Here is a 144,179-nt window from a genome sequence, read left to right as displayed (position 1 = left end):
CACTAAATGTTAGCTTCTGTTCAGGGGACACTGTCCAAGGTATTGCATTCATTTTTCATAAGGACCAGGGAAACGGTTATGTGATTATGCAACATGGCTTTGCTTCAAACACAAGGAAATGCATGATTTCCTTTGGGTTTCTGTAAACAGTGAAGGAGCTCACTAATGATGAGAATCGCCACTAGATGAAAATGCAATCTTTCTTTGTTACACAACACCATGCAAGTGACATAACTTGATTGATCAGATTATGGTTTGCACAAACATTCCTTTCAGCCCAGGAAATGTGTTGATAATCAAACTATCCATGTGAACTGACCACAAATTCATCCAAATGCCCACACACACACACACACACACACACACACACACAAGCTGAGTCTTCTCTTAAATTTAAATGTCAAACCCAAGGATGTTATTGGCCCAAGGCAAAAACTGAGGGGACTGCACATCCCAGCATCCCCAGCCAACTCCACCACGCCCTTTGACTGACCTCTCGCCATCTGAAGCTTTTGTGAATGAGGCCAAAATTGCAAAAACACACACACACATACAAACAGAGCTATCCTGAATATTCAAGAATGCATGATATATGATATATATAGACTGAAGTTACACTATTGGTCGGCCAGTCAAATTTAGGCAGGTTCTCTATTGGCCATTGCACTTTCAAAATGACCTGGTGCAAACCATTTACCCATTTAGAGAAATCTGACATGTTTGCATCTGTGTTTGGGACAACCTACAGCTGTTAGCTGCTACTTTCACAACTGATCCTTGCAAACACTCAGTTCTTGTCAGGACTGACTGAACTAAACCTGGAAAACCAGTTACGAATATTATCATCATTGTCCTCATCACTACCATCTGACATGAGGTGCCTAGTCAAGAGAAGCATTTCCAGCCATCACATTAGAGAGGTTAGTGTGACATACGTGTTCAATAATCCAGTATGGCTCTAGAAGGATGTTATTAAAACTGAAATGGCCCTTGACGGGAGAGAGGTTCCCCTTGAAATCCATAAACAACAGCCTCAAAATGACCATAAAGTTTAATCATCAGACCTCTAAATCAGCAAAAACTGAGCATTACAATCTTAATGAAGGTAGAATTTTTGCGGGGATGTTGTGTTAGACTGCACTGACAGCACAACCCTGACAGTGACATGACAGTGCTTTTCTTTACAACAACATTACTTAAAAGCCCCTTTTCCACTGGTCAAGAAACTTTGTCTGCAATGGGAATGGATACAATCAGCATTGACTCCAATATCAAATGACTCCGCAGCAGACACAGGTTTCTATTGGCTCTGTCTCTCTTTAATGGAAATGAGACACCTAAGTGAATGTACAAACCAGAAAGGAAAATTCCTCTACCGACAATTTTTTGCAGGTTTACCCTTGTAATTTTGGTGTTAAAGAGGTATAAGATATATATTCGCCCAAATAGAAGACTATCTCATCAAACCACCGAGGATTGCTGACAGAGGTCAAAATGATATCAATATGCACACACCTGCTGTGGTCCTGGCGGAGGATGTGTTTGACAGCCTGTGCCAGGGTGAACGTCTTGCCGGTGCCGTACGGCCCAATGATGAGGACTGGGGGTAGAGAGATGGAGAGGGGTGTGGTGATTGCCAGTATGGCCTCTTTCTGTTTGGCATTCAGACGGGGGTCCAGCTGCTCATCCCACTGCCTGAGGGTCGAGAGAGGATGAGGAAATTATTAGGGGAATTAACAGACTTTAGACAACTTTTATTGAACATATAGAATTGATTTTCCATTTTTCACACATTTAGGTAAAACACTTCCGCATTATCAAGTAATAGCCTTTAAACATGAGAGAAATTCTGCTCATTTAATTAACTTTAGTGGGAAAGAGATAAAGTAAAAAAGACAAATTATTGCACAGAATGAGAGGAAATGTATGCTCACACAAGAGAAGGTGTGGTGGGTGAGCTGTCTGGGAACGAACTGTGGGTGGATGTAAAAAGGGAAAAAGACTATTGACAAACAAACTCAATAACTAGGAGCTCTTCCTTTAAGGGGTTCTTCTTCCATACTCTATGATATATCATTAGAAAGACATACACGGTATTATTAAGTTATGCAGGCAAAGCTGTTGGCACACACACAACACGAGACGTAACGTGCACAGAGTGACAGAGACTAGCACACACAGTGTTAGATTGCTATTGATGAAAATTATATAGTGACAATTATTGGTATTGTTTTATTGCCCATCCATAATATAAAAGAATGCAGAGTGTACTTGTGTGAAACAATACAGATGGGTAACGGAAAGGGATGCACAATTGTGACTTCATATATACACACACACACACACACACACTCGAGCAAGTGTGAGTTATTGTGCGTGTAGTGCGTGTGTGTTTGTCTCCTAGCATCACTGTCCTCATTACAAAGGCTGCGGCCTCAAAAGCTGTGAAACCACCAACACCAATTGATTGAGCTCCAGCTGAGACATAGTTGGGGGGCAGAGAGATACTGCAGTGTTCCAATGTGAGTGAGTGTGTATGCGTGTGTCTTTCTGTGTCGATGTGTGTGTGTGTGGGTATCATATATATGTGTGTGTGTGTTATAAGAGAGATGATTGATAAGATCAAGGGGAATCATAAGGAATGATGAAACCCTCTAACAAATAAAGATTTTCTGTACACATGATAAATGTATTGTGTTGATCTTCCATGCTTGTCGCACTTTGTATAGTTTCCATCATCACTCTGACATGACTAATTAGGACATCTTAATTCTCACTGCCTGGAGTAAGAGGCACACCAGCTCATTTATGAGAGTGATGCAACCACATCTGGCCTATTGGGTTATTAATTCAAAAGGTAGAAAGATTGAAATTAGCACTGAATCCTATCATACAGATTACAAGTGGATAAATCAATAAAACAATAGAGGTAAAATCTAAGAATTTAACTGCACAGGGGTATAGTGCAAAATGCCCAAATGGTGTCCATGCTGCCATCACCTCCTTTTATGCAGTGGCACAAGTAAGACTTTAAATTAAAGCATAAAATGGACAGTTAACATTAATAATCTATCTCTGTTTTACATCTATTTTTTGAGAACCGATCCTACTTTCAAATCCACAGACTTCGAGCACCAACATAAAATCAGTACTCAGCCTTCTGAGGTGTAAGATGTAGACCGGAGAGGATGGCATAGTTATGAACTGCTGTTTATACGTTTTTTATTTCGCTCTTCAAAAAAAATCTAAACCAAGATGCACGGCTTTAACCAAGAAAGTTTACTTTGAAAAACTTGTAGTTTAGGTGCGAAGGTGTGAGTTTATACAAGAAGTTCTTCTATCTTGGGGCGCCTAATGACGTCACCACTTGGGGCAACTGGGAACTTTAAAACTTCAGCTGAATTCACTTATCCAATTAAAACAAAAGTCTACATCAATCATATCCTGGAGCAAGAGATAAAGCAGCAGTCTGAAAAATCTGAGCGGATTATATTTGACTTTGGCTCTAGTCAATAAAGATTACTACTCCGCTCCCCTCACCAGTCCAACTTCAGCGAGATATCTAAAGCTGCAAGGAGCTGCCGGCGTTTCAGACTGACCGCCAAGTCAGCAGGGCGAGGGATATTCAGGTAACTCTCAAATTGATGTGGTGTCCCCTCTGTGAGGTTATTTGTCAAGTTAGTGGGATGTGCAAGTATTAAAGGATATTCTGTATAAAAGAGGATCAGCGGTATATATCATACACAGAAGTGTGTAGAGGCTCCGTACACACATCTTTCCTTGATCTCAAAATGATATGAATGAAATGTGTAGCCTTTACTAAATATCTAACAGTAACATGAAAGATTTTGCCATGTGCGGAAAGTAAAATTATATTTTCCTTGACTTAATTTGATTATTTATTTATATTTTACTTCTATATTTACTTCTGTTGGCTGCCTCAAATGTAAAACTAATTTCATGGTTAGTCTGAAAGATACGAGCATGAGTGTATGTGTGTGTGTGTGGAATACACACCTGTTTGGACTCCAGGGGATGGTGGGGACAAGTCCAATGTCAGGGAAAAGGATGGTGTTATCTTTGATGCGATCGAGGGCATAGTGCATCTCACAGAGCGGCAGTCTGTTCAGCTGGAACTGGAGCTCCACCTGACACAGAAGAAACACCCAAGAGCTTACAAAAGTCTGTTCGAAAAAAAACTCTCCCCAATCATCTTTAACTCACATCCCTTCAAATTAACTTCCGGAATCCAAATTTGATGCATCCATTTACTTTGGTTTCTTAGTATATGGGTCTAAATTTCTATATAATCCCTTATCTCAAACCACCCTTGTCTTGAACGTCTGATTTTACAAGAGAGAGAGACATGAAATATCAAAGATGTGTGAAACATTGCGAGAACCCACAGAAGAGATAGGGAAATGAAATTGTAGCACATAAGCATGCATGAGCAGTGTATGCACAAGAATAAGAAGATTATGCTCCCACAGTGATAGAATGAGGGTTGTTTTGATAACACAGAGCCTTGTTTCCTCTGCCGATGGCTGAGGGGGAGAGGAATATATAAAACCGAGGCTGCTGGAGGTAGTCTTATTTAATAATGGGAGATTTCACCGAAACCAGAGAACCTGAGAGAAAACAGTGTAGTCAGTGCACACACAGGTTTTCTTGGAAAGATTGCCTTCTTCTGTCCCGTAACTTTTTTTATTAAAATGCTAATCAAGGGATTCTAAGGCCACAACATCTGAGCGAAAAGAATCACGAGCTGGATGCTAACCAAATTTGCTTGTATTACAAGATCATTCAGCAGCCTTCTACACTCTGTTATTTCATATCTGGTCCAGACAGCAGGACAAAGACACAAGTGCAGCCAATACCTGTAGTTCTCGGTCCGATTGTAGCCCCAACTCCTCACAGCAGTCTTTGCAGATCCGTAGGAAGATGTAGTCCTTGGTCTTCTCCTCAATCACAGCCTCGTAAACTCGCTCTTTGACCCCTGGAGGCGGCTGGCAGCTGACCCCATCACGGCCCAAGGGGAGCACGAGGACTGAGTTTACCTTGGTCATCACTAGCCGACCAGCCAGTGTGTCCTAAGGTAAGGGGGGAAATGATATTCAAGAGAGCTGGCTAGCAGAAAACTAGGAGGCAGATATAGTATTTAAAACGGAAAAGGCATAAATAAATGTGATAAGTGTGGACTGTAACTGCAGATGGAGTTACCTCGGAAAGTGTTTCCGTGAGTTTGAAGCGTGCAAAGAGCTGTCCGTTCTGGGCGTACTTGGCTCCAACCGAAATGCCGGTCAGCATAAAGCTGTTAACCAGCTGGAGGTTCACTTTGATGTTAAACCTGGGAGGACGATAATGGACATTTGGTTATGTTTTAGCAGACCTGTGTTATAATATTAGAACATTGTAAGAAAATGTTAGGTTAGGTTATTTATTTGTACCCGTAGGTAGATTTGTTTCGCAGCAAAAAAAAAGGGCATCCATCCAAACACAGTTCAAAATTATAACACACTGACAGAAGACAAGACCACAAAAAACATGACAAAACGTGCTAAAATACTTTGCTATCAATAGAAAATTGGATAAGGCCAAATGTGCAAATAGAGCTATAACCTGTTCAAATTAACAATTGCAGCTGGAACTAAACTATTCCCATAGCGTTTTGTTTTACCCCTTGGGACTATAAGCCTTCGACCAGAGGGTAGAAGCTGAAATTCCCCATGCAGAGGATGCAAGTCATCATTAGTAATGGAGCTGGCTATCCTCTGTAACTGTCTGGTGTACAGGGACTCGACACTCATCTGAGGCTCACCAATCAGCCGATTGGACCATTTCACAACCTGACTCAGTCGGTTTCCATCCTTCAAAGACAGGTTACCAAACCATGACACACAAGAAAATGATAAAACAGATTCAGCATGGCAGTGTAGCAATTACGATACTGTTATCGATAAACTAGTACCAATATCCCAAGAAATTGTGGTGAGTGAGGCACAGGGGAGTTTTCTTAAATGTAAGGTCACTTAAATAAAACCGTATTAGTGAGGCATACACACAGACCTTCAGATAAAAACTGGGCGAAGATTCATTCTTGCACATATTTGGTGCAGATCTTGAGCTCTTTTGATAAAATGTCCTTTCACTTTCCCCCAGACAGTTTAAGATTGCCCCTCTGATCTCTGCTGAATTCAATATGATGAAATAGGAAGCAATATTGTCAATGAATTCTGACGGATGATTGACATATGCAGACAAGTTACCACAATAGGTTTTTATTTGCAAACCATTGGGGATGCACAACCAAAGGGACACTCGATTGGTTAGGGTTTTTGCATCAGCTTTCTGTCTGGACTCAGGATGTCAACATTTAGACAACAGCTGGTGCCTTTTAACCATCAAGACTGTCAAATGGTGTGTTACTTGTTTCTTTCGACAAGCAAGAAATAAATCTAGTCCTGAGATTATTCAGAGAGTTAATCTAATAGAAATAGTGCTGAGTTAAAGGTTAAATTAGAGGTTGCATTTAAATGTATGGAGTAAGCTTCCATGAATGGTTTAACGCCTGAGAGAGATCATTCACATGCACATTGGAAGTGCAGAGGATTAAAAGAACATTTCATCATGCAAGTAGGAACACAAAGAGATCCTTTGTCTACTTCTTTTCCAAGTCAAATGACACCGTGTCTCACGAGACAAGATCAAATGAAGAGCAAAAGATAAAGCATTCACTGTGATTTCTCTTGCAATCAGCGCCACGCTTAGTGAAACCAGCGGAGCAGGACGTATGGAATTTTAAATCAAAAATCAAACCTAATTTTCCTCACCTACCTCAGAGGATTTAACTTGGACATAAATGGCCATGGCACTGTGAGGCAAGCTGTGTGTGAGATACACTCTCTCACACAGCAAATTCCCAATGAAGGACAAGTCTGACACCTTGTGGTGATATTTACAGCCTCAGACAAGCTCCATCTTGGAACATGTATTATAACAATGATTATTTAGTCCGAGTAGTCAGATTTCAAATAATCAATATGTAAAAACCTTAAAACTGCATAAGAGCCATCACCAACTGTTTAAAATGTTTTCTTGACAGGACTGTTTTTGTGTTAAAATGATCAAAAACAGACACACTGAAATGTTTTCTTGACTTTTCAGGTTTGAAGAATGTACAATTGCATTCCAATTTTAAAAGCCCTGGTTGAAGGTTCAGAGAAAAGCTTGAGGGACATGAAAACATGTGTACTCACTTGCTAACTTCCTTGTACTGTGCAATCTCCTCAATGTACAGCAGGTCATGAAGCCGGGCCTGGTAGTTGTCTTTGGTCAGAGTCTTGTCCAGGACCGACTGGGTGAAGAGCTGGTCGGCCGACAGAGGGATCTGATAGCGGACAAGGAGGCTGCGCTCCAGGTCAGCCATCGTCTCATTAGGGGTGAATTCTACAATGGTCTTACAGGAGGGGTCCCAGCGCTTTGCAGTCATCAAAAGCTGCTGCCTGGCTGCCATCAAATGTTCTAGGTCTGTAGGACAAAGAGCGAGGGGGCAGGTAAAAGTATTAATTAATGGAACTTCTTGTTTGATATGAAATATTACAAATACTCAACCCTACTCAAACATGGTTACAAAACTATCACAATACCTCGACACCAATGTAAGACTATGTTAGATACTAAGAATAATGGATGCCTGGATTTTTATACATTGACAAAATGCTTTAACATACCTTCAATAGAGGCAGCATCCACCATGATCCGCTGCATCAGCACAGGTTCTGAGCCAAAGTCAAAAACGACCGTCTGTCTGAAGGTACCAAAGATCTCTGTGCTGAAGCTCACTCCTACCTTGTAGACACAGTTGTCCAGGCCATTGTCTGCTGCCACTGTCAAAACAGCAAAGATGAGTTTAAAAATGCAATCCACAGCAGACAAAACACGGGACAGATAGAACTAACACATGCATGCAAATGGAACTTGAGAACAACACAGTTTGCAAATTATACTTGTGTGTAACAACATTAAAATAAAAAAAGAACATTAAAAATAGATAGATGCAAAATAGGGCCAATACATCAACTACAACACAATGTGTGAAAAGCCAACATGTATAGATTGCAATATTCTGTAAACAAGAAATAAATGTATTTATTAATAGATTAAAATATATATTACAGTCTTGGATCTGTAGTTATTCTGAACTGAACAAAAGTAAGAGACTTGGAAAACCTATTCATGTCATCCAGTCCCAAAAACTCTATGCACAAACCATGTAAGCACATATGATGTGTTCTTTGTCAACTGGCCAACACATGTCAGCTCGCCTACACAGTAAGGAGTCTGAGCTGTGCTTGCTTTTGGTTTTTTGGGAGCAGTGTCAGTGCCAGGATCAACAGCATTATTACATAAGGTCTGCATCTCTGGAGAACAATGTATTATGTCTGAAAACTCCTGATAGATTGTCTACATTTAGGTTTCTCAGTCAGTTTTGAAAGGTCTAAAGTCAAGCTGTGGAGAAAAGATCGGGTAATATTCTGAAATCTAAGGGAGAGAAAAAAATTATAATTCCTGATCACAATATGTAAATATATACACATAGACATACATGCTGTCTGCTCTCCTGGAGTCCACTCCTGGCAGCCTTGGGGGAATGCTTGAAGCCGCTCCCCAGCTGACAAGCCTGTGATGAAGAAATGTGGTCGGTGGGCATCGTAGAGCAGGGCGATGCGGTGGAGCTTTCTTGCCGGCTAGTAAAAGACAAATAGAGTGAGATGATGAGTATATGTTCAGTTTTATGATCAAACTAACACAAACAGGTTTGTAGTGAACAGACCTTCACCTCATTTTGTGTCAAACTGACATCTAGTTAGACATTTAAACACTTTAACCTACCTTGCAAAACAAGGAGAATGTCCAGGAGTGGGAGGATCTTTTGGTTGTGACAGTAACAGAGAGGCAGGAGCTGGTTTCTACATTCACTCCATCTAAATAGTCACTTAACTGAAGGGGGAAAAAAAACACAAGATGTCCATCAAAAACTGGTTATGAGTAGTAAGTTCACTGATGCATAAAATACAATGGAAGTAACTGCAAACATCACATATTCCACTCACTTTCCAAGAGTCAGATACAGCTTTACAGCTTTTTGTATACGGCTTTGTTAACAAAGACTTATACACGTGTCTTCCTCAATGTTGCACAAAAGAAACTATCTGAGATTTGCTACTTTGAAACTGCTCTGGGATAATGTCTAGTGCTTTTTTATATTTAAAGTTATATAGTAAGTGCAAGATGGGCTACAACCGGAACACATGTAAGTGTAAGTTATACTTATATCTTCATAAAAGCTACTCACTGGATCGTGCGACATAAACCCTGCTAGATTTGCAAGGTATGTCCGGAGAAACTTCAAATAAAAGCACAACTCTGTACTATATTTTCATTTGTGTTTGATTGGTCCTACTAGGAAATTCACCCACATCTTCACACGCAGTTTGTGCTATTTTACAGAGCATGTACCACAAAACTGCTCACCACTTTATCTGGGGAGAGAGAGTTCATCCACTTCTCTATCAGGTTCTCCATGTAGTTTTCGGTGAAGTGTTTGCTCTCCTGCTGCTGTTTGAGGCGGATGAGGCGTGACGCATAGCGTTTCTGCCACTCCATCAGCTCCTCCTGCGAGTGGGCTGACGTACACTGGGCCCCATACCGACACAGACCCTGCTCCAAGTACCTAGAGCAAAAGGCAAACAGTATTTTGAAGTGGTGCTAATACAAGTACTTGATTAATCAATTTTTTTTGAGGACAACTAAAATCCAAAGACACCCAAAGAATCAGAAGATTCGACTAAGTCGAAGGTTCAACAATTCGTTGTAATTCATCTACATAAATATCCGTGTATTCTAGCACTTAGAAAATGATTCCTTCAGTGTGGAAGGAGATAAAGTTAAAATTTATGGCATTATTACTACCCCCTATTTACAGCCTGCTTTCAGAGTACCGATACAATATCAATTCCTCACAGCATTATTAATCACTTTACCTGTCTGTCACACAATCTCGTGTGAATTTTCTACTGCAATATTCGGGATGAGAAAATAGATTCATTACTTGCACCTCTATGCAGTTTGGTTTACCTTTTACAGAGGGTGTACTCCTCACTGCTGGTGACTCCTCGGGGAGGAGGCCGGAACTGCCAGCCATCTTGAACCTCTGTCAATACAAACAGGCAAGTGGTCAATACAACACTGATCCAAAGCCAATAAAAACATTATGAGAGGTTTCAGTCAGCTGTTGATCTGTTTTGAATGTAAATATATACATAAATATGATCTACTGTACTTAAATATCATTTTTTCCTGGTACAAGCACAGTCTTTCCTGTTTTTACAAGTTGAGGGAAGTATCGATATCAACTGATGCCACAGATTTGCTCACCCTCCTCCTGGTCTTCTGTGTATTCTGGTGCCATCTCCCTATTTATAGCCTGGCAGAGACATAGGTGGGGCGGGTGCAGAAAGATTATTATGATTATTATTTTGTCAACTGCTAACTTAGTCACATACGAACAGGTGGAACACTGGACTTATTACATGCAAATGAGTAATACATCTACAACAGCTAACAACAGTACAATGTAGAGCATCAGGACCACACACTTACCTCTATTTCTGAAAGGAGCATTTTTAACCTGGTCAGGTCTTTTGCAACAATGCCGTTCTATGAGAGGAAGAAAAAAAAAAAGAGGTCTTCATTACAAAAAATACTGCAATTAGTTGTAAGGCAACTGTTTGTGCTTTGAAAAAAATTATAATGTATTTACCTTAAATTGTTACACAGTATACAACTAAATGTAGTATTGCCAACTGAAAGTGAAAGATGTCAACTGAGAAGAGTGCGTGTAGCTGCTTTTTGTACCGTTCTTTTAATCGTGTATATTGCCTGTAAATGAATTAGTTCAATTTACAGGCTCCCGGTGGTAATTATTAACACCCTTTCTATTGTAGATTTTATGATTCAAACTAGCCTTTATTTCATTCCCTACAAAGATCAAGGATTTTCTTCACCAAAGGCCATAAAAAAAAAAATTGAATTACTGATTTAGCCTGTGACCTTCTCAAGGGCAGAGCTGGATCACATGCTAATAAAATACTAAAATAGTGCAGAAATGTCAATACAACTTTTTAGTCACAGCTGACTGGGTATCCTATTCTTCATTTTTATACATTTGGATATTTTAATAATGGACAGGAAGTCTCCAATAGGACCAAATGTTAATTCATTTCAATCCTTAATTCTTACAGCACAGATCTCAGCAGAGCTTCTCTAGAACTGCTTTATAAATCATAGTACAGAGAGTTCTGATTTCTGTCACCTGATAACAAAGTGCCACTCACTGAATGAAATCAATCTAAGAAAAATAGTTGGCAGCTGGGTATATTCTAATAGCTGTGTATCAAATAACAACACCATTGAATGGCACTGCACAGGACACAACAACGGGCCATGATGAAGTCTCATCTTGTGTTTCCATTCTGTTTCTCAAATTTCTCATTTTGCAGAGCAAAGTCAATGGTTTGCCATACGATTTTGTATAGAGTGAAAACATAAAGAAACTAGAAAATTTGAAGTCCAAGAAAGAATAATAGTCAAATCGAGAGGATGAGGAGGAGTTCAGGGTAAACAGAGAAAAGGAAGCCTGCGAAAGTGAGACGTGAAAAGACAATCAGCTTGAGCTGTGTATAGATATTGTTTTTCTCTAAAAGAGACAGAGAGAGAGGCAAAGAGAGACCTGCCTAGTAAACAGGATTGTCCTCGCTTGCATAAAATGTTGCATGACCTTGGGGCCAAGCTCTGAATATGTAGAGGCTTGTGTGTGTTAGTGTGTGTTACAGTGGGCAGGAAGTGGTTCCGAATGTGGAGCTGAGGGAGGGACCTTGGCAAAAAAGTGTGTTGATGTATGAAGAGAGTGGTTGGGATAAGCAAGGGAGGCAAATGTCAGAGAGAAGAAAAATTGGGAAAAGGAGGACTTATAAAAAGTGACCTTCTGTGTGTGTTAACATCCAGAAATGAACACTGACTTAGGCAGAGCGCTACGTCTTAAGACATTTATGTTGGTGTCGCCCTCGTCTTCATCAAATGCGGTATACAAACTATTTGAATAAATGTGAAAACAGTTGTTCTTAATTTGTTTTTGATAGGCTGTGTGTTTTTTCCCCTGAGTGGCCTTGTTAAATAGTAAATGGACTGTATTTATATTGCACTTTTCTAGTCTTAATGACCACTCAAAGCACTTTACAGTGCAGTTGACATTCACCCATTCACACACATTCAAACAGCACTTCTTTATCAAGAGCCTTGTCTATCACTCATGCACATCATTCACATGGTGCAGACAGGAGACATTTGCGGTTCAGTGTGTTGCACATGGACAATTCTGCACACTGTAGGCCTATTTGATATGGTTGGATCACCTTAAATATTAAACTTCAAACCTGATACGCGCTGTGCCATAACCCTAACTGCACTCATAATGTAGGGTGTATAGATTGCATACACAGTTGATTAATCATACCATTGGCTCTCCATACAAGGCTTTAGAGAGGATGCTGGCCACCTCCTGCAGGCTTCCGTCCACCAGCATGGAGCGCAAGCTGACTTGTAGCGAACCATCTCCCCTGGCAATCTCTTCTACCAGGACTAGAACACAGAGGAAACAGGTAGGGAGAGAATTTATCCAGCTCAGTTAGCATGTGGCGCTTCCAAGTCTGTGCTCAAGGGGAAAAAATGAAAGAGATTTTGATGCAGCTTAAAAACGTGTCGTGGAATAGTGGAAAAAACTTTTTATTCATGCTTAAAGTCAAAATATTGTTGCAGATCTCATTCTACTAAGCAGAGTACAGTCCATTACATCAGGCTTACCGCAGTTCTGGTTACTATGTCACTTGGGAAAAATCATAATTTGACCCTAAACGATTCATTACTGAACAAAGCATTTGTTCACTTAGCCTCTGTCTTTCAACTCTGACAGGAAGCAATGACAGTAATCCAATACCAGACTGCTTGAATTCTGCTGAGTAAATGAGCCCACATTCTTGTACTACACAGATGTCAGAGCACATTAAAACTTATTGCCTCTCTCCTTGCTACAATTAATTTACCATTAAATACAAAAAAAAAAAACTATACAGTAACAGCAGATGGTTCCCATTCGAACTGCTACTTACCATGTTTGCAGTCTTCATCTGCTTCATCATAGTTTTTCTGTTGGCAGAAGGAGAAAAAAATAAAGTGGCAGCCATATCAAATATGAATACTTGGTGTTTGAGGGTCACAGCTTCACATAAGTTCCAGAAATAGCTACGATGCAGTGCCCCACACTATCATTACAAGACCTAAGTAGTTTCCATAATCTCAAGGCTTAAATTACTGGTATAATTTTTGTGGTATGGGAAGATAACATAACAATACCATGGAAGGAGCAAAAGGTTATTGTTCTTATTTCTACCCCACTGATTATATGCACATCACAGACTTAAATGACAATGATCAGCCGACGTCATTTCAGTGTAATGCAGTAATTTAGGGATCTGAGAAAATTGTCCTCTATTTGATGATGGTTATGCGCAGAGTAAAGAACAACCCTACATGTATTCTGCACACCGGCCTAACTGTGACTGCCTGGTGAAATAGAAATGGAAAAACAATTGACAGCTAAAAAGTAAGATGGACGGAGGTAAAGTGTGTGTGTGTGCTGTACAGAGGAACATAGAATAGTATTCCCTTCACACAAACATGGACTATTACATCATTCTAAGGTTATTCATGTCGAGCTATATGTACAACCTGCAATGTCATCATGATAAAAAGAAGGTCGTTTGTTCTCTATATGCAACAAAGACACACTGACCCTTCAGAAACCAAGCAAAGCCTGTTCATGATTTATATTCATGGTCGATTTGCAGGGTTAATAACCCTCAGAGAAAACGGCTCAACCTAAGATTTCACAGGTAACTTTTGCCATATGAAAGAACGAACAGAGACTGGAATTAAAGTTTGACAAATGGGTATAAGTGCGAATGAACAATTTAACACATGCAATCAGGTCCACGTGTATTTGGATAGCGATACATATTTGTCTGATTTTACCTCTAAGCATAACCTCTTGATTTGAAAAGAAAACAATCAAGATGTGAATCGAGTTTAGATGTTGAGCTTTGATTACATGGTTTAAATATTGCATTAACCATTCGGAAATTACAACCAATATTATACAGATTCCCTCTTTTTTCAGAGGCTGAAAAATAACTGGGTAATCTCATCTAATTTTAAATGTAAGTATTATTTTTAATACTGGGATGAAAATCTATTGTCAGTAACATCCTGACGTTTGGGAGCCATGGATGTCTGTTTACCCCCTTAAGATGTTTTGCTTTACCACTTCAATTGCCGCTTGTTTGTGTCTTTCTGCTACACTTTATCTTCAGTGAGTGAAAACTGTCAACAAAATGCTCAATTGGGCGTCAAGTGATTGACTTGGCTAAAGAAGAATATGTAATTGTTTTGCCTTGAGAAGCTCTTAGTTTGCTTTTGCAGTATTTTGGGTCCATTATGAATCTGTACAGTGAGGTACCGGCCGATCAGTTTCGCAGTGTTTGGTTGAATGTGGGCAGACAGTGTAGCTCTATACACTTCAGATTCCATCACTGCTATACTTCTATCAACAGTCGCATCATCAATTAACACCACTGACCCAGTTCCATTGGCAGCCATACAAGCCCATGCCATAACATCGTCTCCACTGTGTTTGACAGATGATGCTGTGTGCTTTGACTCTTAAGGCATTCCTTTCCCTCTTAATACATTTCTCTTCCCATCATTATGGTTCAAGTTAATCCTGGTTTCATCTGTCAACTGAGTCTTGTTCAGAACTGGGCAGGCTATTATGTTTTCTAATCTAATCTGGTATTCTTTAAACCAGATGAATTAAAGGTGAAAGTCCAAACTTCGATCGTATCTTGATGGTTTCATTTAAATTCACATTAACATTAAGTATTGGGTATTGAGAGGGGAAAATGTGAATGGCCTGATGACATTTTCTTCCTGTTCTTGATCATTGTCACTTATATAAAATCGGGATGAGTTGGCAGTTCTCTGAGGTCACTGTTACAAGTTCCTATAGAACTCAGCAGAAGTTTATCCAGAAACATCCTGTTGTACCTAAGATACACAGCAGCACACGCATCAGAACAAGCAGCTAATATTACAATAGAGCCTCAGTTTTAAGCTACACTGTTCACTTAGTTCATTCATGCTTGCTACCAAAACTGCCCTCACCAGCTGCAAGAAGGCAGCAATTCGATAGAGCAGGGCGCGGCTGCGGAGGGTTCCGCTGGTGGCAAGGGATGGAGGGCTCGGCGGGACGGGGGCACCAGAGGATGGGGCTTGGGGTACAAGGACCACCAGGGCGTCCGTGCTGTGGGTGACCGCCGCCTCGTACTCCCGCCTGACTAACGATCTGCTGGCTTCTTCACATGACTTCTCCGCTCTCCTGTCCGCCATGACTCAGGGACAAAACGTCTGTAAGCAGAAAAAGATGAGGAAAAACAATATGAACATCTTTTCTGTCAAAGTGGTCACACACAAAAAATACAGTTTCAAGATATGACTTCTGACATAGAGGTGCTTTGTGTTGAAAAATGTGTCTTTTTATCTCCAGTTTAGCAACATTATGCAGGTGATTATTGCAATTTAAATGCGGCCCATGCTTAAAAAATTAAAAATATTCCAAACTCCCTGCATCAATTTAAGACGGACACTTGTCTTACTGTGGATTGTTCACAAAACTCTCCAGGCCTGTGCACTACAGAACACATAACACGAGCCAATATGGAATATTTTTCTTTCCACAGGAACTGAAATTCTGACGCAATGGTCAACTCAGGAACAGTTTAAATACATTTTATTGGCAGTTTGTTTACAATTCCTCTCCCACTTCAAAATCCATCCTTCAAAACTGGACTAAGGTAAACCATATGGATGGTGGCAGGGACCTGAAGTCGAGCAAGACATCATTCCATCAGTGGAAGAGCAAGAAACGACTTTAGACTTCACATGCAATGCAAGTCAAAAGGTAGTCTGCATCTGCCATGTTGTAGAGTATGACTGTCTATATGACTTATATTAAAACTTTGATGTTATACACAAATTGCCAGCCATGTGCCACCAGACACTTCACTCTAATTGTCAGCCAGCTGAAACCATGTCAAATTGAAACAAGAGCAGAACAATGATTCTCAAATTATTAATTAACTCAAATTATACATTGACAAGGAATTTAACCCCCACAACACTAATGGATAACCAATCAATTGCACATGACTGACATATTTCCAAGAATAAAAAAAGGTCTGTTTCTGTACCTTAGGAAACCGTTCCTTTATGTAACATGTCAAAATGTATACATCAGTAGGTATAAAATATATCCTGCTATTAATAATCTTGTACGGAACCAACAATGTTGTATAAAACTAATAAAAACACTTGAAGGATAAGAACATTTGATTGTTCCAGTCTTTCAGATGTAAACATGTGCAGCTTTTCTTTTTCTTATATCATTGTCAATTAAATAGCTTTGGGCTTCAAACTGTCAGTGGGCCAAAAACTTTTTTCAACCCAATAGAAATGGTGTTTAATAGGTGGTAGTAAACGTTGGATCCCTCATACCTTATATCAATTGTCTCCACTCAGACAATGTAAATAAAAATATGTCTACAGCTAGCTGGAAAAGCAGCAGTCTTATGGGCCTAAAGCATTATGTTTATCTCTCTTTTTTATCATCTCAACTTAGCTCTAACGTCAACAACAGTGGAGTCAACTGTCTGGTGTCATCTGACTGCGTAGATTAACGGCAATATCATAATTCATAATGCAGACTATAAGGACTTTATTGAGTACAGCACTTTTGAATAATAGAGTTGCGACACTGCCTATAGACTTGGCACTGAGTGTTGTAATCTGTGAAAGCGGAAGTGTAAGATAATGGCTGGTTTGATTCTAATTTCAGTTACCTAACGTGAGAAACACTTAAATAACTGCCTGTCAGTTGCTCTACAGATAAGTCAAATTAATTGCAGTAATCTTTGGTTGTTAGCTTCGCTGTAAAAGTTAGCAAAACCTGTATGGATTGTGCAAGTGCTTCCGATTTCAATGAATGATAGCTTGCTCACTTAAATTCCATTGGCTGGCTTGTATCTCTCAAGGTTGTTCCTTGGTTGAGGTGCGAGTTCGAATCCCACTTCTGACAATAAGGCTTTTCCTACCTAAAGTTCCCTCGGGATCAATAAAATATATCTATCCATCCACTTTAGTTATTGCACACGTCACTTGTTGAGACAGTGCATCACTGTGATAAAAGCAGCAGCATAAATGTATGTGGATGATCATAGTAAAAAAGGAAGTAAAACTGCAGTCAGCTAATTACTTCACATATATTTCGGTTTAAAAGCTGACATGTGAACCCACGAGACTGACCGTAACAGCCTAACAAGACAATTATATACAAAAGATCAGAACAGCAACAAGGTATGTAATTGTAAGAAATAATCAGAGTTAAAACAGCACTAAACAATAAACTGGCAACTCTGCATATGCTTATAGGCTTATTTATTTGAGCTACAGGGACGTTTACACAGATCTGCCTAAGCTACTGATCTTTACCTTGAGTACAAAAATATGTGAGTGACAGTGTGTAGAACACGTGTGTGTGTGTGTGTGTTTGTGAGAGTGTAGCGCATCAAGGGACAGCCCTAATGCAGTGGAGATAGAAAAATGGCTCAGCACTGCATGGCCTTGTTGTAGTACCCCCAAATTTAAGATGAGATTTTGCACTCAAAGTCTATAATCATAATTTTATTTAATTCAATGTATTGGAGTACAGAGCCAAAATAACAGAAATAACGCCAATGCCAACTGTCTGTGGACTCTCACTTTGACAATGTCAACTTCCTGTATCATTGGCTTTCTGTGTGTATTTAATCTATGTCCTTCAATATATTAACCTTAACCAGGTTTAATCTCTCTTTACTACTCCCAGTTCCCTCCAGCAGCAACAGACTCGACTCAAGACCCAGTCTCCTCTGGGGCCTATGACATGGTCTGCTTCCAGTGGTGGGAAGTAACTAAATACATTTACTCAAGAATTCTTATTTTCATCTTTGAGGTAAACATTGTTCTTTTTACTCCATCACTACTACACTACTAAATTACCTATTTAAAAAAAAAAAACTCTTGGATTATCTGACTTCTGGTTGCCTCAGTATTGTTGGCTTTTAAACGTATTTATTTAAACATTAAATAGCTCTGAATATTTAATCTTGGTTTTAGCCTTGGCTTCCACGTGTGAAGACTGGATTTAATGCTAAGAAGGATAAACCGACACAAAGATTGAGAGCTGTCTATGCAAGAAAAGCTAAAGAATTTAAAGAAGAGAAAACTGGGATATCGATCAGTCATTGCATTAACATTGGGTATAGCCAAAACAACTATTTGGAATGTTGTGAAAAAGAAAGAGACTACTGGTGTGCAGCGCAACAGACAAACATGTCGGCCAAGGACCACAACAGCAGTTGTTTGAATGTTTTTGATCACTTTGGTCGGTTCAAATATAAAAGGTTCTATGTCTTAAGTCTTATTACAAATCTACATGTAAATAACAAGGGGGAAATTCTGAACTCGTATCATACTCATGTTTTGATCTCAAACACAAATGTCTTTAGTGTACAATTAAAAGGGAGGATTTGGGCCTAATGTTCCCAAAGTTTTGAGTTGTTGCCAACATTGTATGGATAAACAATATTTTATAATTCAACCCTGATTTTTTTGCATTGAGTGTTCACGGACAGGTGACCAGCTCTCCTTTTCCTGTTGTGGTGAAAGAATGCAATGGGTATTTTGAACACATGTATCCCTTTCCAGGCACAGTGTCTGCCATCTTTCCCTCTCTGTGGGAGGTCAAAAAGTTTCATTGAAAACAGTCCACTCAAGAAAAAAAACATATATATTAAATAATAATGTTTTGATCAAAGTTGTTGGTTTTGCCTGTTTTATTTTGAACTTTTGACCAAACTTCTTTTTGGTTTAAATTGAGCAGTTGCTTGCATTTATTTATTGTGGTGCATGCTCATGTAAACAACTTTTAGGTGTGAATAATTATGGCCATAGAAACATGAGAAAACTAGAAGGGGACTAAAAAGGGCGCATACCTCCACAGAGGCCTGACAGTCCCCTTACATTCAATCGAGCCTTATCGCTAAGCCAACAAAACAATGTCGATCACAAAATCCTAATGTCTATTGCAGAAGATTGATATGTTGATAATAAAAAGACAAACCAAAAAGAGTAGATCTGGATTTTGATTTGGATCTGCACCAAATTGCACACACTCATAAATATCAGTATCCCCTAAATATGCCTCGTTTTTTTCATCATGGTCAATGGATTATTCCCTGGTAAATCTGTGAATATGTCAAGTTAAGTAGTTTACATGATCCTGCTGACAAACAAGCCAATCAACCAACAAAGGAACCAAAACATAACCTCTTTGGCAGAGATGTATATTAATGCATACGTAATATGAATGTGTATGTTTCAAGAGCAGCCACCTTTCCTTTGAAAATATAACAGAAAAAGTGATTAATGTCTCCATCACTGCCCAATAGTATTGTTTTCAACATTGTAATAGGTGCCCATTGTGTGTTATTATTTACAGTGAATGCAAATTTAGACAAAGCTACTGTCTATCCCACTTGAAATTATTCAAACAGATTGATACTAGTTGATAACGTGTGCTAAACATTACACATAAGGATATTACTGTCTTGTGACACTTGATAACCACAGAGCCAAATGATCAACAGGAACTATAAGTCAACGGAAATACAGAGTCTGAATCGCAACTTTAGATTGAAATGCAGCACATCTGCTTTAGTCTCTGCACTGTCTTCAATCTCATGTGCCCCGATGAGACAGGCATATGTAGCTCCCACAGAGTCTATCTGTTCTGTTACCTGCCTTTATGAAGAATTGGTCAGAGCATGCACACATGCAGTACACTCTCATGCACACTCCGACAGACAGATGCACAGAGAGGGCTGCTGTATCACCACCTTCTGCCTGCCTGCTGTGAGAAGTATAACCACCATGGGGATGCACACATCTTAAGTGGAAACTCCCTGTGTTATACCAACTTCTACCTGCCTGCTGAGCTGGTATAAACTTAAATAGAATTTGTTGAGGGTCCATAGGCTCAGTGATTCAGTGGGATTTCTCCCAGTGTTTCCAATGGCCAGTCTGACTATGATAGATAGGTTCATTGTCAGTGTTTGTGAGTGTGAGAGAAAGAGAGAGGGGGCTGAGCGTATACATGAGCTATGCAAAGCTCTACAATGATGCAACAGGGCCAAACACTATGTCAGAGATCTGGGAGGTTAATGTGAGAAGAGTGAAACATTTTTCAGGTAATTTTGGAACTGTGGCAGGACAAATTAGGCCATTATAAGAAACACCGTAGCTACTTAGGCACATGACGTTTTAAAGCAAACAATATGTGACACCTGATGAATTGGAGCTTAACGCTTTCCTCTTAAAAACAGTTTTATGTATCTGACAAAAAGCGTCCAAAAGTATAAATTTGGGTAAACTCAGTGGCTCATGCTCTCACAGTATTTCCACATTCAACTGCTGCAATCAAATCATATGGAACGAAAGCAAAGTATGTTTCAAAGTGTTAAATAAGTAGCATTTTCATCTGGTCAAGTCCTGGAGTCGTCTTCAATATCCAAGTAAAGAAATCTAGCACAAATCTCAGCTAATTTCTCGCAGGTCCCTGGTTTGGTCAGATAGGGGATGCTTATCTTTTTCTAAATGATGAGCTTCACAATATTCTAACCAACAGTTGATGCAAGCTTATGCTGTATAATGCCTTAGCCTCAACGGCCCAAGTAATATTTCATCCATGCCTTGCTAAACAACAGAAAAAGCAACAGGGCGAAGGCATGAGAATCTAAATCTCAGTCTGCGATTACAAGAAGTTGCGTTTCCTCCTCCACACAAACCAGCACGAATCAGGATAGGGAAGGTACACTGTGACCTGCTGGGAACACCAGGGCCCCAAATGCTCAACCTTGGCCAACAGCCTAGTAACTTTTGGTCCCATTTCCACCTCCCTGGTTTCAGCATTGTCATGTCAGCTTATCACAGGGTGGCAGAGAAAGAGCTTTTATCACAAAAATGCTGCCTCAATACTGGCTTATCGTGGAAGAGTGATTGGACATTAAAGTCTATGCAAGAAGAGGAGAGGGGGGGGTGTATCTCCCATTTTGGCCTAATTTTGGAGTAAAAAGCATATTAATCTTGAATTTAGTCTTTCAGACAGTTACTTCTTGAGTACCAGCAACAGGCAACACTGCTTGTAACAGCTGCTCCGGCCCAACTGGCACCGCTTGTGAGTCAGTCTGTTCTTGTCTCTTAGGACCATAACATACAGACAAATTCTAAGCTAACATACAAATGACATGAAAATGTGAAGTTAGTGTTGCTGTATGACATCCATCACAGGTTTGAACTGTTTTGATTCCACCCAGAATTAACATAAATGCAACACAACGTAATATTTGCACCTCATGCAATGTATTTTCCGTTATAGCCAGCGTTGCTGGAGAAAGCACACCCATCTCCCATTTCCTCAGACAGACACTACGAGTATGAATAAACGGAACACAGTGGATGACCTCAGCTGTTAACACTTTGAGACTTCATGAACATGTGTCTGAAAAAAAATATTACAGCTCTGCTGTTCTTCATTACATCAGATTTTCCACTAGAAAAAAGGTGAAATGTTGCTGATTTCACTTCCTCTGAAAAATTCAGACATTCAGATAAGGAACACTATGACCAGGAACACGCATGTCTCACGAGAAGGCTCTAAGACAATGTATCCTTTTAAATGATGCACTGCCACAGGGCCAGACAGGACAAATAACGGTGCAGCACGTGTAATAACATTATCACATTTGTATCATATTAAGCATTTTAAATGAGAAACACAGGTCAAGCCCCACTTGGTAGCAGTTCAGGTGCATGCAGGGAAGGGTATTTAGACAAAATACGACAGCAGAAAGGTGCATCACATCTCATCTCTAGGGGGCAACTACCACACTGATGTTTCAATTTTACAGAATAGGATCATCACATTCTAGTTGGCACATCTGCAGTGTGTCACATGAGGCCTAGAAGTTGCTTGGACTTAGGCAGAGAAATGGAAAAATAGCCCCTTAACATCTGCTGGTGGCCACTAACACCTGCTTACATCTACTGGTAGTTGGTAACCTAAATTGTGCAGAAGACCTTCAAACGTACAAAGGGATATTTAACATCTCATCCTATATTCTCAACAACATGAAAACCAAGCGGAAGTGATCTTAAGACACAAAGAGGTCAATTCAAACCCTGTGCAGCGTCTCGCACGCCGTGTGTTTGTGAGGTCTGCAGGAATAGCTGTTACCTAATGTTAGTGTTGGCCAGACAGCCACTTCATGGGGACAGCAACAAACACTTTGGCGGGATACAGTGGGTGGACACTGGGTCTGCTTTGTGGGATCCAGTCGTGGGATCCTACAACAGTGACCACAGCCGCGTCTGCAGCACAGTGGAGCGGACGTAACGTTATTTGGCTCGAAGGTGTCGTTGGCAGCGATCTGAGGAAAACACGGCTGTAAATGAGGATTTTCTCGAAGCACAACAGTTCAATGTAAAAAAAACGAGCACACGCCGCTGAACACAATCCTCGACTTGTTCGGTGTTTCTACTTCTCGCTGTTGTTTGTCTGCTCAACTTGTCATGACTGTGGCAAGTCGGCGCGATGACGGCAGCGCCACAAAGCCCAGATAAAAAATGTCCCCACCACACAGTGTAGGTTAACTTAGCGTCAACGTCTGCACATTGTAAACACGCTGGCCTCACTTACCAGGCTACGTGTAGCTAAAAGTTAGCTCGTTAGCCGGACCACGGCCTTTCTTGGCACAGGCTCACAACAAGAATGGCTGGCTGGCTTGTGGACGCTAGCGAGCTAGCTAGCTAGGTTTCGCCGTAACAAAACGGGTTCGGGCCTGCGATTTTGCCACGGTGTTTACGCGCATATCAGGGACGTGACATCGTGCTGTTGTCCGTGCACGGACTCGAAGCGTTCGGCAGTATCCCACCGATTTGAGGAGGGGATCCGTGTCGGGGGCTCGGCGACGGAAAAGGCGACTGGAAGGGCTGGAAATGGGAAGTCAACACTTACCTAGCTTTACTTTCTACGCCATCTTGGATCCACTTGTCAGACCGTCGCAAAGCATAGTGGGATGTACTGATCTGAAGGTTGAGAGGACTGCGTGTGCGTGCGTGTGCGTGTGCATTTCTTTCTATGGCTGCTTGGATTTACCCACGTTCTCTCTAACTGGGACGTTAAACACCAGTTCATTTGTACTCACTAACTTCTTTGTTTGTATTGAAGATATTTACAAATAAATATTGTAGCACAAAAGCTACTTTGGCTTATATATATATTTAAAAAAAAAGATACGAATTATTTCATTCGAACCTATAATCAGGGTTGTGCACAGACATTTCGAGGGGCCATTGCTCTAACCTGAAAAAAAAACACCCCTCCCCCCTACCACCCCCAACAGCCCCATGGTGTTTTTAACACATTAGTGCAGACAGGCGTCAGTTTCCTGTAAACTAGTTTAAACCACGATATGTTTTTCCTTGATTGCAAACCCACAATATTCAAGTATCTATTTGGACAGTTGCACATGATAAGGGGCACAGCCTATAACCTGGGATCAAACCTTCTGGGATTTTCTTTGTTTTAACTTTCAACGGATTCTCATTCATCAAACCCTTACCAGGCTGAGCCTATATTAAACTCAATGTGGGAGCACAACTAGAGGTCAACTGCACAGACCGATAGGGAACAGTTAAAGAGCTAAACAGCACAGATCAGCAGCTGATTGGAGCTGACTGACCGAGTTGAGAAGGATTTTCAGAACTATAAAAAAAAAAATTCTAACAACTAACTAAAATAAAAAGAAAGAAAAAGAGAAATAAAATCAGTGATACCATACCAATGTATTGCTGATGTTAATTAAGCTATAACAACTGAATAATGATGAATAGTGCAATAGTGTGTACGGTATCTGTATGCAGGGTTAAACAGTACAGACGCTTAAGGGATATATCTCTTTTATTACATTTTGGCACATCATGGCAGGAAAAAGCCCATGTTTTCAATAATATTCATGATGAAAGCAGGTGTAGCTGAGCATCTTTATTGAGTGGGAAAAAGCAAGTGATGGCTGTTTAAATGGGGTTTTTTCTCAGTCTGTTGAGAAGAACTTACTGTGTGTTTGACATCACAGACAACTTCACCGACATTTTAGTGGGAACTGGCAACCTTATTGAATACAGGCATGACTACACTTGTTTGTTATATAGCCAGAAGCAGTCTTGATCTTAAATGGTTTTTTTCAGCACTTTGTCTTTAATTCTTAAGTTATTATAGAGGGTGACTGAAAACACTGGGACAGAAGGAAGTGACATCTAACAATGAGTCATGGCTCGGCTCAAACTGGGGAGCATTACACCACCAGCTAAAGGACAAAAAAAGTTCAAAAAAATTCAAAAAGTGAGGAAAGCTAAGTAGTTAATTCGCAGTTACACCAGTGAGCACAGAAAAGATCCTACATGAATTGCCGATCAGTTGTGTGCTGTTGTAGCTATAAAGAATCTGAACTGAACAGTATCTAAAAGGAAACCAAACAGGAAACACTGTCATCAAATTTAAAAAACAACAACCATATATTTCAACATTACATCATTGTCCAGTCATACTTGAAAATGAGGGGGCAATACTGTATTTGAAACTCTTTTAGCTAAAACCGTAATTTATGTTAAAACATATATTTCCATCAGGCAGACTTTTGTGATAACATCTCGTCTTTTCATAGAAATTATGGTTTGAAAGTTAGAAAACTAGTGATGTTATTTCCTGCCCGATGCCAATCGATGTAGCACTTCCTCTTCCGCACTGAGCTGTCAGAACAGCTTCAGTTTCACTGTAAAACTCAACTGGAGGAATGAAAAACTCATTTCTACAAGTTTGCAACTCCATTGATATTTGAACAGACTTCAAATGTACTGATACACACGTGTGGCTATTTTTCTACAACTGCAAATGTAATTGTTTTGCACCTTCATTGATGACTGTTGCTCCTGCAATTGATGATCCCTCATTTAATGTCTTGATAATAACATAACTTACAAAGGTGTTCCAATCTAGAAATGCAAAAGTGCACTTTATTTGTCACCAGTCTGTATGTGGTGGTCACCTAATTTAGACTGAATTAGCTCCACAACTTTAAAGAAACATTATGTAAACATTAGGGTATGTGCAATTTAAAATTGTTTAACAGCTTCCCTTCAGATGTGTTGTTATAAACATTGTTCAACTGTCTTGCTTTTTAAATCTTTGTTGAGATCAGAAACTTAAGTTGAAGTATTTTTAAAAGTAGATGGAGGAAAATAGAAGACATTAGACATTTTATGGAAAGATGGCTCAGATCTCATCTTTTCTACTATTATACAATTGTTGTCCTGTCATAAAAATAAATGTGTGAAAACCTTAACTTGATCCAAACAATTTTCTCATAGATGAGTTTCTTTCCAATAGGATAATATATACTAGGTTACAATGACCAGAATTACCAGATCAGTAACAGTCAAAAAGGGTTTGTTTATTTCTGTTACCTAGATTTTGATAGGGTTATATAATAATAAATATTAATGAATTCAATTGTATAGAAACATTTTTTATGAGTTTTGTGTTGCAGTTGTGTTTACAACAAAACCCTCGACAAATTGTAACACATGCCAGTCTACATACAATGATTGAATAAACGAGAGTAGTTATTGTTTACATTGGTAAGAAGACATTTAAAACAGATATTAGCCAAGATCTCTGAACTCTGACAGAAGGAAGCAAAGAGGAGGGGCGCTCATGTGTTTATTGTCGATGTTTTAACAGACAGTAAAAAATGAACACAGTTGAGGTGCTGTGTACGTGCTGCAGATTTTTCTCCATTTAAGACGTTGGAATAATGCTGCATTCACAGTCCACTAATATATTGTATATTCAAAAACATTTCCACAGAGGGAAAAACAACACATATGGACCAAAACAAAAAAACAACATATTATTCCTTTTCACTGCAGGTTGTGGATCATCTCCTCCTTGGCAATGAGATGAGTGGTCTTGTTGACCAGAGACATGAGAGAGTTGAGTTTGTGCGACCAGTCGTTGAGCAGGTCGTTGGGGTCTTTTGGCCTCTGGAAGTTGATGATGCCGGCCATTCGGTCGACCTTTGCGTAGATGGTCTTGTTCACAACGAGGCTGGAGAGGAACTCTTCAGATTCCTGATAAAATATTGGAGCACAAGGACATTTTTTTCAGTGAGTCCAAATCCATGTGAACATCCTAGGCTGAATTAAGGTAGCCTATATACATCAACATAATCAGCACATCACTATGAAACTATATATTTTATAATATATTTTTACCTAGTTGTTTCAACTATAACCACTGAATTGATGAGTTCATACATTTGCGATTCATGCATATAGACGATGCAGTAGTCAATCACCATATTTATGGATATCTGATAAATATTTTGTCTACTTCAGTGAAGCCATGACCAACAAAAACACATGTAATCCTTCAAAGAAATCTGTTCTTTTCTGTGCTGTTATCAATTCGAGCTATTAAGTAAAACTGTTGCTTACATCAATGGAGAGGTCCAGGAGTCCAGCCATCCTCTTCATTGAGATTCTGGTGTAATATTTGGCCATTATTCTGATGTTCTGGGGGAAGAGGCAGAAATGATATCAAGATACACATCTGCAGTTAAACAGGGAGGATTTTAGGTCACAACCACAAGAACCCATTGGGCCTAATAACACACAATATTTTAAATAGGTTTCCAAAAAAAGGCAGATTGTCTTGTAATTTAGGATTAAACAATTATGTATTTACAGTTTGTATACCACACAGTCAATCACACAATTTGTGTTACTTGTATTCTTACTAATGTCTAAATGTACATTAATAAAGCAACCTGAGTTTTGTTATTATAACTAATGTAAATGACAATCCTCCAAAAGAATGGGAAAAATACTTATTTTCACAATATACAAGTACCGTTTTAGAATTTGACTTATATTATTATGGTATTATCAAATTTAGAAGAGCAGACTTGTGTGACTTACATGCTCCACCACTCTGTTCTTCAGATCCTTCCACCTTTTCTCCCCCTCCTCTGAAGAAGCAAAGACGTCTGTGGCGGGGCTGTCAGTTGAGCCCTCTCTCAGCTCCTTCCCATAATCTTCCACCAGTGCAGCCCAGCGCATCAGCTCCATAGTGGTAAACTGCTTCAGAAGGTCCCTGGGAATAGAGGAAAAATATGTTGAAAACTCCCTGGTGTTCGCAACCTGCTCCAGAGGGCATGCACGTGACGTCACCATTTGTGATAGTTGCTATGGTCAACTCCCCTGAGCAGAAAACAAAAACACACAGTTAAATCTTCAGACCACCAACTGGTCTAATATGTCAAGTCCTACAATTAATTGTCAATAGTAATGTTAATGCATATTCCCTATTGAAGAGTTTAGGTCCAAATCCCATTATGTCTGCAGCTTACTCGCCGAATTCAAAGTGAAACCAACGGGCCAAGAGGAAGAAAGTACGTCTTACTTGTATTTGGGGATTTCCTCCAGTTTCTTGTCTTCACTGATTCTGTGCACGAGGTCTGACTGCTCATTGTCGTAAGGAGAAAGAATCACGTACAGCACCACACTCTTCAGGGCCTGAAAGACAAATGTATTGATTGCTTTTCCATCAAGACTCAACAGGCAAGGGTTTGGAGAAGGTATACTGATGTTTTATTGTGATATGTGAACTACTGTAATTACAAACGTAATGTTTTCCTCTGCAGTCATAGAACTGTAAACAAGCAGAAATATACTTTACTGTGTTCTGCATACAAACTAAGCCCATGTACCTGTTGCCACTTGCTGCTGTCCTCCAAGATGCAGGGCGTGTCATAAATGGCCCGGTAGTGTTTGCAGATAGACAGATAGGAACCCTCGTGCTGGTCCACCTGAATCATCAGGTTGTAATACTTGAGCTTCAACTCCTAAAATGTCCCATGGGACAAAAAGAAGAGTTATACACAAACCTACTCGGCTCAGATCAACCGAGGGAAAAAGCGTCTTTCAAAAACCTGTTGTAAAAGTGAACATGCAGGTAAAATCACTAAATGTATTTCAAATGGAGGTCAACTCAACGTGATGGACCACAGCAGTATTTTGTTAACGCTCTACTCCTGGCGTCTTTCTTACCTCACTGCCCTCCTCTTGGAAGAATTTGGTGCTAATCTTCTTGCTGATGATCTGGGTGCGAATGTAATCCTTGACAGCAATGCAGAGCCTCATCTGTTCCAAGATAAACTCCGCCTTCTCCTTTTTCGACATGGAGCCATATGTCTCCACCTGAACCGGGAAAACATTTTCTAAGCACTCTGTGTACAGCAGGCCATGCAAATGTGTTTCATTTGCATATTTGACAAATATATAAATGTGATGACACAAAACATCAACATGTCCAAATCCATTTCCCCCAAGAATCACATTCTTTTAAACCTTGAAACAACTTTACAGAATTTCTTAATTTTACAAAAGAATAGAATTAGGCCAGTCTCTTACCTGAAGTTCCTGAAGAATGGCAGCAGCTTCTTTCACCTCACCGCTCTGCTCCTTGATACCGGCCAAGGTCTTTGTCAGCCTGGCACGTTCAATCTCAACGTAGATCTGTGAGGAGGACATGATCAGTGTATTAGGGAGGAGGATGGGACATATGTTACAGTACAATGGTCACCTATTCTTCACCCCAAACTTCCCATTATATACCTGACCACATTTGCACCCGCCTGTCAGAGGTAAACAATCTTTATAAGTTAACACAAACTGTACTTAATCAGTGCCTTTGTTTCCTTGAATGGATACAAAAGGGACTAAACAAGTAAACTATGCATATTGGTGCACCCAATAAGGAAAATTCCTCAGTGCTTCCTCCTGCGCAGTTAACCTGCTCCTTTCAAGCTCTTCCCAAGTCCACAGTGATATATTTAAGCATTCAGTTTAAAACCCTGTTACAAAACACACAAACACATTCCAGACCTTGCCAGCTGTCACTGTGCGAAGGGTGTCTATGAGTCTCAGCTTGATGGCCAGATCGGTCACAGAATCCACATACTTGTAACATTCTTGGACCATTTTGGCAACAGCCTAATAAGAAAGAGAACACGACATAAATTAGACGTTGGTAATGAAATCTGATAAGAAATGAATGCAGTAAATCACACGTGTTTGAGGTCCTGTGATTTTGGACAAAGAAGTATCTGACCTGTTTGAGCTGACTCCTCCTTTTGGTGAGCAACATGATGTTTTCATTCAGTGCGTCCCAGTCCTTGGCTTCATAACACATCTGAACCACCGCAACGAGTATTCTGGAGGTGGACACCATGTCTGATGCCTGAGAAGGGGTGAGAGCAGATAAGCAAACACACAATACAATATATACAAATTTTACATTAAACTTATAATAAGCATGACCCCGTAAAAGGGTCTTGTACAATTTTGATGCTAGGGGCACACCCACTGTAAATCTTACCAGAGAAATAATTTGATATGGATGTTGGCTACTGCAGTTTTATACTACGGTCAACACTTGTTACAAGATCTCAGAGGACTTGTTCTAAAAGAGGATTTGATGGATGCTTTAGTTAGTTCTAGAAGATGTCACAGGTTGAAATCTGCTCGACTGACTTCAGAGTTTGCAGCTGAGTGAGACTTGTTTTGCAATGTAAAACCTATCGAGTTCAGCTGAGAAATAATGCCACATCATGTGTTCAATGCATATATGATTTCTCATTTGGAGCAAAACTTCGAAATACATCTAAATAAAGAGAAAGTAAATAGATTGTGCCCAATAAATATGCTAACTTACTGTTCTAGTTTGTTTCTCCAATGACAACAAGTTGTCAACGGCCTCCTGTAGTTTCCCCTCCTGCAGCAGAGAAATACACAAACTTCACGTCAGTTACATCAATATACATTTCTCTCATGTTATTGTATTAGTACACACAATGACAGGCACTCCGTGTGGCTAGCAAGTTAGCTATGCTGACAATGACAAGACTGCTACTACTACTAGCATCTTAGCTTCATACACAAACGAGCAGGTGGAAATAACCGCGTAACACAAACGTGTGGGAATTACAAAGAAACATGTTTTAATGATGACTAATCTTCAGTTAAAACATTGGTCAGTGGGTACATGAAGTTCCCAGGTAGTGCTAGAGCCAGTGTGTGCTAGCTTGGATGCTAACACAGTGGTCCCGATGCACCATGACTCAGCCGGCGCTGGCCTCTTTCACTCTCCGCTTACTTTGGCCATTTTCTCGCTCTCCGGGAGACGCGTGTCCACAGTCGCACTGTAGTCGACCTCCATCTTCACGATCTTGCCGTCGGATCGCTCGGGTCGATCCTCGGTCATGTTTGCAGCCATCGCACAAAGACAGGTTACAGGACTTTTTCCTTGCTAGCGACCAAACCTGGACCAAACTCAGCCGAGCAGTATTTGGCTTGTCAAATGAACGGGACGGGAGGGGCGGCCAATCAGAGGAGAGCGCCAGACAGCTGCCCGAGGTGCCTGAAGGACCCAGTGAGGACCCGTAATGAAATGTTTATTGTCTATGGGACTCCTGATTCAAATATTTAATGATACCTTGAAGTCCACATGTATTCACCAATCAGACAAAACCACTGGATGTAATTATAAAATAAGTTTTAATGCGAAAATGCAGCTTCAGTATTTCCCAAATAATAATCCTTCCTCATAGTCTTCTTTGGTTTTTTATCACTATATTTGGGAAGACCTATGGCACTCATTTTCTATCGTGGACCAAATAATGTGAATATGTGATAAAACAGCATCCAAATTTGGTTCCAAGAAAGTGAAAACTTGAAGATTATTCGTTCCTGTCAAAATATTTTTTGATTATCAATTTGACTACAACTACAAACCAAAACTATTTGTATGGAAACTATAAAGTATCTAGAGTGGACCTATGCGTTTTTTTAAGGACTATTGAATTTAAAATAAGTTTTTTAAGCAAATGAGAAAATTCATGAAATGAACTGGGAAAACATCTGAATGATGGTACCAGTGTTATTTCACATTATGATAAGAATGTAATATTCTTATGAATCTAGACAGAAGGATATATTGAAACGATAGAGATGCATGAATTGGGGGAAAGATGAAATTGGATTATGGAGAAAGATTAATGCGGTTAATCTAAGGTAATAAAGTAAGTAGAACAATACTCATATAATCAAGACTTTAATAAGACTTAGAAAGATTTACACATACATATAAAAAAAACGAAAAAAAGAAATGAAAAATGAACCAATTTTCAATGTTAACTAGAATAAGGACATTCTGGACAGATCTTTGGTTTGGTTGGATAAAAAGATAATGAATTTGCAGACCGGGTGGCTCCAAGAGCACTAATTGTAGGTATGTTATGGACATGTCTTGAGGAAAATAAAGGCAGGACATATAGGCACAAAAGTTTTTACAGAAGAAGTAGTGGAGAGATAAAGGTTTAATCACATTGGTTCAAATACGTCAGGAGTGTTTTGCCAGTATGAAAAGAAAGAAGAAAGAATTAGAATTACAGTTGATATGGAGAAAGTCCTCATATAAAATGCAACACGCCACCATTTTTTCTGTCTTTAACTCAGAGGAGGGAAATATGATATTATATAACATACTTACAGGAGGAAAGGCTTGAATTGCTTGGGCTGTCAGTCATTGTGTGAGCTAATGATGATGGATTCACTCATTTAATCCATCTGTCAGGCATTTTACTTTTAATTTGGCAGAGGTGCTTTCTGACAATCAGGCTTAAAAACAAATAATTCTACTCATTTAATTTCATCTTCCCCTAGGAGAAATCATTTTCTCAGACATAACAGCTCTACTTAAAAGCACATAGAATGACACACTTCAATAAAATGATAGGACAAATACAAAGGGACAAAGAACACAATGAATAGACAGATTTACAATAACAGCTGAGATCAGGACGCCAATAATAACACAAAGAAATTGTAAGTGTAACACTCGTGCTCATCTGTAAAAGTGAGGAGTGCAATGAATGAGAAACTTTGTGAATGGACAAGAGCATGTGAATGAAAACATAAAGCAATGACATCGTTCCACCAGTAGGTGTCCCCTTAATGTGTGCATTCCAGTCTTCACACAGTTCAGTGCTTTGAAAGGCTCCAGTGCCCTTGCAAATAAAGCTAATGTGGGTCAGTGATTTTCCTGCTTGGGGCAGAGAAAGCCCTTAAGCCCAGAGCTAAAAATCAGTTTGATCCAAGTGCAGGCTTCCACAATATGGAGCAGGAACACTGATTGTATAGGCTTCAAAATATTTTCAGCCTTCAGGAAGTCAGTTTGTGGATTAAGTGAAGACTCGAAAGGCCACAATCACCATAATATAATACACCATCATCATTATTTTTTCGATATGATGACAATAACAGGGCAAAAACAGACATAGCTCACAACAAGAAAATGTTTCACCTCAGTAAAAAGTGGGACATGCAGAATTAGGCCTTTGTGGCAATTTGAGCTCACAGGTTTGTTTGGTATCATTGATGCCACACCGCGGTTCAGATAACACCAGGCTCCAATCTGCGTTCTAACCAACACAGACCGTATTGAAATAGTTAGGTCATCATTAAACCAAGTAGTTTCAAAGATACCACTCACATTGTTTAATTGCTCACCCAGTTATCCTCGTGCCTGGTGATATCTCTCTTTTTTGGGTGGGGGCAGGGCCTTGACTAAACAGCTGATTATAAGGAGACAGACAGGATCTGTGTGAAGAGAGAGAGGGGGATACACCATGCAACTAGAATGGTATTCAGTCAAGTGCATACCTACACCAAGGCCCAACAGTCCCCATATGAAACCACATCTAAATTCATACATCCAAATTTTTATTTGGACCTGTGCAAAATGAAACACACAAATATCAGTCATGGATCAAGGATCTGCACGCAAATTGATGACCAAGTTTATTACTGCCAAGTTTCGAGTTGAAACCTCCAATTGTTTTTACGTAATCCCGCTAACTAACAGACAAAACATGTCTCAGGAGATCCCTTATCAAGATGTCTCATTGCATCTCGAGGAAAGTCTTATTTATCTAAGACATGTCCATAAAACTTTAAAAGAAAGATGTCTTCATAACAATGTCCAAGAACGATATCATGGCAGCCTATTCCAAACCCTGTTTTGTCAAAGTTGCTTGATTGCTTTTTAATGGACGATTTACAGTAATTCAGATGTATATACTTAAAAAATAACTGTTACTGCAACTTCTCCAACTTTTACTCCAAATATTGATTTAATCATGAAACTTAAAAGAAAGCCTGTGTATGTCCGACACTGTGTCTCTGAAACAATATTCTACAGCAACAGCAAAATATTGTTACACATAGTGCGCTGCATGTGAGCCTAAGTGTCTATAGTACTGTATAATGTCGGTAAGAGCTGAACAAATGTGCAGCCACATATTACACAATGTTAGGCCGTTTACGAGAACACACACGAAAAAACTTTAATATGACACTGATGTGCCAATAATGGAACAATCAATCAGAGTTGTGGAGGAAATACATGAAGACAATATTGCATTGTTGTTGAAGACACATTAAGGAAATGGCCTTTAACCTCAAATCTAACTGACTCCATTAGTCATCCTGTTAGTAACATTAGGAAAATAACACACACTTGCCACATCCGCAGCGATGTTTTACTTGTGTTGCATATTTTATTCATGTAAATGCTTTCTGAATCATTTCTTCATATAAAAGCAGCACTAGCACAGTATCGCATTCGTTCAGTAGATCTGCTTCATGGAGCTGCTCACATAGTGTTTGGGGGATTAAGTGGAAGGTTTAAATTCAAAGTCTATCTCAGAGGGTTGACCATGTTGGCATGACTATACTGTATTTCGTATGGAAGTGCTGAATGTTTGCTGACAGTGGAAAATGTTGTACGTCAGCATCTTCGTCCCATAAATATTAATGGGAGTTTTGCTGAGTATGGCTAAATAAATCAAAGGTTTTTACCAGCTGACAGTTACAACCTGAATTAAAAGTGAATGTTTTTTTTCATAGTTCTCTCTATTTTGACACAAAAGGAGCCAGTGTGTGGCTAATTTTACTCTCAGGAAGCCAGTGATCACAGATGCTGGGTTGTCTTTCTTGTCACTGGGCTGAGGTACATTATTTTGTAATGCTTGGGCGTGCAGCAATATCTGCATCACTGACATGAGCCCTTGCTTTTAAGTGGAAATACCTCAGTGTAACTGAGGCCATGAGAACAGCAAGGGGGAAAGATGGGAGCATTTACATCAGTGTTAAACGTTTTTAAAACTCATATATAAATTGAGCCTAAAAATAGAGTTTATTTTTTTAATACTATGATTATTATTTTGCTCTGAACAACAAACAATCCATTTCTTAGCATACTCACTCTACTGTATAAAGCTAACACTATAACAAAAAGATTAAAGACAAATGTTGTACTTATTTTATATCTGAAATATTTTCTGAGAGTTGCCATTCTTAACATCAGCATGCAAACAATACGCATTGGGCAACTGGCAGTGCTTTCTGTGACTCTCTCAGCTTGTGGTTTGTGTGTGTGTGTGTGTGAAAGGCATTCTGTGTGTGTTGTCCAGGTGTTACTCATGTTGTGGGGACCTAAATCTGTTTACAGTCACATTGTGGGGGACTTGTGTTCCTTACGAGGAAAAAGCAAGTCTCTATCACATAAATCAGTCAATTTTAAGGTGAAGGCCCATTTCAAGTTAAGTTTAGGTTAAGTTTATGTTTGGATTTAGGTTAAAGGGATAGTTCACCGAAAAATGAAAATTCACTCATCATCCAATCACTGCTCTGCCAATGGAGGGGCGGGTGAGGTGTTTGAGTCCATAAACACGTTTGGAGTTTCAAGGGTAAACAGTGTTGCAGTCAAATCCAATACAATGGAAGTAAATGGGACCCCTTTTTCAAAACAACAGATAACAACATGACATGCCTCCATACCGCTGCTGTGGTGTCATCCAAGTGTCCGCAAGCCCCGGCATTCAAATTAGACTCCAAACGACGTCATTTACACCGTGTTTGGCTGAAACGCTGTTTACCCCTGAGACTCCAAAAGAGTCTTGTGGACTCAAACACTTCACCAAGCCCTACATCAGCATAGTGGTGAGTAGATCAAGGGGGAATTTTCATTTTTCGGTAAACTATCACTTTAAGGTTAGATTTAGGCTAAGTTTAGGTTAAGGTTAAGGTCAAGGTTAGGTTTAGGTGAAGGTTAAGGTTAGGCAAGTGGTAACTAGGAATAAGGAGGAGTAAGTCTCCAGGAAAACAATAAGTAAGTTAATGTAATGTCCTCTGTAATCATGGAGACACGACTGTGTGTGAGAGTGAGACAGATGTGCATGTGCTCGGTGCAGCAGTGAGGTGATGTTTCCTGTTCTGCGGCCGATGTATGTCAGGGGGCCTGGGTGGAGGCAGGACGGGGGCAGGGGCTTCTGCTGCTTCTATTTTGCTCTGCTTTCACAACCGGAGGAAGACAAACCACAGAAAGCCGAGATCCTCTTCATCCTCCTCCTTCTTCTTATTTTTCTCCTGCCCATCTCTGACTTTTTTCCTCTTTGAAAAACAAGAAGTTTAACATCTGATTATGTTTTTGAACAACACATATTTGAACAACACATTTGATTTCTCAGCAATGGGAACACTTCACTTCTGGCAGTAACCCTGATAGATCAACGTGTGGGTAAAGGCATGAGGCAATGTCACATCCGGTCAAACATTTCAAAGTAAAAGTCCTCAGCTTAAACTATTAATAAATTTTGAAAAGTCAGTCAGTCAGTACATTGGGATACTGGTGATGCACTTCAAATAATAACAGATGAATATTGTTTATGTTAATAATAAATTCAATTAGCCCAGGCATCATAACATTTCATCAGCCGAGCCGATAATGCAGTCCACTCAGCATCGGCATCATGATCCCCTTATGTGAACCAAATAATAAATAAATTAGGTTATAAAGACCAGATCTGATTAAAATAGAATGTACTGAATAGTTTATCATGCCCAAATAACACTGAGCTACAGCAGATTCACTTTTTATGCACTCAAATGTCCCTATTTCAACAAGAGGGCAAAACTGCTGAGTTGAGATTGTTTGTTTCCAACAAAAATAAGTTAATTTATAATGTCAGTATCAAGACTTTTATTATCATTTTTATGTAGGAAAATTACACTTGATTTAAAGAACTAGGTCAGGATACAGTAATATATGGATCAGTCTGACAGGAGGCCTCACTGTAAAGATTCCTGTCGGTCATATATCCAGGGCTGTCGCAGCAGGGTGGGCAAAGCATGCAATTATCTGGGTCCTCAAGCTTTTTTATGTACTGTGATCTCCAACCACAGACTAACGTTGTACGGTGTTGCCTTGCTTTTTAATTACAGAATGCGAATATGAAAATTCTACGCGGTCTTCGTTCTATGTTGCACCCTCTAGCAGAATACTCTTGTGAAATTTATAGCATCCAGCAAGTATGTGAACAATTGTGCTTTTTGGTTGTCTATGCAAACATGTGGCTAAACAGCGAGTTTATCTCTGGCCTGACAGGTTTGGTTGAAGACTACACCATGTAACTGTTTGTGTATGATGTGCCTGGGATAGTGGTGGGTGTATGCACTATAACTTAACTCAACTTTAATATTATGTATGAGTTTCCGCAATATGCACTTTGTTTCCAATTTTGATATTAAAAGAATCGTTTAAAGATTGGAATGATGTGGTTTGGTATCATGTGTTACAAGGGGGGGGGGGGAGTTGGTCTGGCCCTCCAGGTCCCTTTTGCCTGGGGCCCTTGATACACTCCTGCCTTTATTGAAGGAGATATTCTACTTTAGTGGTGAAATGGCCGTAACAATTTTGAAATCAATTACCCAGAGAGGCTAATAATTGTCCAACATCCATGGACAATTCCTGATTCAGTAAGGTGCACATTGAAGTCATTCCTAGTTAACTGTTACTGGCTTTGAGCATATCATTTAATGTATTTTGAAAAACGTTCAAGCACATTGTGTACTTCAAATAAGCTTTGAAAATTTAAAGTGGTGAAAATTTGTGACATTTATTGTTAGTATTGTTAGTAAGAGATTATTTCTTTAAGGTTCTTCACACTTCTTCACACGCCAATCCGATTCTGGGTCTGCCCCTCGAGACGCCCCTACCTGGGCCCCTCTTAGGAGTGAGGAGGCGAATGAAACATTTGTATCCTGTGGCTAGGCAAATCACAGCGTGGCTTCACGTGGAGTTATGTGGGATCGTGCCCTTATTGAGGGGCCCAAGAAAGGTGGCACAGTGGAGCCACTTTCAGATATGCACTGAACTCAAGAGATCACAGATGCAAAATGAAAAAAAATTTTCTCCAGGCATTAAAGCAGTGCTACACACGTAGAAGACCGACAAAAACACCAAAAGAGCCCACCATGTCCCCTGGACAAAATCATCTAATCTCCGCAGTGGGATGAATACGTTACCTCCTGTCTGTTGCCTGCAGCACCACCCCTAGCCTGAAAACTCCGAAGATTCCTGCATTGGTGTGAATGCGTCTGAGCGGAGAATCTCCTGCTGAGTTGTACATTTGTGAAAGGCTATCTCTGGAGAAACTCCGGACCCAATTCTCCAGACCTCCATCAGGTCTGAAAACGGCTTTTCATAATACACCCTTTGATACAAATAGGTTCAGGCAAAACAAATAAAAACCCAAACATTTTTTTCAGCTTTTTGTTTCTGAATACATACAGCAGACGTGAGGAATATAATCTGCAGATTATTACCTGGATACATTTCACTTTCTTATTTTGAAGCCACGAATCGCTTGTTTTCCGGCTGCTTGCATGTGACTTGACTCTTCAGCCTGATAGGAGGGGACGGTCCTGGACCTCTCTCGTCCCCCCCCCCCCCCACCACCACCACAGCAGCAGAGAGGGTCCGCTCGGCTCCGATGAAACTACTCAGCAGCAACTCAGGGTGTATCTCATCCTCCCACATGCGCTGACACGTCTCCAGGTATTACACACATCCCCGTCGGGCGGCGGCAGCAGGGAGCGTCCACTTTGGCCGGTGTGACACATAGTGAACACATTCACCAGAGAAGCGCGGAGGGCAGGAAAAGAGATGTTGCTGAAGGAGTACAGGATATGCATGCCCCTCACCGTGGAGGAGGTAAGTTTCTGGGTTTCTACTCTTTCTCTTTTGTGTCGGCTCGGGGTCCGGCTGCTGCCCGGACCTCTCTCAGCCCCTCACGGGATGTGCCGCTCCGCACATGTGGCAGGAGGAGTGAGGGGAGATCCGATGAACTACAAGTCCCTGCAAACCGTCCCGCTGGGCTCAAGTTGACTCTTCTGTTTGTTTGATCACACTCACAGATTGGTCCTGAGTATAGCCTGGGTCGATGAGCTGGGAAAGGAAACAGCAGGGTTTACACAGTGACCACAGGAAACAGTTCCATCAGTTGATAATCTGTAGATTGATGATTAGATGATGTTAGAATAACAAAGTGGGATTATTATTATTATTATTATAATTAATAATAATCTTTTTATTATGATCAGCTCCACACACACACACACACACACACACACACACACACACATCACACACACACACACATGCTATCTTTCAATTACTTCCATTCATTCCATTCCTTAACTTTAACCATGACCAATTCATGCCTAACCTTAACCAAACCACTATTCACATCTTAACCTTATCCAGGACCTGAGAAATGTAGTTTTGCCTTATTAAGACCAAGCTTTGGTCCCCATGAGGTCAACTGGTTCTGACAAGGTCAGTGTTTATGCTGGAAAAGGTCCTACAAAAACACACACACACACACACAAGCATGTGTAAGTCACCTACAATAAATGAATGCTGCCCCATTGGTGGCACTTGGCGACACTAACACAACACTGAGCAAGGCTTCTCCACACTCAGCTGTGTTTTGGTGCTATACAGTTGCACCTGTGCCGCTCTGACTCTTACCTCAGAGAAAGAGCCATTGTCTGCATTCAGCCCATTTGCCTCTATCTGGTTTCACGAATCAGGTCTAAAATTAAAAGGTGTAGATGATTGCTCTCTTGTCCTGGCATGCACAGCCATACAGCACAATAGCTCCTTTTTTAATTATCACCCATGTCATTGTGTTCTCACTCATCCCCACAGCTTGTGTTGTTGTTGTCGTTGGCGTTGCATGGGTATTGTTGGTCTTTCTTATAGCTGAAGGCCGGTAGGTAGTCAGGTGGAACAATGGTGTCGCTGCAGCGCAACGTCTCAACTGACATCTCGTGATTTTCCGATTGTGAGTTGAAAGAGAGGGAGAGATGGAGGCAGGAAAAAAAAATAAAAAAGACTGCTCACTCTCAAATCTTTTTACTTTCAATGTCTTGCTCCAGTGATGCCGTGAATATTCTGCACCAGCATGTGTAACCTCCTGTGAACTGCATCAAGTTTATGTGCTGTTCTCTCAGGAATGGTTTAAAGGCTTTCGAGGAACTGGAGAGGATCAGCGTGGATGATGTGGGATGAGATCTCTTCCTGTTTTGTTTTACAGGCTGACGAAAGGGCTCCACATTTACATGAAACTCTTGACAAGAATGGTGTGTTTATTATTCTTCCTGGTCGCCACCAGGCTGCTATATTCTGTCACCACCAGCAGTGACAAAGGTGTAACATGACTGACTCATGCAGAAACCTGTGGTCAGAGTGGAAAACATCATCCTCTAATACAAGGGTATTATGTTCTTGTGTATGAATACCTCTACAGTGTGCTTGTGTGAAATTGCATGCGTGTGTCTCATGTGGGTGTGCGCATTCAAATGTGCATTTTCCGTTCAGTAAATCCGGTTTTACCATCAAGCCGAGAGAAGTAGTGAGAGTTTTTATGTCACGTCAAAACAGATGGTTGTTTATGAGAAGGAAGAATAGTGAAACCTCAAAAAAAATGAAGCTGCTTTCAGACATGCACCGAAGTCCGGACACATTTTCCGGAAACACTGTATGTGAGAGCAAAGATGTTCGAGTCGGTCGCTCATGACATTTTCTGGGACTTTTCTTGCCGGCCCCCCAAGAAAAATGTCCGGGTGTGCCCACGTGAGAACATGTCCGTAAAATTCACAGGGAGCGAATGGGTGTGCTGACGTTACTAATGTCTAGAATACAAATATCTCAAGATGAAAAAGAGGAGCCATACACATGAAGCAGGAAGCAGGGGATGATGTCAAATTGGAGAGACAACAACATTTGAGAGCTTTTGGCGATAAGGGCTAAAGCCAGTGTTGATGTGCTATAAACAATGACACTAGATTTCCTGCATGCTCTACGCTGGTGCCACCTCTCGCACGAATAGTTGGGACACTTTCCTGTTGTTGTGAATGTATCTGACCTGCACAATCTCCTGCTGCGTTCTTCATATGTGAAAGACAAACTCTGAAATATGTCCAAAGCTTATTTTCTGGAGTTGAGGTCTGAAAACACAGCATTGAAAACTGCTATTAGTCAAACAAAATATCATGTCTGTAACAATTTGATAATGCTAATGAGCAGAAACACAAATAAACCTTCACTTTCAGTCACATTCTGCAGAGACCAAATCATTGCACTTTGCATTTGCCCTCTTCAGTTCTACTTGTAAATACACAAATGACGAACACTTTTAACATTAAGACTCAACCTATCACCATATGCTGCTGTAACTTCCTGTCACTGTCAGTGGCTGCAGAGAATAACACTACCTTTGCACTGCAGGCCAAATCTTAACCGTGATGTGCACAGTGAAGGTCCTGCCACTTCAGACTGACAAGTTATTTTGTGTAGATTTGTTTATTTGTGAAACTTTTAGGCCAAGATGAGGATTCCCAAGAACACGTGTAATGAAGCAAAATATGACGAGCAATGAAAGTGTTAGAAATCTATTTAAAGTAGAAGTGAAGTGTGCAAATTTGTGGGATTAAAGTGGAAACTTTTGATTACAGTAGATAATGTACTGCAAAGCACCTTTGACACTGCATTCAACATTTAACGTTGAAACAAGGGATGGATGCATTAGAATCATGCATTTCAGCAAACAAGCTGTCGTCTTTTAAAGCAAACAAGCTGTCGTCTTTTCAGCATACAACAGTCGGCCACCACTTTTTTATAAACAATGACACAGCCCTATTTGGATGAATCCCAGGAAGCAGGGTATCATTGTCATGGTCCTAACTTAGAAAGACGTCGACTTCATGGTCCAGAGGGAAACGTAGCGGAGGCGGTGGTTTGCTCTGCTTGTTCTTATCGTGGCTGCGCACATTGAGTGTCTCCTAAAAGTTCACTCCATGTTTCCTGCCTGTCCAAAAGGGGAGAGGGAAGGGGAACGTCTGGAAAGACTGACGGAATTAAAGAAAGAAGGGTGGAATGGGACTGACGGTGAGCAAGGATGAAGCACTTAGGGCTGACTGCGTAGGGACCGAGCTGAAGGCACAGACGGAGGGAAAGGATGGCAGAGAGGGCGGAAAGAGTAGAGGGAGGAGTGGGGGATTATGCGGGAAGTTCTGGGAGATTTTTTTTCCTTTGAAATCCCCTACAGTCATGCACTAATTCTGTGTGTTTGAGTGTGCGCACACTTAGATATGGAGTCATGGGGACACGCAAGGTCATGTCTCTCTGTGTATTGTCTCTGGGAAGAGATTACGGTCTGCTACTTGGATGTGCTGCGTCACCACACTCCTACTACAGCAGATGTTGGAGCAGTGTTTATACAAGTTTAACAAACACCATACACACTAAAGAAATCATTTAGCAGCGACACAGGGTACGAGTTGTTCTGTGAGCCTCAGCTCTCTGTCATCTTAATCATCTCTCGCCTGTCTGGTTACGTGCCCAGCATGACTCTACTGCCTTTTCCCTCCAGTTTTCATTTCCCTCTTTATACTTCCAGTAAGGAATCAAAAGTAATGACATTCCTACTCTCTCTGAAGTCTCGGGTGAAATCGTAAAAGTTTTTTTTTAGCTTCAAAGAATAGTTCAACATTGTCTTTAACTTGGCATGAAGAAAGTTATCACCATATTTAAAGCTCACAAATTAGTTTATAGGGTTGTTCTAACAAGGCTACATCCACACTAATGTTTTTTAGTGTTAACATGCATCACTGTGGCTATGCCTGCTTTCCATACTACTATTGAGTCTTCGAGCGCCTTGAACAGATATAATAATGGAAATGCTGCCACTCCTGTTTTAGTTGGAGCACTCCAGGGCTGCATTGTAGATTGTAAGGGCAAAAACACATGTTCGAAAATGATGACTCAATCAACCGGATTTGCTTCCTGATTGGTCCTTATCACTCATGATGGTGAATGCAAGGCATTGTAAATACTTCAGTTCCATCTCATCATGAGTCCAAGAAAATAAATCCCTGCTTTTACCCTTCACCAATGTTGTTTCTCGTACGTAGTATTTTTGTAAGTAAGCAATCAACTCCAGAGTTGACAATCTCCTTTCTGTTTACACTGGAACATACATGCCAAGTACATGCTTCACTATACGGAGAATGTTTTAGATGTAATACATTTTTGAATGGGGTTCAGCGAGATGTCGCTGTGAGCTATAAATTCACCATCAGTAAGCAGAAGGCAGAAGATAATGTTATCTCAGAGCCTGACTGGGCAGCTGCCTGCGTCCCAGGCTGCAGCAGCTCACCAAGCGTACAGGACGAGTTGAGGTGGTGGACCGATTTTTATATCAGAGACCAGCCAACAAGGAGCATTCACTCTGCTGCTGCTTCTGTGAACTGAAATATACTGAAGTACACAAAAACGGACAACCCATCCCTGATTGCTCAACTTGAAGAATCGAGTTGAGTGTTAGTTGACTTTCAAGGGATATCCCTGTTAGTTCATATCTTGTTTGTTAAATCTTTACCAAAACCAAGATGTAAGATCAAGTTTTGGTTCTGCAATAGATTTTGTCATGGGGAGTGGTTACTGTGAAGAGAGTTATGGAAGCTACTGCTCCCAATCCTTATTGTCGATTCCTGAGTCCTCACATATGAAAACATTTGCTCCCATGATGTTTGTTATGTAATAAGTAGGACCAGGATGACTCAGTATAACTCTCGCCAAATCAAGAAATTCAGGTCTGGGGAAGTTCTGTAACTTTGAGGTCAGTCACAAGATACTGTAGCCTCTGTGTTTGAGTATTGGTTTGAAGTTACATCTCAGAAAAGATTCAGATGTAACTCTAACCAGAACCACTTAGCCAAGAAATAAATTTTTTTGTTTTCCAGTGCCTTGGGGATAGCTTTGCTCGGCTCATCTCCTGTGAGCAGAGCCATTCATCAGCCACCGCACCCTTTCTTGAAAGGATAGAGAGGTGATGCATCACGGGAGACTCAGATAGATGTGTTTCCTCTCCTACTCTGTCTACCATTATGTCTTTCTCTGATGCAGCACCTCTCACTTACACCTCCCTGTCTTTGGCTGACGTGCCCCTTTCCAAGCTCACAAGAAAAATGCTGACATCGCCCAACCTTTGGCTGACCTGAGTCACTGTGTGCCTCCAGCAGCTCGCCTGCTTTCCGAACCTTTACTCTCCCATAACACGGCTTTGGTTAATCAATATAACGTTTTCATTGCAACTTTAATTCTGCATCCTAATAGCTCTCTTTGCAGTGAAAAGAGCTCCGGAGACCTTCTTAGATTTGTGCTCAGACTTTCAATGGCCCAGAATGCATTGGCTGCTCAAGGCTTTCACAAAAGCTTGTACACTTTCAGGGGAAAGCAGAGCTGAAGCAGATCTTCATTGCAGAAGTGGAGCCTTTTTTCTATGTTGTGACTCAAAGTGTAATGACATTTAGTGAAGGCCACTGAATAAACTGAACAGCTATGCATTTTGAGTTTATTCAGTGTGGTTGATAGAAGGTTTTACCCTTTGGTTTGATATGCTGTTGGATGGGGTGTTATTTGGCAAGAACTGAAGGATTATGGTTACCTCTGATAGTGAAAGACTGTAATCTTCTCTGAGACACGTGCTGGGCTAATGACTCAGGGCACAGTCTGGCATATGCACAGTAAACCCAAAGGTGTAACCATTTTTTAGCACTATGCTTGCTATTCACTGGCAGTGGAGCTTTTTCAGCAAAGCTCTCAACAGCTGTTTCACACCATAGACTGATAATGATGGACAATGTGTCTAGACTTCCTCCCATTACTAGAAATGAGGGCAAAATATCCTAACACTGCCATCTTGGCCATTTGGAGCAGAATCTGCGCAGTAGTGATCAGGGGATTGAGCCGCGGTATAGAGGTCCTGACTCCAGCTGATACACGTGCTCGACCAATCGCGAGTCAGTCTCAGCTGTCAATCATGACATTTCAACCCGTATTGCATCAAATAAATAAATAACCTTACATCAGTGTGATAAGAACTACCGCAAATGTCAGAAACAGTTTTTGAGAAAGATTTACTTGTATTATTACTTTCTAGTTTGGTTTCTGCCCCATCCACTAATACAGTGATCGAGGCAGTTTGGCTTCACTTTTGAGGAGCAGTTATTTTGTCCATCTTTATATACACTTCCGACGTTTCCACTTTGCATATTTGGAAGTGTGTATCTAGATTTTGGGTTAATTTTCAAACGGGTAGCACGTAGGCATCTTAATAACAAATGTAATCCTGTAATGACTTTTAAAAAGGGAGGTTGCTCTTTTAGTTGCTGTCTTTGAAGATGGATTTGTTTACTCATGGATGGATGACTATATAAATGGGAAAATGTGGGGTTGGCCAGATGGATTGATGGTTGGAAGGACACCTGGGTTGTTATTTTCAAGGCATAAGCATCCCTCCAAATCTCAGTCTAGCCAGGACTCATTAGAAAAATGTAATTTCCTACAATGTAGAACAACCCACGCTTGCCAAAAACCACACGTGAATCACTGTGCTAAAGCGTCATTGGGCCACACACTGTGGTGTTTATGCTGCACAGCTGCATCTGCACAGCTTATGTTGAGATATTCATATGAATGTACCAAAGACAAAAAGCTGCTTACACTCAGAAGTGGCGTCAACACCTGATACAACACATTGTGTTGTAGTGGATCCACAAAGTACCGTAATAGGATTAGAACTGCCATGCCATATTGTGTTTTTGCCCAGGAAGGATTATCATCAAATGATGTTCATAGAAATGTTTGTTCGACACACATTGTGTCAGCCTTTAAACACGACTCTGACCCCTTTCAATATTAAGGTGACGGAAATCTTCACAAAAGGCAAAAGAAGGTCACATCGACGTTAGTGTATGTGTCTCCTTTTCCTTTTTAATTGTTTTGCATTGGATACAAAAAAAAAAAACTAATTTGCGATTGCTAGTTAGTTAAAAAGCGCTTTCTAATAAGAGCTCTTTAACAAGATTGGTTGCCATTGTTCAATCCTGGAGCATGTTTCCATGACGCCTGCATTTCATTTCATAAACCCACAGGCTGGGACAACTGAAAAGCAGCAAGAACTAACAAGCAATAGCTCAGCGTGGACTCTGGGGCATCTTTCCAGCCAAATCTAACTGTTGTCTGAGGCTAGGTAATTAAAGAAGACGGTGTCCTTGGAGGGCTGGGGGTTGTTGTGTTCAGGAAGAGTGATGTAATGAAATGTAATATAAAGTTATGTAAAGTCAGACTACATTGTAGGGGAATTCTCTTTTCTTGTCCCCTTTCACACAGGGAGGTCTGGGCTCATGGTCAAGTAGATGGACGCTCGCCAACATACAAAACACTTCCAAGCAAACAACATGACGACAATGTAATTTAGCACAAACACTGCCAGTCATGTATTCAGAATATTGTTTCCTTTCTTTATGGTTGGACCCCTCCCATCCACATCCCCAGGGATTGTTTAGAAAATATGAACCAGTTAGATGCTGTTTGTTTCTTGGTGTCATGGTAAGGTGCAAGGCCTTTTTTGCCATCTGGTATACATGACAATGCTGTGATTCAATCAACATCCCATTTACTGCCATTTACTCTCCAAAAGGAAACCATCATGGGTTGTGATGGACCATTATCCATGGATAAGGCCTATTCTCATTTCCTAGATGGCTCTGTGTGTTTGTGCATGTGTGTGTGTGTTCGGCAGAGAGGCTGTTTCGTAACACAAGGGTTACATTAGATGCTCGCGCCTTGCTGACAGTCAGAGGGGCTGTTTCGCTTATCAGTGGAACAAATTCTGTTTGTCTCTCTCTCGTCACACCCACACTCTGAGTCCATGTGTGCATGTTTCTATTATTTATCAGTAACAGGCGTACACGCATAACAGTGCACATCATCGTTGTCTTGTCTCTATGTTGTAAGCTGCTCAGCGACATCTCAGGACTGCAGCATCCAGCGCCGCAGTCCTGAGATGCTCAGACGAGCTCAGCGGGCTGATGGAGTGTAACACTGGTTCCTAACATACTGAAAGAGATTAAAAGCGCGATGATGAAAAATAACGTTGCATGAAATGGAAAACAGTAGGGAGTGTTGCTTGGTTATGATGCTCTGTTCTGTGTGTTTTCCTCTGAATAAAACATTGGTTTGCCATGACTGTAACTGTTAAACTAAAAGATTAGCTTCTAAAACTACACCAGGTATCAACATAAATTATTCAGAGGCATACTCATTAAATATCTACTAACCTGATGTTCACATAAACCAAGTTTAGCCGTTGTGAAGAAAAGCACAACACTTTTATGCACTGCAGACGTTTTATGCACTTTTATGTGCCTCTTGTCAGCATAGAGAGAAAAAGGGGAGTTCTTCAACCGACTCTCTGCTGCAAGACCAAATCACGGGAGGGAGACAATGTTTTCTACCAGCAGCCACAGTCTGAAGGCGGCTCCTAAATCTGTAATCTGTGGCTGAAAATGTTTCGAAAGCAGCCGCTCTTGTTCCTGCGTTCAGTGGAGACATCTTCTCTGTTCTTTGTGGGATCACTTGGTTAAACTGTATCTCAGGAACAGCTGATGCAGTGGGCTTACGTTAGAATAACATTTTGTTGAACATCATCAGGACTGAGGAATTTGAAGGAGTGATCTTGCATTTAGTCCTCAAGATAATTGTGAATCGACGTGTGTTTGAAATTACCCAAATATGTACAAATATGGTAAAAGGCTGAGAGGCTGGACAGAAGACGAGAGCGAGTTAATGGAATCATTTGAGAGTTGAAGCTTCACAGCGTCTCCAGAGTACTTGACGTTAGAGGCGTCCATCTGCCGCTCGAAGCCAAGCACCTACAAGTAGATTTGTACATACTTCTCTGTTGTTTATCAGAGGAGGTTTACAGGCTGTGGTTGAGTGACTTTAACAGGAGTGATGGCAGGAATTGCAGGGAATAGTTTATTCTTTGGTTGGGTGTGTCTTTTTTCCTATTCTCAAGGAAGTAATGCACAAAGGAATGAAGGAGGATAGGTAAGACGATGACGATTTAGTGTTTTGTGGAAACATGGAAACATCTAGTCATGTGGAATGTCATATTTACATTGATCATTGTGAAGTTTTCTTTTTTGAGCAGTTTTTGAGCAGTACTCAGCTGGGAATTCATACAGTGACAGTTTTGATTCACACATAGCTGACTACTGCATTTTTTTCCTTTTGGCCAATAATAGCTGTGCTGCAGCAGAGTGGATCATTCCCCTTTAAACACTGAATAAAAACCAATGTCTTTCATGTTGGCCTCATTCTGTTGTTGTTATATCAGGTTTTAGTGCATAATAGGGATGCTATTTACATGTTTTTTAAATAAAATAAAAAAAATGTAAATGGTGAAGGACACCCATTACATCTTCACTCAAGATGACTGCCTTAGACAACATCGTACTATGGCTAGTTTTTCAAAACCCCTGAATAAAACGTTTATAATGAGTGTGTGTGTGTGGGTGACGCCTCATATGCTACATCCATGTGTTTCCACAGTTTATGACTGTGGGGCCTAATGCACCATCCACATTCATTTCGAAGTGAGCCAACTGTGTTTCCCACATGCTAATGTTTGAAACTAATTGACAGTGCTCCTGCAATGTTGAAGTCATATTGCACAACTGACTCATCTTCTCAACAGCCATCAGTGGGTTTCTGCGCCTCCATAACAACTTCTGCAGTTCCCACTACTGGCTCATGTACACTCTGCAGACCAGACTGTTATTTTTGTTGTCCTGCCACAACCACATTTCCACAACTTGTTATGTGCGTTATGAATTATTGAGCAGATTCCCTCTAAAAGCAGAGGAGATTTGGGAGTGGGTGCGGTTCACGTGATAAACAGTACGCACGCTACTTTGTTGTCAGAAAAAGGTGTTGGAGAATACTATACAATAAACATAGTGAGTAAGTGAAGAGAAAGTCTAAAAAGAGAGAATATGAGCAATGTTACGATATTGAAGGGGTTTTGTTTTCACCTGTATGTAATTTGTCATTTATTTTTAGTGCTGCCTGGCACTTAACTGTTGACATGGTGCCTTTAAAACCTTGAATCAATATCAGATTGCTGGTCTTTCAATTCACTAAGAGCAGAGAAATGACTTGATGACTAATGTTGTCTGAGTGAACACAGTACAGTTCTCTTTTAGAGCCACAGTGTTTTGAGATTGAACGCGTCGCACAAGTGCCTATTTGTGCTTTATTTCAAAATGGGTCATAATCTTGTCGGTATAATCTTTTCAATCTGTTTGCCTTTAAGCTATGGGCTGCATGCCCTGCTACCTTGGAAGGTTAACCAGGACTGTTGGCCTCCATTTTTGGCTTTTAATTTGTTCAGGGTCATCTTAATATAAGTTGCACCCCACCAACTCAAATATAGACTTTGTTGTTATACCTACATTTGGACAACGCTCTAGACTAAAAATAGCTGGTTGTTCTTGACAGCTTTATGAGCTTTTTTACTCTTCAACTGACTAGAAACAGCCCACGCTGCAGGTCAGCCCAGAATGCGATCGCCTTTTGAAGAGGATGAGGACATAAACACAAAGTGGTGCTTGAAGCCTGATTTAGACTTGTAATATCTCCATTACTTCAGCAAATGTCACATTGATAATGCTATCGGTTGAGCGTGAAAATGGCTTTAAAGTGGCCTTGTGTTTATTTGGCTACACTATCAGTGGTCGGATATCTGCCATGTACTGTGTGCTCCGACACTGATTAGGTCTCTGACTGTATTGTCAACTGTTTGCCTTTATTTCTGACCAGCCTTCACCACTGGAGGCTAGGAAGCGTGACTTGTCATCTGATCAAATTTAATTCAATGTTCTGGTGGCCTTTTCCTACCCTCTGTAGTCTGACTTGCGGTGTGTGTGTGTGTGTGTGTGTGTGTGTGTGTGTGTGTGTGTGTGTGTGTGTGTGTGTGTGTGTGTGTGTGTGTGTGTGTGTGTGTGTGTGTGTGTGTGTGTGTGTGTGTGTGTGTGTGTTCACAGGCACAGAGCTAATGTTTTTCTGCAACCTGTACTTGTACAGTAGCTGCCAGTCCCTGCTTTAACTCCACAGAGAGACTCGGGAGAGCGGGGTGGAGAGGGAGAAATGAGTCTCTGTAGATGCTTTCATTCAAGGTATTTGCAGTTAAATACATGCAAAAATGGAAAGTGGGGGAGAAAGAAAAGATGTAGACAGAGATAGTGACACGCTTGAGAAGGTGGGAAGAGTTGAGATGGAAATAATCTGTAGTCTTTTGCAGCCAGTGGTTTCGGTGCAGATGTTAGCTTTTTTTGCAGATGCATCAAAATCTTGTTACCAGTTGATTTCAACAGCTTTAGCTAAGATGATAAATGTGTACTGGTTTTTTTGTGTTTGGCTTCAAAAGCTCTTTTAATGACTTTAGCTGCCTCTTAAATCAAAGCAGGTCAGGCTGAGGTGCATGGTTTGGACGGTGCCCGCATGATTGCATAAAACTGATAATGATTCATGGGTGCAACTTTTTTGGTCGCCTGTTACAAAGTTTCGTAAAGATTTGCTTCCCCTGTGTGTGCGTTACTGAGCGTCCAGTACTTTTACACTCGGGGTAAGAATACACTCGAGCATACTGGTCATCATGCTGTTCTGGTATGCCTCCAGCCCACACACAGGTGCAATGCATCATGGAAGAATTGGCTATCAGTTCAGCCCACGCACGCACACACACACACAAATTAGACAGACTATAGATAGCCATATGCTTACACACTTCATTATCATCTCTCGTTTCCATGGTAACCACTGCTATCCATCCCTACCATTACCCCCATAGCAGAGTGGATTATAGTGATTATAGTGTAAGGCCATCCCTGGGATAACTGTCAAATAAGAGGCAAATGATGGAGTCTTACATTCCCTCCTCCCCGGGGTTTTGCACCAATCACTTCCATGTGGAGCATTTTCTATGATTCAGCTCAGATGTATAAATGTGAGGGTAAATAGGCTGTGCTGGTGATCCAGGTAAACAAAGTAGCCAAACTGTCGCTCTCAGGTGGTTTAATGTTGCTTTTATTTGCAAGCGTGTGATTCAAGGTGGCGGTTTATTCTTACTAAGTGTGAGGTTTAAATGCTGTGGAAATGCAGCATGAACTGACAAATGCAGCTGAAATACCACAAAGGATCTATTTCTTTCAACAGACAGTGTAAGATCGTGTTATCGTGCAGCAAGAAATTAGCAATGCCCTCGAAATCTTTTTGGTTTCAACCTTATGGTAGCACTAGTGGAAAAGTCAGGCATTATAAGTTATTTGCATACATTGTCTGATTTCCAATAATGTCTGTACAAATTGTAATAGTAAATGATGAGTAAAAACCTTGGCCTTCTGTGGGATTTATTCTCATGGCATGATGCCTTGTGTATGTGTAAGATTCCATTCCAGTAGGCCGAGTTGTTATCTTCACCAAGTTGTGTTTACATTGGTGTTTGTCTGTCGGTCAGCAGGATTACTCAGAAACTACTGAACTTTGGTGGAGGGGCAGGGAGTGACCCGAAGAAGAATTTTGTAGCAGATGCAGAAAAACAAGCAGATACAGGAATTTTTCTTGACTTTGTTTAACATGAGGAGAAGGGACGTTAGCCTTAGTGGAGGTGTGTGCGCTCAAGTCAGTAGCAAAAATGTTTTTTCATTGACTAATACATATTTAAGTCACTTTGAAAAACACATTGGGTAATAAGAACTGTAGCCATCTCCATAAAAAGTCACATAGTAATGTATGTTTCTCTCATAAGACTCTGTTGAGAACCAAGTAAAAGCATGTTTTTTCTTATCTATCCCTTGACGGCTCTCACCCCACTGGGTAGCAGTTAGCCTCCCAGCAGCCGTGGCAGCAGTGTTTGAGTTTTGAGGCAAACATCATATTTTATTATATAATGTTTACACTAGATGCATTTGTTGCTTTTATGAAACTAACAAACATCAGTGAACTATCTTTCTAGTCACTGCTCTGCTGTCGTCACTGAGAGGTTAAAGGCTTTTATTTGGATTTGACATGAAACAACAGGTTTAAAATTGAATGTGGTGCATCGTCACTCCATTCATCCTGTGTAGCTTATTGTAGTGGCAAGTGCATTGCTTTTTTTTAACCACACAAATACACGGCAACTCCCTTGATGGCCATTCTGGGGCAATAGTGGATTAGAATATCGTAGTAATAGCAGAGGTCTTTGCAGATACATGGTTTTCCAGGGACAGCAGTGGGAAGACTTAAGGTCAATAATTCCTCAGTCACTTCCACACGAGAGAATTGTGATGAAGGAACACAGAGATCATCAACTCACTGAATACCTGCTGAAATTAAGCTAATAAACTCCCTGTCTTATCTTAATGGCCTCACGGTGAAGGCAAGGATGTTCAGTCACTGTCGGCCTCTGGCATGTGTGTGTGTGTGCACGTGTGAGAAAGAGGGTTGGAGTGAGAGAGAGACAGAAAAGAAGGGGGTGTGAGGACACAATTACCTTCCTCTCACATGACTTAAAAGTAAAGGTATAGGTCACGTTCTTAGCCCTTGGTCTTAAAAAAGAAGAGCGAGGATTGATTATCTCCCGTGCGTGTGTGCGTGCGTGCGTGCGCGCGTGTGTGTGTTTCCCCCTATTTTAGTGTCCTCTTCAACTAAGTCAGCCCTGACCACAGCTGATTTGTGGTGTGATTTAGAGGATTAGGGAGCGAAAGTGCCTGCTAAGATGTATTGACGTGTGTGTGTGTGTGTGTAACCCTAACCCGTGCAAAGGGAAGGGGGGGGGGGGATTGATGCAAGATAAATTATGATTTGAGAAACGAGAAGAGCGATGTCCTTATCTATTCATTAAGAGATGAGGAGCATTAGTCACATTATGGGTTCCAGGAAGTCGGATAATGCAGTCTCTTCATATCGTTTTTGTTGTACACTGAAGACATTTGGGTTTAAGATCAAAAGACGAGTGTGAGACAATAGTTCAGAATTTTCTCTTTGTTTGTAATTAGTACATAGGACCCTTTGTTAGAACCCACCTTTTCAAGTGATCAAAAATACAGGACAATTTGACTTACAGGGGGTTTCTGGTTGCCCAGGTATTGCCATATTTATTGTTTAAACATAGAAAGCTCTGAATGTCTACTGTTGGTTTTAGCTTTGGGTTTCACAAGGATAAACCAACGCCGTGAGAAAAAAACAGTTTTGAAGCAGCAAAACTGAGTCATTGCACAAACATTGAGCGTAATACAACAATTTGAGATGTCCTGAAAAGGAAATAAACTATTGGTGTAGTGAGCAACAAACATCGAACAGGCCGACCAAGTACAACAACCTCAGTTTATGACAGAAACATTGTGAGATGTTTGAAGGAAACAGTCAGTGACAACAGCATCAGCCTCCACAGGACGGAGGTAAAGGTATCACAACCCAAAAAGAAGACTCTGAGAACAGAAGATTCCTGATGTAAACCACTCATGAATCTCAATCTGAGTGGAATCACAGTGGAGGTGGAGTCAAGGCTGCCTCTGGAACACGCTCACTAATCTTTGTCGAGGATGGACCTCATGATGGAGGCGGCAGAGTGAAAAAAGAAAAAATGTGTCTACTAATTTACAGAGAAAAGAAGCCAAACTAATCAGGTGGAACTTTATCGCTCCGCAAGACAATTGGGGCATCTGATTCAAAAGGTGCTCTGTTCTACATTGCTTAACACATAAATACCAGGAAATGAGGTTCATGACTAAGACAAAGAATAGTGGCCTTGCTGTTTTAATAGTTTTTTTAAAGGCTGTTGTGTGAAAGGATTCAACCAATTTTTATTCGTAAATCAAGCACATTCCTTTCGTGCAGTTTAACACAATATAGATATGATATTGAGACTTTTTGGCAATTTACTGATGACATTTTGCTGTCTCCATAATTGACTCGTTCTATCTTTTGATCATAGGGCGGTTAGGAAAAAAAATGCACTCTACAATTATTTTCTTATTTCTTTGTTTTTGATTTATTTTGATTTAAGTCCCTCTATCCATTTATTGACCCTGTATTTTGATGTTGATTTGTGTTTCAAAGTCAAAACAACCAAAGAGGTTGATAAATACATGTGCAGGTGCACTGTGAAAGTTTCTTTTGTAATATTGATATCATCGTGGATGTCATTGGCTCTCGAGAATGTTTTTTCACCTTATTACAACAGCATCTAAAAATATAAGTAGTAAAGCTCCCCCCAAAATATTGCTTTTTGAGTCTCGTCCCGCAGGAGGACGATGCTCTGAGAGGTCCTGGTTAGGTTGTAGTCTGTGTTTGTGTTAGATCGCGATGATACTGTGCTGAAACCAATACAAATTGCAGTTTTAGATTAGCGGGCATACAAAAAGCTCCTCCCAATTTTTTCCATAAGAGTCAGTAAAGATGTGTGCTTTAGGACAGACTTGTTTTGTAATGGTTAAATCACCTGACTATATGTAACATGGATTGCACATGACATTTGCAGCCAGCTGACCCAAAGGCCACCCCCTAGCCAAAGGGACTCTACTTAAAACCATAATTATAGTAATCCTCTGTTACATATTATATCAGGAGATGTAACACAAAAGATAAAATGAGTCAATCATCTCTTAGTATGATTGCGTAGTCATTAGCATGTCATTAGTTTTGTAGATAATTATCCCTCGGTCAGGAATAGTTATAGGAGGGATTGTAGCTTCGTGTCTGTCTCCCAAGCTGCGTTGATGAAACCTTCCAGGCGGAGGCAGAGTCTGACGAGACACTGAGGACAGTTTAACTCTTGACTTCTGGCCACTTATTGACTGGGGCTGTCTGGAGGGCAGAGGCCAGGATACTCGAGGAACACTGCAGAATTTTTGAGTTTTGAAGGTTGATGCCAAGGAATCTGAAGTTATAGAAGTTGTGAAATACTTGAGCAGACACTGTGATATGTGATATGAGGCAGCAAGAATTTAAATTGTCCTTGAGGAGTGGAGCGCTGTCTCGATGTCCGTCTGCCAACTACCGAAGGATTCTTGATATGTGTGGTGGAGTTATGAGTTCCTGTCATCCCCTCATCAAAAGAACCATGCAGCCCCCCTGACCAGAATACTAAGCACGTGTTGAACATTATACCAGAGAAAATCAGCAAAGGCTTTGAGCAGCAATACCATGCTCTAAAAATACAGTGAGCGGAAATATACAACATCATACAATGCCATTTACATTACATCCCCAAAAATATTTTGTCTGCGTCTTCTTGGGTTGCTTAGGTCCCCTGTGCATTAGCGCTTTACTGGCAGAGCTTCAAACACTGGAAGGGAAAACCAGCCTATGGGCCAAACTGGCCAACTGGCCCATACTCTGACAAATACATAGCGGTGTATTTTTCCACTCATACGTTGTTTGCCTGAGAGGTTATAGCAGAGACGGGTAAAGCACATATGATGCAATTAAAAGGCGAGCAAAATTAAGCATCCTGTTACCTTGAATAAAATTGGGGATTTCTCTGGGTTTGAACATTGTTGGAAATATTTTGGATAGCGTTAGTACACAAGTCAACAAAATATTTTACATAATTCTAGTTTGTAGAAATATGAAGGTATCAAGATAATTGTATTTTTTCTATTAAATTTGTTCCTAAAACCAGATTAGGCTTACTGTACCAGCTCGCCTTGTAAACACGTGAGTGTGCTGTCGCCTCTTGTGATCTTACAGGAGATTTCTAGGTATCAAACTCCTCAAATTTCAAACAGATGCTATTTGAGGCCACCGACATGCGAAAATTGCATAATACAGCTTTAAGGTGCTTACTGTGTGCTTCAGTTTCATAGAGTTTCCATAACAACAGTGTGATGTTTTTTGATAACTATCTTAAGTGTACCAGCGTGTGGAAAGTAAAAAAAAAAAAAGAACACTTGAAACTGCTGATTTGTATGTTCATGTCCCAGTGTGTTCATTTGAAGGCTAAGGTGCAAACAATCTAAGTGTGCGTCTCATGAAGACCGCCTCCCTTCTCTTCCATCACGGGTTCCCTCGCCTTTCACTTTCCAGGTTTTACAGCCCTGGAAAGGCAAACAGGGGGCAGATGTGCCGGCTCTTTAAATAGACCTTAAGAGGCCGTAACCAGCGGTCCGCTCAGATCCAGTTAATGTCCAGCTGCTCCTCACGAGTCACAACCCCTCAGAAATTCCTGAAATCACATACAATATCTTTTTCTTTCTCTGTCCCGTTTTGTATGAGGTTATTTCTGTTGCTGCCATTACTATGGAGACATTTTGACTAGAGGAAACAGTTCTTTACAAGAGGAGACTGTTGCAAGATCTGAAATGTTACCACCACAAACCATCGTACAGTACTTGTATGTAATACTCAGGCTAAACACCCACATTTAAATCGTTATATACAGTACTATGTAATTTAATATTGATTGAGTATTGTTGTATTTGAAAGATGGAGGAATAAAAACTATTACTAAAGCAGAATCAGCGTTCTACTTAGGGTTATAAGTATAAGGTTTACATAAGGTTCACATCACATGGACAGTTTTTTTGCAGCTTCTGTTTTTTGCCGATTGAAGTCCTGACTTTTTTTTCTGTAGCTTCTCCAGGCTGCATGGAGTCAATGACATGATTCATTCCGAATCGATCACCCCGCACTTATTTTTACTCTCTGAGCTTGTTGCTCTCTGACCCAAAACGTTCTGTTTGCTGCTGAACACTTCCCACTCAATCTTTCTGCTCTCGCCGTGCATGCTTGCATGTATTTCTGTGCGTATGAATCACTATGATCCCACATCGCTCTCTCCTGAGGACGTCCCCCTTTTCAAAGGCATGTGCCACAATCCCACAGTTCCAGGTATCGAGACGCACTCACAACATCGTAAATCTGTTTCATGTGCAATATTTAGCTTTGCCTCTCATCTTGACCTCTTAATTAGCATAGGCCCTCCTTTGTGTGCGTCTGTGTGGTCGTGTGTTTTTGTGTTTTACAATTACTCGACTGTTTGCTAAAGATACAGATGTCATAAAAGAATATGTTAAAAACAGACAAATACAGGAGCAAGAGATGTGATGGAAACACATCCCTGAAACAACACTTTTTGATGGTTACTGTGGGTTTTGTGGTTCACACAAAGACACAAGCACAACATCCAGCCAATGTGAGTAAACCCAAGCTGAACCTGAATATATTTTCATTTCATCAGTGATAAGCATCTGTTCGATTTTTGTTCAGCTAAGGTCGTCCAAAGACCAGCAAACCGCTCATGCTTGTTATGTTTTGTTCCATCACAAATAAGGCTTTGGCCCTCCATTTGGAAAGACTCATTAACAACAAAGTAACCAACAAATAGAAAGGCAGCAACAGTGGCAGAATACAGATTGAGAGAAAACCACTAATGGACACTATTAGGCCTCCCTCACTGAGTCAAAGATGGTGTATTTGAATTGCGTGCAATCAGCGCTTGTAATTTCTTTCATGAGAATTACATGAGAATTAGCTGTCATAATTGTGACTGGGGCCTTACAGCTGCAAAAGAGCATGACGATAAATGCCCTATATCACAGCTTTTACCTTTCTCTGACGTTTTTAATACCGTTTTCAGACATGCACTGAACTCCGGACATTCTCCTGAAATGATCTGGAAGGGGTGTATGTGAAAACGCGAATGTCCTAGTCAGTTGCTCCCGACATTCTACGGAGTTTTTCCTGTCAGCCTCCCAAGTAAAATGTTCAAAGAATGTCTGAGTGAGCTCATGTGAGAATACAGCAAGAAAGTGTGATTAATTCACAGGGATACACGACAAAAACTGAAAAAGAAAATAAATATGTCAGGATGAAAAAGTTGCTGATGTAGATGTTAACTTGGAAAGACGATGAGATTTGAGATATTTTGGTGATAAGAATGAACAGCAATTTGATTTCCCAGCGGTCTCTGTACGTCATGTCCTGCCTCCTGCAGGCTCTACTCAGGTGCCACCCCTCGCCTGAATGCGACGGACATTTTCCGTTTTTTGCGAACACATCTCACTCAATCTTCGGCTGCGTTGTTCATACGTCAAAGTCCACAAAACGTCTCTTTTTAATGGAAACAATAATGAAATTCTGAAACTGTTGAAGTGTTTGGTATAAAAATAACACATGTACAGTTGAGCCTTCATCAGTCTGACAGAGAAATGGAAAGAAAGAATTAAGCAGCAGTGAAACCGAGCCAAGCCAACATATAACCTTTCTCTGACGCAGGAATGTTTGGCCTGGTAATTAATAAGATCTGGCTCTGTCTTGTCTCTGTGTAACTCCAAACATTTTCTCCTTCCAACTTTCTTGCCCTCTTCACCCCCAGTGATGTCATCACGCACACAACTACACACAGCTCCTCACACACATACGACCACTTCCACACGATCACACACACGATGACCCGGGATCAGCAGTGCAGATATTTTGGAGAAAGAGTGATTTCCTTGAAATACAAATAAAAAAATGGGGGCAGAGAGGAATCGCTGCTGGGCGGATTTGGCCTTAATAGGGCTTTGACGTCAGTGGGAGGAGAAACTGGACAGAGGTGCATATTTTAGAAAGTTTCACTCGAGAAGAAGTAATTGAGCATTCCTTCCCTCAGCATTCCCTCTTGTTGCTGTTGCAGTGGAGTTGATAACACTCAGCTCTCCAACTGAAGGTCCATAGGTGTGTGATTGACAAATACTGTTATCAGTACATTGTGCAGTGAACCCAAACTGTAAAAATATCAAAGTTAATGGTATTTATGGGATTTTTCTCTTGGAGTTTTGTGTGTGTTATAAAGCTGCCCTAGTTTTCTCGTACTCTTTTTTTTTTCTTCATCTGTTTAAAACATTCAGGAATTCCTCAACTTGTCGATAAGTTTGATATCAGTTGATCATGGTGTTAAAAAGCATTCCACATTGACACATTGAGTTTTGCCTTTGCCTTCTGTGTATGCTGCGCTGATCGATTATTTCGGACCGTGTGTGTGTGTGTGTGTGTGTGTGTGTGTGTGTGTGTGTGAGTGTGAGAAAAGCACATTTGCAGCGTGTTTGCAGACGGATGACGCAAGCAGCTGGTCAGGGAAATGGGAACAAGTCCAGAGGGCTGGGCCGTGTGCTTAGGCCGAACGCTGAGTTTCCTGCTCTATTTGTTTACCTTCCCCCTTTCTTCACTGGGTGCCTTCTAAGCTCTGAGAGGAGACGAGGGGAAAGAAATAAAGACATCAAGAAGGAAGGCAGGAATACACAAGGAGACAGGAAGATGGGCTTAAAAAAAGAAAGACAAGAGAAATTAGGTTCAGCCGTCCTGACAACATTGACAACTGGTGGGAAGTAACTTGTAGAAAACGGAGGTGATGCCAAACAGAAAGTTGGCCTCAAATACAGTAAATAACTCTGTACGCGTGGAGTACTTTTCCACTCTGGTATGTTTGCATGTTCAAAAAGCTGGAAAGCAATAGGATCCTTGTTTGCTAGAGAAACATGGGAATGTTTTAAACCAAGTTTATCTTTTGTACAACCACTTTTCTCTTTCTCTTAATTAATAGAAGTAATGATTAGGAACATAACAAACTCTTAAAACTGTCTGATTTCAGATAGCTAAAGCCAGATGATTGATATGATGGTAATTTCATACATCATTTGCAGTGCGACCCAACAGACACACACACGAGAAAATCTTGTGTTTGCGGGTTTTGAGAAAGGGGAAGTGAAACTGGAAAGTTCATCAAAAAACTAATGAAGAAGAGAGAAATTAGATGCATTCCTGCAGACGTTGTAGTTTAGGTGTGGCCTGTTTGTGGTCATCAGGCTGCAGTCATTACGCATCTTACTAAAACTGATGGTTTGAGGCTCTGTTTGTAATTATAATCAGAGTTATGAAGCCAGAAATTGGTTCAACGTCATGGAAAATCAGTTATGGGAACATATGGGTGTGGGCACATGGAGCTGCCGTCAGTGGTGTGTGTGTGTGTGTGTGTGTGTGTGTGTGTGTGTGTGTGTGTGTGTGTGTGTGTGTGTGTGTGTGTGTGTGTGTGTGTGTGTGTGTGTGTGTGTGTGTGTGTGTGTGTGTGTGAGTGTGTGTGTGTGTGTGTGTCTTTTATTAATTCACTGCAACCATTACGACTTTATTAACTATTAATTTGACAACCATAGGCTTATTTATTCGACAAATCTTACACATACCAGGAGAATTTATCCAAGGTTAATATTCTTATAATTCTTACTTTGTAATTATTTTCACAGTTGAAAGCAAAGTGATCTGATTGTAGACCGATGATGCTAAATTTGGACGTCATGTAAAACACATCCTGCAACAAACCTTTTCCTAACACATCAAAAGAATCTCACTGCCAAGCATTTATGTTTATACATTGGAATCTGTGTGTGTGTGCTCTTGTACAGCTATCTTTGTGAGGACCAGTTTGAGCCTACAACCTACGGAGCGAGGACATTTTGGGAAAGTGAGGACCTTTTGGCCGGTCCTCACTTTGTGACCCCCTTTAATGGATTGTTTGGGGGTTAAGACTTGGTTTTAGGGTTAGGGTTAGAATTAGGTTTGAATTAGGTTTGGGTTAGGTTAGGGTTAGGCATTTAGTTTGGATGGTTAGGGTTAGGGTAATGGGCTGGGGAATGCATTATGCCAATTCGTGTCCTCACTAAGAAGCTGTACAAACGTGTGTGTGTTTGTGTGTGTGTGTGTGTGGTTGTTTACTGTCCAGGAAAGCTGAGGCAAAATGCGGGACATAGTGTTTGTTGTAAGAGAGTGCTTTCCTGTCACATCAGCACCTTTTGTTTAAGTCCAAATAAAGATACCCTTATTTTGTTTGCAGGGTGTTTTCTGAAATTCAGCGGTTTGTGTGTGACTGGCCTTACTGGGTCAAAGGTAGAAAATGTGAGCTTGCTGGTTGTTTAGTGATCATCATCAGGTACTTTGAAAACTAAACATTATCTATGATGTGTTTTGTGATATAAAGTTCAGACCTGGTATTAACATCTGTCTCGGGTGATCCAATCACATGTTGACAGCTCTATAAGTGTGAACGCACCCATCTTGGGTGCGTTCACACTTATAGACGCCTTTATGACGCATTTGAAATCGTATCACTCTGAGCCCAATAGATTGTTGGTGGCCAGTGCCGATACAGATATTAGGGCTGATATATTTTTTAAATATGTAGCAATAATTCCAAAGAAATCATTCAATCTAACCCTAAATGTAATTGAGGCTTGATATTTTACATTTAACCATAAACTTTATTATAAATAACTTTAAATAAAAAGAAAACACAAATACAAACAAATATATATAGAAGTGAAATCTAAAGTGTGCACTGATTTATTTGCAATTCTTTTTTTAAATTTTGTATTTTACCATTTAATTTATTTGTTAAGCCTCTTCTTGCCATGCTTGTTCTTTCTCTCTCTCCCTCTCACTGCAACAAGAACACATGACAACAGGCCCATCTGTCAGACTGGCTGAAAAAAACATAATTTGGTCTTTGTGAACCGAAATGATGTGTCTGTTTATTTGCATTTAGAGTGGGGAAGTGAGATCCCATCACAAGTGGTCGCAGGAGGCACATGTGGAGACGCATTTGATTCCAGGTGTGAACTGATGCAATTGGAACTGTCCACTTGCGACAAATGTTAATACCGGGGCCAACATTCATCACTGCAAAGTGTGTATGTCTTCAAGTGTTGAGTTTGAAATGCTGTCGCTGTCTGTTCTTGCTCTTTTTAATATTGTTTTGACTACTCACCTGTCTGTTTCTGTTTTTCCTCTCTGCTGTGTGCGCTCGGCCTTGTATCAATGGACCCTGTTAGCGACACTGTTATGGAAACACTGTTAGTCTTCCTTTAGCCGCAGACACATGGACAGACAGACAGACAGACAGAAGGTCAAGGGCACTCAGACGGAAAGATGTGTTTTAGTTCATGTGGATAATGTGGCAGTGTTAGCTGCTAGCTTAGCAATCTTAGGCCCTGTTCAGACCTGACATTAGCATCTGTCCTGAGAGATCCGGTCACAAGTGGACTTTTTTTAGGTACGTATGTTCACACCTGGCATTAAAATGTGTCCTGGACAGATTTTCATTCTCACAGTGAAAATAATTTGGCCACATGTGTCCCGGACAACCTCTGAATGTGGTTTGAGTGATCGGATCCAAAGACATATTGAGGACGTACGTTCAGAACTAACTACTTGTGATCAGATCACTCAGGACGCACGATAATAACTGGTCTGGTGATTAATGACAATGAAATTATAAAGCTACCATTCTGATGTGATAATAACTTATTCTCACTAATCCATGATGATAAACCTTTAAAAAGGTCCAGTGTGTAAGATTTAGGTGAAAGGGATCTACTGGCTGAAAATTTATATGAAAAAAATCAGAGTAATGTTTACACATGTGTTTTTCATCTAAATTGCACGAATTATTGTTTTCTTTACCCTAGGGTTAGCGTTATTATTAGAATGTGGCCTTTATATTTAAATAGTTTATATTTACATCGGGAGCGGGTCCTCTCTAAGGAGGCCGCGATGTTTTTACGCCATATGTTGTCCAAACTGGACAAACTAAACACCTTTTTGAGATTTAATGACAACTGAAGGCTACCACAGGTTCTCTGTGCTGTCAGATTCAGTTTGTCACAGTTAAGTACTTGTCAGATACGGATTGGTTCAATGCTGTCTGAGATCAAAACACAATTTCAATGTTGGAATTAGGGTATGGGGTTGTTATGGTTGAAAAGTTCGCCCACTTTGCTTTTACAGCAAAGGACAAAGCGTGTCCAGTATTTTCAAGCTGTTGAGCAATCCCTGGCAGTCTCAGGCTTGAGCAGAAATATTAAATTGAAGAACATCTAATGTTACATAACATTTGCTCTCAAGTGCTGATATCTTGATTTCTAGCCAACTTCCAGCTCTTCTATTTCAGAAGTGTGCAAGTCCAATTTCCCCCAAGGCCTGAGCAGTTTACAGCAATGCAGCATGAGTTAGATCACATTAGATACTATTTTAATCCGGATAAATAAGTATATGTACTGCGAAAAAGTTGAAATTCGACCATTGTAACAAGCTTAACATCCTTTTACTGGGCTCATTCTGTAGCCAGGAGTGTTTCAAGGGACTTTGGGACCCCAGGCAAAAGGCACCTTGGAGGGGGGGGGGGGGCCAAGAAACACATGATATCAACACACACACACACACACACACACTTTTTCTGACGTACTCCGCTGGGGGGCCTCCTCTCAGCTTGGGGCCCAAGGCAAATCGCCTGCTCCCCCTGTTGCAACACCCCTGTGTGGTGCATCTGTATAATCATTTAAACTTGGTATAAATGAATCTCCACATCTCCAAATATATAGTTTTAAAAAAAAGAAGTCAAAGCCTTCTTTTCACCTGAAAGCTAGAGTTTCCTCTTGTAGAAATGATCCCAGGCTAGGGCTGTTTTTGAATGCACAGCCATTAAGTAATAAAAGTCTCAAGTGATTTGCAAGGACTGAAATGTCTTGTCTTGGCTGCCTTTATGATCGCAGCACCTCATTCCTCCATCTCTCTCTCACTCTCTCTCAAACTAAGACACACACACACACACACACACACACACACACACACACACACACACACGGGTTCACAGGCACCAAATTGCTCTTCTCCAGAGCAAAAGAGACCTCTGCAAACCTTTAATGTAGTTATGTTTCGTTGCATAAGTCCATTGCAGTCCACTTCAATCCATTTATTCCAGTGAGTCTTTTGTTTCTCCCTCTCTCTCCTCTGTCTTTGAGCCTCCTATATGGGCCGTATCACAGCGGGACTGTTAGTAGTTCATACCTTCAGTGGGTGAAATGTCACTCTTTGTGGAGGGTTACACTGCACCGGATGTCTGCCCTTATATAGACAGAGAGGGGGAGAGAAGAGCTGTCTGCATTATTTAAGTTGATTTTAGATTTTGTATTATATTATTTGCTGCCTTTTGATTTGAAATGATGTATTGTTTTGGTTGTTTCCTTTGATGTTTTGTACTCTTGTTCAATGGACATTTTTCTATTGTTACACAATACATATCCTCATAAGTCGGAACGCAGCGTCAGTGGCTCATCCACCGTGAATCAATGGGGGAAACACTGGTCAACTTGGAATGGGGGCAGATGCAAATTTTATTTTTTTCCTGTTGCTCAGCAGTTTGCGAGAACGGCTTCGTACTCAGCAGTTTCTCGCTATACCTTCATGGACATGTCTGAGATTCTTGTCAGTTTTTGCACCAAGACAGCTGAGTGAAATGTTTACAAAACATGCCACACACACACACACACACGTTCACAGAAAGTCTCCCCCTCAGGGAGTGACTGCAGTGGGCGCTCACTGAGGAGAGATTGATGTATCTATTGATCTACCTGCAGGTGGAGAGGTGAAGGAGACCCCATTATTGCTTCAATGACCCACTCGCCTCTGCACGACTAAATATCTTCATCAATGACCTTTTCTTTAGCATGACTAAAACGAGACGACACGGACATCATCAAAACAATAATTAACTGTTTCACATGTAATGTTGATGACGAAGAATGTAATTCTCAGTTCTATTAAAACATTTACTTTACCAAAAGAACTTTTTTCACAGTGCGTATAGTAAAGCATTATGTAAAAGTCCTTTGGATGTAATGTGGATCATGGGATTCATGTTCAAAACACACAGACAGACTCATCTATATGTGGCCCACAAGAGTAGAGGCAACAGACAAGGAGTCCAGTCAGGTCTGACTAATGTGGAGGACAGTGACTGGAGAGTAGTGGTGTGTTAAGGTCATAAAATGATCTTGTTGCTCGACATTCCTGAAATACTGTCACCCTGCTGACTGACATTATGTCGGATCCTGAAAGGTCTTTTTCTGCGTGTGTGCCTGCAGTAGTCTACACACTAATCTTTTTAACCATTATATTGATTTATGGTTGTTAGTGTTTAAGGTAATGATCACAAAATAAAACCAAGTAAAAAGCTACAGACTTGCTCTGCATGAACTTCGTCACCTCTGACATTTTCCCAGGACATTACCAAGGCGATCTCCATCAACCTCCAATTAACCAGTTCCTGGAAAATCAAGTAATTGTTTGCTTTCCAGAAAGCTCTGTGGTCTTCCAAAGAAAGAATGAGGGGCGATCTGGGAGCGCTTTGGTTCCCATGTTGATGCACTGCCAGTGCCAACTGAATTCCTTTCAATGCTTCTGCTGTTCCTGAGACTTCAGACATTTTGTCCCTTACTCTGACTGTTGGTGCTGTTTAATGTGTTTGTGTCAGAGGGTTTGGAGCTGAAAAGTTTGGAATGGGACCGATTTGTTGTGTTTGAAAGTTGTGGAAGTGCACAAGTATTTCAGAAAAAAGGTGACGTACTCATATTGTTCATGTTCATCGTTGAAGATTGTATTTGCAGTTAGGCAATTTACTCATGTAATGACTGGTATAGAATATCAGTAATCATCCCAGGTCTTTGTAGATACTGGCTGGATTGTTTTCAGTGACTCTGTCACAACATCTTGAAAACCACATCACTCCTCCATCAGGGGCTAACATAACATCACTGATATCGCTCACAGGACCATCTGTCATCAGCTTGGGTGATATTGATGAAACACACTATCACACACAATGTTATTTTATATCTTGTAATATTAATGTTAAAGTGACAAAAACTGTGGAGATGTATACATATGCAACATAAACCTCACATTGGACAGACGACAAACAGATTGTTGCCACACAATGCATTAGTTGTTTCGTCATGCACCTGTAGGTCTTGGGACACTTGCCATTATAGCCGGGAGATGCTTTTCTGCTGCAGCTGCAGATTTGACTCTTTATTTGTTGCATTGTCATAGTTCAAATAACCTTCACCGTGTGACTTTTGTTTTTATGAATTTGAGTAAAAAAAAAAAGTCCAGTTAGTGTGAAATGATAGATTTTTAGGAGTACAAATACACACAAAAAAAGACTCTGTTAAAGTAATGAGTAAATGTAGATCATTATTTCCACCCCAGAAGCGTTTTTATAATGCAGTGCATGTGATACGATTATAGGTCTGCAGGGTTGTTATTACTTCTTTTGATTTTGAATTACATACCTTAAATTGTTTAACAGAATGCATGTGTATGTGAGCATGTGTCGACCATTTCCACACGTCTGTGCTCCTGTGTGTTGTTCTGTGTGTTATGGTCAGTGTAAACCTTATCTCCATTTGACCCATTACCTCCCTGAGACCCCACCTGCCCCATATTTTTCAAAGACCCTTTTTCTCATCCTCTCAATGCCGATGACTGCTGACATCTCCTTGTTAAATTCCACGGGAAACATCGAAGCGTATGAGTCTGTAGCTAAACAAAGACGTCCCTGTGTTTGTGCTCTTTACGCACAAGCCGGATTCTATGCCCATGTTCATGTAGATGCACACGCAGGATGAAAGATTATTTTAACAACTGCGCTGTGATCACACACAGAGGCTCGACTATGGTTTAGGTTCCCCGCCAATACTCACACACTTATAGATCCCATAAATTGGCACAATTCAGTTTATTTTGGGACTTATTTTGGATGCTTTAATGTGGCATAGTGTAAAAATGCCCAGGACTTGTTGCATTTATAAAAGTATCTCATTAACACATTGCATTCTGGGGGAATCTAATGGGGAATGTAATATATCTATTTATGCATATTGAAGTTTACCCTTCATGTATTCAGTTAAACCGTTATTTAAACTGCATAACTGCACTTCACCCAGCACACACAGGCATTATGCAACCAGAGGATTCACTTATTTTTTTTTTGCCACAAGCTGTTTAGCTGCACTCTGCGCCAATTTAAACAGGATTAGATTCACAGTGGCAGGCTCTGTAATTTTAATTATTATCAATCCATCCACAGTTGCAAGCCACTATGCATCTGCCATGTCAAATATGAAGCAAATAACCCGCTGGTTTTTTCAGTGAAGCCCGAGGTTCACACTCCCAATAGCAAGGCAATCAGACAAGGCAATCAGAAATGGTTGTGTTTATAGTTGACAGTGAAGCATGAATATTGGTTCATGTACTGGTGACGAGAAGGTGATGCAGTGTCAACGCAGGTTGTAAATGACTGCACCCACTTCCTCTGTCTGAGAAAACTGTAGCTTTCCAAGGTACTGAGAGTGGTCGGCCTTGGCGTGCGCACGTGCGCCAAGGCCGACCACTCTCAGTACCTTGGTACCTCTTTTCAGTACCTCTTTTTCCCGTCACACCAACTGTATACCTGTGTGCAAACACAGCCTGCTCAAAGCATGATTGGTCAAACTAGAACCTGAAGGCATCAGGCCCCAAAATCTTGTCCCTCAACTACAGATTCTGCATATTCTCATGTATTTTCACTTCTTCACATGTTTATAGAGTTAAATCAGAAAGTAACGAGAAAAAAACAGCCCGTACAATAAATCCTCACAATATAATGTTCGGTTTAGGCCTTTGTAGTAGACTTGTAGTAGATTGCATTATACAGTTTATCAGTTTAAACAGTGATTATAATAGATTGCACACTACCCTTTAAATAAATATTTGGAACCTCTCTCCACACAAAGCAAGCTGAGTACTGACAGATAACTGCTGCTAAGGAGAATGTATTCATGCCCCTGTGCATTTGAATAATCAATCAATCTTTATTTATATAACCCATATTTACAAATCACAATTTGTCTCATAGGGCTTAACAAAGTATGACATCCTCTGTCCTTAACCCTCAACAAGAGTGAGGAAAAGCTACTCACCAATACAAGTCATAAACCTGCCCACAAACCTCAGAAGCAACCTGATGTATCCACTATCCACAGAATAAACAGAGACATACTATGTGTGCATTAATATGAGATCCTCCTGTAAGGACTAATCAAATCTGTAAAGACTCATCTATGCTGCCTTTACTTACGAAAAGAGATATGTCCGTTTCAAACATCCATCCACTAGAGGGCAGCGCAGAGTCAAGAGTTTCTGACAGCTACAAACATGTCGTCCGTGGGGGAGATTGTGATAATGTAGCTCTTAAGAAACAGAAACAGCGACCAACTTACTGCTCAGCTTCATTTGTTTTATCTCTATCCGTAAGCTTACAGAGGTCGTGCACAAATACGGACGAAATAAACTCACATTACAAACACAAGCCTCTGTCAGAAAGGCATAAATGAGCCTTAATATGTACTTTTAAGTGAGAAATATGCTTTTGATCTGTCTGTCAATGATGTAAGCCTAAATCCTGTATTCCTGCAAAACACCGCAGGTTGTCATTTTGCAAGAGAATGACTTGATCCGTGCTTTCAGCTTCTTCTTATTCTCTCTTCTCTGTGGCGAGCTTCAGACCACAAACCACAGATCAGTGGGATGTCGGCGCAGTACCTGAGGGAAGACTTCTTCGGAGTTCCATAGTAAATGACTTGTTGTTGAAATATACTTTCTTTCTGGCTGCTCATAAAAATCCTGAGATTAATGTTTGTTATGTCTGTTATGTGGTTTATTGGGCGTTGCATATCCTCCAGCATAGTTTTACATAAGCTTCCTTACAAACTGAAATCTGAAGAAAGTATTGATGTGTCTTTCGTCAGTAGAAAAAGCACTGCTTAGATAGTAAAAGTCTGATGGTGGTGTTGTAAAAAGCAGGTTTCACTGATTACACAACAATAAAGGACACGTTAATTAAGTTTGAGAAATAAGTAGATTAATTACTGATGTAATGAACTAAATCGAATGCACATATTTAACAGCAGGATGGAGAGTGACAAACACAAACAGGATGGTGTTTCATATCATAACCCTTCAGATTAATGGGTGATACAACAATAATTATCGCAATACAATTTCATCAATATTAATATAACAAAAGTCCAATATATGTGAATGTAATATGCATTGTGTAGGCACAGTGACGAGGTATAACACGTGACTGTCATACCTCATATTTGTCATTCTCTGCGTTTAAACCCACAACCTTCCCTCAGGAGGAAAAATCTGTCTTTCAATTTAAAAATAACATGCAATTAATCGTGATTATTATCAATATCGACTGATATGAAACTTTTTCCCCCTTGCTTCCAGGTTATTGGCAGACTTAAACTAAATTTGATGTGAACATGAAAAAGGTCTGATTAGAAAAGACACCAAGCGACTCTCTGGGAGGGGCCGTGGGTGGAGTGATTTTATTTTAATATCCCATTGTCAGCACTTGTCCCAGTTGTGCACGTGTTGTGATGGAAACAGATGTGGTTGAATCAGGATTGTCACCAACAAGAAAACAAAAACATACGGTGAGGCACACTTTCACTCCTCTGTCCATGCATTCATTAAAACCTCCCCCAACACACACATACACCGAGTGTTTGTTAATTTTTACCTAAACATGACACCCATTGAGATGAAACCCTTGTGGATGTGGATTCATTGACAGCTCACTGAAGATAAATTACCCGGCTGCTCTTTGTGTTTGTCCATGTGAGTGTGCCTGAGTGTTAGTTTGTGGCCCAGAGTCGTCTACAGCTACAACTATAATTAGCTCCCGTGTTTTGGTTGCCTTGGTAGCGCCACAAAGTCCTTGTCACTGTCACTCTGTGTGTGAGTGATATTGCCTTATAAAGTGCACAGTGGCATTTTTCCCTCATCTGTCAACTGCATAGCTCCACAGATGTGGCATCTGGGAGAAGTTACATGCAGACACGAAATGCTCAGATGGCTGCTCTTGGATCAGCACATGCCGCTTATCTGAACCACAGTAAAAGCATAAAATAGATCAGATCCAAGGAGAGTTGGTTCCAGCAGAGCTAAATCAGTAGAGTTTTTTTTTAAACTCTCTTCGTGCTTTAGTTCAGCAGGAATGGCGCCATTTCACTTGGACGGATGCTCGTCTATGTCTTCGTGTTCCTACCTGGCATTAGCACTGATATAACATAAATAACAATGTGCAGACAAAACAGTTCAGTGTGCTTAGTTTAAGTTGCAGCAACTGAGGTCAGATTTATTAATCCCTTCTTCTGCTGCCAGACTCTCCGGCCTGTTAGAACAACGGACTGCCAATTTTCTGTCCTATGAATTAACTCCTTGTGAGTTGATGTGACATTATGTATAAATGCCGGTTTGCATTAACCAGGCAGTGTCACTATAAAGTGAAATTCCTCTGTTGTCCAAGCCAGGATGAACTGAAATGAACCTCAGGCGACCAAGCCCTCCACAAACAGTTGGTTAGATATTGGTTTGAGGTATTAAGGTCAAGGGATATCTGTAAATAAAGAAAATCTATTTGTGAAAACTAGCAGTTTCGAAAACACATTGATTCACATGGTTTTAGGTTTCAAGATCTCCTATCAGTCTCAAATGCACACATACTTGCAGAGTCATACACTAAGCACCAGGTGAAGTGTGAAGGGTCAGTGCAAGTGTATCCAAGTTAAGTTAAAGTGGAATATAAATTGGGTGGTAATTAATAGTAATGCTCTCAGCCAGTCTCATACCTTTCAAACATATGTGCCAGTTGAAAGAGTGCCAGTGAAACTGAGTCAGAAAATGAAGACAGTTCAGATGTGCAAAATAATGTTGTCCAGTAGGTTCAGCAGGGCAACACACACAGATAAGACTCATGTCGTCCATGCACATTAACTTGAAATAGGCTGACCAGTTGTCCTTCTGCTCAGCATTTTCATCCCTTGTCCCATGTCTCATAAATTTTGATGATGTCCCACATTTTTGATTGGCTGTTTTCACACTGCAGATTTGTCTGGCTTTTGTCCAATGGCAGTAAGGTAGAGAAGGCTGTCATCATGGGGCTGTTTTTGACGGCAGTCAAAATTGTGCAGATGTGAAAGCTAAAGATGGCTGGCAGAAAGAAAAGCAGCTGAGCTCACATCAGTGGACTGTGGTATTTAGCTTTCATTGGCCATTTTTCCACGTTAAAGATGTGCTTGTACCGGCCTGATGGGAGACTTTTTTGAGCGAATTAAAACAAATCATTGGTACAATTTCAACTTTATAAAAATGCACACACCCTTTTTCCTCCACTGGCTTCAGGTGCTCCAAAAAAAAAAAACGTACATTTTTTTTGGAGTCACACTGATACAAAAAATAATGGTCAAATTACTGTTGTAGGACATATTATACATACAAGGCCCTCAGTCATCTTCTCGGAGTCGCTTCGGAGTTACAATTAAAATACCAACACCTCTTATCTAAGTGTGTTTGTGTGCTCTGCTGGGTACAGACGTACAGTGTCACATGGAGAAGTGCATTTCAAAGTCAGGAACATACCAACGTCTTAGCTATGACCTACAATCGCCTTTGTCCTGCTGTGAAAACTGAGCCCATAGTCTCCCTCATTACTCAGCAGCCCCAGTGGAGCATTCGAGGAATAGATTCCTATCTGAAGTACTCAGGACTGGAATCTGTTCCTCCTCAGCTTACCTAACGCTGTCCAATTCATGGAACTTTGAATTCTGCGTGTGCAGACGAGCAGCTGGATATATTTTTGCCTTGGCAGCTAACTGCTGCTTGTTGTGATAAAGATAAATAATCATTGTTACCTGTGTTTTTTTTACCTTCGTAAACAACCTCTGCTTTGCCCTTTACCTCCATTTGATTTAAATTTTTAAGGGACTTTGTGAAGGTAGAACATGTTTTCAGAATAAATAAATAATAATAATAATAATAAATAATATGCAGTCTGATTGAGAGCTGAACATTTGTGATAGAAAATGGTTTAAATTATGTGTTTGTTCCCTCATGGTTGAATGCACTTATTGTCAGTCGCTTTGGATAAAAGCGTCAGCTAAATGAAATGTAATAATGTAATGTAATTATTTATCATCTCAAATATTTGTAAAGTCCTTGTGAATCAATGTTTAACTTTGGCTTTATTGTTAAATGTATACAGATTGTTACCACCATCAAGGGGGCAGTATTACACAAAAACTACGTATTACCACAGAACTTGGTGTAAGGGTGAAGGTTGAAGGATGGGTCAGGGAAGAACTCAAAAGATTTTGGTGTGGATCTGGATTAGGTGGCAGAGTACTGTTTTAACCTGTGTTTTTCCTAACTGTGTTGAAAAATTGTTACAAGCAAATTTCCTGTGGAGCAAAACAGTTTTTTTCTGATTGTGTGTCTGATTCTGATAATACACTATTGATTTCTCTCAGCTTGTCAATTAGACAGACCATTTGTTGTGAACACACCTTTCATAAAGCTCACCATCTGAAATAATTCACTCATCAGATATCAATACGACCCTGTATTGGTGCTGTTCTCTATTCAGCACGGACAGAGGTTTATAATTAAAAACACACTGAAGAGGTTTAAACCACTCATTTACATGATAATGATCTTTTCATTGCTCACACTCTTTTACTACAATCATATGCTTGATGTGAGAGGGTGTGATGACCGAGAAAACGCAGCTGGTGGGAAAACCAAGCTCTGCTGACCGGCCGGGGCTGTCATCATTAGTGTGTGTGTGTGTAGAATTACACCGGCATGGACAGTAACACTATCTCAACTGTCATTATGCAATAGCCCATGCAGCGTGTTGCTCACAGACATATTTGCACGTGTAATGCACAGGTCATGAAAGGACGACAGAGACGTCAGTGGATAATTAAAGTAAGAGGGATAGAGATGGGGAGGGGAAGGAAGACAAATAGTAGGAGATAGAGGGAAGAAGGAGAAGTTTATGTTCTGCTCACCTGTGCGTTCATTATTTAACACGGGACATATAGATCGAGGCAGAAGTAAATGTAGGTGGAAGGATGAAGGGAAATATGTTTTTAATAACTTTATAACAGCTTCATAACTGGAGCTGGGTTTGCATTATATGCTGTATTTAACAGTTTCTGATGTCTAATATTACAGTTGGTGATCATTTTTCCGAAAGATCGTATATATTTGAATTGTCACATAATAAAATGAGATTTGAGACAAGACGGCCACTTCTGCCAATTTTGTTGGGTCACATTATTCTGGACCACGTCCAGCCAAGTCTGTCATCATGCTGTAGCTCAACCGCTTACCCTTCATCCAATGTACGAATTAAACATCATGAGTAACACGGCGAGTTGTCCAAAGTCATGAATGAAGCTGTGAAAGCATCACGTGAACGCAGCAGTTTGTTTTTAAACAGGTGGACAGCCTGTGTTTCCCTGTGATGCATTTCCTCTGAAAGCCTCTGCAGTGGTCGCCAACCCAGTTCCAAAATGTACTTATATTTCAGGTGCAGATCAGGGACAGTTATAGGCCCTGTTCATGCCAGGCATTAACATTCGTCTCATGTGATCTGATGCGAATGCACCTGAGGACACATTTCAAAATCAGATAATTCAGACCATACTCAGATATGGGACACGTGGCCACTTTCTCTTTACAGCATGAAAGGGAATGCGGCTCTTTCAAATTTGTGAATTCTTATTCCATCATAGAGCTTTGCGCAGTGCAATGATTTTTTTCATCCGAACTGTGAACTGATGTAGAGCTGACCACTTGTGATCGGATCAGCCAGCACACGTTATTGTTAGGTATGAACGGAGCAGGTAACGTCTATTGAAATGTAAGCAGCTGTTTTTGTCAAAAGAGTACCCTGCAAAGATTATGAGCCAAAGCTGATCACTTGTGATACCCAAAGTCGTAACGGTCCTAATAGGACTTTTCCTTTTCTATCACATAATTCAAAGTCTGTCCATGCAGCCCACTGCCGTTTCTAAAGAATTAGTTTGACACCCGCTGACCCCCTCGGCGACGTTTAAAAACTTGAGTCATCAGGTTGAAACCTAAAAAAAAAAAAAAAAAGCACAAGTTTGAGATGTAGGAAAATAAACAGAGAAAAAGGACTGAAAAACACAGGGCAAGAGTGGAGGAGGACGAAAGGAAAGAAGAGGAGGCAGGGAAATTGACTGTCCTTGATAGAGTCTGACTTCAACCAGCGTGGCTAAAAATAGAACAACCCTGCTGCTAACACACACACACACACACACACACACACACACACACACACACACACACACACACACACACACACACACACACACACACACACACACACACACACACACACACACACACACTAGGGATTCCCATCAAAGCAAGCTGCTTTCACCCAAACTGACCTTTTCATTTAAGGTATGTTCACTCACTCGCCCTGACTTAGTCATTCACAACCTCCCTGCACCCCATTCACCTGCGCTCCGACATTCATAAACACTTATTAAAAACTCTCACACACACACACAAACACTCCTATTCATCTCCCTTCCCCGCACACATTCAGTACAGATAACCTGTCTTTGTACCACTCGTCTATGATTTATGGTGTGTTGTACAGTAGAGTTTACTTGAATGAGTTTTATGGGAATTTCCCTACTATGTATTATACTCCAACAACAACTAAGCAATGAAGTCAAGAAAAGGCTCAATAGAAAAGGCAATGACCTGCTGTATGTGAGCACACAGCACAGACAGAGGAACATGCGGGAATAAAGGGCTCCATTGACAGTTTGTTATTCATTTTCAACTAAATGCTTTGGTGGCGAGATGCCAAAAACCCACGATGGAAGAATACACTTTGAATAGACAAGCTTTACCCTTCTCAATTAACCTTTTGTAAAGTTTACTCTTGACCTGGTTAAAAGCAGTTGACACAACAATTTCACCTCAATTAGTTGCTCCATTTAGTTGCTGCTTTTGATTATTATTTAGACCTTAGAAGGGTGATGTTACACAAAGGCTGTTTATGTGCCTCCCTGAGGATGCATGTGCTTTTCAGTGAGCTCTCAGCCTGAACAAGCCTGAGAGCTCAGAGCTAAGAACTGGTCTGATGCAGCATCAGTGTGTCAAAAGTATCACAGCTCAACATTCTTGGAAATGTTCTCATTTGATTTCTTGCAAGAGAACCAATACTATTTTTTTAAGTGTGGTCTTGTTGTCACAATGAGGTTGTTGTCACCCAACCTGCAAACTGTAAAAATGTACAAAACAACAAAAATGTACAAAACAAGTTCATTAGTGACGGGGGTAGGGGCATTTTATTACCTCTGCAGTCATTATGTTAAGGTAACATGTCAACAGTCCCAAAGGTAATGAGGGTGGAAAAGAACAGTGTTTGTTAGTATTTCAAAGGGGAGGAAAAGGTGGTGGAGACGGATGCAGATGTACTCGGGTGAAACTGTGGTGCATAGTCCTGCGTCTCTGTCTCCAAGCTGTCACTGTGCATTGTGTTTGTTTCCTGCTTGCGGTGTCCTCAGTGCACTAACGCTGCCTGTGTGTGTGTGTGTGTGTGTGTGTGTTTGTGTGCATGGGTGTGAGCACCTCAGAGCACTGACATAGAGAAGAGGAGGTGCTTGAAGTGACCACACAATTGCTAAATCTATGCTACATTGTTTTCGTTTGAAAAGAGCGTTCTCAAGCCTCAAGCCTTTTGGCTCCGTATCAGTTTTAATCCCTGTCCATAGTAACACGCCTGAAAACGCATATTATGTGACTACTCGCATATACACTGGGCATGCATGTGTAGGTGTAAACAGGAAGGCATTGGCATCCTGCTGGACATGGGAATTGTCACAGATTGCTGAAATAATAGCTCTTGTCAGTACATTAAATGCCATTTATCTAACGCTTTTATCCAAAGCAACCTCCAATTAGTGTATTCAACATCTATGTTGGGCAATTCAGGGGTTCAGCATCTTCCCAAGGACCCTTCGGCATGGACCATTTTTCGAGCTGTCCTACTGGCTGGTACGACCCTGCCCCGCCTTGTCCTTTGCATGTAAGCAGTTGTATCATTGTAAAATGAAGAATTTATCTGTACATCCGCTGTTGGCAAAGACAACAGGGTCAGCAACACTTGTGATTTATTATCAATGTTGCATTTTGCGAAGCAAATGCCGGTTGTTTTCGTAGGGAACGGGGGGGGAGGTCATGTGATAGGAGCATGACAAACCAGCAAAGGCTACATAATGACCAAATCAGCAAGCAGATGTCCACGTCATCGTTTTCAAACTTCTCCATTTTGTAGTGTGGACACAAAGTGTATCCAGACCAGAGTTGATGTGTTTTAAAAGGAAAACCTAAGTTGTATCGCTGTAACCAAATGCTCTCACACCACAGACTTAGTTTTTACAACAACCCAACCAGATTCCAAACAGTAAAAATATAATGTGGTAAAATGTCACAGTAACAGTGGGAAGAGAATTCCGCAAGGGTCTTTAAAAAAAAAAAAGAAAAAAAACGTTGACAATGAAAGACCGATTGAAAGGTCAGGAAGGAGAATGGCATGGAGGTGAAAGGAAAATTACACGATGAGAGAGGGGGGAAGCGAAAGGACATTAGAGAAGTGAAGGAAGTGGCAGACCGACACAGATGACACGATCATACTTAAAGAGAGAGAAGGGACGATGAGACGCACACATGAAGTGAACAAAATGTGTCGAGTGGCATTTGGTCTTGTAAAAGCTCATAAAAGCCTTCAGCAAGCGAAGCAGCCTGAGTGCTTGGATGACACCGAGGGCACTCCGATCAGTGGACTCACTCCTCCTCCTCATCTTCATCACTTGGCTTTAAGGCTCTTTAATGGTATTCAGTGTCCAATCATGGCTGTTGTCACTCTCTCCCAATATATATATGTATATATATATATATATGTATATATATATATATATATACATATATATATCTCTATCACAGCTTTTAGAGCCCTGTTGCTTGAATTACATGAATACAGTTCAATCTACGTTTCAAGATATTCGCGGTGTTGATTGTGGTATGTGAAGCATTTCATGTCGATTTGATTGTAAACATTGTTTTGGTTGGAATTTGGAAGTTGGGAAAGCTCATGTCTACATTTCCTTGACACCCATTATTCATTATCTCCATTCTATTCTTGTTTTTCCTCATCGTAACAGAATTATTTAAACAAGAATGAATTCCTTAATACTTTTTCAAACATTTGCGGGTTATTAGAAAAAAACACAGACAGTATATAAAGATGGACGACACCTCCTCCCACTATTCAGAAATGTGGCCAAAGTATCCTGGATACATACGCTGCCATCTTGCCCATTTGGAGCCAGAGTCTGAACAGTAGCCATCAGGGGATGGAGCATGAATATACATGCTTGACCAATCGCACGTCAGTCTCAGCTGTCAATCATGACGTTTCATCCCATTTTATTGCATCAAATGACAAATTAAAACCAAACTTTCTGGAAATATGAGCCCTTATACATACACCAAGAACTACCTAAAATGACAGAAAAATATATTTGATTTGTTCAAACAGGGCTGTTGAAGGTGTAATGTCTTTTGAAGAAAGTGATCTCACGTGTTTCACGAGTCATATAACCCAAAGGAAATGAAGCCAAAAGTTTAAAGTGACCCTTTTCTTGTAGAAAATGAAGCCAATCAGAGTCCTGTAATGTCTTGATACACGGGGGGGAAAAAAAGGTAGAAAATGACTGAAATGTAGGAGAGTGGATGAAGAAGGAAAGTGTGCCTGCTGTGTGTGTGTTGTTGGCTGGCAGGTATACTCTGTGTCCTGAGCTGGTGACGATACTGTGTAACAGGACAAGTCGTGAGTCATTTGCTCCAGAGGACATTGGACATGAGAAGGTTTTGTATAGTCTGTGTCCTCCCAGGAAAATGGCCTCGGCCCCATTTCCAAAGAGCACGAGAGAGTGGCGGTGAAGATGAGCTCTGTGTAGCTTTAGGGTGTGTGTGTATATGCACTGTCTGTTCTTGTGTTTCTTTGCTCTTGAAACCTTGTCTGCATGTGTGTGTGCCGCCAAGGTTAGCATTTTAGCATGTTCGCACCTGTGTTTCAGTGTACTATGTTCGTGTGTGTGTGTGTGTGTGTGTGTGTGTGTGTGTGTGTGTGTGTGTGTGTGTGTGTGTGTGTGTGTGTGTGTGTGTGTGTGTGTGTGTGTGTGTGTGTGTGTGTGTGTGTGTGTGTGTGTGTGTGTGTGTGTGTGCCTTTCCCTTCGGCAGAACAGGGCTAATGGTTTGTTTACATCCTCTCAAGTTTCGGAGGGGGATTTACAGTCCCTGTGTTGGCGAGCGAGGACGTGGAGGGAGGATCTTCTGTGTCAGGAGGAGCACTCCTCTTCCTCTGCGTCCTCTTCCTCCTTCTCGGTTCATGTTCTCCGCTGTGACATCCTCCTCATGATTTATCCGCTCACTTCCCTCCCCTGCTCTTCATCATTCACTGTCTCTCCTTTTTCACCTCCTCAATCTCTCTTCTTCAAATACTTTCTTGTTCACTTTGTTTGCCAGCTTAATGTAGAGTAACCCGTCTTCATTATTCTACCCACATTCATTAACAAACCTTTTTTTCCCCCGACTGTCTTTCAAATTTCTCTTCCTCACTGCTGCCATTTGTCTTGGCCTTGGCCCTTTCTCTTACTCATTCCCTCGTCCCCTGTCTCCCTCTCCTCTTATCCTCTGTCTGTTTTAGCTACGTCCTGCCTTTGTCTTCACATCACCGCTCATATCCCTAAATCTTTGAATCAATTTTTCTTTTTCAAATCATCAAGTCTCCCTGTGATATTAAAAACCAAACTTAATTACAAATTGGTTTTTTGTTTCCCCCAATTTTCACACTGCACTTGAGCAGAGCCTAAATCATCACCATTTGTCATTTTTAATGTTGCCCCAATTAAAATGTTTCCCGTAACAAGCTCTTGAGTGTTTGCCATCCAACTGTGACAGCGCCATGTAGCTCTTGCAGGGAAGATTGTAAAATTAAATAATATTGTCTAGATTTGTCTGTGAGTTCAGCATATGTACTGTATTGTAATACAAAATGTTGAGCAGTGGTTACGAACCTTTTTGCCAATGACACACAGAGGGTTAAGCATATGTTTGGCCTCCTCGTGTACACACGCACACGCACACACTCCATGGTGGCATGTTACATTCTCTTGCGACACACACAAGCTGCAGCAGCTGTGCGCACCGATCTGCGATTCATAGCACTCGCCCGTGACCTTCACCTCAATGCCAACAGCTAACTGGGCTGTGGTGCAGCTCCGTCGAGGCTCATGGTTCGTCTTTCTCTGCCGTAATGAGCATTTTCCAGTCCAAGCAGGTGTGACATTATTCTGATGAGTCAGCATTTGAATTTGGCGACAAGGGAAATTTTAATGTGTAAATATCTGTCTGGCACATCTTTAATGCTTCAGGTTCTGCTCCTGGGACGGCAGGTTTCCAGTAACAGATTTGCTTTTGCACAGCAACCTGTATCCACGTGCATGTTGAGATAGAGGGATGATGTGCACCTGAAAATAATCCACACTCCTGGCTGCAAGAATCCAACACTTTCACATACAACAGATTTTGATGGCTGGGAATATTTATGTTTTTTTCCTAGGCATTAGCAAACTTCTACCTAATAAAATCACACACTCACCCGAATCAGGGCTCATGTTTTTAAAAAAAAAAATCGATTACATTTGATCTGTTAGTTTTGGTTTCACGTTGTAATGTAGGTAGTACTCTAAAGACTTTTGTATGTACACCCTGTTGTCATCACCTACATTGATTGGTTTGTAGACAGGTTTGCGTCTTCTGTCGTCAGAGCGTTGTAATTGCAGCTATTGTATTCGCTATAAGTTAAGCACATAAAGACTAGTTTTAGAATTGAGAAAATGAATGAACCGGTTTACTTTGTTCATTTCTTTGCCACTTTGATATCATTATACGTAGTATTACTACCAGCGTCACCAACATCATGCGCAGTACTCAACACTTGCTTGAATGCACCAAATGAACTTCTCTTTTGGTCAGGCTAATTTTGGTACATTTTTATGGACTCTGGACTAAACTGAAAAGTCCGAAGGTCCGGACCAAAGGAAGTCAAAGCTTAAACATTTCTCACTACAACACTTTCCACTGTTTCTATTTTTATCCTGATGTAAAGACCAACAGGAAAACATCCATCCATCCATCCGTCTGTGGCATTGGATTTGTATGTATAAATGTGTCTTCACGTGTGTTGATATGATGAATAATGATCGTTTGGGTGATTAATAGTTCTGTCAGAGGTGAGGCGTGTGTCCCGGGTGTATGCCTCAGCTGGCCAGCACTTTATCCCACATTAGCAGGAACTTGGAGCTGACAGGTATCGGGTTGAGTCAGAGGCGGACACCTCAGCACATTTAGTTTCAGTTAAAGGTCAAGGGAGCCGCCATCAGAATCAATATGCAACAACAGAAATTGGATTTTGAAATGCAATTCACATTAAAATGAGACAGCAACTTTGTTTGCCCTTAAAATGCAGTTGTGCATGTTTGTATTGACACTGACAAGTAATCAATATTCAGTCAGATTTAACTGGGCTCACTATATTTTAAGTTTCATCATATCTGCCCAGAGACAAAGTGCAGAAATTTGAGGATATCAGACCATATGTAGTAGAAACCTTTTTTTAAAAGAGAAGGATTTAATGTGGGGACATTGGCATGGAAGTTGTCGTGATAATCACATGATCTCTGCAGCAGAGTTAATACGTCACTTCCTGCCCCTGTCTGCTGCACCCGGCTGCTCCACCTCTCGCCTGAATAACGCGAGGGGTTTGATTCTGTTGTGAACGCGTCTGTGCAGATAACCTTACGCTGTTGTGACTGTGTGAAAGACAAACGGTGGGTAAAGTCTGTAGCCAATTCACTGGACTTTACCAACAGGTCATGTCTGAAAACGGCAAATAGTGACTCCAAGTAAGGCTCAGTATTCAGATCGTCGTATCCAAAATAATGGATATTTGTGTTGTATGTATTAAATATTAAGTAGTTCTCATCTGTGCAACTGCACAAGACAGTGGTTTGTGATTAGATGCAAAGGTTGAGGGATAATACATTCAAACACCTGCAGGCACAGTAGAGACCCCTACAGTTAGGATTAGTTTACTTGGGCGGGGCAGTGGGTTGAGAAGGAGAAAACAAATGATTGGGTTCATGTACAATCCCAATGGGTTTTGGTTGGGGTAAGGGTTAGCGTTAGGATATTGTAGCATTAAAAAAAATGACAGTTGCCGACTTGTGTTTTATAGTCACCACAATAAAAGCTGATATCTGCAAACAGAGAGCACATTTTCTGACTACCCCAAATAACAACTTTGTTTTGACACAAACCTTTGAGCAAAAGCTAAATCTTGTACAGCAAACCTGCATTGATGAGTAAAGCCACGACATGCATCACAGTAGAAGTTTCCTCATTTCTATCAGTTTCGTGTCATCATCAACACAACCGCTGGCTTGCTGGGAATTTTCACAGAAATGTTCCTGCCGTATTCTCACTTGGGTTCACTTGGACATTTTATTAGGGGCCTGGCAGGAAAAGTTATGGAAATTGTCTAGAACAACATATAGCCCCTCACGATAATTCCAGGAAAATGTCTGGACTTCAGTGCACGTCCGAAAGCATTTTCAGTTAATCTACTTATGCACCTTGAAAAAGGCGCAGCCACAGACAACCGATGTCTTACTGTGTTTTACTGCACACTGTAAATTCCCCCTAACACCACTCTGTGCAATCATGGGAAAGGCGGCAGGGAAGGTGGGAGCAGCGAGCGGCTCCATGTGTAGGATAGGGCAGATAAGTACTGCAGATGATTCTCCCTGATTTCTCGTATTTATGGTGCTGTGATTGGGCAACATCGATAACTTGCTTATTGTCTTTTTCTCTCTCACTAACTTAATCACTATCTTAACTATCTTTCTCTGTCTTGGTCGTTTGCCCTTTCTCTCCCGTCTCTCCTTTGCCTTCGCACACACACTAATTACAGTCCTGCTCTACCTATTGACTGTCAGGCCTACAGCTGAAGGATAATCTTATCTGGAGAGAGCAGCCCACTGCACACTGCCGCCCAGTTGATTAAATGTGCACAGAACAGGGGAGGAAGATCGTGTGTGTGTGTGTGTGTGTGTGTGTGTGTGTGTGTGTGTGTGTGTGTGTGTGTGTGTGTGTGTGTGTGTGTGTGTGTGTGTGTGTGTGTGTGTGTGTGTGTGTGTGTGTGTCTTTGCCATCATAGGTAATGAAATTGCAAAGTGGTAGGCTCAGCAGTATGTGATTGTGTATACATTGAAGTGTTGTGTTTATGTATGTATGGGAAAACTGCAGATCTGTGTAGTTAAATACAGACGTTTTTCATATATGCATTTTTAGTGTATATTGTTTATGTTGTCTAATGAAATAAAAGTGTTTCTCAATGGGTGGAGAGAATTTAAAACCTTTCGATTCACTTTAAAAAAAGGGTGTGAGCAGCAATTTCAAAGTTCTGGTGTTTTTTTATTAAGGGTCCAACACTTTTCTTGTGTGGGCTACCACACAGTTTTCTACAGAAAACTCTCCTCAGCTGATGTTTTTAAAATAGAGATTAATATAAAAATAGCCCACCCCCCCTACTTTCACAGGTTCTTGGCGTGTGCAGCACTATGCACATACGTGTCGCCCACACAGGCTCATAGCACCCGGTAACCAAGGAGAGCACACTGAGCTCAATTATACAAGCTGTGAGTCCAGGATTATTCCTTTGCCTTTGTTGTCATCTCTGGAGCCATTTCATGCTTTTCAACAGAAATGGAGCAATTAAATTCACATGAGCTTTCTCTTTTTTTTATTTTCCAACTGTTGCGTCCACTGTTATAATTAAAGAGACAATAATGTGACAAATCAAGAAGGGATGGAGTCAGTAAGATGTGAAACAAAAAGTGATTTATCTACTATCATGACTTACAGAATACAACAAAAGGTTCTCAGAACGTGGGGGAGGAAGGGACAACGTGGTTGAGTGGCAAATAAACTGAAATTAATATAACAAAACAAAGCCTAACTGATTATACCACTAGAAACAAAAATGCAAAGAGTGGCACCAACCAATCAACCTAGTGTTTCTTAACAAAAAGTGATGAATGCAAACTATGAAGAGAACCTCACAAAACTCCCACCACAATTACCTCATCAGTTACTTTACAAACTCTTACAAAACACAACCGGTCAGACCAACAGTCAGATCGCAAGTGGAAGACGTCTTCAGGTGTGCTCCTTTATATTAAGGGGCCTTGGATGTTGATTGGCTAGCTGGGCGTCTGGTGAGCCAATCGGCAGCAAATGCTAGACTTAACAGGTGGACTTCATTCAGGCAAGTTAGCACCTGGAGAGAAAAGGACGAGGGAAGATAAACACATAAACAAGCCTGGCATGTAACACCAACCAAGGCTGCTCATACAAGTCATCAGTGTTTCAGTTCCTGCCAAGCACAGAATGGTCTTTCTGTTGGACTGGTTCCCTGAGGGCGTTAATGTGGCCCTCGACAAGTGGAACACAGTGATTAGCGGAGCCATTAGTGTAGCTATTACTTCCCATTGACATTCAAACAGAGTGGTGTGCTGACCTGGCAGTGCTGTTTGACTGGAGGTCAATTATGTCCTCACTGATTTTTATTTTCCACCAGAGTCTCTGGCTGATGTCGAGGACTTCTGAGTGCAGAGGGTCATTTGTTCTGGTTGTGTTTACAAGGTGATCTATTATAGATTACTGCAATATAGTTACACAAAGTGAATAGAAATCTTGTTTTGTTATTTATTTGTTAGTGTGTCTCGGCTTAATGCTCATGACGGTTTCATATTCATATTGTTAATAGACGACTTCCTCAGCCCATGATGAATCACAGTGTGGCTCATTTGTAAAAGCAAATTTAATTTCCGCCCAGTCAAATTAACCTATTAGCTGTTTTTCCAAAAGCTGATTGTACTTGAAGCTACTAATACACGCAGCTTAATTGAATAATGGATTTCATGTTAATTGCTTTTCTCAGTAAAATGTGCATACATTACATTTCAGTCTCTAACATCCACCAAATTGTGTGGTTACTGTTAATAAAACTAAAGCGTAGCCGTGCCGTCGGAAATTCTGAATCGTCTGAACAATGTAAATTGTTGAATACAGTATTTATTTTTCTAGTTTTTACTACAAACACCAGCAATAGTACTCTGTGACAAATAAATAAGTGAACAATGCAAGTCTATCTCTGTGTTTGGTGTCAATTTCACCGGGTGCTCCCGACCAAGCTGACTGTCCTCGTCTCCTCCTCTCTTCCTACATTTCTCTTTTTATATACATCTCTCTAAGATTTAGCTATTCCTTCTGATGGAGGGGAAATATTCTGAACCTGTTGTTTGGCTTAGTGGTCGTATTGTTCAAGTTTCCAAAATGTCTTCTTAAGTTTCTAGGTGCCATTATTTTTTGTGCTTGTCTGGATTGAGGGAGAAAACATCCAGTATCAGAGTTTAACAATTAACGTTAAAATCCCGCTCCAGCAGCTTATCACACCCACATAACTCTTCTTTGTTCATTAAAACTACACGTTCAAAAGGATGGTCATGGAAAAATTCCCCCTATGGCCTTATGGTTTAAATATAACTCTACACCATCCTTCCTCATTTGGTGAGTGGAATCTGTTAATATGCTAATATGACCACGCCCCCGCACCCTGTCTTCCTACCCTCACAGCGTCACCTACAGTTGAGGAGCCTTTTCCAGCTACTGAGCTCCACCCACAATCAACAGGATTGGTTTCTTAGGTTTGTGACATCACAAATCCTGGCTGTTTTAATCCTTTTTTCTTTTTTTGTTTTTGTCTACTGCAGTGTTAAAGTAGAAATACTCAGACATGGTGTTAATTGCTTATTTTGCTCAAATATTTATTTTGTCATATTGTAGGCACTGAGGGGACATGTTAATGACTTTAGATTTTTAACAGAGGTAGAGAGTGAGGGGGGGATGGATGGATGGATGGATATATGGATGGATGACTGGCCAAGTGTTTCGACCTCAACATTCTCACAGTCTTGGATGACAAATCAAATAGTCTCATACATATTTAGATATTATTTATATGTAAATACACATATATTATATTGTGAGTAATATAAATCAGCTAGCACTTGAGCCTGTTTCAAGGCCAACCATAGACTTTTGCATCGGCCCCTCCTGGGCCTTGGACCGGGGTCAGCTACACCCCTTGACCCTCTCTGATGGTGGGCCCTCCTTTATCTATTACTTAGTGCAGTATTATTAAAACTGAACCTCTGCAACAATAGACTTGAATCAAGGCTACGTACTGTGTATGCTCATCCAAGGTCCCACAGTCAATTAAAGCCAGGGTGAAAAGCTTCCATCACTGTTTATGTGCCAGTGAACTCAGAATACTCAAAGCCTCCATATCTCAATGAGAATCAGAATGAGGAAGGAGATCATCTCTCAATGAACAGGTTCCTTTGTTCCTCTGTGGTTTGTCACTAGACCTCTTTTGATTTTCCTCTCCTCATCCTTTCTGCATTAAAGCCCAGTGATCTACAGCGACCTGTTAATCATTATTCCTCTCGTTTGACTGTTCCTTCCTTCTGTCTTCCTCCTGGCCAGTCTTCTCTATCTGCTAATTTCTTTCCCTCATCCCTTCTTTTTTTCACTTCCTCTTTTTTTTTCTCCTTCATCCTCTGACCTTCTCCTCCCTTGCCTTCCATACTCCACTTTCTTGATGATGCTGCTGTAGCATTATCGACTGCTCAAGAAATGCTGAGGGAGTCCAGATAGACCACGTGCTGTATTGAGTGACGCATGCAGCTATGGTGTTTATTCTTACCGTGTTTATCCGGTGCAGCAGTGTGTTTGGCCATCTGACAGCTAGTCTAGACCTGTTTAAGCCTTTAGAAATGTGAGCAGTAGTAATACAGTTAATGAATGGAAGAATTAGTTTTCATGGTTTTATTGAGGATGCAGTAAAACAAACACTTTCGCTCCCATGATGGGTGAGACAAATGGCACAGGAACAATTCAGGTGGAAATGAATTGGATTGAGGAATTGTAAAATGATTGAAGGGTGAATAATTAAAATGATGTCGTATGCAACTAATTGAGTGTGGTGTTATGTTTTCCTAAGGGTGAACCTCAGACACGCTCAATTCAAATAAGTTTCTCTCCACTTTATATGATTAGAAACCTCCAATCAATCCTCTCTCTAGGATTGGAATTATTTAATTTTTAATATAAAATATCAAGTGAAATTGTGTGGTCAAACAATAAGAATTACTTTTGAGTTTTAACGAGGGGAGGGATTTTCACTGGCATATTTTACTGTAGGTGGAGTTTATTGTAATTCCGAGCAGGCGTCATACTAGAACCACTCATTAAAGAGGACGTGTTGCATTCACCATTTCTTCTGTGATACAAACCAAATGCATAGGAAACTGTCTGCATCACCTCTGCATCAGACAAATCGTGTTTTTCCAACAAAAATATATAAATGAGTAAAGAGAAAATATAATGCAACATACATTTTCTCATAAGCCAAGGCTTGGAAATGTTTTTTAGATTTCATAATTCTATAAAATGCAAATATGCAGTTCAGTAGTTTTTCCACTTCATAGGGATATGAAATATGTGGCATTGATCAGGTTGAAAGGACCAATTTCAGGTTTTGTACTTGAAGACGTTTAGAAGACTTAAACTTAATTCTTGAGATGTAAACTTAATTATAGGATTGTTCTTTGATATTAATGCTGGTTTTAATATCACATCTATTACCACATTAATAACAGATCTACATTTATGGGTTGAACATGGCTAATAGCACAACCCAGTTTTTCAAATCATCTTGGACCTTGCAGGGCCAATGTTTGCGTAGAGTTGACCATTTACGATGTCTCTATGTCATGACATTTACATATTTTTGAAAAAGTTAACACCCTCTAATCAAAGGAGGGCAGACCCCCCTGGCACCAGCGACCACGCGTGATTGGGAATCTGAGACAGTTGCCTGTGACGGCAGTTTGAACGGCTTAGGACCACCGCCGTCCTCAGACATGGTTAAGATCAGGCTGTCTCGTCTTGGATGCCTGTTGCCGTCTGGACAGAATTCAGGAAACCACAACCAGAGTTTTGGCAGGAGGACATGGTACTGTAGTAGGTTGGGATTTCACCTGTGTGAACGCAGCCCTTTTAGTTAGTGGATTAAGGTTTCAACGACCCTACCCAGAGCCCTGCAATAAGCGGTGATGATGACAACACACTTTAGTTTATTTGGGATTGATTAATGAGCAACAACAAACCAGAGGGCCTTGTCATCAGGCAAATCGAATAAAGACGGGCCAAGTACTGGCCTCTTTGTGGCGGCTGCGTCATGGAGCTAAATGATCGATCACGCTGTGAAGATTCCAGACAAGAGAGACGGAGTGAGTCGTACTTCATCGCTGCAGTGTTCTCTGAAGTGATTGCCTGTTGTGCTTCAATGGAGGAAAATAATAGAACTATTCAACCAGTCAGTACAAGCTTTTATTTGTTGTTGTGCAAACCTTCCCTAATATGGAACGGTCTGTTATGACCTGTTCATGGTCAAGCGCATTCATCACGGGGTCCTCAAACAATTCAAATAATCGGCCCGGCCCATCACAAGAGGCCTACTTCATGAATGCACATCCTTGATATTAGTTGATGACCACGACAGCTCACTGAGGATGAAGTGAATGGAAAAGGACATCTCTTGTCCAGTCGGGGAATTAATTAGGCTAATATCACACTTTACTGCCTCTGCCACCCTGTGTCCCAGGCATTAACTTCTGTACACCCGCACCGCCCTCTTATTTTCTGCAGCTTTGTCCTCGCTAATAAACAAGGGACTTAGAAAAACTCCCAACTCCTCTTAGTCTTCCCTTTCTCCCTCAGCTTGTCCTCTGCCTGTCTTTCAATCCACACTTCTCACGTCTGTCATTTTGCATCTGACATGTAGCATAGAAGGAGGGAGAGCGCCTGCATTATTTACAGTAGCACTTAACCTGGCTCACCACATCCCAGAGAGCTGTTTTTAGAAACGCTGCCTTTGCTTTCACGACTTCAATGAAAAGGTAAACTTTCATTGACATGCAGCAGGCTGCGGTTCGGGAGAGAAGAGAATGAAAAGAGAGAAGATGATGCAAAAAGAGCATGTTCTGCAATTTGCTCTGGCTGTTACCATTGAGGTGATTTAATATCTTACGCTTATTTATCTTTATATACGTGCTGTGTTTAGAAATGAACCCAAATGAGCATTTTAAACACATTGAAACACTGGATTACATAAGCGTTTCTGACACAGCACCACCATGTTTGGAGTCATACATATTTCAGAGCGTGTACGTCTTCCGCGCAGATCTTTCTGACATTCTCTGTAACTAATTTATTGCGAGTGACTCTGAACTGTCTCTGAAATTAACATGTGGCTGCATGATGACTGAACGACTGGAACACAACCAGACCTCATTTATATTAAATAAACATACTACTGCGGATGCATATAGTTGAATGCGGTTCAGTAATAAAAAACACGTGAAGATTATTAATAATGCTCATTTCCTTCAGAGCATCACACGGTTCATGTCAGTGCTGTGAGTGCAGGACATGACCCTTTGCATGGTGCGTTTTATAATCTTGTGACACGGATCGCTGCAATTAAAGTGCACCCACTGAACTTTAAGTGAACTTTGAGTGGCTCTCTTCTATGCTGCTGCTCTATTTGGTTGAGGAAATTTCAATCAAGTGGCTCTCATAGTGGTTATAGCAAATTTTGCCATATATTTTTTAATGACAAGGCCACAGGGGTTGCTTGTAGTGATGGATGAGCCTTTGAGAATTCCACCTTACTCTGCAGTTTCCCCTACAACACTTGATAGGCCAGTTCGTCTCGAGTGATCTGATCATAAGTGGACAGCTCTGAGTACGTCAGTTGTCCCCTTACTTCTCCACATGTGTCTCCTGTGACCACTTGTGATCAGATCTCACTTCCCCGCCTCAAATGCAAATAAACACAAACGTCATTTCTATTTGCAAAGGCCGAATGATGTGGTTTTCGCCAGTGTGACCATGACAGATGGGCCCGTTGTCTGAGTGTTTGTGGGCATGTCGGCGTGAGAGGGAGGGAGAGAGAGAGAGAGAGAGAAGCCAAGTGTGACCGAGCGAATCAATGTGCTGTGTGCAGCTCTACTATGAAAATCAATATGTTGCAGTCATTGTTAATATTGTGGTGGTGGCCTCAAATATATCAATATATGTGAAATGCTGAGAAATGTAAAAGATACTATTATTATGAAACTCTAGTGGGTCAGAGGATGTCAGCTGAGTAGGCGGTGCTTGAAAGTGGCCCAGCATGCATTTGGATTTACACAGCTGTAAGAATGTGGCAACATGCCACCCAGACCACCTATGCATGTGGTCTGAGTGATTTCAAGTACGTCTTGGACATGTTCACACTTGAAGTTGAAGCTGTCCACTTTTGATAAGCCCCCTTGAGGCAGATGTGAGTACCAGGTCTGAATAGAGCATCTTTCAGGTCAATGGTTTGGTTTTCTACACTGTTCTCAGTGGCAAGCACTCCACAAAGACCCGCTGTACACTATTTGCAAGGCATCAAACAGCGGACTAATGTCATTGAGTAACAATTCGAAGCATTTTGGAAAACGTACAGACATGAGAGTGGTAACAATCTCCTCATATACTGCTTAGAAAGGGGAGTTTTTAATCCAAACTCTTGGAATCTGCCTTTAATTAATGACGAGGCACATTTGGGATTTCAGGGTTCATTGAGGTCAGTTTAATTTTTGGCATTTAGTCGTGATTGTTGATCATTTTATCTCATCGTTTACATCCATCGTTTTGTCCACAACACAAAAGAAAGTGGTGAAAAACGTGCACCACCATTTCAGCCCAAGGTTACAGTATGTTGTGAAATTGCTTCTCTGTCTCATCATCCATCAAAAACATTCACTTTACCATGATATGAAACTAAACAAAAGCAACAAATCTTCACATTCAAAAAGCTTCAGACATCAAGTGTTTTTTCTTTTACGTTAAACAGCATTTTAATGCTCTTTAAAATTGTTGGACTCTATCAATTGATTAATCAACTAACTGACTAACTAAACCATCAAACTAGATGTCTCTTTAGTGATGTAGGTCTTAGTTACTTCACTGTGTAATAAACTAAACATGCCGCACAGTGAAGAAAATGTCTGAAAAGAAAAGGAAAGGACATTTTTATATAACACATCCTTGCTGTGGCAGAGGTCGGCCAAACACCATGCGCCTTAATGACTGTTCGCCTCTGATCGTAACCTGCTGCTATGTCTGGGAATTTTGTGTTCAGACAACCTCTTAAGACTTGGATATTGTGTGAAGTGTTTTTTTTTTGTTGTTATTATGTGTGTACTTTTCTGACACTGCAATCTCCTATATGTACCATTGTCTAGAGACTGGGGGTCTTGCAGTGAACTAATATAGAGGAAGTGAGTCATAATGCTGCTGCCCTTTGAAAGTAATGCAGTGTGCTGTCACAGCACCGCAGAGAACACAGAGCCAAGGTGCTGCAGCAGCTGGGTGTGGGACCTCTAAATTTGATGATGCATAAATGAGGGATGGAAACACAGTTTAAAGGGTTAACAGTGGTATTTCGTGCAAGATGCAATTGCGAATTGATTTTTATATACAAGAGCACTGCATAGATGACGGGTTACTATATGTTGCAGCTTCTCTGTGCGTGTGTTTCCTCCCCTGGTTTCCTCATGCAAAGACACATAGGTTAGGTTAAGTCACAGCTCTCAAAGTAGCTGTTGGTGTCAATGTGAGCGGGAATGTTTTGTCTCGATAGTTTGGGTCCAGACATTTTCCAGAGTTTGCCTTTCACATACGAAGAAAGCAGCAGGAGATTTTCCGGGTCAGACGCGTTCACAGTAACAGGAAAATGTCCTCACTCAGGGGAGGGGTGTCGCCTGGGTAGAGCATGCAGGAGGCAGGACATGACATAAAGATTCCACTGCAGAAATCACACGTTTTTATGTACAGCACATAGACTGCCCTTAACGCCCAAAGCTCTAAAATCTCATCGTCTTTCCAAGTTGACATATTTATCGGCGTTTATACGAGCAGAATGTACCCTGCCTCTCACCTTCACATGATGGGTGGTACACGATAGCTTATGGATGGATCGATACATTACGTTCATGCAAGACCTACATCTGGGTGAAATCATCCCTTTTGGTTACCATAAATATACCACCAGGTGGTGACTGTATGAATGGAAAGTATTTCCAGCTACCTTCTGACCCAGGTTTGTGTACCCACGATTAACTGTTGTTTTTAATTTCGGACAAAATTTCATCTGCAGAATCTTCCATTCATTACATCAATCATGATGCAAAGGGGGACACTTCATCAGAATTATTCAAATCAATCTAAATCATCACCCTTTTCCCACAGTTTGTTAAAACCTCTTTACGCTGGTGGGAATGTCTTTCAGATTAAACTCTTGTCCCTCGGGTAGAATTGGCCACTGAAAACAATGAGCATCACCAGAATTTATATCCTAGAGATGATTTTAAATGTTATGTTCTTATGTTGGTTTATGGATCTTGGGTGGCTGGGTCGTCTTCTAACCAGAAGGTCAGTGGTTCGATCCCTGGTACCTCCAATCTGTCCTTGCGCAAGAAACTGAACCCAAGCTTTCTCCTGCAGTGTGTGAATGATGTGATAGGAAAAGCGCAGGGTATAGAAGCGCTGCATAAATGTGTTTGTGAATGGATGAATGTGACTTGTGTAGTGTAAAGCACTTTGAGTGATCGATTAGAGACCATTTACCACCAGCACACTGGACCCATCCACTGTGAAATAAGTATAGTATTCATATGCTATAAGTAGACCAGATAAGTTGTTTTATTATACTCTCGTTATTTTTTAGCTTAACTCAACTGGAAATAATCCTTTTTTACCTTTTGTAGTTTCTGCATTTTGGATGTTTCATGGAGCATCAAGCATTGTATTAAAATAGGTTTTCTGGAAGCCGCAGGTACCCTAAGGGTGCAAATCCCCAAATGACAGGATCGGTTGTAGCTGCCTGAATCCTCCCACTACGCCTGGTCTAACGACTTCTGAGCCTTTACATAATTGTTGCGTCCATTTAAGCACACACCTGTAAAATAAAAACCACATGTCACCACCTGAGATTTGCAACAGCAGCGAGGTCCTGACACCATTTCCAGCCTCCCTGGGAGCTGTTTTGGGGTGAGCACTTTACATTTGTTCCCTGACAGCGCAGTGAAAGGTAAAGGTCAGGGAGAGTGTGTGGGAGTCCAGGGGAACACAGTTGAATTCACTCCCCTTCATTACTGGGGCTCTGCTCTCAAGTCTTACACTTACCTCTGATGAAAACACACTGTCTACATGACTCTGGCAGCACGTAAACCTACACTTAGCTTGTCGCTACCTCAAACTTGAGTCAACTCAACAAGAAAATTGCCTAAAATCTAAACGTTTGAAAGTGTGGCTGCATTTCATGTGAAAGGATTCCAACATCGGGAGTTGCAGAAAATGTCCGACGAATAGCCGAGAGCAGAGACCCGGCAGTGGCTTGTTTTGTGCTTATTTTTTAAGAAAAGAGTATCGGTTCTGTCATCCATAAGTCTCTGGTATATTCGATTTTTGGAAATCATCTTGCGCCCCTCCTTTGATGTCCCGCGACTGGGAACTACTGTCCAAGCTGATACACTATGTACTACTGTTTGAAGCTCACCAGGTTTCCCAAGTCGTATGTTAACGTCTCCTCTCTCCATGTTTTCTCTTCCAGTACCGGATCGGGCAGCTGTACATGATCAGCAAACACAGCCATGAGCAGAGTGATCGAGGTGAAGGGGTGGAGGTCGTCCAGAACGAACCATACGAGGACCCGGCGCACGGCCAAGGACAGTTCACAGAGAAACGAGTCTACCTCAACAGGTTGGTGGAAGATGTCTCTGATTTGTATATATTGTCCAGCTCGTGTTAACACCAAATTTATTGCGTGTGAGCTCCTTTTTCACTCTGCTGCCAGTTGAGGGAGGCTGTACTATTTACATTGAAGTTTACTGTTTTTCTTAGCCAGACTCCTCCGGCCCACAGGACGTGTTTTGTTTGTAGAAATAATAGAGGAGGGACTGAGGAGGTGGAAAAAACAACATTACATTCTATGGTTCAACAGTTTATGAAGAGTACGACCCACAGAAACTGTAAATGTGCCCACGCTGGCTGGCTGACAGGGTGCATAGTGCAGAACGGAAGCTCTGCAGTAATTAGCTGAGTAATTTTTACTTCTTTAAATGTGTGTGTGTGTGTATATGTTTAATTTCTGTTAATTGGTTAAAATTACATTCGGTTATTTGGTGAGACACACACACAGATATCGTCACACACACTGCCGACTGCAATATTTACTTGAGTTGCTCACTGATGCAGCTCATCGGGTCACGTGAACATCTTGGTGCACCAGTGTGTGAATGTTCTCGTGCAGATGCATGTGTGACCCCTCCACGCACGGTTTCGTTACGATCCTCCTCCAAGAAATCTCTGTCTGACAATAGGGTGGAGAATACGTGAAAAGGGTAAGAAAGAGAATAAGGGGCAAGAAAGAGAGAGAGAGAGAGAGAGAGAGAAGGGTGAGGGGGATGCTGTGTGCCATTTGTTGGAGCACAAATACCTGTGTCAGCATTTTGCTATGCTGGGGAACTAATTATGTTGAGTCAGCACTGCTCTGCTCTGCAGAGGAGAACAAGAAAAGGGGCAGAGGGAGCAGACAGAGATTAGTTGGGCTTCAATGCAGGTGTTTTACATTCTTGTTGCTCTGTAATAAATTGGTAAAGTTACTAAAACAGAGCATATTATTAAGAAGTTGCTGTAATTCACAAAAGCAGTTTTTATGCTTGCTTCAATCTTTGTTTGGACTGAGGAAATAATGGTTTGAATGGCTAAGTTGTTTTATAATGGAGGAGGCTCAGGCTGGCTCTGCACACCAACTCAAAAGTAGATAAAACCAGCGACTGCATATGAAGGTGGACGACGCATCCTCACTTCCTCCACTATCCAGAAACGGAGCCAAAATATCCAGGATACAAACGCTGGCGTCTTGCACGGATGAGGTCATTTGCAGCAGAGTCTGCCCAGTAGCGATCGGGTAATGGAGCCATCCTGACCAATCCAGAGTCAGACTCAGCTGTCAATCATGACGTTTCTCCACGTTTTCAGAGCATCAAATTAGAAATTATCACCAGACGCAAACCACCAGGAGGCAATTCAGATGCTTTGGCTCCAAAGCTTTGGAGTCGTCCATCTTTATACACAGTCCTGTTTTTGCGAAATCTGAAAACATCTAAGGGAGGTTACTTCAGGCCACTCAGGAACTTTAGAGAAAGTGAAAATGGAGGAAGAGAGAACAGGAGAGAATTTAATGAATCAAAATGCTAACGTTAACGTCCATTTTCATCTGCAGCTCAGATGGGAAAAAAACCAAAGCACCAACCTTTCCAGAGTACCTGACATTTTATGAAGATAAAATCACATGCGTGTTTCGGCTCTTTCATTCTCTCTCTCTCTCTCTCTCTCACACACACACACACACAAAAACACATAAACACGTAATGAGACAGTCTAATGAGAGCTTTGTTTATCCGTCTGTGCTGTAAATCAAAAGTACTCTCTCCTGAATGAAAAAGGAAGAAAAACACATAAATAAAAGGGAACAGAAAAAGGCAAACATCTGCAGCGATACGACCAGAGAATAAGAAAACTCGAAGTGATTTCAGGTCACAGAAGTTCAGGAAATCAAACTAATATTTGTCATGGTACATCGAGTGATGTTCTATGACGATATGTTATGTTAAATTATGAAGTCGTATTTTACCATAACTAACAACTCATTTGCCCCCATTCAAATGGCTTCCCATAGTTTTCTCTGCAACAACAACATTTAGCTCTGACTGACCAGCAGGGAATTCAATCTGGACTCATTCTGTCAAGCTTCAACCGCCCAATTAACTCTCACAACCTGGGGGGGTGGATTTGGTGAAGGAGATATGTTCAACCAAACGAGTATTTTCTTTTTCTCTTTCTACGTGCAAATGGCGGCTTTGGCGTGAAAACTCAGAGCAGCCACCCACCGAGCATGCAGGCTTGGCGATGTGGGCTCCATCACAGCAGCTATTGGCAAAGATATTTTAAAAGAAGGAGGAGGGAATGGGAGAAATCAACAGATGGAGGTGTGGGAGTAGCAGTCTCTTTTGTTGGGAGAGAGACATGGGGAACAAGAAAGAGAGAATGAGCGAGCCTGCCAACATTCGCACAATGTGAGCGGCGAAGGCTGTTTTTATTCAAAGCCGTCACGATGCAGTGGGCGCCATTTTTTTTTGTCCTCCTTTAAAAACTGTTTTCCATGTCAATCAAAGCAAAGTTGAGCTGAAGGCTTCATGAAAGCTGCTGCACGTCGGTGTTTGACTCACAAATACGTTCTCAACGCAGCCTCAATTACTGTCTAACCAGAGGTCAGCATCAGAGAATGTCAAGCATTCATACTGGCACACTAAGTCACCTGGGTGCATAGTGAGCTTCAATTCTATGAACAGATATGGTAGATAAAACAACAAAAGTTTCATTTTACACCCCCTGAAACCACAGTGTGACATTTTCACACATTTTTGGCCAGATTAAAGGAACGAGTTATAACAAGTTCATTATCGAACATTAGATGCACTGGTAGCTGTCTCTTGTCACCTTTGGACCAAGGCTAGCTGTCTCCCCCCCTGTTTCCAGTCTTTGTGCTAAGCTTGAGCTAACCCACCAGTGGCTGTAACTTTATATTGAAGCTTCATATTGAAGCCACAGGATCAATCAATCAAAGAATATTAAATACAAAGCCTTATTAAGGCCTCATAGGACTTAACAAGGTTCAACACCATCAGCCCTTAATCCTCGACTAGTGTGAGGGAAAAACTACCAAATTAATGATTTATCACATTTTAATTTACTTGATGGATTGACAGATTTTTATTGTCAGTAAATGTCAAAAGAACATGTCCATTATGGTTCCAGAATTTATTCTTTTTTTCAGGGTTTCCGTGGGGTCGTTTAAAAAGTTTAAAAAAAAAAGTTTTGACCATAAAAAATCTTAAATATGTAAAAATATTACATAGGTCTTAAACAATTGTAGGTAGGTCTTCCGGTGCACTGTAAAATTTGTTTTTTCTCTCTCTTTTTTTAGTTCTTTTTCAACAATACAGATATTAGTAATAAAACTACTAGACCAACTGTCACCTGCCCACGGTCAGAATTCTATCTCAGTACACTTGACTTGGCTGCGGGAAAGACTTTGGATACCCATAGTTTATGGGATAACATGGCGTTTCGAGGGTTATTCTCTACTCGGCTACTTCGCCTTATCTTCATCTATGTGGACAAGTGTGACTCCAGTATTCCTTCACTTCTGTTGTACTTGACATAGATCTTAAAATTCACTCATTATGGTCTTAAACAGTCTAACAGTCTTAAAATATTAAATTGAACCTGCAGAAAACATGTTTTCCAAATAACACTGGCACTGTCAAATCAATACAAAACGCAGCTAATGGATGGGGAAAGTGAAAAAGTACCACAAGCCTCTCCCTCATTACTGCCACTGAAGTGCCATTGAGCAAAGGCCTGAACCTGCAACCACTCGAGTGAGGCTGCTCAGTGGCCAACAGAGTAGTCTGTGGTTGAACTGCATGGGAAACTTCCAGGAGTGACTGTCCTGTATGTGACCAGGGTGTTGTTAAAAAATGTCATCACTCTCAGCCAACACATCCAGAATGAATTGCATTTAGTACTGAGACAGACAAAATGTATGATTATAAGATTTGTGTCATGATGTTGGGTTTTGGTCTGCAGTTCGTGGAAGGTTTAAAAAAGCCTTAATGGATGCACAGTAGTAAACCCTATGTGATTGGGCTTCTGTATCATCTTCCCTGAATTAAAGCTTTTCGGAGCAGATTTCCTTTTACAACATCCCTCAGTTTCTATCCTCGAGCAGATTTCCTTTCACAAATGGAACAAGTTTTTGATGATTGCTGCGATAACGGAAGCAATTTCACCCTCCGCCCCTGCTCTGCTACTTAATCCTCACAGTGTCTCTCCTCTCTTCTGTTTCTGCCCTCCTCAATGTGTCTCTGCAGTAAATTACCCACTTGGGCTCGAGCCGTGGTTCCCAAAATCTTCTACGTGACGGAGAAAGCATGGAATTACTACCCTTACACCATAACAGGTAATCTCGCCGAGTAAATGTGTTTCCCGGAAGGTCAACCAAATTTGTCTGATGCAGTTTTATGATCTCTATCTGACCAGTACTGTATTAGCCAGTACCACACACATACACGCTCACTCATATTATTGTCAAATCCAGTAAAGCCAAGTTCACACTGCATGACTTTCGAAGTTTTGTTGTGCAGTTCACACCACACAGCTTGCTGTCTAGTAATTGAGAGTCTTGCAGTTGTTGTGAGTTCAAACTACACGTCTGACTGGTGATGGGGGGGGGGTCACACACAACATGATCTTACCGGAGCAGTTTTCAGCCATGGACTACGGAGGATGTCCGGAGAATTGGGTCCGGACTTTCACATATGAGCATTGCAGCGGGAGATTCTCCGCTCAGACGTGTTCACAACAGCACAGAAGTCTCTGAAGCTTTCAGCTGAGGGGTGGGGCAGCAGATGTCTAATTCCTGCTGCGGTGATCACATGTTTTGGTTTACAGCACATCTACACAGTCCTTATCACCAGAGGCTCGCTTGACTTTGTCGTCGATGACCTCTACACGTATGGCTCCTCTTTTTCATCCTGAGATATTTTTTGTTCTTTTTTATTTTTTCTTTGTGCGTCCGTCCCATGTAACATCATCAACACCCCCATACGCTCACTGTGAATTATGCAGAGGATGGTCTGCTGTGTTCTCACATGAGCTCCTCCGGACTTTCTGAGGAAGGTCCTGGCGCTCTCACTTGTGAGATTTGTGTTCACACATACAGCCCCTCCATAGCATGTCTGCTGGTTCTCAGGATGTCAGTGCATGTCTGAAAGCAGCTCAGGAGAAACCCCTGACTGGTCTCCAAACTACATTTATTCACGTAAACGCATGCAAGAGGAGGTGAAACGCTTCGGTGGACATCACAGTTCGAGCAACATTTTTCTGTCAGAACCTGTCCGAGTCCGACAGACAGCTAACTGCATTCTGTTTATCCCGTCCCTTAGCCGACCTGATATAAAGCAGCACTGAATGTGTTACTCTGTCCCTCACACACATGGTTATCGCTTAATTTACCCGATTACAAATGTAGGGGCACCACACCACTACATGTACCTTCACCACCTCCTCCCTGTCCTGCGCTCTGATAGGTTGGAGTTACCTAGAGTTACGCTGACTCAACTAGATTTTCCTGGTTGACGGTAAACAATTGGCGACTGCCGACCGAGCACCAATTGGGGGCTTTTGTCGGCGACTTGCAAAACTAGTTGCTGACTAGCAAGTCAGACTGAAAATCATGAAGTGTGAACTAGGCTTTAGCCGCTGTAACAGTAAGAGCCACGCTGTAACTAAAATGTTTCCCTGGTTCAGAAATTGAGCCTCAGACCTGTGTAAATTTGCGCTGCAGTCACATGAAGCAGAATACCTTTTTTATTAAAGGTCAGCTTCTCAATTGGTTTTCTCATTCACATAAAGTTGTCTTGTTAGTAAAAACATAATTTACAGCTCTCGCCATTTGCTATTTTTACTGGGTGTTGAAGGGAGTTGGGGAAGTGTGAAAACATAGTACGAGTTCTACAAGAGCCTTGAAAAGAAAAAAAGATCTGTTTTAAACAAGGTTGCTCCTCTCCACTCCCTTTTTAATATATTAAAGACGAACCTCCAGGAAAGTCTTTTTCTACCTACGTCCCTGTACAACTTCAAACATGTGTTGCATAATTCAGGAAGCTCTGATGCTTAGTTTTCAGATACTTTGAAGGACATGTTAATGCCACATTAATGCTTAGAATGGACACAGGGATGATGACACAGGAACATTGGAACTAGGCAGTTTTATCAGCTTGTAAGCGAAAATGTAAATGTCAGGGACCTCTGAAGACAAACAGATTTTTCAATGAGTTTGGATGGAGCCACAGAATCACAAGGGCTCTCAACACAAGCACACATTATTCAAATAGATCTCGGTTCGAACGCGATGATGACAAACTGATCACCCTTCATCTGCAGCTTTCTGTTTGTCACAGTGTCTGTTTGCCAGGACCGTGCGACGTGAGAAAGCATGTTATTGACATGGCAACACGCTAAAGGCGACATGTATCTTTTACACGTTTACGTTTTTTTTTTTCGATGCACACCGACTCACTGTGGGGGCTGGACTGGAGTCAGCCTCACTTTGTAAACCCGCCAACGTTCCAGACCACTGGAATCAGGAGTGGGGTGATCAGAGCTGCAGTGGCCACCACATGTTTCTGTGATGCTCTAATGATGCTGATCTGAGGGAGAAGTGTTACAAGCAGAGGCACACAGATAAAAGAGAATTTCTTTTTGATGAGAGCAAATTAGAGAAAGCAGAGGAGAAAGCCACAGAGGAGGAGGAGGATGTGAGAGTCACGATTTTATGCAAACAGGTCCTACATGTCTCACACACTTGTTCTACGGTGTGGCCCCCTTGTTTCCTTTAATTCTAACCTTGTCTCTGTTGTGTTCTCTCTCTGCTCCGACCGGATGTCTGTGTCACCCTACGCCTCGGCCTGTAGAATATACTGTAAGTATCCTCTACATGTACACTATTTCACTGTTGTGCATTTGTGCTTCTTTGAAAATTAATTTTGAGTTAGCTCTCTGTGGGATTGTCACTACGAGCGAACCCTTTCACATTACATATAGGCATTGCAAATATAACTCTAAAGGACCTCAGAAGTCATTCCTCTAAATGTCCCTGATTTTTTTTTCATCAAGATTCATGAATTATTCTGTGGGAAATGTCAAAAAACAATTACAAAAAAAACTCCAGGGTTCACCACCTGATCAGGATCAGCACCACAATCTAAACATTTCTTCCTCAAACTATACAATACTTTTAACAGAGTTTTGTTGAAATCTGATCTGTAGTTTTTGTGTAATCTTGCTTTTTGTGTAATACACCAACCAACAGACAGGGGTAAAAACATGATCTCCTTGGTGGAGTTACAATAACTGTAATAATAATAATGATAATAAATTTATCTTGATACATTAATGATAGTGTTACATTTTTATTATTCACTGACTCCATTGAGAAGCTATAAGTTCTGTTTACAAAAGTGACTTTATGCAGTGTGCCGCTGTTTGTCTCCTTGAAGTGTAGCTGCAGGATTCCATGTCGGTAATGATCAATATAACTCTGTCTAGTCCTTAAACACACACACACACACACACACACACACACACACACACACACACACACACACACACTGGTGGGTGTTGTCTTTGCTAATGAGCAGAACTGCCTTCGTGAGATGAGATTAACCCCAGCAAACACATGAAGCTTTAGCAGAACTAGCGGACACATTTTTTAAGACAAGGCTTAGCTGTAGGGCTTCTGTTGAGCAGAGTGAGAAATGTCAGTGACGTGAGTCATGCCGCTTTAGGGTGAGGGGATAAGTGGTGAACGAGGACAATGTTGTGAAAAGAGAAGAATGCTTAATATTGTCCCTGTTTATGTGTGACTCATGTCAAGAATAGTTGTTTTCAGCCAGTGTCGGCATTTGTCACTGTTTGACAAAGAGATAGAAATTGAAATACTGTCACAGCATGGTCGCTTTAAATACTTTGTTTCCTCATCTTTTATCCACAGTGCTCATTCCTGCCGAAGTTCTCCATCCACATAGAGACAAAATATGAAGATAATAAAGGATGCAACGACAATGTGAGTACACTGTGTGTGTGTGTGTGTGTGTGTGTGTGTGTGTGTGTGTGTGTGTGTGTGTGTGTGTGTGTGTGTGTGTGTGTGTGTGTGTGTGTGTGTGTGTGTGTGTGTGTGTGTGTCAGAGAGAGATAAAACTCAGGAGCCCTTCCCTAATACGCCCACTGATTTCCTGTCCACACATTCACATCTTTTTCTCCATTCCTTCTGTTCCCTTCCTTCCGTTCGTCATTCCGTTCTTCCTTCCCCTTTGAATCTTTTCTTTCTTTTTAAAAACATTTTTTTTAAAGTATTTTTGGGGCTTTTTATCATTTTATTTGGAGAGGACAGAGAGCAAGCTGTGAAGGGGGGCAGCGGGGGAAGACATCCAGCACAGGGCCTCGGGTCGGAATCAAACCTGGGCCGCTACGGGTGAGGCCTAGCCTCGGTGGGGCGGTAGCTCTACCAGGTGACCTATATGCTGCCCCATCTTTTCTTTCTTTAATGCTCACACAGTGACAAAACACCCTGAGCGGTACAGATGTATCTCTGCTAATATCCACAGCCTCCTTAAACTGTCAACTGTCAGCGAAACGCAAACAAATGCATACAAACACGCGCTTATGCGACACAAATGCGTCATCTTTCAGTTTTCATCTCTGAAGCGTGGTCACTGGAGGAGATTTCTGCTCTGGAAATTTAATAACAACGTCTCTGATCTGTCGCCTCGTCTTGTCAAACCAAAGAAGCATCAGTCTGAAACGTCACAACACGTTTAATGCACACTGACAGTCTGTCCATTTCTGTCTCCCTCGGCACTAAATGGGTCAATGTAAACTTCTCTGACATCAACGAGACACCAGAGCCGACCACAGCCTCCAATATACAACTGCTAACTTCCTGACAATCGGAAGCAAAATATGATTAAAATAATAATAAGATCGTGATCACCCCCGCTCTGTATTTCATGCAATTTGGCTGCTGCACACCACTCTGCCATATTTCTTCATCATCAGCCTTTTCATTTGATCTGCGCAATCTGGAGAGGGGAGTAAACTACAGAGAGAAAAACAGCAAGTATGGAGCCACTGCCCAAACGGAGCTCGCTGTCCAACAAGTGGAGCACTTTTTGGCAGACTCTCAAGGATCATGTGTAGCTGGCATTGAGATCAGCATTGCGCTGATCGTGGACTATGGCTACAACAAGACTGCTTGTTATACAATACTCATTGACACACTTCTCCATTATGTTACTTGAAACTGTTTCTTTTTTAAATACTTTTATTTTGTTGATGCGGTCAGTTACACGCGGCATCTATTGCACGTTTGTCCGTCCTGGGAGAGAGGGATCCCTCACATGTGGCGCTCTCTGAGGTTTCTACATTTGATTTGGTAGTTTTTCCTCACTCTTGTTGAGAAACAGAGGATGTCGCACTTTGTTAAGCCCTATAAGACAAATTGTAATATGCGAATAAGGGCTATACAATTAAAATCTGATTGATTGATATGTCGGGATTGCAAGTGAGGGTCTGAGTTGCCAAATGTGCCTGGAGGACGTTGCAGAGGGCTTGTTTCCCATCATATGTCTGCTATGTGACATGTTGTGCTTTCAATTGGCCTGTTTTGCTTTATATATATGTAATTCTGTACAAGAAGGAGAGGGGGCGGGCAGCAGTGCTCCGTTAAATTAAGAGATATGTGTGGGAGTCAGTTAACTAGTCACAGCCTGACTGATTCACTGACTGGAACAACGAGCTAATAACATGTATATGCCTATGTATTTGTACATTTCTTCTCCTAGGGAACAAGAAACTGTAGTGCAGAAACAGCAAAGATGTGTTATGTCATGACAGTAATGTGCATTTGCGCTGCCAAAAAAATCACACTTGCACCAGTGAATTGCTCAGAAACACACACACACACACCAGTGTATACTCACTCATACACACATATTAAGCTTTAACGTGTCCTGAGGCATATGTTGCTCTACTGATCTCCGAGGATGTGTGAGCTACGAAGGCAGGATGAGGAGCATCTATTTACCTCTTTTCCTTTTGTCTTATTCTCTACTCTTTCACACCATTTATTATTTTCCTTTATATTCTGGTTAACTTGGCATAACCCTAGCCCCCAAAACAACTGTCACGTTGCCGTTCGAGTGCACCCTCCGGTCTGACCACCTGTGGAATTGACGTGTTTTCTTTTCTTCTCTTTTTTTAATCACATCTATTTTCCACTCTGTCACTCTGCCAGCCACTGTTAACATCATTAGGAAGCCTATAAATATCATTGGAAAAATCATTAAAGAATGTTTCCTGAGCTCTGACGCACGCAAAATAGCTTTGCACCTTTTATTTCCTCCTATTTCAATTTTGACTGTTATTAATGAAACAGACCAATAATCCTTCTAATGAATTTTTGCTCTCATCTAATTTTAAAAAGTGATGCAGACATCTCTTGTCCTCCTCCTCTCTGCATGCATTTCCATGTCTCCCTCCTTTTCTCCAACCCCCATCTCTTTTTCCTTGTTTTGCTCATCCATTTCTCCTCTCATCCATCTCTGCCTCTCTCCATCCCAGTCCCCGTCTCCTGTCGCTCGGCTGCTCTCATGCACGCTGACATATCGCCCTGTTTGTGCCAGCAGTGTTCATCCACAAAGACAGAATGTACTTACTGAGGGAAAGGAAAAGAAAAAAAAATGTGTTTATCTGCAAAGAGGGAAAGTTCACGTGCAGTTGAGTGGCAGAGCTCTAAAAATGATGGGAAGTCACATAATGGTAATGCGATAAATGATAAAAATGGAGGCTGCGTTCTAGTCAGGATGTTTATGTGAAATACTCGCAGAGAATAGAATGACACCCTGTAGAGTCACATAATTACTTCAACTACTCTCAATCAGCTGTCAGCTGCTGGAGACCGGCTCCTGCCTGCTGGGGAATTCGAATTTTGAGAAGCAAGAAAGAAAAAGTGGTCTTTCCAATGACGGCTGAACCCTTCAAATTAAAGCCAGGGTTGGTAATCCTGGAAAAGCTAGAAAGAGCAGCCTACAACAGATACATCCCACCTCCTCCTATTGGCTCTCTCGTCAAAGCTACGCCCACATAAATGTGCACTGACTGACAGCTGTGACCCACTCGCTAACTTCTGGCTAACTTCAGCAGTGTCTGTCTCTCCGGCTTGTGAAGACTCTGGTCACGTGCAGGAGGAGAACGGGCGGGGTGCGTGCATTCACAATGAGATGTTGGGTCGTGTTTATTACAGACCTGCGAGGGCCACAGATGACTTTATTTATTGATGATGATTTGGACCTGAAGAGGATTTCACCAAAGAGACAAATAGGAGAGAAAAAGTGTCAATAGAAAAGCCTTCCCCTCTCTCACGCATTATTAATAAGATTAAATAGATAAAACTAGAACAGTCCCCTTTAATTCAATAAAGCAGCACTTTATTACACACACTCATAGATCTTTTGGGGGGATCAATGAATTATTCCCTGGGAAAATGTGGAAAGAAAATCTGGATCAGGATTACACCTAATACAGATCCAATTATTTTGTGCCCCAAAATTTCATAGGTTCTCCCGGACTCATACTACATCCTTCCACCAAGTTCCATGTAAATATTTGTAGTAATTTTTTGTGTAATCTAGTTTAGAACCAATCAACAAACAAATGGACGAGGTGAAAACATAACCTCCTCTGCCGAGGACAACATTAAGTCCTTAATATGTTAGAATAAAATGTAAAAAAAACCACCTTGCTTAACAAGCTTTTTTTCCCACTTAGATCTCGGACTGTTGTGTATTTGTATCTGTTCAGATTTTTTTTTTATCACCACGTTTAATCTTCCAGTAACATGCCATTAGTTAAATTGAAAATAAATCTTTTAAATGAAGCACATGGCTTCTAACCTTCCACATCACATCAATTTCCCCTTCATCGATATGGCAGCTACTGTAGTGGGCCACTCTGGAGAGATAGGGTGTGTGTATGTGTGTGTGTGTACGTTCTTATAAATAGATTTCATACTATGAATGGATTAATTAATAGATGCAATAGCATATAAGTATATACACTCATACTGGATTTATTGCAGTCGAAGCTTTTACACTACTGTATATCATTTGGCACGGTAACCAACTGAAGACATGGGCATATAGCGCCTCCTAATGTTAGTGTAAATAATTACAGTATGTGTTTTCATAGCTGATGATGAGGATGGACTCTTAGTAACAATCACTATTAGTCACTAATAGTAACTTAAAGTACGTTTTCTCACTACATCTGATGATGTATCCCTGAAAGTGTGTTTCATGTGAGCGCTGGCAAACCGACTCTCTGTTTGGCCTTTAGATCTTCGACACCGAGCTGAAGGAGCAGGAGAGGGAGGTGTGCTCCGTCGACATCGCCTACGATGAGATCCCTGAGCGCTACTATAAAGACTCTGAGGTGTGTGTGTGTGTGTGTGTGTGTGTGTGTGTGTGTGTGTGTGTGTGTGTGTGTGTGTGTGTGTGTGTGTGTGTGTGTGTGTGTGTGTGTGTGTGTGTGTGTGTGTGTGTGTGTGTGCGTGTGTGTGCGTGCAAAGATGCTTGGTTATCTGTAGGGAGCTAACACCAGCAGAGAGGTGTCAGTAACAGGATTGTTGAATCTGTGAATGCAGTCCTGACACGATGTGATTGAAGAAACGGAATGATGTCCCTTCCTGTAATGTCATGGTCTTTCACATTTCTGTCTGTGTTATCCAGTGATGAAGTTCCTCTGTCTTTATTTATTTATTGTATTGCTATATTTCATGTATTGAGAGACAGAGACCATGTACACAGATATTTTCTGTAAACTGCTCAGATTAAACATAGGTCGAATATCCATTCTCTGACATAAAACCAATATGATATAATAATGATATATGACCAAATGATGAGAACATTATCATTGTTTATTTATCAACTGAAGTGAAAAAGAGAGTAAATGACACACTAGAAACAATTGAAAACTGAAATTTACAGACACGTAGTGCAAAGGTCCCTTGCTCTATTTGTTACCGTACAGTAACTGAATAAAGATCACCAGAAAAATGAATGCAATATTAAAGCAAAGGAAAAGAAAATTCCAGTCCACTCGGAGAGTTAAAAGGTTCTTCCTCAGCCCATATCCCCCCCCCTTCTACCAAGTTTCAATAAAATCGTTTGAATAATATTGCGTAATCCTGTGAACAGACGGAACAGCAGCGAAAGCATAACCTCCCTGGCGGAGGTAATAATAGTGCACTTGTATTATTGCTGTTGAAGCCCAATCACTTGCTCTTATACAAACTTCAGGGGTCTTGAAAACCTCAGTGTTGCAGCTGCGCTCGCTTAATATGCCTCTCCCATCTCATCCAGCGTTCATCTGCAGTCTGAAAGCCTTTTCATACCTAAGAGTCTGTGAAGTGAGGGAGCTGGTAATTGTCTTCATAGCTGTTTGATAACAGATTGCCTCGGCTCTAATGAGCTTGGATAGAGACTCTCCGAGGACCAGAGGGGTAAATGCGAATGGTATTTAATAGTGGCGTTCAGTCATGCACCTAATTTTAGACAGTCCCTTAAGTCTGTCTCCACTGGGGTGTAGAAACATTGATGCCTGAAGGTTTGGGTTAATTATGGTAATATTAAATGTGTGTGTGTGCTTTCATGCTCCCGTGTTGCAGGACTTGCGATATTTCAAGTCGGAGAAGACGTCGCGGGGGATGCTGCAGGAGGGCTGGAGGGACACCCAGGATCCCATCATGTGCTCGTACAAACTGGTCACTGTCAAGTTTGAGGTCTGGGGTCTGCAGACACGAGTGGAGCAGTTCGTGCACAAGGTGAGAGAAACGCTGCATCGCTTTTTTTAGTCATATCTGAATTTTCCTTAAAATGACATTATATCCTTTATCCTGCTTTGCATGGCTGAGTTAATTTCTTTTGAGTTTACACATGATAACAGTGGGCAGCGTGGTGGTGCGGTGGTTAGCACTGACACCTTTCTGTGTGGAGTTTGCATGTTCTGCCCGTGTTTCTGTGGGTTTCTCTTTGTACTACTGCTTCCGACCACATGCCAAAGACATGCTGGTTGGAGTTAGGGTAATGGGAAACTCTAATTTGACCGAAGGTGTGAGTGTGAATGTTCTTTGTCCCTGTATGTTGGTCCTGCGATACACTGCCGACCTGTCCAGGGTTTAGCCCGCCTCTCGCCCTATCAGCTGGGATTGGCTCCAGCTCCCCCTGCGCCCCAGGATAAATCAAAGACGATGGATGGATGACATGACAACAGTCAAAAACAAGAAGCATAGAAGAGGACACATGAGTAACTGTTCATCTTTGTGTTACAGGTGGTTCGTGATGTGCTGCTGCTGGGACACAGACAGGCGTTTGCCTGGGTGGATGAGTGGATTGGTAAGACTGTCTAAACAGTAACTCACAGCTAATGGCCGATTTTAATCTTTCAGTTCAGTCAAGTTAAGTTAAACACTTGTTTAAATGTATTATTATTATTATTATTATTGGGAATTATTTCTTACATAAATGTTCACATACATCGATCATAAAACTGTACTTTATAACCCGTCTGCTACTGTTATATTACTGTAACTGTTTAATATTTAAATAGCTACGTAGCTTCACTGATTATTTAAATTGCTGTCGTGTGATTACTGTTTATTTACCAATCAGTGTGCAACTGTGCATGCAAAATCACTCCACCTGCATCTAAGTCCTGCAGCATGGATCCTGCTCTTGGTGTCGGCACTAACCAACTAACAACTAACCAACACTCTGTTCTAGTTTCCAGGCATGGCCAGTGTTTGTTTCAAATGTAACCTGCACGATACGAACAACTCTTACACCGTAACCTTTCATGTTTCATGATAGAGAAATTCATACATATCATTTAAATGTAGACACAGGGCTGATATTCATGTTGTTTTTGCACTATTTATCATATTCAATCATATTGAAGTTAAATACAATAGCAAAAAAACATGTGTGAATCAGACCTGTGTGTATGGTCCAAACCTCGCCAGCCAATTACATAAATAATTGGAAATGTACATCTGCAAAGAATATTAAAACATGAGAGCCTCTGTGTGTGTCTCTGAGAGGCTGTGTGCACAAAAGGCAGCTTTGTTTGCATCCACAAGTGGCTGCAACACATTTACTCACTATGCGCTGTCGAGTTTTTCCCAATAGCTGTCGGGCTCAACGATAACAAACCAATTATCTTTGTCATGAAACATCTTCCTCTCCTGTCGTCTCTGTAACCACTAACCCTTTTACCACAACACCCTACAACCTGGGTGCTCTTTGTGGCACTTCCTAAATCATCTCACCTGCGACATGATTTATTCTCTGGATTGTGACGAAACCTTGCTCTCTTGCACATCCAATGATCCAACCATCTTCTTCGGGTGATTTTTCTCAAACTCCGACCTCATCCCTCCTTTCCTCCTGCTGTAAATTCTCGGAGTCATGGGAAGCTTAAACCTGGAAAGCTTGAACTTAAGCTCATCCATTAAAAAAAAAAAAAACTCTATATTCACCCACAGAATTCACATTTTGCTGCCTAATCCTCCCTAACCTGTCTCTCAACTGGAGTGCCATTGCAGAGTAGTTACCGACATTTCGAGCCTCGTTCCAACCACTTCCCCCCCCTTCTTCCAGATATGACTTTGGATGACGTGCGGGATTACGAGTGTCAAATGCATGAGAAAACCAACATTAAAGTTTGCCTTGAGCAGCAAGAGCGTTCCACAACAAACCCATCTTCACTGGATGACATACAGATCCATGACAAAGCAAGTGTATGTGTCTTTTTCATTGTTTCCTTACGCCATTGTCCCTCCTCTGTCTCATATTTGACTTGAGAGGATCTGAAAGAGTAACTTTGTCATGAAGATAACACAATGAAACATGACAAACAATAATACGTGTTCTCGGTTTTTGAATCTGTTTGATGCACTGACCATAATATGGGTCTTTCTGCGTATGCCTGTGACTGTAATAACGACAGACAGAAATCTTCAGTTCCAGCCTTTTTTTCTCTTTATTTGTCAAAGCCACTTTTCTTGATTCCCGCTCTCACTGTTTTAATCGATCTCTTTCCGATCCAGACATGACGATGGATGAGGTGAGAGAGTTTGAGCGCGCCATCCAGGAGGCCACCAATCAGAAGATCGGAATGTTTCCCCCGTCCATCTCAATCAGCGAGACATCCCTGTCCTCCTGCGCCCTCAACGGCCCTGCCAGCGCCCCCACCACACCCATGTGCACTGATGCGCCCGAGTCCCTCTCCGTCTCCAGGGACCGGCCGCGCAAAAAGTCTGCTCCGGAAACCCTGACCCTTCCAGACCCTGTCCCGAGTGACGTCCCTCAGGAATCTACTTTGAGCCCAGTACCCATTTCAAACCACCTCGAGTCCTCCACACCGCCCACCTCCAACTCCGATCTTGCGGAGATGGACAAATAGTCGAGGGAACTTGGGATGTCATACCCCTTGATTAACTAATTCCTAAAACCCCATTGTCTTAGTAGCCCAATGAAAATAGCCTAAACTCCAAACCCCAGTGCCCAGACATTCAAGTTTGCTAACCATATCCAACAAATTTCCATTACCCTGGACGTGCAGCAATCGCTCTAGAAGTCTTCATCAGTATCACTGACACCATCCAGGCAGCTGTAGGCTCAGCCTGACGTGGCTGACTTGCTCTTGCTCTGAGTCGAGTCCGCTACACGTCTCAGCTATTACAACAACCGCCGGTGATGTCGAATCAAAACAGAGAGCATCCATAATTGCTTCGGTTGAGCAGCAGGTCCTTATGTTATATGAATAAATTATTCTCATTGTTTCCTCAGTTATGTTTTCTTCAATCAGACGAGCTGATTGCTTTCAAGCTATTGAACTATCAAGTAGTTGCCTTAGCACCACAGAGCCAGGGGTGTTTATGAGTTTTGACATAATGTGCAAATGAATGACAAATATTAGCGAGTTAGGAATAAAATCAATGACACAACGTGGAGTAGCACAGTAGACCTAATATGTTAGACTAACACACACAGAGAACGAAAGCCAAGTGCCCTCATGAAACTACCACATGGAAGCTGTGTCCCGAGCGTGGATCAGATTTCATCCTTTCCCATCTCAGACTCCAAATATACGACAGATGCAAGATCCGTACAATCATAGAGTTTACGCCTCAGGTCTCCCTGACTCTACCTGACTCGCACTCCAAAGGCAGGGATATTACTGAACCTCTCTCTCCCTGCTTATTGCCAAACAGCCACATGTTATACCTCCACAGATCTTACATTAAAACAACTATTGTATGTACTATACCCGCCTACTTAACCCTTAGATTGTTTACACATCAGAAACCTCGGAGCATTCGCGTATTACAACTTTTTAGGTCAAGCTGTTGTTACATATGCACTCGTGGTTTTAGCATGACACTTAAATCGAGTTAGTTCAAGTTTATTACTGCATATATCTTACTCAAGTTGACTGAGAGGTCAGTATATATATATATATATATATATATAAAAAAACGTACAAGTCAAATGTTGCCTGATATTAATGCTGGAAATCTCATGTGACATAAATGTGATCCACTTTTATCAAATCAGAAAATTACTTTAATGTCACATGTAGGAACAAGGCCATCTTGAGGAGTGTTTTCAAAGCAGTGACCGATCTTTGTGCACGGTGGAGGTAATGGGAACCCGAAGGTTGATTTGAGAAAAGGGGCACGTGCATCAAGCTGACTTGAGTATGTGCTTTAGCTGCATAGCATTAGCAGGAGTGCTGATACTTTTGCCGGGCCATCGCTGGCTGTGGCCGTAAAATGCGATTTTAAGAACGGGAACGTCATTTGCAGTGCCCTATTGTTTGGGCTGGGCAGTAAAGGAGAAACACGTACAGGGAAACAACAGGAAAGTCTTTCTTTGATGGAAAAAAACTCTTTCCATTCAACGATACAATTCCACGAAAGGCTTTTTATATGCTGCATGGAATGATCACAACATATATACATATAGAGTCAAGTATATGTGTGTATATACTGTAAATGGCTGGATTGGTACAGTACATTTGTCAATGCAACAGTATGAAAAAAGTGAATGCTAACTTTGGAAGCTCTGTACTAATTTTTGTATCATAGAAAAAAGCAGGTTTTGAGTGAAAAGTAAGCATGTCCAGAGAATAGTCTGCAGGCCTATACAAACTCCTTCAACTTAGTGCCTCTGCATGCAACAGTTTTATCGTCACCTCCATACTTGCAAACCAAAATCTCTTCTATATTTCATCTCTGGAGAAAACTTAAATTTTGTTGCATTTCTTTGCCTGTTTTCTATCTCAAAATTAACCTTGAATAAAAATAGGCTCCAGCCGCGCACACACACACACACACACACACACACACACACACACACTGAACTACAACACGATCAGATCAAATCATATCAAAACATCATCAGACTTTATTGTAACAGGGCTAACTTGATGTTACTTTTTGGTTTTGGGGAAACAAGTCAAACTATGTTCCCTGTTCATGCCCATTCCTTCTAACTTACACTAATTTTGCACTTTCCAGTCTTTGACACCTTATTAGACGAAGAAGGAACGTGTTGCATTACAGTCTTGTTGGGTTTGTCGGACCAAAGTCCTATAATACAGCCTAAAGTAACTTCGAAGTGAGCAGGTGAGAGAGAGTGGCCTCAGTGGTCTTGCCATAAAGATGTTGTTAATATTGTGTACAGTTTCTCACTCGCTTTTGTTAAAAAGAAGAATTCAATATAACAAACTGTAGCTATTTATCTGTAGCTGTAGCTTTTGTCTTTGCCTTTTGAGCATACAAATGTTATTGTACACCAGTCAATGGCCCGTCTGTATTGGTCTATAACGTATAGATCATACACACTGATGACTCAGTCTCTCTCCTGTCAGGAACACAGAGATCCAGGGATATGTGTGATCTCCCACGGGCTATTCAAGATAATGCAAGATATCCAATCGTGTAACATTAAGCTCTGCTCTGTTTAAAAGAGTAACATAGTAGGTATTGTAAATACAGCTGTCAATGACTTACGGAGTCGGTTTCTTACATTTAGTCTGTTGCATCGCTGATGATGTGAGATGAATGATAGAGGATATTATTTAGCGCGACATGAGTTAAAGCTTTGTTTTATCTAGGATTGATGTGTCTGTATCTATGAAGTCAGTGTCCTTATCGAGGATAAGTTGACTCTCCTCCACCGAGTATCAAGGCTCCTCATTGTAGTGGCGTACTTTTGGCTCCGGTTGCTTTTCGGTGCCCCCTGCTGGGCAAAATTATTTGTACAAGTTGTAAAACCAATCGAAGCTTTTCTTTTTTCTTTAGTGGGGTGGCAGCTTTGATGTTTACTTGCCATATTGATTAAGAGGTGACTGGCTGTTTTCTTTTTGTTTGTAGTAAACCTGCTGTACTTTGATTTTGTGGTTGCTGTATTATATGAAGGAAAAATCTTAATTAGTTTATCTTTTCTTTTTTTTTGATAAAAGGACCAAGCTCTTCACTCCTCCTCCCCCTGATGCTGTTTGCATTCGGCCAGGCTGTTGTGCTGTCTTCTGATAACTGGGACCTGTCTCACCATCCAGGGTCACTGAGCTAGCTGGAGAACCGACACGGTTTTAGATCATCCAGCTTGCTTCATTAATCCTGTTTTGTGAAACAGCCTCCAGAAGTGCCATATTTGATCGGCTGCTGGAAGTCCCTCTCAGTTCTTCCTCTTCTACTATTATTGTATTTGGTATATTTTTACTGCCCTTTGAGGTTCATGCTTTGTTGTAATTATCGTTTAACTTTTTTTCTGAAATAGACAAATAAACTTTACTAGCTATTGCAACAGTGTGGTTTTTTCCTTGTTGATCTTCTCACCACATGTTTCATATAATCTCATGTGCACGTTTTATTTATGAAAACTGCAGCTGGCAACAGTATCTTGCTAAAGCATGATTGGCCCTGATGAAAACTGATCTTTTCCCCCTTTACCACCAGCTGATGTTGATCTTCTGTCAATGTTGATGGGGGAAAATCCACCAATGATGCATTTGTGGACCATTTTTTCCAGATGTATTTTTTATTATTTCTCTGGATTACCGACTAAATTACCTATAGCATGCTGTTACAGCCAATGGTGATAGAAATATGGAGATATTTACTTATAAACATACTTATAAAAGTCCTCCGTTCCAAATGTTTATGAAAGAACCCTGTGTTTAAAATTCAAAGCAGTCATTTTGTAGCAGATTTAAGCCTCTTGGAGAGATATTATTGGATTTTTAATACTGATGCGTCACTATGGTGGTTGTATTTTAATAATGCAGGCTGCTGGCAATTGTGGAGCTAATTTAAATTACTTTTCACTGTTTGGTTTATTATTGAACAAGACAAATAATTCATACAATACAAACCATATTTCAGAAACTGAGCATACACTTTTCAGCAAAGTAACAAGTTCTTAATCTGACAGATTAATGTAGTGGAGTAAGATGAATATTTTTCTCTCAAATCAAAAAACCCAGATAGAAGATGGACAACATGCTGCTCTATCGCTGCCACAGTGTCTACTAGTGTTAATTATTTCCCTCTCCACCTACATATAGTGCCAAGGTACTTTCTCTGGTGTGTTGTTGAGAGAACTTCTTGTAAACTTGTAAACATCGAGGCAAGTTGAAATAAACACAGCACTCCTGCAACTAGAAGTTAGGAGATGCTCAAGATAATGATTTCATTAAAGAAAATGAAATATGCTATTCGGTAGATGAAATGATTTTATTAAATTCAGATAACAAGTTTCTCTCAAATTACACTCGATCAATGTGTTACAACGCTTCTCACATTTACTCTATAACTTTAACAGCAGCAAAATCACAACACTGATCCAGAGACCTTGTGATAGACTCAAAGGGGGCCCTCCTGTGGATATTGTGTTAACTGCAGCTGTAGTCACAGAGGAGGGCGAGGGGAAGACGTAAATTCCCTCACACGTCCTCAAATTTCATCCTTTGTCCACAACCAACTTGACATGCTTTTTTTCAAACACATTTACCAGAGAAAGCTTCCTCTTACTGTGTTGCAATGGGCCTGTGAAGCAACCAGATCATTAAAAACAGCTGCAGATAGATAATGATTTAAATCAAACTAAATTACATTATTCAGATTCCCGCCGATTAACGTCCCTTTCTCCATTAACCAACATCACGTGGTGATATTGAATTTCAGGTAAGATATTGTACAGCATGAAAAATAATAAAAAGGCAAACATGCACTATAAACACAAGGAAATATAAAAACAGGGTGGAGGGATTATTTTCTGTGCGGAGTAGTGTCAGTGTCTGAAATCTTCCTCAAAAGGCAGCACCCTGCACCAATAAACTCCTCCAGGAGCACAGGGCAGCAGCTACGGTGCAGCAGCAGTGATCCACAGGGGCAAAACAAACAAAACAACCTCTGGCAATAACTTGCTACTTCTCTGAAGCTGAATGTGACTCAAAAGGAACTTTTAACACAGATCTTATCTTGTTGGACTGACTAGTGAACAGTGAGGGGTTTATTCAGTAAATGTGTCACACTGGAACTGTATGAAAATCAGGGTATGATTTTGTAAAGGGAATAGCAGATCCAGGGGGCAGTGGCCCCATCTGATTGGCCCTTGAAGCGCCCCTGTCCTGTGAGCAGTCTTAAAAAACTAGTCACTTACCAACAATAAATATGACAATTTGTTAAGAATGTTGATTTTTAAAGCACACAACACATGTGGCTTTGCACAAAGCTATAGAGCAAACAGTAAAATAGGTCTGACTTAAATGGGCACCTTACTGAATCAGGGATTGTGCCTGGATCTTTTTAGCCCCTGATTTAGAAAAGTCTTAGATTAGTGCAAAATACATTGGTCATGTGGCTTCTTCAGCCGTGTTAAGAGAAAAGAACATTCTGAAAACAGACAATATAAACAGACATAAATGCACAATTTGGAAAAAAACTTGATCTTTTATTACTTTGGACAGAATTCAATGCAACTCAGTACAATTATTGTAATAATATGACTGTATACAATGACAAATTCTTGATATTCATTACATTTTTTATGCAACTACAAAAGTGAGTCATGTGTTTTGCTTCCCCAGGCTCTTAAACGGTTCATTTAAAAAAATGTGAAGTGTTAGCTAAGTACCCGATTAAAGAATAGTCGTCATTGTTTTGTGGGTTCCTTCACACGTACAACAGAGAACACGTGGGGTTGTTGATTTTTAAAAAGGGAACAGTTCAATCTGGAGAGAGTTTTGCGTGTACTCTTCAGTTTATACACCACCTCACACGGCAGACTCTTGAGGTCAGATCTCCTCTCCATCTTTGCCACTTTGAAGACCTCATAGGGAGGAATGAGCGCTTCTCTCTCTGCCTCTCCGAGCTTCGAGTACAGCGAGATGTCCGCTCCGGAGCACGTCACAATCTCAAAGCACGACTTGTCGCCGAACCTTTCAGAGCTGGGGTACCATCCCATTGAGCTGGAGGTAAAAGAGCCAAAGCGAATCAGCTTGTTGAGGACGTCCTGACTGAAGTAGCTGTCGACTCTCCTGTACCCAGTCAGACATCTTTCCGCTTCAGGTTTACGAGCGCTGAGCGTCTGAAGGGCGTCGGTCAGGAAAAAGTGAAGTGCGTGATACTTGAACGTGGTCATGTACACAGATCTATTAGTTCGAACTGCATCGTTGAACTCGAGATATACGCTGGGCTTGTCGAGGCTGTAAACATAGAGAGCCATGATCTGTTCTCTGCCCAGGCCCGTGGACGGCCTCTTTCCCTTACGCTTCCATTGTTTGTTGTAATATTTCTCTGCCACACCCCAGGCCAGCATGAAATCTTTGTCTTTGTTTTTCTCATTTGCCAGGTACTGCTTCTGCACTCTGGTCTCCATCTTGTCTCTGCAACCTGCGTACATGTCGTCAACAGCGTTCGGAGCCAGATCCAATGCAGGTTGTCCTTTTAATCCCAATTCTGCAGAGTTCTGCAACAACACATAATGAGGGTCAGGACGCAGCGATCACACTAAAGCAAGGAACCTAACAATATATACACTACCTTTGCAAAAGCTATAGAGATTCCATAGGTCGTCAGCAATGCAGCCCAAACTCCCATCATGGTCATTTATTTTCCTCCAGCAAAGAAAGCTACACATACAAAATACCTCTTTTTTTGTTGTTGTGATATCGGAACAGGGTCAAAAGCAAATATTTCACAGGCTTGTTTGGAGTAAACACTAAGAATATCAAGGAGAGAAATAAAGACTTCTGCTCACAGGTCACGACTCACATGCTGTAGTGACACTTCACAGACTAAAGGGAGCACAGGCTTCTCTCTCACCTGCGGCAGGTTATTCCAATCAGGGTGAAACACATTCAAACACTCCCCCTCCGTTGCCATGGAAAATAAAGGTCCGTGCATTTTATAGTGAAGCAGTAGCCAAAGTCTATGAAGAGGCAACATGAGGAGAATATCAGGAAGAAAAGTTATCAGAGACTGTGAAATAAAGCATGACATTAGTCTTAGATAAGATACGGATAAGATAAGAATAAGTTGAGACAATCATTTATTAGTCCCACTACAGGGAAATTTGCTATATTGCAACAGCAAAGAGGACATTCAAAACATTACTATAAGAAAAAATACAATATATATACAAGAAAATGTACTAAAAATACATACATGTATGTATATATATATATACACACACACAATGTAAACAGATACAGATTTACAGTGTGGCCAGAGTGGCACAGTTGAATGAGAGAGTGCAGGATCATTTCTCTACAAATGGATCTTTGGCCTTTCTGCATCACTGATATGAAAATGTTTTTAAATGTCACATATACAGAAAAAAAAAAATTGTGTATTGAAACTGCTCTTTTAGTTCTTTGTTTTAAATAATAAACAATATACCACAGCATATACTTATGTTTGAACTGTTTTAATACATCAATTAATTACAATGTCCCACAGTCAGCCTTGTTTCATACAATGAAGTTCATTTATTCGAGCAGCGTTCTTGAGCACTGTGAAATAAATGTTTGAAATGCTAAAAATATTTGTTTTAGCCTAAAACCTAAATCCTATTATACTTTATTTGATTGTATTTTATACTTTTACTTCTCTTTGTTTTTATTTATTGTGCAGCACTTTGATCAAGTGTGTTTTTTTAAATGAGCTTTAAAAATAGAATTCAACAAAACACTTGAAGAAATAATAACCATCAGTATCACACATGCTAACATCGTTGCAGCTCTGCTTCAGTATCAGTTTGTTGAATCCAAAAACGTCTCTGTTAGTCTTTTATTCAGTTTGCAGTTGAGATCTCTCCTTGGCGTTTTGGTGCTGTGGAGCTTGTAGACCACGGTGCACCTCGGGTCATCCGTCAGGACGTCGGTGATCTTGAAAACCTCGTAGGGAGGAATCAGTATCTGTCCTTTCATCCTCGTAGCAGAGTAATATGTCACATCAGCGCTGAAGCATGTAAAGATCTCAAAACAAGACACGCTGCCATTAGCTTCAAATGACTGCTCAGCTGAAGCTGCCAAAGTGAAAGCACCAAACCGCATGTTGGTGTTGATGACATCCTGGTTGAACTGCCTCCACGTCCTATGATAAGCGCTTCTGCACAATATCTGACTGTGATGCAGCACTTGGATGGCATCAGTCAGGTAAAAGTAGAAGTGGTGGTACTTGAATTCATGAGTGCTGTACTTGTGTTTCCCTGTTCTCACTGCTGTGTTGAAATCCTGCTGTATGCGTTTCCCTTCCGTGAACATGTACAGAGCGACAGCGTGGCCTTTTTTCAGGCCCTCGTGTGCAGGTTCCTTTGCATGTCTTTCAGCTGAGGACCTGGCCGAACTGAAGTTTCTGTTGGCGCCCCACTCAAACGAGAAGTACAGGTTGACCAGGTAAGTCGCTTCAGATCGGCAGCCGCCGTACATGTCGTCAACGGAATCTGTCGCCATATCCAGAGGTAGAGTCTTGGTGTTCTGCAGGGGCGGATAGGAAACAACTGTATGAGCACAATGAAAAGTTGCAGAAGGTTTGTGATGTGACATTTCTGCTCTTAAACATAAATAAATTCATAAATAATGCCATCCCACCTCGGCAGGTTGCTGAGGCCACCAGAGAATCAGATATGGGTCATGATACAACATGAGCACCAGCGCCAACAACACACAGACAGGTGCCCACTTTCTCACTGATCTCATCTTCCACTGTGGCTTTTCATTCAAACTTCATATCTAAGTGGGAAACAGAAAGAATCAACTTTACTTTGATTTACATGCACAATTTGAATGATTAAATCTGCAAGTAAGAGGCTCCTTCTTATTCTCCTCTAACAACACATGGTATCTGTTTTCTCTTACCTCTCCTCTGCAAAGTGCTCTCAGCAGCGGCATGGCGTTCTTTTGAGTAATCACACGGAGAGTGCGGATGCAGTGTCGGCAGGAAAGTCTCCTCTCACAGGATTTACTGGAACAACCACACGGCGCAGACGTTGCTCAGCACCTTCACTCAAAAGTGCAACAAGGGAATCCAGATCAGATTTTGCATGTAATGTTTAAACAGATGAATAGAAACTGTTTAACTGACAAAAAATATCTTTAAGAATGTTCTTTTTGTAGTTTTTGGTTTGAAGCATTTTCCCATGTTGTGTGTAGATATTTGAGTGAGATTTTACAGTGGTTGCACCTGTAGATCCTGTTTGGCCACTTTCTCATAAACAAAGGCGAGTCTTTGAGTCTTTTACTACAGTGTGCACATGAAACGGCTCCTTCAGAATAATAGAGAGAAAACCACACAAGCACGCTTACACACACAAAAAAAAAAAACTGTCTTCACAGGAAAGAGCTTAACAAAGACGAGGTCGGGTGGATCGATTGGACAATTTATATGTTACAAACATTCCCTTTTTCATGGCAGAACATTCAAATTTGCCATGCAGCCACGGACACACCATTTGATGAAAACACACACATTTCATGATGCGTCATCATCAAGGTCTTGAGGCTTTTCTGACCAAGTTTGAGTGGAATTTGGTCTTTAGAACTATGAAAAGATGACATTTCCTGTTGTGGGTGGCACTACGACAATAACTGAATATTGACAGGTAGACGTCTTTGAGCCAGGACTCTCAACCATGTGACATTTGGTAAAGATTGGACAATTTATACGTGTCTCAACGTCTTGAGACAAGTATTTGAAAACTTATTTACTTATTTGCTGTCTCCACTGTAATATATTGCATGGCATTCGGATAAAGCAGCCTATCAACCAAAGCAAACTCTGGGCCAGCCACACTTCTGTCACCCAAGCAAATAAAACATAGACACAAAGCCATAGGATCAGCCACTTAGCATTTGCTCTTTAATTGGTGGAGAGTAGGATTTAATGGCAGCTTTTTAATGGTAGAATAGGTCAGAGCTGGAGACTGGTGTCACCTGTCAGAGGGCGAAGAAGATTCATGACGACACAACCTCACTGCAAAGCCAAATGACACATAAAGTACCATTTACCTGGAATACTGGGCTTCTCATGCTCATGAAGGAAGTAGTCACTGTCAGGAAGTATATCACTGTACAATTTAATCAGATTTACAGATTATTTCACAATCGCCCATTGTTGTAATCTGACGCTGTCGGAAAAAAATTCTGCCCCTTTTAAAGTGTCATCAACCTTATTGAGGGAGTGAAGAGGTGAAAGTATGTCCGCCACTCGGGTAGGATTATTTTCTTGACTGTATTATTTCAGTCTGTGTAAAATGGCTGACACACACTGAGTATATCAAGCAAAGCATTGACACAAAATATGCCGCTTAGCAGGATTACAGGGGTTTACATTGGAGCACCACACGTCCTCACCTGGAGTCGACCACAGGTCATGTGCAGGTTCGCTGAGATGTGCTCTGTTCTGTTTAGCACCATCATGAAACAGAACGTTGATGAGTTGTGAGAAACTTTATATAGAACTTTAGTTTGTGTTTTTATTTACAGAGTTGTACCTGCTCAAATTTTAAATTTTCATTGTACTTGTGTCATTTAAAAAAAAAAAAGAAGAAAACTTATACCTTCAGATTAATTTGAAAGATTGTACACATATGCTGCATTCTACAGAGAACAACAAGCACTACTTGCATATAGTATGGGCTACTTTTACATTGATTTGATATCGACTTCATGGTTGGTGCTAGACTGGATCAACTGGAGGGACAATGCATTTGGGAATTTGGGGTTATTTGCCGTCCAATCTATTACCGAATCAGTTTAGTTTTGGGCCCATGGGTTAGGGTTCATGTAGACTAGGTTTGTTTTTGGCATGGGGGTCGGGCATCCAACTGTTAAGAGCAGCCACTGGCAGTTACATAAATCGGCGCCTATGATTGTGTAAACGCCCCAAAATACACACAATGGCTTTACTCAAAGAGGTTAAGCTGTGTGTGTGTGTGTGTGTGTGTGTGTGTGTGTGTGTGTGTGTGTGTGGGTTAATTAAAGGAAGAAGACATGAGGAAATAGGGACAATTACACCTGAGTGTTGCTGCTCTGACTGTGCCAGGAGGAAAACTACTTAGTAGATTAAATCCATGTCGTGGAATATCGGTTTCTTGTCCATCTAGGTGTGTGTTAGTGTGAGTCACTGTGAAGGTTACACAATGGCAACAACTCATGACACATGATCAAACATTGCAGAGTATATGGATGAATAATCTAGAAAGTAGCACAACCATCTCTGGCACAACTTAGCCAAATATCTATGTGTAATCTTTACCGCGGTTACAATGAATGTCTCAAAGTGACATGTTTTCTTATCAGGGAGTGTCTTGGGTGAGGCCAGATGAGGAGAAAGCTCTTTTGTATCATTGTATGCAGCTGACAGCCATCAAAACATCACTATTTGTTAAATCATTGCTCTTATTTGGTAAAAGTTACTAGTGGTCAGTATTTTGATGGTCACAAATGTACAAACACGTACAAACAGAGACATGGAATGGATCCTTTCATCCTTTCGACTGGAAACGATACATCAAACCCTCACACCCATGACAAACACATGTCATCTTGACATGTGTTTGTCATGGGTGAAAAAACAAAAAGGGTGTGTGTGGGACGTTGAGTATAAAGGGAAAGGAATGAGAGCGCACACTCAGACACACACACACAAGAGTGGGGAGATAACACACAGATGATCTACACACAATATCATCTACCTGGTGTAATTCTGACATAGTGAGACTGAAGCGGTGGCAAACACCTGAATACGACTGGAAAGTTAAAGAGCTCACCAAGGTAAGAGCGTACAAATCATCTATTGATATTACGAAGCTCAAAATTGATTAATGTCTTCAGTTTATATTAAATTGTATGAGTAGTAATACTACACATCTTGTAACATTTGTGATAATATTGATTTAAAGTATATGTTTTTGTGGAAATATTGGCGTTTATATATTCTAATAGAGAATTGTTCAGTTTTTCAAATTAAGTATTTTCTGGTATCTGAAAACATGAGATGCAGCTTAACTTATTTTTGGGGCACTTATTGTGAACAAATGTCATATTTGATTTAGAGTGATTATTGGGTTTATTATATTATAAAGATAAAAAGCGTTTTGCATTTAAAAATCCTTCAGTGTAATGGTCCTGTAGCACTTTTTCTTTTTATCATTAGTTTAATGTTATTATTTTCCTCTGCTTTTCTGTCTGTGGTAATTTTGCTCCTCACTTTTTTTTGCATCAGGTGTTTTCATTTGCCGCTTGTTGTCTCGTCACACCTGCTTGCTTCACCGCTCTCTGTGTTTTACCACATGGTTTTCTGCTCGTAGTAAACCCTCTGTGGAATGACTGCACACAGCGGAGGAGATGAACTAACTTCTGCTCATCTGGTTTGTGCCTATGTAAATTACTAGAAACAGGTTTAAAGACAGCATCCATCCACGTTTCTTCCTTTTTACACTTGACCCTGCTCGACGTCGTCCTCCGTCATGACTGCCGGGCTGGGCATCGTGCTCCTGATGGCGGCGGGCCTCTCAGGCCTCGTTCACTGCTTCCAACCTCTCTTCTCATTCAATGGGAATTCCAGCGCTCACAGTGACATCACACTAAGGGCGGTTCTTAGAAAGACGGCTGAGGTCTGCCGAGATATGGCTGCCTCTGAGGGACGGGACTTCAGCCTGACTGTGAGTTGAGAAGCTTCACTGAAGCAGAGAGACTGTGGTGCATTCACATACTGTATCTATTACACTTTATTTGTTTTTATTTAGCGTCAATGTCTCCAAGTTGGTTTGGGCTCAATTAGTTGAGGACATGATGCTGGAAGATCAAAATAAATAGATCAATCATAGCTGAGTTTTGAAAAATAAAACAAGACATTCCAGTGTCTCAGTACGTTGCACTTTTGTGTTTCTTTCTGTGTTTGTGTTTGAAATCCATATTCTCATATTATCACGCAGTTGCTTATTTGCCAAGTCTTCCTCTCCAGATTGACGACAGCCTGACAACGGACAAGGTGCAAAGGGCCTGTTCCTCCCCAGGGACTTCCACAATTCTCCTCTCCAGTGTCATATTCCAAACGTCCATGTTCGACATGGTCTTCGGCAACGCAAATGTGGATGTGGTGTTTGCCCTGAGTGAGGAGCACCATTTTGACGATGAAACCTTCCAGGGAGGACGTGATGTAATCACTGCAGGTTCACATCAAATATACCTTCTTTTAAAAAATATATATATTTCTATCTTCATGTTTAAAATGTTTAAATGGTTCAAATTAACTCACATCAAGCAAAAGATTAGAGAAATTTGTTTTGGACATTTTAATTTATTGTCACATTACTTCTTTAGCTACAGAGGTCAGACAACAATGCACAAAATAGTTTCTAACTTTGGAAGACATGTTTCAGCAGATTTGCACTGCACTGAAAAACACTTGTGGTCATCAAGACTATAAAGCGCTACATAAATACCAGTTAGCATTTACCATATTTCTCAAGGAATGGAAAATTTAAAATACCAAAATTACATAACATTTTAAATACTGCACAAGACAGAAAGAGCTATTGCACGGTACCAGGTTAAACTTCATCTATTGGGATTTATATTCTCTATTGAGTGACAGGTGTGTTTAAAACATTTTTAAGGGTGGATCAGTTCCTCAAATGATCTTTCACTTTATTGGGGTTAGGTTGATTGGGCACTATACATTGATCGAAGATGTGAATGTGAGTGTAAATTGCCTACTACAGCTCCGGTTCATACTTAACCCTCTCTGTGTTGTTCTGCTCTCGAGGCGTGGCTGCTGTTAAGGCCAGTGTGAAGCTGGAGAACTTTGTTGCAGGGAGATGGACTCTCGGACGAGTCTGTCACACCCTGCAGGTGAGATCTGTGATTACTTTGTCATCAATGTTTAGGGTGGATGGTGCCGTTTTGGAAAGAAGAATTAAAACAACTCAGTAGAGCGCATACCTTCGTCAGGGTCCAACAGTCCCATTATAAAACCTCGTTTAAATTTAGATTACTTGGATCTGCCCTGAATTTAGTGAATATCAGTCCCCTTAGCATGACTGATGTTTTTCATTAAGATCCATGGATTATTATCATTAGGAGAAATCAATAGAAATATTGTAAAACGCCCCATCTCGCAACATTAAAGATACAGTAGTTAAAATATAATTCTTATATCTGCCAACAACCCTGCTAACAACCAAAAGAAACAAAAAAACACAGACGAAAACATAACCTTGTTTGCGGAGGTAATAATTTGCGTAGTGTTTCGTAATCTGTGCGTAATGTTTTGTAATGTGTTATATATTCAGGACTTCTACAGCCACAGTAACTGGGTGGAGCTGGGGAAGAAAGCTCCTTACTCTGCCCTGATCAGACCAGACCAGCCTCTTGAGAACCTGGCAGGTAGGACACTGCTGTCAGGGTGTAGTTATAGTTTTTAAACAGCAAATCAATGGCAAACTTGATGTTCAGTCATGCACATCGGTGAGAAATAACGAGGCCTATTGTCCCCTTATCTGTCAGCTTTCAGTGGAAAAACAGCCACCCTGCCGTGGCTTGCAAAGCTATGGGTGCACACACACATTGCATTGTTGCACAATGTCTTATGCATAATTCTTTCCACACACAAGCCAATAGTTCAATACTCCCATTCATTGCACTGTCCAACATTAACATTAAAACATGATTTTTCACTGATTCAATTCATTAAGTGAAAGATCCATTAAATGATATTCATACAGTAGACATATTTCACTCTATCTTAAAGTAGTGTAATGTGTAAAGTAATGAAGCATTTTCTCCAATTTTATATCAGATATGTTCAAATATATTTGCAAATGAATCGCCTGTGCTATAAGTAATATTTCTACTATATTTATTAAATGTATTGCAGACGGGAGTACGCCAACCTGTAGAAACTGTGAAGGAGAGGACTGTGATAACAACATCCTGCCTGATCTGATGCAGCAGGGGCTTCTCACCTCAGGCTACTTCAACATCTTCTCCTCAGTAAAACCTGCTGGTAACTTTACTTCTACATATATACATGTTGCACAATTTTTGTAGTAATTTTATTTCATATTTTGGGAGCATTTCTATCAGCAACATAACATTTCTCTCTGCTCTCAGGTAAATGCAGCCATGGTGGTTCATTTGACCAGACGAGCAAACAGGACCCAGTGGGGGGCATCAATAAGGATGACATCAGCTCCAGTCACGGCTCACTTCACCACGCAGCGGCCGATTTGGCAGTGAGTGCCACATTGGAGCTACTGGAGGACATCAGAGTAGCTGTCGGGGACAAGAACTTCCTGCGGTAGGAGCCGTCTTGATCTGAGTCACTCTGGCACCCTCAGCGAGAGGAATATAAACATGACCAGTGTTAGATGGATGTCTAGCGGTTGGAGCTGTAACACCAAATGAAAGCAAAGATAAAGAGCCTCTCCCTGTAAACAAGTTTCACCAAAAATAATCACTGATACGGTGCTGAAACAAAAGTCACACGTTTGCTTACATCATGTTTCGCTTTTACCAACTTTAGCTCAGTTTTAACCATAAAATCCTGTCAGTGTCGCAGCTGAATCATCTCATTTATCTCTGTAATTTCACCTCCTTTTCAAGATTTAACTTTTTGGCCGTCTTTCACTTCATAATGTGATCTGTTTTTAAGTATCTGATGGTTTCATTTTATTTGCACTTTCTTGTAAAGCCCTTTAAGATACAAGATTTTTATTATCATTATATTCAAATACAAAGAAAATGTGTGTTTGTTTGTGTATTTGTAAAGATATAATATAATGTAAATATAGTATAAGGGTAAAAGCATGCAAATAGAAACATAAAAAATAGCAGCAGAAATAGCAATAATAGCAGCAAGAAAATTACATTAACATAATCAAATAATTATATACAGAGACTAGAACAAGGCAGTTCTAAAAATAGTACAATGTGCAAATTAGGCTCCATTTTATGATATGACAGGTACAATATAAATAAAGTTTATCATCATTAAAGGTTCAGTGTGTAGAATTTAGTGACATCTAGTGGTCAAGTTGCATGTCGCAGCTGAATACTCCTCACCTCACCCTCCCCTTCCTAACATGAAGGAGAACCTGTGGTGGCCCTCAGTTGTCATAAAAACTCAAAAGGTTTAGTTTGTCCAGATTGGACTTCTGTAAAAAAACATGGCGGCCTCCGTAGATTTAAATATAAAATTTTTAAATATAAAAGGGCACATTCTAGGGTAAAGAAAACAACAATTTGTACAATTTAGATGATTAATACACACTAGTGAAAACATCACTAGGATTATTTTATATTCAATTTCTGCCAATGGATCAATTTCACCTAAATCTTACACACTGAACCTTTAAGGGAAGGGAAATGACCCAAATGTGGACTCACATAGAAGAAGGTTGGTGTAGAGAGGAAACCTTTAATAAACCCGGCATATATACTGTATATACAAAGACAAAGCTTAGACATGTGCAGGAAGTAAAATGACCATAGACACCAAAGGATGAGTGATTTCAAAACAGGAAACACAGAAATGAGTTCAAGTGGGATAAATTACACATGATCGCGAGAATAACCCACGTAGGTAACCCTATAAGCATATGAACGTTTCGTTTGTCCCTCTCGTTCCCACAGACTGATGGGCCTCTCCCAGTCCTCTGTGCTGTGTTTTGTCATCGACACCACAGGCAGTATGAGTGATGACATCGCCGAGGCAAAGAGAGTTTCCTTCTCCATCATCGACAGTAAGAGGGGAACCCCGCAAGAGCCCTCTGCCTACATACTGGTGCCTTTCAATGACCCAGGTGGGTAACACACAAAGAGGAATTAGTAGTTCATTACATATAAGTGTACTGTACTGGATACTGCACCCCCGACTCCAGCTCTTGCCTCTGAATAAAACTCTGTGAACCTGATTAGTTTTTAAACTGTGTCTAAAGTAAATGAGTGATTGAAACCAGTTTTCTCTGGTATATCCAGGATTTGGACCTCTGATCATGACAACCAATGCAGATGTATTTAAAGACAACATCAACAAGCTGTCTGCAAATGGAGGAGGAGACATCCCAGAGAAATGTTTGTCTGGACTTCAGGTGTTGACAATATCATGGGCATTTTTCTATTGTTAAGCAATAATTCCAATTAGACGCCATTGATTTGTTTTGTAAAGCATCAACACAATAACATCCCAATTTTACAAGACAATTCAAGTTATAGACAATAGAATGTAATCATAGAATAACACTGTTTCCTGCACTGTATATGACTGACAGCTCGCCCTGACTGCGGCGCCTCCCTCCTCTGAGATCTTTGTCTTCACTGATGCTCCAGCTAAAGATGCCCACCTGAAAAGCACCATCACTGCTCTTATTGAGAGCACCAAGTCTGTGGTAGGAATCCACCTTTATCAGCCTCACTCTTTAAACGTCAACACACTGTCCTGGACTTGCAAAAAAAACGTTATTAAAGGATCAGTGTGTAGAATTTAGGGACATCTAGTGGTGAAGTTGCGTGTTGCAGCTGAATACCCTTCTAAACATAAAGGAGAACCTGTGGTACCTTCAGTTGTCAGGTGTTTACTTTGTCCAGTCTGGACTTCTGTAAAAAACATGGCAGCCTCCTGATGTAAATATAAAGTATTTAAATATAAAGGGTCCATTCTATGGTAAAATAAACAACAAGTCATACAATTTAGGTGAAACACACTAGTGAAAACATCACCAGGATTATTTTATATTCAGTTTCTGCCAATAGATCCTTTTCACCTAAATCTTACACACTGAACCTGCATACAACGTTTGGGTCCTATGGACCTTCATCGGGTAAACAGTGAGACAAAGGACATTCAGAGACAAATATAGGCTACACCTCCTTGATAATGGCCAATCAGAGAGAAGAAACTCTCCGGCTCACAGACCCACTGTCTGTTTCCATTTAACTGATTAGAAAAGACTAAACCTGCCCAAAGGTCATCAACTCGAGGCTTCAATACCTGGGTGAGTGGAGACATGAAAACATGAGTGGATTACTCTGAGGAGCTAATCGAAAACTTTGAAAGTTATCACACTATAATGTGTAAAAAACACATAAGAAATAAAGTTAATACATTTTAGAAAAATATAATGTGACTATAAAATCCATTAGATCTACTTAATAAGAAAGATCTACATGATCAGGGGAAAAAATCATACAAAAGGGAAAAAAATTGACATTAATAAATATGTCTAAACAATCAAAGGACTGATCCTATACAGTGATGCTATTGACAACATAACATTTCGTAACAATTAATCATTAAGGCCTTTCGGAGACAGTGTCTGTAATGAGTAGATCCAGAAGGCTTCTCGTCTCTTAAGTGATAGATTGTGGTCTCCACCTCTAGGGGCTGTCTTAACTGTCTTTATACATAGAAATGTAGGGAAGAAATGTTGTGTTTCTGTTCATTAACGTGCACAGGATGGTCGAGGTCATGTCTGCGTAATGCACCCCTGTGTTCACTGATGCGTTGTTTCAACAATGCTTGAATGTCCTTTGTCTCACGGTTCACCTGATGAGGGGTCCGCAAGTACAGGACTGTGTGCAGGATTCCTCTTCTCTCACCTGCATGTGCCTTTTCCCTACGCACCTGTCCACTGTATTTCTGAAGGTGTGCATTGGCCTTTTCAGTGCAGTTTTGAACTCAATCCACTAGCAAATAATAAAATATTGCGTAGTGTGAGTTTATGTGTGCAGTTCTAATGTAATCTTTTTTACGTCTAGGTTACTTTCATGTTGACGGATGTCTTGGCCAGTCGACGGCGCCGCAGAGGTAGTAGCCATGTGAGTTCACGTAAAATGAACCAGGCAGATGCTCAGCTGTACCGTGACCTAGCCCAAGCTTCTGGAGGTCAGGCCATCGAAGTCACGAAGTCAGACCTCACTGCGGCTACAAGTGTTATAGAGGATTCATCAGCCAGCGCAGTGGTAAGACAGTAAACCAGAAAATCATGTGTAGCTTGTGTATCACTCTGTTGAAATGTGTTCAATATGTGCAGTATGTGAATAAATATGCACAGTATGTGTATATAATGTTTTGAAATTTGTATAAATGGGTGCAATATATGAATATGAACAGGATGTGTATAAATGTCTATAGTATGTGTACAATGTGTAGAGTAGGTTTTTAAATGTGAAAAATGTGTACAGTATATTTATAAATGTGTAAAGTATGTGTGTAAATTTGTATAAACGCATGTAGTACTGGTATAAATATGTTCAGTGTGCCTATAAATCTGTACAGTATGTGTACATGTTTACAGTATGTGTATACATGTGTACTGTGTGTGTGTAAATGTGGACAATACATGTGTACTTGTGTACCATGTGTGTATAAATGTTTCTGTTCCTTTCTCTTTGAGGTGACAGTTTTTCAGGTGGTGAAGAATCCCGGGCGGCCTGATCATTTTACATTTACTGTTGATGGTTCGTTGAGGAACATGACTGCATACGTCACAGGAGCCTCATCTCTCACCTTCAATCTCACCAGCTCCTCAGGTGTCGTCACTGCTAAATTTAATTTAAGATTGTTCCAACTCCCATCACAAATCTCTTTCATCTTTCTGTTTGTGTTGGTTGTGTTGATTTATACCCATGTCTGTCTCCTCCAGGTTTATCTCAGAACTCCAGTCAGTCCAGTGGTCCTCTGGCATCCTCCACTACAGCAGGAAACCTACGTCGGCTGAGCCTCAACACTGATAATCAAACAGGATCATGGCAAATCAGTGTTGACTCTAATAGTCCTTATTCTGTTAAGGTCATAGGTCAGTAATATGATCAAGGAGGATAATACAGTATAATAACTCACCTAGGCAGTGAGAGGAAGACCTAAATTTGCTCTCTCTGTGTGTGAACATCAGGTCAGAGTTCATTGAACTTCATTTTTTACCTCTTGGAAGCACATGAAGGAGCCCAAGCCCACGGAGACTTCAACCTAAAGGAGGGACGTCCTCTTTCAGGTCAGACCACCTTTGTGCATGTCCGAGCCCCTCACTCTATATAATGTTCATGTCCTGGTAACACACATCTAATTTCCTCTGTCTTGTCACAACCTGCAGGTGGTAATGTCAGCCTCTTGGTCTTTGTGTCAGGAAGCGACAAGTTGAAAGTATCCGAGGTCAATCTGTTTGACAGCTCAGGGCCGACGGAGGTCAATGGATCAGTACAGGCACGTCAGATGTTAATTTTACTATCAAGTCCAAACACGGTTCCTCAGGCAGTATCAAAAAGTTTGGAAATCTTTTTTGGGATGTTTTTTCAATTTATTTGAAACCCGCCTTGTTGTTAGGATGTTATTATATGTGCCGTGTAATGATGCAAGAAGTTAGGAATTATGGAACATTCATTGTTTTATTCCCTAGTTAACAAATCAGGGCTGCGTTAGGGAAACATTCAGCCCTCGTGCTACAGTCTTCTCTGTGACAAAGTGTTTCTTCTCTTTCTGTCCCCCACAGTTGATTGAACGTGGTAACTTCCTGGTGACATTCAGCGGAGTCCCAGCAGGGAACTACGTGGTTCGTTTGAAGGGAGAGGACAGCAGCGCCACCTCAAGGTCCTCACTTAGCAGTTTCCAGAGACAGGCCCCCACAACGATCAAGACCTCTAGCATCTCTGTAACTGTGAGCGCTGTGCACATTTAGAAAGTGAAAAGTTGAATGGATTATCACGACAACAAGCCTTAATTTGGGCAATTAGGCAGTTCATTTACCTAAAATACATAACACATAATTACATCCCTATAGATGCAAAAAATAAATACTTATAAATACGGTATAGTATTTATAAGTATCTATTTTTTAACTTGTGTTCCTGTTTGACATTCCTCCTCCTCCACCTTTCCAGGCTCGAGCCAACAACACCAACGTAGAGCCGGGCTCCACCATTTCCATCCCCTTCACTGTCGCCACAACCAACGGCGGGGTTGTTAACACCTCTGCAACTGACACCTTCACGGTCCGTGCAAACAACGACCGCAGCTACACTTCCTCTTCACCCAGCACGGTCACCGCAGCGGCAGGAAGCGGAGGCGCAGCCAACGGTACCGTGACCTTGACAGTACCGGGCAGCGCCGTGTCAGGAACAGATGTGACCCTCACCATCGAGGCAGAAAACGCAGCCGCCAGTGACGTCAACTATGCCGTCCTCAGGTTGTCTGTGGTAGCCAAGGTACGAGAGAAAGGAGTTTGGTGCAAAGCAATTTTCTATGTGCAGTATTTTTCAACATTAATATATTATTGTCAAATACAAATCGACATCAGAGGAGAGATGTTGGGTTTAGCTTCTGTCTCACAGCATCAATGTTCTTATTGTGCCCAGGTGACAGATACTGCCCGCCCCGTGTGCCAGGTCGTCAGCACATCGACCAACTGTACGTCCTCTTCCTCGCTCTGTTCTTCCTCTCATTGGGAATTCATTGCTAACTTCACTGATGGCGTCAACGGAACCGGCATTGATAGCATAACCGTCCGCCAGGGGAACGGTACCCTCAACACCAGCACAGTGGCTGGAGCGGGGGGTGAGAACTTTACAGTGGTTACCTACAGCGCCTCCTGCTGTGCACAGAACGTGGTGCTGGCCGCTGTGGACAACGTGGGGAATGTGGGCAAGTGTGTGGGACAGGTTCGGGAATCAACCACAGCGACTCCAGCTGTGGTTGAAGCTGCGAATACAACTACAGCTGCAGTTACCACAACATCCACAGGGGGGCACACTTTGAGCATGTCTCGCTGTCTATGGATCACTGCTGCAGTTTATCTCCTTTGGAAGTAATAAATACATTACTCTGTAATTATAGCTGGAAGTCTTTAATAATATAACCCTGACAATATATCAGTCAGTCGAGTTTATTGGCCTGTAACATTTATATGGATATCCACATTTCTTAACTCCAAACACCCAGTTTGAGTCGGGTTCTATTCTTTCATGGGATAAAAATAAATCTTTTGAATCAGCACTGATTTTTGAATGTATACAAATATTCAAAAGTTACTTTGTATGTTATATATATTCTTAATAGTTTGTATATTTGTTGTGGTCATCATAGCTCTGTGGTGAAGTTAACGAAACTAAACTCAAAGTCACCCAACTTACCTCTTATAAATAATAATATATTTAATAATAAGAGTGTTATTACTTCATCTATTGTGTATCTTCATGGGCATTTTGAGTAACATATTAAAGGGATATTCACAGATATTTAGAGGACGACTTCCTGACAGAAACCTGTGCCTGATGTCAGACATAGTACATTATTACTGGCAGGAAATCATGTTGCCACATCAGCCACAGCATTAAAACCAGTTATTACTTATCATTGTGCAATGTCATTTTTCTGGTGTACCCACAGTTTCTTGATTTCACTCAAGTTTACTTAAAGATGTTATGTTATTAATAACAGCAGCAACGACATGAGCACTGATTGGTAATAACGATGATAATATAGATTTATAGCAAGGTGCCAAATTGATTCAGAACTCATCTGAGCCAACTGTGACTATAAGCTTTATCAGAGAGGAATCTTTTATGTGTAAACTTAACCGTAATGAGTGAGTCTGCCCCTCGAACCCCCTGAAGCCTGGTAGCTGAAGGTTCTAACTCCCATTCTGTAATTTGAGAGTGAAGTAATCTATTGCTTTGTATGTTAGAAAAAAGACAACTCGTCATATCGTATCTCATCTCATCTTATTGTATCTTATCATATCGAAACTCATTGTATCCTATTGCTTTGTATCTTTCAGCCATTACATCCATATTGTATATCATATGTCAAACCTCAAAATGAAGGTCTAATAAAATAATGCAGTGCAACAAGCAGTCTGCCTATGTGTAGTGAGGCAACGTTAAGGTTGTGCAGGTTGGATTTGTGGATGGAAAGACAGCGCATCAAACTTAAGTCCTTCACCATAACCATGCACACAGAGAGAATTAAAAAACAACAGATGGAATACGATTAAAAATCTATTTCAATCCATTGAGATGTGACTCACCTCTAAATGTTACAAAATGTAGTTTTTGCAACAGGACTGTTGTAATGGCTCCAGTTTTAAAAACTCAGTGAGAACCATCAACTCCCAAAAAACCCTCACACTAATTCAACTTAGTCAACACATTATTGAGCAAATATTATCTTAAATAACAATAAAATATCAAAGTAGTGCAACGTTGTTAAAGAAATGACCTTGCCTAAGCGTGTTCATCTACCACAAAAGAAAAAAAGAAACATTATGAATTGCTGATTGACATTACAGCAGTTTTAATCCAGAAGAAAAAAACAGAACATTAAAACAAAAACCTGTGCTTTGTTATGTATAAATATGAATCCCTTGAATCTACAGAAAGCAATGCAACGTGATGAATTATAGCACAATATAAAGTAAACATACACAATCATATACACATGGTTTATTGACAATGATGGTGATGATTAGAAACCCCCTGAGCACACCAGTTTTCCAGCCCTGTGGAGGTAGAGGAGGGGCTGAACAAACCCAGTTGTCAAAGCGAAGCTTGTGCAGATGGTTAAGACAGTGTAAAAATCCATAGCACTGAGGCAACACTGCAGTGGAATAGCAGCAACATACATAAAGAAATGAACAACCTGGGAAGTTGTGATTATCAAAATGATTTTAAAGGCTCTTCTCTTCATTGGATTGCTCTTCTTCTTCTTCCCTGTGCCTTTTGCCCCAGGCCCGGGGCGTTTTAGAGCCCGGAGCACTGAGAGACAGCAGGAGAGCATTACAAAGAAGATGAACAAATTCTGAATGAAATACCCATACAGATGTAGTGGTCAAGTTTATGCCAATTTCACTCAGAATAACGGACGGAGTGATTCGAAATGACAATTTATTAAGTTGACATTAAGACGATCAACAGCACGACATGAGTTACCCATACTTATAAATAACAGATTAAAGACCAATTTAAACTAAATATCATGCATAAACAAACACAGTTTAAATCCCAACACTGGTGTGTTGCACCAGTGATTATCCTGCAATATACACTGAAATAACAGAGGGCCTCTATTTACAGGCCAAACTCCTTCGCTCGATTCACGAACATATTATTGCCGAACGAACAAATAAAGAACAAGAAACGAAATCAAACATTAATCAGAAAAAATCTAAACAAGGCCAAATAATTAAATAATAAGTGGAAAATAAATATCTTACAATATAAACGAGCGTCTGTGATGACAAGTATATTCGTGTGTAGCCTGCGACGCGGGGCGCCCACACACACAGCTGTACGCTCCCAAACATGTCCACACCTGCCACTTCCTCGAGGCACGTCCTAACAATCATTAGCACGCGTCTGTGTGATTTTATATCTTGAAAGATATGAATGCTAAATGTTTAATTATGTTACATTACACAGATACCGAGGATTTGAATATGTGTACTTGGAGTAGATACCGGAAATCAAGGTAATCATCCAGGCAACACAACCGCAGGCCAGCTTGTACCTCAGGGGTTTACACCGGAGAAATAACACCGGGTGGACGACACCGAGGTAGCACTCGACACAGATGCAGCACTGGAACAGAGGTCGGGCGGTGAAGAGAAGAGCGCGTGAAATCATGAAGACTTCAAAACAGGGAAAATAATGTAGCTGAATAAAAACAATATAGCTCATGCAGAAAAAGGAGAAAAGGATCTCAGATATAGCCAGGTTGAGAGAAAAGAAGTCTGAGGTCAGAGTGCCTGAGGCTCCTGCCAAAATCAACCACATGACGTAACCATTCAGAGGAAGACCCAGGACGCTGTTGAGAGAAATAGAGGCCAAGGCTAAACCCACATGATGGGATAGAACACTGGAGGGATCATTGACGGTGGCGTTCATTTTGTTTCTGTAAAGAAGAGGTCATGACATAAGGAAACACATACATATTTATATATAACATCACAAAAACCCTTTGAATGTAAAGCTACAGTTGTGGATTCTAACCTGGTGTGGCGCTCAGCTGTGATCCTCTGCAGTTCTGGTCCAGCAGCAGTGAAGCGACCATCTGAGCTGACATACAAATACTGTTGATATAATCGAACACACTCCAAAAACAACAGTAGGCAAACAGGCTTCGGTGGTGGACATGTTATCAAATTACTAAGGGTGGTGTGAAATAGGGCCCATTGGCTTGGAAATATGTGTTTCCAAGATATGCCCTGCCTTTTACCCTCTGTTTACTGGGCTACACACAGAAAAATAAAGGTGCTAAGTGGAACCAAAAATGGTTCTTCAGAGTGATGCCATGGAAGAGATGACGACTATTACTGTCTATATTAGTTTAAAGTGTCAGCTCATCTTACTTAGATAAAAATCCTATATTCTTTACCTTATCTGGGATATTTTTTGTTTTATGTTAAAGTATAATCCTACGATTACGTGATTTTTTGTGTTTAATTTACACAGCATGTAGGATGGTAGTAATGGATATTAATTTCATTGTACTATTCTCTATTATACTACTAAATAGCAGTAGCTTATATTTCTGTTTAGTAGCTGGTTGACTGCGCCCAACACCTGTACATTTGCATTTCCAACGATGGCTGTGCTTTGCGTCTGTCAAGGGGAAATCATGTGTTGTACCTCTGAGTCATTTCTTTTGCAAATCGTGTGAAGTCAAAGAAGAAGGACTAATGGGAAAAACTAATGGTCACTATGAAAGTAATGCATCGCAAAATAACACGTTTTCAATGTGTTTTTCATATAACTTTATAAAACAAAAGCTTGAAAACGTGTGTAGCATGTATTTTTTATTATACATACACATATAAATAATTGTATTAAATCAGTTTATATTTCTCCAAATGCAAACCTGCTTAAAAGAAAGACAGCATTTAGCTACAAAACAATGGTCTTGTAGTCATTCTCACACACACACACACACACACACACACACAGTTTTTATATTTGTGTTATTTTTATCTTATATTTTTTACATATTGCTGATCTATCTATCTATCTATCTTACAAAACTATGCAGAGTGTTGACACAACAATGAAAATCAGTGCAGAAAACAACTTTAACCTGGAGTGTACAGTAAATATTTACAACAAACAGAACTCACAATGGGCTTCCACAACTTCTCTAGTTTCTAATTCTTAGTAAGATGTGGGCTTCTGCCTGAGTTGGCAGAGAGTCACTGAGGAGCCCACCCCAAAGCCAGCGTACAGAGGTTCACTGAACTGAGCTTTGAAACGGTGGATGAGCTCCATGGTCTCTGACACTGAGTAAAAGGCCAGAGTGTTGCCTGCGTGGTCCAGGTAGACACCGATCCTTGAAGCCCGGGGAGCTTCAGGAAGGTCTCGGTCTGCTTTGTTGTGCCAGGCGGAGTAGCCCGAGTCCGAGCACAGGAGACTCCAGGACTTGTCGTTGTAGCCCAGCAGGCTGTGCGAATTCTTCCCTTTGCGACTGATGCTCTTGTAGGCCACCCCGATGGAAAACTCTCCGCTCCACTCCGCCTCCCAGTAAAATCTGAACCCGGTCAGAGGCTCCTTGCACATCACCTGGGAGAAGCCGTCAAAGCGCTCTGGATGATCCGGGTGGAACTGAACGCTTTTCTTCCGCGTGACCCTCTGATTCCCGTCGGACAAAACCAGCTCTTTATAGACTGTGTTTGGATCGAAGGACATCTTACAGGAATCTGAGAAAAAACAGCCACCGTACATATTTCATTATTCATGTTTGGATGATGAACATCTTGTAGGGACCCAGAGAGAAAAGGTCATTCATTCATTCACTATCTCGCTGCAGGTTGTTAATAAATACGCAAGTATTCACAATGATTTACACATAAAAGGTTTACTCACATCTCAAGAAGTCCGATCTTGCTTTTGGCTCCTGAAAATCCACTCTTCCAGGAACTGTTTGGATATAAAATTATTTTGTGATCCTTGTTCTCTTCCAAAAGATAAAATAAATCTATCTCATCAAAATTCACACATTCATTCCAGTTGATAGACACGTACCTTTCAGTCGTTTTTCTCCATTTCTTGGTAAAAGTATGTACACAGGAGTCTCACTAACTGTAAAGATGAAGCAGCGTTAGGTCGGCTGGTTACTGGCCAACTTTTTGGTTTTCACATTGAAAAGATATTTAGTGAATATTATCAATGAGAGCAAACCTGTCTTGGATATTTTGCTCAGTTCCTTCTTGCAGATGTCATCCAGATGTTCCTTCATCTCTGTGGCTGTCTTGCTCATCTCCCCAAAGGAGAACTGAGGGTTGATGAGCACCTTGGGCACCATGGCCTCAGGGGGAACACAGAGGGTTGGGAAATTCTGTCCGACAACAAGATAGGAGTTTAATAATCAACAAGTGCAATCTGAGAAGTGGCATCACCTCACCGTCAGAACATTAACAGACGGTTTTATGCCCAACCAATACAGATTTTTTGCTGCCGATATGATTTTTCATCTATATATATAATGATTGATTTTTAACCATAAACTTTATCATCAATTTGTATAAAAAGAAAACACAAAAGAACCAAACATTTTATCAAAATATTTTTTGCATTTTACATATTGTTGCAAACATTACATTGATCACTTTAAAAATAAATAATAATAATAATAATATATAATAATTGTAATGTGATGTCCGGATTGACTGAAATACTCACTAAGCACATGGATGGGAGGCTAATATTACAGTATATGAAAAGTCAGCCTCATAGATTTGGTGTCTACTGTGTAAACACCTCTGTCTGTAGCTGCACAACAAGTCACAAATTAACTGTAAACAGTCCCCTTTTATATATAATAATATAATAATCTTCTGCCTGAAAAAGCTTGAGTAACGTTTGATAAGGTCTGTTGCTTCTGTTAACATCTTTTAATGTGCAACAGACTAGCAAGGTTTGAGCGAATTTTCAAAGAGATTTTTCGTTTTCGTATTCAGACTTTATGCAGATTTGTCTTGCAGCTCTGTGAGATCTTGCAGCACCTGCAGAAAGTGAATGTTGTCCTCTGTCTCGAGGATCTGCCGCAACTCTGCGTCTCTGCGCTGCAGCTCCAGTATCTCCTGCTCCAGACGATCCAAGTAGCCCTCAGCCTGCGACATGGCTGACTGCATGTTGGCCGTTATCATCTGGTGGATTTCAGCCTTCCAGCGCTCCACCGCCTGGAGCATTTCGTGAAAGGTCTTGTCGCTTTCCGCCTGTGCTCGCTGGGCACAGCTCTAAAATGAAAAGTTTATGTGGAACTGTTAGATACAATAACACCCACTCTAAGCACTAAAGTACAACCGTGTATTAGGGCCACATTGAAGAAAGAAAAATGTGGGCATTTTGAAAATATAGTTGTAATATTATGATAATAAAGTCATTATTTTACGTGAATACAGTCATAATATTACCAGAATAAAGTCGTAAATTCAGGAGAATAAACTTGTAATTTTAGGCTGTATGTTATTTCCGAATCAGCAGCCTGTGCCTGTGTTAAATGAACATCTAACATCTTGTGAAACTATACTTCAGTATTGTTTTTTACAAATAACGAAATACTGAATCTTTTGGCACATCGGCACCACATTATCTTAAGTATCCATTCTTTGCAAAGTCTATTCAGAAGACAGAACCACATGGATTTGGGGGAAATTGCCTCTTTTGTGGATTTTGCCTCTTTTGTGGATTTTACGATTTCATGCTCATAATATTATGATTTATTTACGTAATATTGCAACTTTATCCTCAAAATTGATTTATCATAAAACTATGACTTTATTCTTGTAAAATGTACAACTTTATTCTTGTAATATTATGAATTAATTCTCTAAATGTCTGTATTGTTTTTTTTCTTCAATGTGGCCCTAATACTCCATCATACAATACTACTGGATTGTGCCAAATTGAAATATCTACAAATCTTATTTATAAAAGCATTGATGTGGACATTTTTGTAAAATGTTGTACAATATATTGTATCTTGTCCCATACAGAATATGACAGTATCTTGCAGAAATCAATGCATTTATCTGATCTTACTTTGAGAACATCCACATTATGCTTGAGCTCCTGCAGCTCCTTCATCCTCTCCTGAATGATGTACTGGACTTCAGACTGAGTGACCACCAGGACTTTCTGATGGAGGAACATGGAGGAAACAAGAGAATCTTTTATACATTCTCCAGGAGAGCAAGATGAACTTTTGGGATCAGCTGCAGCTTCTGAATTGAATTCACAACTGAAGCAAGATTTCATTGCAAAAGGAAATCTGTCATGTTGAATCAGACTCACTTGTTTCTCGATGCGCTCTTCTTCTGCTGAGGTGATGTTGTGGCCTCGGTGCTCTCTGACGGTACACAGCACGCAGACACACATCTGGTCAGAGCGACAGAACAGCTCCAGGCCCTTCTCGTGCTGGGGGCAGATCTTCCTGTCCAGGTGGCCCGTCTCGTCCACCAGCTTGTGTCTCTTGAACGTGGACGACTCATAATGAGGCTTGACGTGCGTTTCGCAGTAGTAAGCCAGGCACATGAGGCACGACTTCACGGCCTTGCTGCGGCGGCCCACGCAGAAATCGCAAAAAGATTCACGCTGCATGTCGGGGAACAGCGTGAGCTCCGGGAGTTGGCGCCGGGGCTCGTGACTTACATCGGGGAGGTTACGTCTCAGGACAGGCCGCGGCGTGAAGGTAGCGCGGCACTGCGGGCAGCTGTACACACCCATGTGGTCGAACTGGTCCCAGTAGATTTTGATGCACTCCAGGCAATAGGTATCACCACAGGGGATGGTGACCGGGTCTCTCATCTCGTCCACACACAGCGGACAGTAGGCCTCAGGTGGTAAAGGGAAATCAGAGTCGGCCATGATGTTGCTGGATGTTACAAATATCAGAAACACTCTGAATCAGAACAGATTTTAGTTAATTTGTGCTACTTATCCAAGAAAGTCAATGAAATAGAACTAATGGTAAGTCAAGTGCTGCCTGTCTGCCCAGAGAGAGTCCAACCACAGGCTCCTGATCCTGCACCTTCTTATCAAACCAGACACAACCCGGTTTTCTGTTGACATTTAAAGGGAAGGGTTTGTTTCTACTGTAAGCAGACAGGTGATGTGTTTCCACAGAGCTCCTTTTCCCCACGCCTGAGTGAAAGTACCGAGGTCTGCAACCAGTCTGCTTACAAAGCAGGAAATTCAGCTCATCTCACACAGCGAGGTCAAGTTGTCACATAACAGCCAATGTTGATGACCCAGAACAATAGATGAATGAGTCTCATTCAAAGACCTGTCGACTTGATGGGGCTGGTCATGAGCTGATACTGTGACAGCACGTCTGTGTTTTATTTTTGTACAGAACACGTTTCACCATGACGTGTAATGTGAGCAACACGCAGGACTCAGAAATCAGTCAGAGCTGTTTGACGTTGCTTTGCATTGAGATCAACCTCAAACCATCACTTACCCTGGCAGAGCACTGGAGTGTTGATTGTGTTGGTTGCAGAAAGCCCTGTAGTTTTCCATTTGACTGAGCAGTGAGTTTCATGATGGTGCATGGTGTCAAAACAACTTCTGTTTATCCTGCGAACAAAATGCAGCGCAGCCGTTACAGCATGTGGGTTCCCACAGGAGAACATTTGACACCTGAAAAACAATAAAAGGTAAAGGAATGCAGTGGACCATTTATAAAAGCATTTCATTCAATGGTATCAGAAATGTGCTGTTTAATGAATACAAATGAAAAGAAAGAGGTTTGGATTTGTTATTACTCAAATTGACTTATTGTCTTTTTTCAAACACTAACATTACAAAATGACTAGATCCCAGTTATTTAAGTCTGTGGAAGCTTTAACTGTAAAACATTTTTTAATCACTGCTTGTAGCTTATGCCTATAAAGTACAGTATTCAATAAATTGGGCAAGAAAATGTATGAATTAGCCAATTTGTAGTTTGCAGTGACCAAACTAACATTGATTTGGAAATAGTTTCTAATTGAAGACATGAATATATCATTTTAAAGTCTTAGTTTTATTTGCATGAAGCTCAAAAGTGGCTGCACACACAAGTAATATAACAAATGCAAGAGGTGCCAAGGAAATAAAGGTTCTGATAGGTTGAGATTAAATCTGCCTTTGAAATCATTTAACATGTTTTGCATTCTGATGATTAAAGAACTATATGGTTTTGTTGCAAAAAATAATTAACTCGATGTGATTGCTTTCGAGCTCACTTTGATAGTCACATCACTTATTTCCTTAAAAGTATAAAACATAATCTGTTTGTTTTTTTGCCTGTGTGCTGGCGATAGCTGGTGGCCAGAGACATTATTTTTTTGAGTCGTTCGTCAGTCCCAGTTTGTGAATGCGATATCTCAAGAACGCCTCAAGGGAATCTCTTCAAATATGGTTCCAACATTCACTTAGACTCAAGGATGAACTGGTGGTCAGAGGTCAAAGTCATGGTGACCTCACAAAGCAGGTCTTTTGCCTTGTCAATCCTTTCAACTTTGGCACAAAAATTCACTTGAACTCACTGATTAACTGATTCGATTTCAGTTGTCAAAGTGACCCTCAAATTAATCTGGAATAAAAAAAGATATGCTGCTACCATTTCCTTTCAGTAATTAAATTCTAGCCCCGTAATCTTTCACTGATTCTGTTTGATCCCATATCAACTACAATGGCACTCAGTAGAGCACAAACAATCACCAAGGCCCAACAGTCCCTTTAAATTCAATGAAGCTGCACCACATTTCACACAGTTCAATTAGCTACGATATACTGTAACCCCAGCAGAATAATAAATGTTTGACCCCTATGCGCCACACAAATGATCTCATCAGAGTTTAAGTAGAATTTAGTGACATCTAGTGGCGAAGTTGCATGTTGCAGCTGAATACCCCTCACCTCACCCTACCCTTCCAAACATGATAGAGAACCTGTGGTAGCCTCCAGTGTGTTTAGTTTGTCCAGTCCGGGCTACTGCTACAATACGTGGCAGCCTCCATAGAGAGGTCCTGCTCCTGATGTAAACAAAAAGTATTTACAAACAAAGTATTTCAATATAAAGGGCTCATTCTTGGGTAAAGAAAACAATTCATACAATTTTAGATGAAACACACGAGTAAAAACATCACTAGGATTATTTTAAATCCAAATTCAGTCAACAGATCCCTTTCACCTAAATCTTACACACTGAACCTTTAAATTGTGATAATATAGCTTGTTCCATGATATTCAGTTTGAATGATAAGAAGCTGTGACATGGGATTATGTTTCCAGTAATGTGTCAGCCTCGTATTGTGAACTCTCTTTGTACTTTGAAGGGCCCACTCTCCTCTTTGTCCAGACAACAGTGCTTTTGTGACAATGACACTCAGAGAGATAAAGAGAGAAAGAGAGTGGCTGGGAGAGTGATGGAGAGGGGGAACGGCAAATAGCTGGGAGCTGAGTTTAGTGTCGCAGAGGATACAAAAAGATGAGAAACTGAAAATAAATGAACTGAAATAAAACAATATAAATATGACATAAGTAATGTTTCCACAGAGGTGACTATTTACAGGCGAGAAGCTAAAAAGACACAAGAGAGGCTGAGTATAGCCATGATGTCATTGACTGTGCCAGTTGGTACCCTCTCCCCCCTCCCTCTCTTGTCCTCTCTCTCCTCCTGCCTCTCTGTGTCTCTCTGTCATTGGAGGGAAATAGCCTGGGAGTGGCCGGAAGGAGGAGAGCCAGAGGAGAGCGAAGAAGAAAGAGGAGGAGGCGTAGGACGAAGAGGTCGACCAGCTCTACACGAATCAGGATTTTCCTCATTATCTCCACAGCATCCTTCTATTTACGGCAGCAGGTACATTTTACTTTCTGGGGAATTTTGGCATCGCTGTTCTCGAGCAGTGATACAGTAGAGAGACCGGAGAGGCATATCTGTTTATGCTCCAATAATGACGAATAATTTGAAATATTTATGAGCACATTTTTTAATTCACCACTACACTTTAATATCTTAAACAGATTCACTATTATTGCATCACTGTCGCATGCTTTTATTTGCTGTACTGTTCGTTTTTTCTGGTTCGACGCATTTGACGGTACCAGAGGAATAAGAAAGTGAATGCACTCTGGTACTTGCAGTGTGCATGAGAAGTGTATTTAGATGCTCTCTGTGGAATTAATAAAAGCACAGTATTTTAATCATGAAACAACTTGAAGGGTTAAATTTGAATTTCTTTGCATAAATCACATTCTTATTACCCAACCTTACTGAATGATCACCCCCAGAGAGAGAGAGAGATTGAGTAAAGGAGAAGGAGGAGAGAAGGAGCCTGTTTCTTCATTCACTGAACAGCAGATGAGCCATTTGTAAACTGAGTTGATTGAATTACATTGGCCTCAGAATAGCTTGGATAACACTAACACAACAGGGATGGATGTGAAAGTGTGTATCTGTATGATCTATATGCCTGTGTGTGTGTGTGTGCGGGGGTGGGTGGGTGGGTGTGCCTCCACTTATGCTGACCATCATGACAGTCATTTCTTGGCAGACAGGACATCAATCAGCTAATGGATTCATTATGAATTAGAACATTCTTCCATTTCACAAAGTGTCCTCACAGGGATAGAGAGTAAATCACCCAAAGTCCTGTAAGGATGTCAACACTTTTGAATGGCAGTTTTAGTTTAAAGACAGTGGAACCGAATGCAGCTATAATGCTGCTATATTAACATCATCAATTGGTTTGTGTGAGCCTGTCAACAAAATCTCTTTGTGTGACTGCACACTGATGGTAAATGCATGTTTACTGTACGTGCATCTCTCAGCATGGCCGAGGGCTCAGTGAGTGCAGCGGAGGTGGAGACCGCCTTCCAGAAGTTTGCGGTCCACGGGGACACCAAGGCCACGGGGAAGGAGATGAACGGCAAGAACTTTGCAAAGCTTTGCAAAGACTGCAACGTCACAGACGGGAAGAACGTCACCACCATAGACGTGGACATAGTTTTCAGCAAAGTCAAGTAAGAGTTCACTCAGGCTCCGCCTTCCACAGCTAAGATGTCACATCAACCGTATCACAGTGAGACACACAGCTGGTACAAACGTATACTGTACATCAGCAGTCCAGTTCAATGCCTTTGTTTTTGTATTTCTCCAAAGTATTTCTCTTGGTGCATAATGACGAGTACGGCATGCACACATGCAGGACGTCTTTTACCATGGCCAGGACTGTATGACATTATGTTTAAAATCTTTAAGAGGTTTATTTCACTTTTTTCTAGATGAATTAATTGTTGAAAAAGCTAATTGCATTTTTCGGTGCTCACTTTTTTTTCTATAGCAAATCTAATAATCATACAGTTATACCAACAGAGAGTAGCACCTTGAGTTCATTAGACATTTCATTATATTAATATGCAAAGACACTCGTGACATTACTTGGATCATTCTCTTATTTTTTGTCATTTGGCAACATATTCTGTTCCCTCAGGGCAAAGTCAGCTCGTGTAATCACATTTGAGCAATTCAACCAGGCCCTGACTGAACTGGCTGCCAAGCGTTTTAAAGGCAAAAGCAAGGAGGAGGCGCAGCAACAGCTCTATGGTCTCATTGTTGGGAAGGAGCCGACCAATGTCGGAATCACTGTGAGTGTTTCATTAATCATAACCCCCTCACCATTCACTCGCCTCAAGAAGGTAACATCCAGGCACTGTATTTATGGATTCCTCCAAATTATATCAAAGTTCTCAGATTAAAACACCACAAGACAACTGATAATAAATCAATGTTTACACTTCTAATTGGATAATATTTGGTATGAAATTAAGAAAATGCATCAGATTGTGTTAATATATCAAAGTTAATTATAGTTAAGGTGGAATGTGGAGGGACTTTAATCTCTGATTAAGTGAGATTCATAATATTGTGTTCACATAACTCTTTTTTTATTGGTTAAAACTGGTGTATATACTAAGGTCACTGTTTAGCCCAAAACTTTGACTGTAGGTTTTTGTCAGCTGCAGTGTCATTTTTGATTTTACCAGCAGA

At 40.9% G+C, this 144,179-nt stretch overlaps 8 protein-coding genes across 16 annotated transcripts in view; 3 read left to right on the top strand and 5 right to left on the bottom strand.

Moving 5' to 3' along the window:
• Nucleotides 1-23,449, bottom strand: part of helz (helicase with zinc finger) — a 50,196-nt gene extending 26,747 nt beyond the window's left edge. For 2 of the 5 annotated variants that reach the window (XM_035170917.2, XM_035170943.2), the window contains exons 1-18: nt 23,342-23,449; nt 22,562-22,754; nt 15,337-15,579; nt 13,227-13,263; nt 12,575-12,699; nt 10,663-10,719; nt 10,438-10,486; nt 10,138-10,213; nt 9,535-9,733; nt 8,893-9,000; nt 8,606-8,747; nt 7,731-7,886; nt 7,257-7,527; nt 5,221-5,347; nt 4,878-5,090; nt 4,018-4,148; nt 1,935-1,973; nt 1,516-1,695 (exon numbers count right to left, since the gene is read on the bottom strand). In XM_035170917.2, the coding sequence (XP_035026808.2) occupies nt 1,516-1,695; nt 1,935-1,973; nt 4,018-4,148; nt 4,878-5,090; nt 5,221-5,347; nt 7,257-7,527; nt 7,731-7,886; nt 8,606-8,747; nt 8,893-9,000; nt 9,535-9,733; nt 10,138-10,213; nt 10,438-10,486; nt 10,663-10,719; nt 12,575-12,699; nt 13,227-13,263; nt 15,337-15,561 (2,135 nt within the window). In that variant the 5' untranslated portion in view covers nt 15,562-15,579; nt 22,562-22,754; nt 23,342-23,449. The remainder of the gene's footprint in view (nt 1-1,515; nt 1,696-1,934; nt 1,974-4,017; nt 4,149-4,877; nt 5,091-5,220; nt 5,348-7,256; nt 7,528-7,730; nt 7,887-8,605; nt 8,748-8,892; nt 9,001-9,534; nt 9,734-10,137; nt 10,214-10,437; nt 10,487-10,662; nt 10,720-12,574; nt 12,700-13,226; nt 13,264-15,336; nt 15,580-22,561; nt 22,755-23,341) is intronic. The other 3 variants (XM_035170952.2, XM_035170962.2, XM_035170926.2) reach the window with 2 other exon arrangements.
• Nucleotides 23,450-26,091: 2,642 nt separating this feature from the next.
• On the bottom strand, nt 26,092-30,817 carry psmd12 (proteasome 26S subunit, non-ATPase 12). The gene is made up of 11 exons (XM_035182536.2): nt 30,602-30,817; nt 30,161-30,220; nt 29,558-29,686; nt 29,332-29,439; nt 28,858-28,962; nt 28,495-28,644; nt 28,155-28,289; nt 27,848-27,960; nt 27,364-27,538; nt 26,881-26,958; nt 26,092-26,514 (listed from the first exon to the last, which is right to left on the bottom strand). The coding sequence occupies exons 1-11, from the start codon at nt 30,719-30,721 to the stop codon at nt 26,305-26,307; spliced, it is 1,383 nt and encodes a 460-aa protein (XP_035038427.1). The 5' UTR covers nt 30,722-30,817; the 3' UTR covers nt 26,092-26,304.
• A 7,483-nt stretch (nt 30,818-38,300) lies between these two features.
• LOC118120542 (cytoplasmic phosphatidylinositol transfer protein 1) lies at nt 38,301-112,464 on the top strand. Of its 2 annotated transcripts, XM_035175616.2 has the most exons (10): nt 38,301-38,560; nt 92,457-92,605; nt 96,844-96,932; nt 99,448-99,455; nt 100,527-100,598; nt 104,927-105,022; nt 106,260-106,415; nt 106,923-106,986; nt 108,250-108,389; nt 108,699-108,842. In XM_035175616.2, the coding sequence occupies exons 1-10, from the start codon at nt 38,513-38,515 to the stop codon at nt 108,702-108,704; spliced, it is 828 nt and encodes a 275-aa protein (XP_035031507.1). In that variant the 5' UTR covers nt 38,301-38,512; the 3' UTR covers nt 108,705-108,842. The 2 variants fall into 2 exon arrangements, with proteins under 2 accessions (XP_035031507.1, XP_035031497.1); XM_035175606.2 differs by lacking the exon at nt 108,250-108,389 and having other exon boundaries at nt 108,699-112,464.
• Nucleotides 112,465-114,138: 1,674 nt separating this feature from the next.
• Nucleotides 114,139-116,032, bottom strand: LOC118114850 (ecto-ADP-ribosyltransferase 5). Of its 3 annotated transcripts, none has more exons than XM_035165579.2 (3): nt 115,986-116,032; nt 115,704-115,792; nt 114,139-115,629 (listed from the first exon to the last, which is right to left on the bottom strand). In XM_035165579.2, the coding sequence occupies exons 2-3, from the start codon at nt 115,767-115,769 to the stop codon at nt 114,814-114,816; spliced, it is 882 nt and encodes a 293-aa protein (XP_035021470.2). In that variant the 5' UTR covers nt 115,770-115,792; nt 115,986-116,032; the 3' UTR covers nt 114,139-114,813. The 3 variants fall into 3 exon arrangements, with proteins under 3 accessions (XP_035021470.2, XP_035021461.2, XP_047197797.1); XM_035165570.2 differs by having other exon boundaries at nt 115,935-116,026; XM_047341841.1 differs by lacking the exon at nt 115,704-115,792 and having other exon boundaries at nt 115,986-116,020.
• A 166-nt stretch (nt 116,033-116,198) lies between these two features.
• Nucleotides 116,199-118,310, bottom strand: LOC118114870 (ecto-ADP-ribosyltransferase 4). 2 transcript variants are annotated; one of them, XM_035165599.2, is made up of 3 exons: nt 118,022-118,310; nt 117,755-117,895; nt 116,199-117,640 (listed from the first exon to the last, which is right to left on the bottom strand). In XM_035165599.2, exons 2-3 carry the CDS (start codon nt 117,860-117,862, stop codon nt 116,915-116,917), a joined length of 834 nt encoding a protein of 277 aa, XP_035021490.2. In that variant the 5' UTR covers nt 117,863-117,895; nt 118,022-118,310; the 3' UTR covers nt 116,199-116,914. The 2 variants fall into 2 exon arrangements, with proteins under 2 accessions (XP_035021490.2, XP_035021499.2); XM_035165608.2 differs by lacking the exon at nt 117,755-117,895.
• Nucleotides 118,311-120,806: 2,496 nt separating this feature from the next.
• LOC118114847 (von Willebrand factor A domain-containing protein 7) lies at nt 120,807-131,151 on the top strand. Its single transcript, XM_035165565.2, has 18 exons — nt 120,807-120,937; nt 121,558-121,827; nt 122,130-122,337; nt 122,934-123,019; nt 123,460-123,553; nt 124,044-124,172; nt 124,280-124,466; nt 125,801-125,970; nt 126,146-126,258; nt 126,439-126,555; nt 127,925-128,128; nt 128,563-128,698; nt 128,812-128,964; nt 129,061-129,159; nt 129,259-129,368; nt 129,655-129,819; nt 130,043-130,366; nt 130,517-131,151. The coding sequence occupies exons 2-18, from the start codon at nt 121,633-121,635 to the stop codon at nt 130,967-130,969; spliced, it is 2,943 nt and encodes a 980-aa protein (XP_035021456.2). The 5' UTR covers nt 120,807-120,937; nt 121,558-121,632; the 3' UTR covers nt 130,970-131,151.
• A 3,864-nt stretch (nt 131,152-135,015) lies between these two features.
• ftr84 (finTRIM family, member 84) lies at nt 135,016-139,209 on the bottom strand. Its single transcript, XM_035165696.2, has 7 exons — nt 138,440-139,209; nt 138,188-138,283; nt 137,149-137,382; nt 136,325-136,481; nt 136,169-136,225; nt 136,010-136,063; nt 135,016-135,843 (listed from the first exon to the last, which is right to left on the bottom strand). Exons 1-7 carry the CDS (start codon nt 139,010-139,012, stop codon nt 135,302-135,304), a joined length of 1,713 nt encoding a protein of 570 aa, XP_035021587.1. The 5' UTR covers nt 139,013-139,209; the 3' UTR covers nt 135,016-135,301.
• Nucleotides 139,210-141,830: 2,621 nt separating this feature from the next.
• The window catches only part of tppp2 (tubulin polymerization-promoting protein family member 2), a 3,717-nt gene continuing 1,368 nt past the window's right edge, over nt 141,831-144,179 (top strand). The window contains exons 1-3 of the mRNA XM_035178401.2: nt 141,831-141,989; nt 142,961-143,152; nt 143,623-143,776. Of these exons, the coding sequence (XP_035034292.1) occupies nt 142,962-143,152; nt 143,623-143,776 (345 nt within the window). The 5' untranslated portion in view covers nt 141,831-141,989; nt 142,961. The remainder of the gene's footprint in view (nt 141,990-142,960; nt 143,153-143,622; nt 143,777-144,179) is intronic.

Source organism: Hippoglossus stenolepis, chromosome 2 (assembly GCF_022539355.2).
Source record: "Hippoglossus stenolepis isolate QCI-W04-F060 chromosome 2, HSTE1.2, whole genome shotgun sequence".
NCBI classification, from domain to species: Eukaryota; Metazoa; Chordata; class Actinopteri; order Pleuronectiformes; family Pleuronectidae; genus Hippoglossus; species Hippoglossus stenolepis.
Note: the sequence above shows the minus strand (reverse complement) of the source record. Positions and strands in the feature narration are given on the sequence as shown.

Excerpts from the sequence above, each read along its gene's own strand:
- LOC118114847 (XM_035165565.2), top strand. The coding sequence starts at position 121,633 with ATGACTGCCGGGCTGGGCATCGTGCTCCTGATGGCGGCGGGCCTCTCA. Across the intron at positions 122,338-122,933 it reads ACGTGATGTAATCACTGCAG|GCGTGGCTGCTGTTAAGGCC; the intron begins GTTCACATCAAA and ends TCTGCTCTCGAG. Across the intron at positions 129,160-129,258 it reads GGAGGGACGTCCTCTTTCAG|GTGGTAATGTCAGCCTCTTG; the intron begins GTCAGACCACCT and ends CACAACCTGCAG.
- LOC118120542 (XM_035175606.2), top strand. The coding sequence starts at position 38,513 with ATGTTGCTGAAGGAGTACAGGATATGCATGCCCCTCACCGTGGAGGAG. Across the intron at positions 38,561-92,456 it reads TGCCCCTCACCGTGGAGGAG|TACCGGATCGGGCAGCTGTA; the intron begins GTAAGTTTCTGG and ends TTTCTCTTCCAG. Across the intron at positions 106,987-108,698 it reads CTGGGTGGATGAGTGGATTG|ACATGACGATGGATGAGGTG; the intron begins GTAAGACTGTCT and ends TTTCCGATCCAG.
- LOC118114850 (XM_035165579.2), bottom strand. The coding sequence starts at position 115,769 with ATGACCATGATGGGAGTTTGGGCTGCATTGCTGACGACCTATGGAATC. Across the intron at positions 115,630-115,703 it reads TCTCTATAGCTTTTGCAAAG|AACTCTGCAGAATTGGGATT; the intron begins GTAGTGTATATA and ends GTGTTGTTGCAG.
- psmd12 (XM_035182536.2), bottom strand. The coding sequence starts at position 30,721 with ATGGCTGCAAACATGACCGAGGATCGACCCGAGCGATCCGACGGCAAG. Across the intron at positions 28,963-29,331 it reads GCACAGTGACAGCTGGCAAG|ATCTACGTTGAGATTGAACG; the intron begins GTCTGGAATGTG and ends TCCTCCTCACAG. Across the intron at positions 28,290-28,494 it reads TCCAAGAGGAGGGCAGTGAG|GAGTTGAAGCTCAAGTATTA; the intron begins GTAAGAAAGACG and ends GGGACATTTTAG.
- LOC118114870 (XM_035165599.2), bottom strand. The coding sequence starts at position 117,862 with ATGAGATCAGTGAGAAAGTGGGCACCTGTCTGTGTGTTGTTGGCGCTG. Across the intron at positions 117,641-117,754 it reads GGCCTCAGCAACCTGCCGAG|AACACCAAGACTCTACCTCT; the intron begins GTGGGATGGCAT and ends CCGCCCCTGCAG.
- ftr84 (XM_035165696.2), bottom strand. The coding sequence starts at position 139,012 with ATGGCCGACTCTGATTTCCCTTTACCACCTGAGGCCTACTGTCCGCTG. Across the intron at positions 136,064-136,168 it reads TGGAGAAAAACGACTGAAAG|TTCCTGGAAGAGTGGATTTT; the intron begins GTACGTGTCTAT and ends ATATCCAAACAG. Across the intron at positions 135,844-136,009 it reads AAGATCGGACTTCTTGAGAT|ATTCCTGTAAGATGTCCTTC; the intron begins GTGAGTAAACCT and ends GTTTTTTCTCAG.